Below are 144,179 nucleotides of genomic sequence, written 5' to 3'. Positions count from 1 at the left end.
ACTCCATACAAATACTTTCAGAAACGACTTCCTGACACTTAAATCTATACTCGATGTTAACAAATTCCTCTTCTTGAGAAACGCTTTCCTTGCCATTGCCAGTCTACATTTTATATCCTCTCTACTTCGACAATCATCGGTTATTTTACTCCCTAAATAGCAAAACTCCTTTACTACTTTAAGTGTCTCATTTCCTAATCTAATTCCCTCAGCATCACCCGACTTAATTTGACTACATTCCATTATCCTCGTTTTGCTTTTGTTGATGTTGAAAGTTGTTTATGAAAAACAAAAACGTGTTTTCTTTAAGCTCGACGAACCATTGAAGTGTTTATGAAGTTGTTTATGAAAAACAAAAACGTGTTTTCTTTAAGCTCGACGAACCATTGAAGTAATATCTGTTACATTTTTGTTTTGCGGTTTTTTCTTAAATTTACCTTCATTTTGAGGAAATTGAGTTCACTATTGCAATATTTTAAGTCCCTATCGTCTTTCCTTTTTTTTTTTTTTTTCTCCAATACAACAGCCCTCTGTTTCATGTGAGAAATCAACAGGCTTCAAATAAAATTCTGACTTAAACATTTTCAGTTTCATTTTTAAGTAACATGCAGGAGGATAATCATGTGGAAAATGGCTCTAATGGCTCTAGGCACTATGGGACTTAACATCTGAGGTCATCAGTCCCCTAGACTTATAACAATCTAAACCTAACTAACCTAAGGACATCACACAAATCCATGCCCGAGACAGGATTCGAACCTGCGAACCGTAGCAGCAGCGCGGTTCCGGACTGAAGAAATTATGTAGAACAAAAATGTTCCCTACATTACGCGGCCCTATACAGGGTGATTCACAAAGATATGCAAATATTTTAATATGTTACTCTACAAGTAAATCTAAAGAAAAAAGTTCATACAAACATAGATCCGCAGGTGTTTAGGTACGGAGTTACTGCTGATAAAATATTTTGTCTGAAATTTAGCAACTTCGCAAATACGAAGCATACGCAAAGCTGTACGAGGTTAAAGTAAACCACGCTTTCCATTTATTTCATTGTTATTGGCCTGGTGAATCTAATAAAACACGTCCCAGACGTGTATCTGCAGTAGTTTTCCAGAACATCCAGAGAAGCAAAGATTGTTGTTGAACTAAATTTGTTTACTTCGCATTAACAATGTAGAAACGTTTATGTCATTGTTGTCAACCGTTAGTGAGTTGTTTCAGTCGTTTCCAAAGAGTTAGTTTTCCGTGTTGTTCAGTGAAAGAACATAATAACAATAGTGTATTTAATGAAACCACAAGTAACTGTTGTAGTTTGTAGATTATTTATCAAATAGGGATGCCTTTTAAATTTACGACATACGAATACGCCGATACGGTGTTTCCTTATGGCAAATGTGATGGTAATGCTACGGCTGCAGTTAACAAATATCGCACACGTTATCCAACTCGGAGGATTCCGAATGCACGAACCATTGGCGGAGTATTTCGAGTGTTACGGGAGACAGGTTCTCTACCTGGCGTTCATAATCATTACGAGCGCTCGATACGTAAAGACGATGGTGAGGATATTATGGATGCTGTTCAACGTATCTCTCGACGATTAGGCATTGCACAGTACACTGAAGTACAATAATATGCATCCTTACCATAAACAAAAAGTGCAATATTTACATTCTCGAGAACCTACCCTTCGCCTGGAGTTGCGCAACTAGTTAAATACTAATCGGCGGTTACACAAATACATACTGATGAGGCACAGTTTACTCGAGACGGTACAAACAATTTACATAGCGAGCATGTATGGTCTGAAGCAAACCCATATGCAACAGTGCAACGCAATTTCCAACAGCGATTTAGCATAAATGTATGGCGTGATATAATCAACACACACTTTATTCGACCATTCATTTTCCCAGAACGTCTAACTGGAGAGGCGTACTTGCAATTCCTTCAAGAAGAAATGCCCCGCTTGCTGGAAGATGTTCCACTTGCTGGAAGTTATTCCTGATTTCTTAACAGACATCCTGTCATCCCGTCCCTTCATCTTCTCAGTGTTTTCCACACATTCTTTTCCTCTCCGATTCTGCGTTGAACCTCCTCATTCCTTACCTTATCAGTACACCTAATTTTCAACATACGTCTATAGCACCACGTCTCAAATGCTTCGATTCTCTTCTGTTCCGGTTTTCCCACAGCCCATGTTTCACTACCATACAATGGTGAGCTCCAAACTAACATTCTCAGAAATTTCTTCCTCAAATTAAGCCCTATGTTTGATACTAGTACACTTCTGTTGGCCAGTAATTCCGTTTTTGCCTGCGGTAGTCTGCTTTTGATGTCCTCTTTGCTCAGTACATGGCACAAAGAATTCCTTAACTTCCTCTGCTTCGTGATTACCAATCTCTATGTAAAGTTTCTCACTATTCTCATTCCTGCTACTTCTCATTACTTTTGTCGTTCTTCCATTTACTCTCAATCCATATTCTCTACCTATTAGACTGTTCACTCCATTGGCCAGATCCTGTAATTGTCCTTCACTTTCACTGAGAATAGCAATGTCATCAGCGAATCTTGTCGTTGTCATCCTGCCACTTTGAGTTTTAATTCCACTCTTTAACCTTTCTTTTATTTCCTTCATTGTTTCTTCGATTTCTTTTTTTTTTTACCGGTCTTCTGACTGAATTCCTCACCTGTGCTAACCTCTTCATCTCAGAGTAGCACTTGCAACCTACGTCCTCAATTACTTGCTTGACGTATTCCAATCTCTGTCTTCCTCTACAGTTTTTGCTCTTTACAGCTCCCTCTAGTGCTATGGAAGTCATTCCCCCATGTCTTAACAGTCCTATCATCCTGTCCCTTCTCCTTATCAGTGTTTTCCATATATAGCCCTTTCTTATCCGATTCTGCGCAGAACCTCCTCATTCCTTACCTCATCAGTCCACCTAATTTTCAACATTCGTCTATAGCACCACACCTCAAATTCTTCGATTCTCTTCTGTTCTGGTTTTCCGACAGTCCACACATCACTGGTGTGCTCCAGGCGTAGATTCTTAGAAACTCATTCCTCAAATTAAGGCCCGTGTATGATACCAGTAGACTTCTGTTGGCGAGGAATGCCATTTCTGCCATTACTAGTCTGGTTTTGATGTCCTCCTAGCTCTGTCCGTCATTGGTTATTTTGCTGCACAAGGTAGCAGAATTCCTCAACTCCATCCAGCTCTTGACCTTCAATCCTCATGTTAAATTTCTCGCTGTACTGATTTCTGCTACTTCTCATTACTTCTGTCTTCCTCGATTTATCCACAGTCTATATTCTGTTCTCATCAGACAATTCCATTCAGCAGATCCTGTAGGTCTCCTTCACTTTCACTCAGGATAGCAATGTCATCACCGAATTTTATCATCGATACCCATTCTCCTTAATTTTTAATTCCATCAGTTTCTAACTTATTTCGCGACGTCTGAGTTACTTTAAAGGTTTCGTTCGTGTTTCTTTACGTAGTTGATCGTGCGTCAAAAAAAACAAACAGGGTCCATCAGTCGTTTGCTCAGAGGGATTGGTCCCCTAACTAAAGTGCGCGTCATTTACGATGGCGGCCGAGTTTAGGTTCGTTCTGCGCACCTGACGTCACAAAACACAGACAGCCAATGAACAGAGAACGACGTTGCCAGAGCTCGACTGCAGTGCAGAGCACGGACGAGTGTCTTCAGTGTCAGAAACGTTCAGTCATGAATAAAGTAACTGAACAAAAGCAATGTCTTGATAGCAGACTTTCTTTTATAGAAAGTTTGCAAAAAACATTCTTTATACCAATTGCTTCATATTTTATTAATTAATTAAACCAAACAAGCAATAAGCCTCCTAATTCAGGCGATAGCAAGGAAAAGTGTTTGTATCATTCTCACGAACCGCTTTTTCGCAATAAAGAACGACGGTAATTGTTATTTCCTATTGTACTTCGACGAAATGTGAGTAATTCATAATCATACCAACAGTGTTTGTCGGTATTTTGCGTGATGTTTTAAAGTCCTCCGGGAGATACACTCCTGGAAATTGAAATAAGAACACCGTGAATTCATTGTCCCAGGAAGGGGAAACTTTATTGACAGATTCCTGGGGTCAGATACATCACATGATCACACTGACAGAACCACAGGCACATAGACACAGGCAACAGAGCATGCACAATGTCGGCACTTGTACAGTGTATATCCACCTTTCGCAGCAATGCAGGCTGCTATTCTCCCATGGAGACGATCGTAGAGATGCTGGATGTAGTCCTGTGGAACGGCTTGCCATGCCATTTCCACCTGGCGCCTCAGTTGGACCAGCGTTCGTGCTGGACGTGCAGACCGCGTGAGACGACGCTTCATCCAGTCCCAAACATGCTCAATGGGGGACAGATCCGGAGATCTTGCTGGCCAGGGTAGTTGACTTAACACCTTCTAGAGCACGTTGGGTGGCACGGGATACATGCGGACGTGCATTGTCCTGTTGGAACAGCAAGTTCCCTTGGCGGTCTAGGAATGGTAGAACGATGGGTTCGATGACGGTTTGGATGTACCGTGCACTATTCAGTGTCCCCTCGACGATCACCAGTGGTGTACGGCCAGTGTAGGAGATCACTCCCCACACTATGATGCCGGGTGTTGGCCCTGTGTGCCTCGGTCGTATGCAGTCCTGATTGTGGCGCTCACCTGCACGGCGCCAAACACGCATACGACCATCATTGGCACCGAGGCAGAAGCGACTCTCATCGCTGAAGACGACACGTCTCCATTCGTCCCTCCATTCACGCCTGTCGCGACACCACTGGAGGCGGGCTGCACGATGTTGGGGCGTGAGCGGAAGACGGCCTAACGGTGTGCGGGACCGTAGCCCAGCTTCATGGAGACGGTTGCGAATGGTCCTCGCCGATACCCCAGGAGCAACAGTGTCCCTAATTTGCTGGGAAGTGGCGGTGCGGTCCGCTACGGCACTGCGTAGGATGCTACGGTCTTGGCGTGCATCCGTGCGTCGCTGCGGTCCGGTCCCAGGTCGACGGGCACGTGCACCTTCCGCCGACCACTGGCGACATCATCGATGTACTGTGGAGACCTCACGCCCCACGTGTTGAGCAATTCGACGGTACGTCCACCCGGCCTCCCGCATGCCCACTATACGCCCTCGCTCAAAGTCCGTCAACTGCACATACGGTTCACGTCCACGCTGTCGCGGCATGCTACCAGTGTTAAAGACTGCGATGGAGCTCCGTATGCCACGGCAAACTGGCTGACACTGACGGCGGCGGTGCAGAAATGCTGCGCAGCTAGCGCCATTCGACGGCCAACACCGCGGTTCCTGGTGTGTCCGCTGTGCCGTGCGTGTGATCATTGCTTGTACAGCCCTCTCGCAGTGTCCGGAGCAAGTATGGTGGGTCTCACACACCGGTGTCAATGTGTTCTTTTTTCCATTTCCAGGAGTGTATATTGAATGACGAGCTGCATTAGCGTAGTGGTTAAAGTGTTGCCGGCACGGTAGCTCGGTCAGGGGGTTAGCCACCTTCTGTAATAAAAAAAACTGAGTGTACGGATCAACGAACAACCTGAACGGGTGTCATGAGACACCGCCCCGAACATATACAACGAACAAAATAGAAAAAAAAAATGAGATCAACAAAGAATTTAAAAAAAAAGAAAAAATAGTGTATGGCTGTTATGCAAAAGCTTCTGAATTCAAACCTTGGTTGGTCATCATCATCTTGTACAGTTTCCAGCCACTGGCTGGGTCTGTCGGGAACACAAGCCTCTCCATCGTGTTCTGTCTTTCCACCATTCCCCCTCTTCCACCTTCGTCCAGTTCTCTCCTCTTCTCATCACACATTCCTTCACTCCCTTCACCCATCTATCCCTTGGTCTTCCTCTGGGCCTCTTCCCCTCCAGTTGCAGATCAAACATCCTCTTTGGAACTCTTCCCTCATCCATTCTCTTCATGTGTCCATACCACTGCAGTCTTGATTTTTCTATCCTGTCCTGTACCGGTTCCTCCTTTAGTCTTTGCCTCACATACACATTTCGCCATCTGTCTCGTCTTGTTACACCCAACCTGCTCCTCTGGAACTTCATTTCACTAGCCTGTATTCCACTTTTGTCGCTTTTGTGCATTACCCATGTCTCACTTCCGTATGCCAATATGGGGAAAAAGTAGGTTCGGTATATAATTCCCTTGGATTTCTGTGGCACCTCCTTGCTCCAAATAAGCCCCCTAATGCATTTGTAGAACTGCCCTGCTTTTCTGCACCTTTCATTTATTTCCATTGCGTTTCCCCCCTTACTTTCAATCACGCTTCCCAGGTACCTGAAGTTCTCTACCACTTGTAGTTTTTCCCCTCCACAAGTTATATCCACATTTGGCCTATTCTTCTTCCTTGTTGTGACGATTATTTCACGTTTCTTTGCAGAGAAATGCATTCCATATTGTGCTGCCGTTGCCTCCCATGCATCTAACTGCTCTTGCACCTCCTTCTCGCAATTTCCCCATAACATCAGGTCATCGGCAAAAAGCACTGCTTTCATTTTATGATCTCCAGTTGCATCTGATACTCGCTGTAGGATTTCATCCATAACAATAATAAACAATAAAGGCGAAAGTGCACTTCCCTGTCGCAGCCCATTTTTCAGCTTGAACCATGCAGTACGCTCCCTGCCCACTTTCACACAACTCTCACTTCCCTCATACATTTTTCTGACTTTTCGTGTGATAAAAAGCCTTGGTTGGTGATTAATATTTTTTTATTTAAAAACAATATCGAAATGTCTTACTTCATGAATTTTATTCGTTTGAATGTAATTTTTTGAAATTTCTATTGGCAACTAAAATCGACCATATGGAAAGTATACGCTATGGACTTTTACCTCTGCAAACTCTTCAAAATTTCGTGCTATGGTTTACTACATCTAATGCTGCACAATAACTGCGTTGAACATCGAAACAAAATTAAGTCATTTATGGGGGAAAGGTATCAGTCAAGAAGATGTGTAAAAATCAAATTTTTGGGCCAAATAGTTTTTGTGAAATCGAATGATAAAGTGTGTCAAAGCAGTCGGAAGAACACCATGTGTCTGCACAGGCGAGCAGTGCAGTGATGACAAAATCGCGCACAGCGCGGAATGCGGGGAGCACGTCTCTGTAGCAGCGAAAGGGTTAATGCGGCCGTGGTGGCTTTACTTCATAAACTGCGCGCTCCCCCCTAAGCGAAGTTTGCGAACTACACTATGGCGCTGCTTGTCTTGGCGTGTGCAACTGGCAACGCAGCAATCTCCCGCGTCTGGGCGGGCATGCGCGAACCGCCAAGTTAAAAGAATTGAACTATAGTCGGACAGATCTGCATACGCGCAGACGGTCGGTGCCGTGGTGCGCAACTTGCGGGGCGCCCTGTGGCGCAGTCGCACGTAGGTCAGGGCTGTGTGGGTCCGAAAGCGCGGCCGGCCTGCAATTTGCCGTCAATTAAGAGGCGCGCGCCGCCAGCCGACACTGGCGGACGAGTTTTTGCGGCCGCGGCGCTGCAGTCAGCGGCGGCTCAAACGTCCAAGGCGAGCGCGCAGTAGCGCCGGCTGCATTCTGCATACCGTCGACGGAAGCTTCCAGGTGTCGGCATTGATGCGCGTAAGCGTGCCGCCGACGTTAAGTATCAATTACTGACACACACACACACACACACACACACACACACACACATGCACGGACGGACACACACACACTGGTGCAGGAACCTACATACCTACTGAAGAGCACGATGGTGATGAAGTCGTAAGGACACAAGTACTGCTCACCAAGCTTTCGAAACATGTGACCTTCGTCAGGGGTAGAATGAGTGCAATGCTACACAAAGAGGTGTGCAGAAATGTTTGGCATGATAAATCACATCATGGGAAACAACAGTTGCTAGAGACGACATGTCTGCTGACACACACACACACACACACACACACACACACACACAGTGGTGCAGAACCTACATACACACTCGCGACGACGATGGCGATGAAGCCACGAGTAAGTAATGTGCACCAAGCTTTCATAACGTGTGACCTTCATCAGGGGTAGAATGAGTGGAATGCTGCACAAAGCGTTGTGCAGAAATATATAGGGTTTTTTTATGAAGTCCTTGTGACAAATGTTTAGGGTGATAAATCACACCATGGGAAACAACATTTGTTAGAGATGACATGTTCGCTGATACACACACACACACACACACAGTGGTGCACAAACCTACGTACACACTCGAGATGACGATGGCGATGAAGCCAGAAGGACACAACGAGTAAGTAGCGTGCACCAAGCTTTCGAAACAGGTGACCTTCATCAGGGGCATATGGACGGAATGCTACACAAAGCGTTGTGTGGAAATATACAGGGTTTTTTATGAAGTCTTTGCCACAGATGTGACAAATGTTTAGGGTGATAAATCACATCATGGGAAACAACATTTGTTAGAGATGACATGTTCGCTGATACACACACACACACACACACACACACACACACACACACAGTGGTGCACAAACTTTGATACACACACACACACACACACACACACACACACACACACACACAGTGGTGCACGAACCTACATACACACTCGAGAGGACGATGGCGATGATGCCACAAGCACACGAGTAAGTAGTGTGCACCAAGCTTTCGAAACATACGACCTTAATGAGGGGTATAATGAGTGGAATGCTACATGAAGCGTTGCACAGAAATAAACAGCGTTTTTTGCTTTTTCCAAAGTCTTTGCGACGGATGTGTAGAAGTGATAAATCACGTCACGGGAAACACCAATTGTTATAGACGACATGTTTGCTGACGCTTTCTGTGGACGCTAAGCGTCTGCTTACTATTTACTGTGCCCCTGAGAGAGAAGACACTCTGCAGCACAAATGTGCAATATGTGTTGCCTAGAAGGGGCATTCAGGGTTCCAATACACCATGTTATTCCCCATTCTTGTGGCTACAAAACCCAATTTTTCAGCATAAAGTCAGGTCAGTGTGATGGCCTTACACCACTACCATTAGGGCCTGTATGCTCGCGTGGCTGCTACTCTAGTGACCTACGTCGGAACCAGCATCTTCCTGCACAGTGCTTATTGGGGCAAACTGATGGAAGGCGGGAGGTGCGAGATGCGGGCTGCAGGGTTGATCAGGAAGAACAGCCCAGTGAAGTTTTGTGAGCCCCTCTCGGGTGCTCAGATATGTCTAAGGCACTGCATTGTCATGAAGAAGGAGAAGTTCATTTGCACGCTTGCAGCGACGAACGAACTGAAGCCGTTTCCTCTGTTTTACAGCTGGATGTGGCCAGTTGACACGTGGGAGGTGGAACAGGTTTGGGCGACCTTGTTGCGATGATGGCAGACGCCTCGCCCAACGATTCACCGTGCTTTTGTTCACTGCCAGGTCTCCGTAGGCATTCTGCAAGCGCCTATAAATAACTGCGGTGCTCTGTTTTTCCGCTACAAGGATCGCACCTCTGTTTCAGACTCCATTTTGAATGCTACGTATAGCACTGCCAGATATCGGAACTTCGTGGAACAATAGGGCCTGAAGTGGGAATATTCCACGATATCCCACAACAAATTCCGCACTTTTTGAACCGAAATCGGCCGAGAAAGAAATGCATTGTGTTACTAATTGAGGGGCCATCGCATCATCCAACCATCTGTTCCATGTGAAACGCAGTAGGCTGGGCGAAGGAATGGCAGACATTGACTGCGTGCGTGCGGGCATTGACTGAAATCAGTGATGAAAGCTGAAAATGTGTGCTGGACTGAGATTCGAATCTGGGTCTCCTGGTTACTAGTGCTTGGAAAGGGAGTGAGATAGGCTTGTAGCCTATCCCTGATGTTATTTGAGCACGCAGTAAAGGAAACAAAAGAAAAATTTGGCGTAGGAATTAAAGTCCATGGAGAAGAAATAAAAACTTTGAGGTTCGCCGATGACATTGTAATTCTGTCAGAGACAGCAAAGGACCTGGAAGAGCAGTTGAACAAGATGACAGTGTCTTGAAAGGAGGATAAAAGACAAACATCAACAAAAGCAAAACGAGGATAATGGAATGTAGTCGAATGAAGTCAAGTGATGCTGAGAGAATTAGAGTAGGAAATGAGACACTTAAAGTAGTAAAGGAGTTTTGTTATTTGGGGAGCAAAATAACTGATGATGGTCGAGGTAGAGAGGATATAAATTGTAGACTGGCCCTGGCAAAGAAAGCGTTTCTTCTGAAGAAGAGAAATTTGTTAACATCGAGTATAGATTTAAGCTCCAGGAAGACTTTTCTGAAAGTAAGCCATGTGTGGAAGTGAAACATGGACGATAAATGATTTAGACAAAAAGAGAATAGAAGCTTTCGAAATGTGGTGCTACAGAAGAATGCTGAAGATTAGATGGGCAGATCACATAACTAATGAGAACGTATTGAATAGAATTCGGGAGAAAAGGAGTTTGTGGCACAACTTGACAAAAAGAAGGGACCGGTTGGCAGGACATGTTCTGAGGCATCAAGGGATGAGTAATTTAGTATTGGAGGGAAGCGCGGAGGGTAAAAATCGTAGAGCAAGACCAATAGAGGAATACACTGAGCAGATTCAGAAGAATGTAGGTTGCAGTAGGTTCTTGCAGATGAAGAGGCTTGCACTGGGTAGAGTAGCATGGAGAGCTGCACCACACCAGTCTCTGGGCTGAAGACCACAACAATTAGTAGGATGAATATGTACACCCAGATAAATGAGGGCGATGGAAAACACAGGCAGGTAGTATAAACCAAGCTATCGAAGGAACATTACCTTCACCAGGAATGCAGTGAGAAAGGCCGCTGGATGCGATGTAAAGAACTGAGCGCTCTCGACGTTTTATAAGATCGAATGGCACTCTCTTCAGTGAATGAGTTTTCGAGAAGTTGTTTACTGCTAATGTACGTCAATTAAAAGACATTTCTCACTGGCGTTTCCGTGAGTGGACTGTTACGAGGCTGTCGTCAGCCAATCAAGAATTCTACTCCGAGCGCTACTTGTTCGCTGTGTTGCCGTCCTGTTAAGTGCAGAACCTTGACCACGGTGGATGGCCGTATGCAGGCACCACCTCCGCTAGTGCTGTCTGTCAATCACAGCGCTAATATATTCCCGCTGTACTGCCTTCATTGCACAGTCAGAAAGGTCACAGTTCGTAGTAACAGACGGAAAGTCATCGAGTAAAACAGAAGTAATGTGAGGCGTTCCCCAAGGTAGTGTTATAGGCCCTCTATTGTTACTGATTTGTATTAACGACATAGGAGACAATCTCAGTAGCCCTATTAGATTGTTTGCAGATGATGCTCTCATTTACCGTCTGATAAAGTCATCAGATGACCAAAACGAATTGCAAAATGATGTAGATTAGATATCTGTATGCTGCGAAAAGTGTCAATTGTCCTTGAATAAGGAAAAGTGTGAAGTTATTCACACGAGTATTAAAAGAAATCCGCTAAATTTAGATTACGCGATAAGTCACACAAATCTCAAGGCTGTAAATTCAACTAAATACTTAGGGATTACAATTACAAATAACCTAAATTGGAGCGATCACAGAGATAATGTTGTGGGTAGAGCAAACCAAAGACTGCGATTCATTGGCAGAACACTAAGAACGTGCAACAGGTCTACTAAAGAGACTACTTACACCACGTTTGTCCGCCCTGTTCTGGAGTATTGCTGTGCGGTGTGCGATGCGCATCACGTGGGACTGACGGATGACATCGAAAAAGTTCAAAGAAGGGCAGCTCGTTTTGTATTATCGCGTAATAGGGAAGACAGTGCCACAGACATGATACGTGAATTGGAGTGGCAGTCATTAAAACAAAGGCGTTTTTCGTTGCGACGGCAACTTCTCATGAAATTTCAATCATCAGTTTTCTCCTCCGATTGCGAAAACATTCTGTTGGCACCCACCTACATAGGGAGAAATGACCGTCACCATAAAATAAGAGAAATCAGGGCTCGCACAGAAAAATTTAAGTGTTCGCTTTTCCCGCACGCCGTTCGAGAGTGAAACGGTAGAGAGACAGCTTGAAGGAGGTTCATTGAACCCTCTGTAGGTGTAGATATACCTGCGATGGTGTATCACACCGGTTACATTGTTAAAGCCCCTGAAGTTGAATCCCTCGTTGTTTTGAAATCCATAACAAAAAACAAAATATGTACTGTCAATATGGTACGGAGTTGATCCAGTGTTAGTCGATCTGGGGCAACACTAATCTAAAAACATTATACGAGAAGAAATATCACTTTTTTAAAAAAGTCCCGTTGTTATTAAAGACAGAGCATGAGCGTCGAACATGGGAAGACATGGAAGGAAGTCTCCCGTGAGTTCTTTTCAATGCAGCCAGCCTGCTCTTTGCGTCGTTTCTGCGAAACTGTGGAAAATCTAAGTCTGGATGCTTGGACAGGGATTTGAAGTACCGTTCTCCAGAATACGCGTCGATTTTTGTAGCATTGCGCTACCTCATTAAATATAACACGTCTGCAGGATATAATTCAGTTAATTAAAGTACCTAACGACCTACTGAAATATCTCCTGATGATGAAGACGGAGGATGTCGCGGAAACGTCGAGAGTTGACAAATCTGATGCGGCAAGGACGTCATGAAACGTTTATTCAAGAATGTCGCCGCGAAAAACTGCGTTCTTCTACTCTGCTTTTCCAGCTGTTGAACCAGAATTTCAGGATTTGTGAAAACGCTTGGTTCGTGCTGAATGTTCCCGTCGACATCGTTGGTCAGATAAGCTGGTGCACAGGTGCGGTTAACGTAGAGTAGTGGAGCAAATAGGACGTGAGTTGAACAGAATAAGTATTTGTGCATTCAGCTGGAGCGATTCTAGGCCAATACGAAAATCCCAACTCATAATGGCTGGTAGGATATTTACGAATACGAGTGTCATTTCTTTAACTAATGCGTCGTAATGTTCGGTAAAAATGTCGTCGTTCCTCTTTTAGTAATCTTAACAATTTCAGCGCCTTGCTTAAGACTTTGTGAATCTCTCTCTGATTTTGTTCATGAGAGTGCTGAGGCCTAAATCAAAAGTCATAACACAATGTGAGGCTTCCAGTGTTTTGTCACTGGAAGTGGCTGATGGCATTTCGAATGATGGCTGGCGAAGCGATATCTAAGGAAATGTGCGAGTAATACACACGCTGTAACGCTGAAGAGGAGACTTCAACGCTCGGTAGAGCAAGGAACCTTTTCACTTACTCAGGAAAAAAGGATAATGCAGTTCATTTGCACCTTTTTATTCTATAAGCTATTATCTACTATTTTCTCACGAAAAATTGGCTTAGTAGTTTGTTTACGAATAATATTATTTTACTAGTAGTTCAAATTCAAACGACTCTGAGCACTATGCGACTTAACTTCTGAGGTCATCAGTCGCCTAGAATTTAGGCCTAACCTAAGGACATCACACACATCCATGCCCGAGGCAGGATACGAACCTGCGACCGTAGCGGTCGCTTGGCTCCAGACTGTAGCGCCCAGAACCGCACGGCCACTCCAGCCGGCTTACTAGTAGTAGAACGAAATAAAGCAAGAAGCTGGACACGTGATCACGCTGTTTTTGTAGTAACTTTTTAAAGGTTCTGTTAAGTAGACGATGCTTTCTCTCCTTTTCGTTTTGACGCTTTGCGTGTCACAGTTCTAGAACCAGACACAAATAAGCGAATATCTGAGGGAAGAAACCACCGGGGCGTGGTATAGGAACTTGCGAAACAATACCAGCCAGTTACACAGGGGAACGGAATCTTATTCGGAACTTCGACTAGAGTCTCATCATTTGAAGAGCAAAAATGTGATACCGTGAACAGTTTGCACTCCAGATGTCTGAAATTTCTTAACCGAAATATGATAGCCTAATATTGTTACGGTTATAACAATTTTCATCAATCATTCGTTCTCCAATAGTGACCAGTGAACATTGTCAATAACATGCAAAACTCTTAAGAACATACTTGGATTATGCAGGTATTCAACATCATCGTGATATTCATTATCTTTCATTCATTCATTCATTCATACTGGCAAGACCTTTGCAAGTTTTACTGTATTGCATAAACATTGAAAGAACATCACAACGCTTTCATTTAGTTTTCTTCTCTCCTTTTAGATTCCTCACATCCTTTGCCAAGTATTAATAGTGATTTTTGCATTTTCTCTTTTGTCAGTTCTTAGTTCTGATGATGACTCATTAGAGTGGAAAACGAGTTAACTACCTTGACCCACCAACTGCGATCATGACGATAGTAAATGAGGTGGCTCTGAGCACTATGGGACTTAACATCTGAGGTCATCAGTCCCCTAGAACTTGGAAGTATTTATACCTAATTAACCTAATGACATCACACACATCCATGCCCGAGGCAGGATTCGAACCTGCGACCGTAGCAGTCCTGCGGTTCCCGACTGAAGCGCCTAGATCCGCTCGGCCACCGCGGCCGGCAGTAAATGAGAGGACACTTGGGCTGGATATCCTGAGATGAGCCGTAACTGAAGTTGCAGTAACGTGAAAGAAAGTGAACTGAAGCGCCGAAGAAACTGGTATAGGCATGCGTATTCAAATACAGAGATACGTAAACAGGCAGAATACGACGCTGCGGTCGGCAACGCCTATATAGCACAACAAGAGTCCGGCGCAGTTGTTAGATCGGTTACTGCTGCTACAATGACAGGTGTTATAGTCGGCGCACGAGGCATCGGACACAGCATCTCCGTGGTAGCGATGAAGTGGGGATTCTTCCGTACGGCCATTTCACGAGTGTACCGTGAATGTCAAGAATCCGGTAAAACGTCAAATCTCCGACTGCTGCGGCCCGAAAAAGATCCTGCAAGAACGGGACCGACGATAACTGAAGAGAATCGTTCAGTGTGACAGAAGTGCAACCCTTCCCGAAATTTCTGCAGGTGCTGGGCCGTCAGCAAGTGTCAGCGTGCGAACCATTCGACGAAACATCATCGATATGGGTTTTCGGAACCGAAGGCCCACTCGTGCACCCACGATGACTGCGCGACGCAAAGCTTTACGCCTCGTCTAGGCCCCTCAACACCGACACTGGAAAGTTGATGACTGGAAACATGTTGCCTGGGCGGACGAGTCTCGTTTCTCATTGTATTGAGTGGATCGAAGTGTACGGGTATACAGACTCACGAATCCATGGACCCTGCCTGTCAGCAGGGGAGTGTTCAAGCTGGTAAAGGCTCTGTAATGGTGTGGGGCGTGTGCAGTTGGAGTGATATGGGACCCCTGATACGTCTAGATACGACTCTGACAGGTGACACGTGCGTAAGCACCCCGTCTGATCACCCGCATCCATTCGTGTCCACTGTGCATTCAGACGGACTTGGGCATTTCCAGCATGACAATTGCTACAGAGTGGCTCCAGGAACACTCTTCTGAGTTTAAACACTTCCTCTGGCATTTGGGATGCCTTGCAACGTGATGTTCAGAAGAGATCTCCACGCCCTCGTGCTCTTACGGATATATGGACAGTCCTGCAGGATTCATGGTGTCAGTTCCCTCGAGCACTACTTGAGACATTAGTCGAGTCCATGGCACGTCGTATTGCGGCAGTTCTGCTTGCTCGCGGAAGCCCTACACGATATTAGGCGGGTCTACCTGTTTCTTTGCCTCTCCAGTATAGAACGACGAGCCAAAACATTATGACTACCTGTTTCACAGCGCACTGCTCCAGATTTTGAACGCAGCGCGGTAGAGTGAGTCCGAGAAGTACTCGGCGTGTTTCCGTGCGAACCTGGCAACAGGTGTAGGTAAAATCTTATGGGTTGTTAGGCCGCCTCATATTTCTACTAAAATCATCGACGTTTCGACCCCTCTGCTGCGATCTTCCTCATGATCTACTGCTAGAACACAGTCTTCTAGCGGTAGTGTACACCAGAAGATCCTGATGACGATCCCAGCAGAGGGGTCGAAACGTCGATCATTTTAGTAGAAATACGACGCGGCCTAATAACCCAGAAGATCATGAGGAAGATGCCAGCAGAGGGGTCGAAACGTCGATCATTTTAGTAGAAATACGACGCGGCCTAATAACCCAGAAGATCATGAGCAAGATCCCAGCAGAGGGGTCGAAACGTCGATCATTTTAGTAGAAATACGACGCGGCCTAATAACCCAGAAGATCATGAGGAAGATCCCAGCAGAGGGGTCGAAACGTCGATCATTTTAGTAGAACTACGACGCGGCCTAATAACCCGGAAGATTTTACCTACAGTGACGACGGGTACGGAAGCGTGCGAAATTACATGGCAACAGGTGTCTACGCGGAGGTGAAAGCAATTCCCGTAAATTTGTGTAGGGGGAGCTGCCACAGTATAGCGTCCAAGGCGTCTTGACTCAGATTCAGCAAAGCAGCTGTCTCTCATACTCCCCGAATCGCTGCAGGATTCGTGATGTCAGTTCCCTCCAGCACTACCTGAGACATTAGTCGAGTCCACGCCACGTCGTGTTGCGTCACTTCTGCGTGCTCGCGGGGGCCCTACACGATACTAGGCAGGTGTGCCAGTATCTTTGGCTCTTCACTGCAGTGCAGAGAAGGAGACTGGGAAGTATCTCGAGGTGTTTGAGTCGACCGCCTGTGCTGAATGGGTCTGGTCTGTGGAGAGGCGCGTTGCCTCACACACGCGGCCCTGTGGGCTGATGGCGTGGGCAGAGGGCGACCTAGCCGCGGGTTTCTCAAGTTGGCGGCCCTGCCTGCCGCCTACTGCCATTCATAAGCGCCGCGACAGGCTGGCAACGTGACGGCCCACACAAATTCTTACTCTCTTCTGCGAAGTCTCTGCCGCACCCACACCCGACCTCCGGCACGCACTGTATATATACTACACGTCTCGGGAGTCTGCAGCGAAGGCAGTAAACATTTTAAACTGCACTGTGCAGTGGGCGTAGGCCGGTCTACAGCCGGTGTTCACACGGTGAAGTCCCGCATTCTGGCCCTACACCGGCCTTTTGGACTCCGACCGACCGCCATGTCATCCTGTGCCAGTGGCGTCACTGGAAGCTTAACGGAGGGGCGTTCAGTCAGCACACCGCCCTGCCGACTTTCTGTGTCTTATGTTAAAGTACTGTCTACTACATCTACATCCGTACTCCGCAAGCCACCTGACGGTGTGTGGTGTAGGGTACTTTAAGTACCTCTTTTGTTGATTGGCGACTCCATGGAGTGTTCTGTGCACCACGACCAGACAATGGATATAATTGGAAGGAGAAACAGCCTTGGTCGTATTTTTTTTGTTTTCTTATCCGCAAAATCGATTTTCGGTCACTTTTTTTGTGACCATCCTCGGTCAGTGCCTAACAATTGTAATTGTATCTTACAGCACTGAGGATGGTCACTAAGTGACCGAAAATCGATTTTGCGGATAATAAAACAAAAAAATACGACCAAGGCTGTTTCTCCTTCCAATTAAGTACCTCTATCGGTTCTCCCTTCTATTCCAGTCTCGTATTGTTCGTGAAAAGAGAGATTGCCGGTATGCCTCTGTGTGGGCTCTAATCTCTCTGATTTTATCCTCACGGTCTCTTCGCGAGATATACGTAGGAGGGAGCAATATACTGCTTGATTCCTCGGTGAAGGTATGTTCTCGAAACTTCGACAAAAGCCCGTAGCGAGCTACTGAGCGTCTCTCATGCAGGGTCTTCCACTGGAGTTTATCTATCATCTCCGTAACGCTTTCGCGACTACCAAATGATCCTGTAACGAAGCGCGCTGCTCGCCGTTGGATCTTCTCTATCTCTTCTATCGACCCTGTCTGCTACGGATCCCACAGCAGTGAGCAGTATTCGAGCAGTGGGCGAACAAGTGTACTGTAACCTACTTCCTTTGTTTTCGGACTGCATTTCCTTAGGATTCTTCCAATGAATCTCAGTCTGACATGTGCTTTACCGACGATCAACTCTATATGATCATTGGTTCAAATGGCTGTGAGCATTGAAAGAACGTCAGAGAAATGCAATTCAGAATGGTGCAAATGGCTCTAAGCATTATATCTGAGGTCATCTGTCTTGTAGACTTACAACTACTTAAACCTGACTAATCTAAGGACATCACACACATCCATGCCCGAGGCAGGATTCGAACCTGCGACCGTAGCGGCCGGCTAATGTATTAAATATTTGCCTGTAAGAGAGAAAAACGTTTCGGAAATTTTTGAAAGTACACGTAAAGCTGGTTGGAAATGGCCACGTGGTCACACTGTGCAATACTGGTTGAGTGAAGTCCGGGTATTGGTGCGCCATCAGTTCCGCTGCCTTATCTACATCTACATCTACATCTACATCTACATGGCTACTCTGCACACTTAAGTGCGTGGCAGAGGGTGCATCGAACCACCTTCACAATTCTCTATTATTCCAATCTCGAAGAGCGCGAAAAAAAAAACAAAAAAAAAATGAACTTCTACATCTTTCCGTCCAAGCTCTAATTTCCCTTATTTTATTATGACGATTGTTTCACCCTGTGTAGGTCGGTGTCGACAAAATATTTTCGCATTCATAGGGGAATGTTGGTGACTGAAATTCCGTGAGAAGATCCCGCCGCAACGAAAAACACCATTGCTTTTATGATGTCCACCCCAAATCCTGTATCTTTTCAGTGACACTCTCTCCGCTATTTCACAGTAATACAAAGTGAGCTGCCCTTCTTTGAACTTTCTCGATGTTCTCCGTTAATATCTCATAAGGATCCCACACCGCGCAACAGTATTCTAAAAGAGGACGGACAAGCGTTGTGTATGGATCTGTCACATTTTCCAAGTGTCCTGCCAGCAAAAACTCCGTCTATGGTTAGCCTTCCACAAAACATCTTATATGTGTTCCTTCCAATTTACGTTGTTCGTCACTGAATTGCTAGCTATTTAGTTGAATTTACGGCCTTTATATTTGACTGATTTATTGTGCAGCCGATATTTAACAGATACCTTTTAGCGCTCATGTGAATGACCTCACACTTTTCAATTGCCAATTTTCGCACCATTCAGATATCTAAATCGTTTTCCAATTGGTTTTCAACTTCTTATGACTTCACTAGAAGATAAAAGATAGTGTAATATGCAAAAAACCTAAGACGGCTGCTCACATTGTCTCCTGAATCATGTATATACGTAGATAAGGAACAATAGAGGGCCTGCTACACTACCTTGGGGAGCGCCAGAAATCATTTCTGTTTTACTGGATACTGGATGACTTTTCGTTATAATTACTACTACCTGTGAACTCTCAGACAGGAAATCACGAATGCAATCGCATAACTGAGACGGTATTCCATTAGCACACAATTTGATTACGCGCCGCTTGCGAGGTAAAGTGTCAAAAGCCTTATGGAAATCTAGAAATACGGATTCAATTTGAAATCCTTTTGTCTATAGCACTCAACACTTCATTCGAGCGAAGAGCTAGTTTTGTTTTAGAACGACGATGTTTTACAAAGTAAACACAGTTTCTAACCGTAATACGTGCCTTATTGTGCTAAATTTTGAACGTACGATTACACATCTTAATGAGTAACTTATGGCAACATTTAAAATAGGTTCGGCCAATAATTACGCGAAATACTGAAAATATTTTTTTTTTTTTTTTTACAATCGTATTGACCAACTAGGATCACGTTAACAACTTCAGTTCCTCTTCTTCCTTTGATGTTGTTTCCTATTTTTCCAGTATTCCCTCATTTTCTCCCCATCAAGTCTCTTCCTTTCTTCTGTCCATGTTGTTCCCGATTTTTTATTTCTTCTGCTTTGAAAGCCGTCCAAATTTATTATTTTGTTTTTAAAAGGGTTTCTTTCTGCTATTTCTCATTCTTTGATGTTGTTTCTTTCAAGATCTTTTCGTACTTCTGTAATCCATGCTATGTCGATTTCTTCTTCCAGAAATATAGGAGTATTTACTTTGTTAGTCTACTTCCACCCATACGGTAGAGATGTCCAAAAAAGGTTAATCTTCGTTTGGCCATTACTTTAGATATTTTCTCTATAATTTTGTAGATCTCCTCATTACTTCTTATTTTCCAACCATCTGCTGTTTTCATTGCACCCATTATTTTTCTACTAATCCTTCTTTCCAGTACCTCTAGTTTGCCTATCTTATAGTTCATCGATAGGCATTCAGATCCATATAAACATTCTGGTCGTACCACTGTAGTGTAGTGTTTCAGTTTTGTTTTTCTAGATGTACATTTCTTGTTGTAAATATTGTTGGTCAAACCATATGCTCTTTCCATTTTGTTAATTCTTACATCTATTGCAGATTTTTCTAGTCCATTCTGTTGTATAGTTTCTCCAAGATATTTAAATTTATTTAGTCGCTCTATTTTACCTATTTGTGTTTCTATGTATTTTGGTGCAATTTTTATATTTGTGATGAATTTTGTTTTTTCAGCTGAAGTTTTGAGACCAGTTCTGTTTGCTAATTTTTCCAGAATGATTATTTGAGTAACTGCTTCTGTCAGGTTTTCTGAAAGTATTGCGAAACTATCCGCAAAAGCCAAGCAGTTTACCTTAATTCCATTTGTTTTCCTTCCCAGAGTTATTGGTTCAATTTTCTGATTTTTTTAGCTCCAGATTCCAGATCCTTACAATTTTTTCTAGAACGCAGTTCAACAGTAAAGGTGATGAAACGTCACCTTGTCTAACACCAGTTTTTATTTCAAAAGGCTGAGATACTTCTCCCATAAATTTGACTTTAGATACTGTACCTGTTAAATGTTTCACGAATATTGTTTGCTAGTTTTGATTTAACACCAAATTCTCTAATGACCTTATCTATCGTTTCTCTGTCTGTACAAAAAGACCTGAGGGGCATCGACGGTCAGAGTACTCCGATATGTTGCGCTGAGTAGACAAGACGGGTTACTGACTGCAGTTACTTAGACCTGAAGATGATACACTGTCATCGAAACCTGTAATCGAACTAAATAGAGCAGCTGCGACAGAACTATAAATGGGAATTATCTCAGATTTCTATTCATATAGTTAATGAATTCTCTCAGGAATTTATTATTATTATTATTATTTTTCCCTAGGCTGCGAATGGTACCGAGTTCCGGGAATAGCGTTTTAGTAATACAGGGTGTTACAAAAAGGTACGGCCAAACTTTCAGGTAACATTCCTCACACACAAAGAAACAAACTATGTTATGTGGACATGTGTCCGGAAACGTTTACTTTCCATGTTAGAGCTCATTTTATTACTTCTCTTCAAATCACATTAATCATGGATTGGAAACACACAGCAACAGAACGTAGCAGCGTGACTTTAAACACTTTGTTACAGGAAATGTTCAAAACGTCCTCCGTTAGCGAGGATACGTGCATTCACCCTCCGTCGCACGGAATCCCTGATGCGCTGATGCAGCCCTGGAGAATGGCGTATTGTATCACAGCCGTCCACAATACGAGCACGAAGAGTCTCTACATTTGGTACCGGGGTTGCGTAGACAAGAGCTTTCAAATGCCCCCATAAATGAAAGTGAAGAGGGTTGAGGTCAGGAGAGCTTGGAGGCCACGGAATTGGTCCGCCTCTACCAATCCGTCGGTCACCGAATCTGTTGTCGAGAAGCGTACGAACACTTCGACTGAAATGTGCAGGAGCTCCATCGTGCATGAACCACATGTTGTGTCGTACTAGTAAAGGCACATGCTCTAGCAGCACAGGTAGAGTATCCCGTATGAAATCGTGATAACGTGCTCCATTGAGCGTAGGTGGAAGAACGTGGGGCCCAATCGAGACATCACCAACAATGCCTGCCCAAACGTTCACAGAAAATCTGTGTCGATGACGTGATTGCACAATTGCGTGCGGATTCTTGTCAGCCCACACATGTCGACTGTGGAAATTTACAATTTGATCACGTTGGAATGAAGCCTCATCCGTAAAGAGAACATTTGCGCTGAAATGAGGATTGACACATTGTCGGATGAACCACTCGCAGAAGTGTACCCGTGGAGGCCAATCAGCTGCCGATAGTGCCTGCACACGCTGTACACGGTACGGAAACAACTGGTTCTCCCGTAGCACTCTCCATACAGTGACGTGGTCGACGTTACCTTGTACAGCAGCAACTTCTCTGACGCTGACATTAGGGTTATCGTAACTGCACGAAGAATTGCCTCGTCCGTTGCAGGTGTCCTCGTCGTTCTAGCTCTTCCCCAGTCGCGAGTCGTAGGCTGGAATGTTCCGTGCTCCCTAAGACGCCGATCAATTGCTTCGAACGTCTTCCTGTCGGGACACCTTCGTTCTGGAAATCTGTCTCGATACAAACGTACCGCGCTACGGCTATTGCCCCGTGCTAATCCGTACATCAAATGGGCATCTGCCAACTCCGCATTTGTAAACATTACACTGACTGCAAAACCACGTTCGTGATGAACACTAACCTGTTGATGCTACGTACTGATGTGCTTGATGCCAGTACTGTAGAGCAGTGAGCCGCATGTCAACACAAGCACCGAAGTCAACATTACCTTCCTTCAATTGGGCCAACTGGCGGTGAATCGAGGAAGTACAGTACATACTGACGAAACTAAAATGAGCTCTAACATGGAAGTTAAGCGTTTCCGGACACATGTCCACATAACATCTTTTCTTTATTTGTGTGTGAGGAATGTTTCCTGAAAGTTTAGCCGTACCTTTTTGTAACACCCTGTATAGACCATTACTGTAATACCAAGTTAGTAGCTTATGGGAAGTGGAGAAATACTGTATCCACCTTGAGTGGTTTGGTCGATCATGGCTTTAGGACGCCGTGTGTAGTGCAGTGCGACTTGGGTTTCTCCTAACAGATGTTTTCGGCACCCACGCGGGACGGCGCGGCAGTTACATAACGGCATTGCTCGGCGCCGTAATTACATATATATATATATAGCACGCATGTGGTCTATTAGCGCATAGCGGCGACCCCTCCTCGTCTAGGCTGCGTGCCAGGGCGTGCGATGCAAGCGCCCCTCCACCCTATGTTTAGAAGCGGCTGCACTGGCTGTAGGCTTGGCCCCGCCAAGCGCTGACTATGAAAACTCTAGCCGTGACTCCAGCCTCCAGCACCGCCTCCACTGTACTAACACCTCCAACCGGAAACACTCGGCAGTACGAATGCTGACTCACCCGCAGGAGTGTCGAGAATCTCGCACCTCAGACAACTATGAACGCTTTATTCATTTTAAGAATCACAGTAGTCGACATAATCGTGAAGAGTGAATTCATTAACTATATGAATAGATGTCTGAGATAATCCCTATTTATTGTTCCGTCGCAGCTGGTCACTTTATTTACTTCGATTACAGGTTTCGATCACAGTATATCATCTTCAGGTCTAAGTAACTGCAGTCAACAAGCCTTCTTCTCCACCCAGCGCAACATATCGTAGTACTGTGATCGTCGGTGCCCTGCAGGTCTTCTTGTATCTCCATACTGAGTACTCTGACGCCTTGTGCTGAGTAGACAACGTGGGTTGCTGATGCAGTTACTTGGACCTGAAGATGATACATTGTGACCGAAACATGCAATCGAATCAAAAGAGTGTGCAACTGGAGCGGAACAATAAATGGGAATTATCTTGAACACCTACTTTTTAATAATAGACTATTGGCCGTTCAAATTGCTTCACCAAGAAGAAATGCAGGTGATAAATGGGTATTCATTGGACAAATATACTAGAAGTGACTTGTGATTACATTTTCACGCAATTTGGGTGCGTAGATCCTGAGAAATCAGTGCCCAGAACAACCACCTCTGGCCGTAATAACGCCCTGGATACGCCTGGGCATTGAGTCAAGCAGAGCTCGGATGGCGTGTACAGGTGCAGCTTCAACACGGTGCCACAGTTCATCGAGAGTAGTGACTGGCGTATTGTCACTAGCCAGATGCTCGGCCACAACTGACATTTTCAGTTGCTGAGAGGTCTGGAGAATGTGCTGGCCAGGGCAGCAGTCGAACATTTTCTGTATCCAGAAAGGCCCGTACAGGACCTGCAACGTGCGGTCGTGCATTATCCTGCTGAAATGTAGGGTTTCGCAGGGATCGAATGAAGGGTAGAGCCAAGGGTCGTAACACATCTGAAATGTAACGTCAATGCGAACAAGAGCTGGCCGAGACGTGTAACCAATGGCACCCCATACCATCACGCTGGGTGATACGCCAGTATGGCGATGACGAATACACGCTTCCAATGTGCGTCCACCGCGATGTCGCCAAACACGGATGCGATTATCGTGATGCTGTAAACAGAACCTGGATTCATGCGAAAAAATGATGTTTTGCCATTCGTGCACCCAGGTTCGTCGTCGAGTACACCATCGCAGACACTCCTGTCTAGGATGCAGCGTCAAGGGTAACTGCAGCCACGGTCTCCGAGCTGATAGTCCGTGCTGCTGCAAACCTCGTCGAGCTGTTCGTGGAGATGGTTGTTGCCTTGCAAACGTCCGCAAGGGATTGAGACGTGGCTGCACGATCCCTTACAGCGATGCGGATAAGATGCCTGTAATCTCGACTGCTAGTGATACGAGGCCGTTGGGATCCAGCACGGCGTTCCGTATTACCCTCCTGAACCCACCGATTCCATATTGTGCTAACAGTCATCTGATCTCGACCAGTGCGAGCTGTAATGTCGCGATACGGTAAACTGCAATCGCCATAGGCTACAATCCGACCTTTATCAAAGTCGGAAACGTGATGGTACGCATGTCTCCTCCTTACACGAGGCATCACAACAACGTTTCACCAGGCAACGCCGGTCAACTGCTGTATAAGAAATCGGTTGGAAACTTTCGTCATGTGAGCACGTTGCTGGTGTCGCCAGCAGTGCCAACCGTGTGTGAATGCTCTGAAAAGCTAATCATTTGTGTATCACAGCATCTTCTTTCTGTCGTTAAATTTCGCTTCTGTAGCACGTCATCTTCGTGGTGTAGCAATTTTAATGGGCAGTATGTGGCGGCAGTTCCTGTGGCCGCAGTGTAGCTGGCTATCATTGTCGGTATATGTCGACGGCAGGAGGCAGTGCTCGTGGCCCACTGAACGACGCCCAAACTGAGCCCCAACTGGACGGGACGTTTCGGCGCCACCTCCTCCAACATCAGCAGCGCTGGTCGCTGTTCTCGACGCACCTGCCGGCCGCCTCGGTGACCGATTTACGAGCCGGCAGCTGGGCAGGCATTAGGGCTGCCCACGGCCGTGGCTGGCTCCGACGTATCCCGTTCCGCGGCCGCTCGCCATTCATAGACAGCTCGGTCGCTGGGCGACGCCCCTGTATAAGGTCGGCATCGACTACCTGCCTACCTACCTGCCGGCGCCGCCCACGGGCCTCCCAGCTGCCGGCGCGGAAGTCTGCCCGTGCGGGGACACACGGGGGGGCAGGAGCCCACACACTGCCCAGGAAACCTGCCGCGGTCGCCAGTTTTGGGAGGCAGGCTCGATTCCGCCGGGAAGGAAGCGAGATTTATAGCCAGCTGTTGTTATAAGACGTCCTTGCCACACGTGAGGCCCGGCAGGTTTCCCTCAGGGTGTTTGCGTGCTGCTGTGGAGAGCTGCTTCCAGCATCGCTCTGTAGATTTTCTCCTCTGTTTCAGCAGTCTTATGTCGTAGACTGCACCACCATGTTATAGACACCGTAAGTGGAAGGACAAAAACGGAAAGCACACACACACACACACACACACACACACACACACACATGTTCCCACAGGAGAAGAACCTCTCATAATGTCTGGCTCCTGCAAGGGTCGCCAGTTTTGTCTCTCCTGCTTAGACTGCACCAACATGCTCTAAACACTGTAAATGTAAGGACAAAAGCAAGAAGGATGCACACAAACATACTCAGGTAAATAGCCCACATGATGTTTAGCTCCAGTGAGGGTCACCAGTTTTGGATCCAGCAGCAACTGCATCAATTTTTAAATGCACCTGCTGTACAACTTACTATATGAGAGGCTAGCTTACACTTCCTGACAAAACAATGTGAGGCACCCAAAAGACCTGATGTGATGCCGCTGTAGCTTCATACACGTACACACCATCGTTGGATATGGAAATGATTATAGACCTGACATTCTATGTGAAGGTAGAATGTCCACAAGCCTTTCTTAGAGTTGCTTGTCTTTGACCAGACCTGGTAGAGACTATAAGGGACATCAACAGCAATAGTTGTGAGGTGATCACACTGAAGAACACAGAAATACCAGGTAATCCTGTGAGACAGAGTTATCAGCACCTGACAAAATTTTAACAGAACCTCGCTGAGGGTTTCCATTTTGACATTGGTCAAATTGTGCAACATCCAGTTTTATGAGGCCTTTCGATGTGACAGTGGCCCAGTGTTGGACTGCATGGAAGGTCAGGTGTCCAGTTGAGCACATCTGACAACCATGAAGCAGCACCAGTCACATTTGAGCTTTCCATCTGTGCCATTCTCTGCTATCTTGCACCATTGGTCAGGGAATGGTAGCGGCCCTGTAGGCTGCCATTAACACCAGAAGATAAACTGCTTCATTTGGAGAGGTGCCATGACTGGCAAGCATTGACTGCTCATGGATGGTGTCACATTGTGTTCAGCGATGAATTGCAGTTATGCACAATACCAGATGACCATTGACTGGTAGTAAAACAGCCATCTGCATAGGGGTCCCTTTCTTCCCATGTTTTGGGGAAAGACACAGGGATGTTCCTCATTGTGTTATGGTGTGTTGAGCCATCACATATGACTTCTGCTCATGGCTGGTAATGACTGAGGAAACTGTGACAGAACAATGGCATGTCTTTATCCTCTTTGTTACCTCTGACGTGAAAGTATTGTGGTGCCATTGTTCAACATGGCTCATGTCACTGTCAGATGTGCACATGATTTTCAGATACACTCGTGGCCAGATAGATCCCCAGTTGTGTCCCCAGTAGTACAGGTGCTGGACTACCCAGGATGTCAACTCTCCCCCAGTGTGAGTATCCAGGATATCAAGGACCAGTTACATCCACCTTGCCTCAGCACAGGACACAACTGATTCAGTGCTTGTGTTCAGGCCACAGGAGGTGCAACATCATGTTGATAAGTGAGCACATGCTACGAAATTCTTTACAAATTTTGCTCTGTTTTCTAGTCGCTGAAATACTCAAACATTTCGTTTTCTCCTTCCCCTTCTGGGTGCATCACTTTGTGTGTTACGTAATGTTGATTTTTTGGACTACTTTCCAAGAGAATGGCTTGTAATATCAATGGGAATGTTTCTCCAGTTCCTTATGTATTGCTACTACCACTCATCTTAGCCTGCACTACTACCCTCTAAACACTAAGTGCAGGACCACACACACACACACAGACACACACACACACACACACACACACACGTCTCTTGTTAGGTGGAAATCCTGTCAAGGTCGCCAGTTTTGAAAGACCAGTGCTGCCTCCCCATTCTCTTTGGTTCCTACAAGAAAGGACCCTTCTTTTAAGCCCACATATATTTTCCATGTCACCATTGACATACGCTAGGCCTAGCAAGTTTCTCTTGGGATGCTATCTTGGTAAGTGTTTCTGTGGCACTCTAACACTTATCGAGGAAATCCATGAAGAAACGATCGTGATTTTTTCCATTGTTAGTACAACCTATTAAGTCCTGGACTTACGAACCTCTCTGGAGAACTGGTCGAACGATGATTTGGGAACCGAACACTTTTGTGAATGAATTTCACTTCTTAGGATTCTTCTAGTAAATATTTATTGTCCGTGCCTCTTTGTATGTTGTGTCTGTTATGCAAATAACTGATCTTAAAGCAATCCAAATTTGTATTTGTTAGTGTTTGGTTCAAAATAACTCTGAACACTATGGGACTTAACTTCTGAGGTCATCAGTCCCCTAGAACTTAGAACTACTGAAACCTAACTAACCTGATGACATCACACACATCGACGCCCGAGGCAAGATTCGAACATGCCACCGTAGCAGTCGCACGGTTCTGACCTGAAGCGCCTAGAACCGCTCGGCCACCACGGTCGGCTTAGTATTAGGTTTTCGGTATATAAGCATCAGGAGAGTAACTTTCGTTAAATCTGTATCGTATCTCAAAATTTTGTACATGGCTGTACTTTCAGAGACCGTGAATAGTTACAATACCGTATCATACGTTTTTAGTCATTATTCTGCGACTATGTTATAGAATATAGATCATTCTTTGTTTTAAATTCTGAACAAAACACTCCTAGCAGTGTTGAAACCAGGGTAATTTGTTAAAACAAATGTAGTGACCGAGGGCTGTTTCTCTTTCAATTGTATGGTATCTGTATGGTTTCTGTCAGTGTGCTGTGTCAGTTGTGTAACGAACTGATCTAAAAATCATTTTTAATCTGTATTTATTAGTATTAGGTCGAGCATTTCGGTTGTATAGCCATCAAGAGATAAACTTTTGCTAAAAAAAGTAATGTAATGGGTTATACGAATATTTGTGGTGATTTGCATGAGTCATTTTATTTCGTAAAGGATTCAAGTCAATGTAAACTAAGTTTTTGACAAATTGTAGTAGACAGAAATACACGTGATTTTGCCGCTAGCGTAATAATCGTTGTTGTTGTATCAACGGAGGTATTGGAACATGTAAGACCTTTCCTTAAGGGAACGCTATACCTTTTCAACCGCATTCGAAAACTCTTGAAAATACGAGTTCAGTTACGTAGCGCTTGTTAATGTTAGTGATGAAACTGTTTCTCAAAAGAAAGAAAGAGTCGTGTTTCATAAGGGAAGGGAGAGGGCTTTGGATGCTGGTGCTGGCAGCTCTCTCGAATAGGAGCAAGGTGGTCGCTGGGCTTGAAAGTCCCCATCTGACGGATGGATCACCGTCAACGCTACCACATGCCGCCGCTTCATCAGACGCTGCAGAGAGGTTTGGAGTCTACTCCAGGACACTGAAGTCTAGTTACCAGGAACTGTGAAGCAAGCACTTTGTGGCCAAAGTGCTGACAAGGGAATCTCCCCATCGCACCCCCCTCAGATTTAGTTATAAGTTGGCACAGTGGATAGGCCTTGAAAAACTGAACACAGATCAATCGAGAAAACAAAATGGCTCTGAGCACTATGGGACTCAACATCTCAGGTCATAAGTCCCCTAGAACTTAGAACTACTTAAACCTAACTAACCTAAGGACATCACACACACCCATGCCCGAGGCAGGATTCGAACCTGCGACCGTAGCAGTCCCGCGGTTCCGGACTGCAGCGCCAGAACCGCTAGACCACCGCGGCCGGCAATCGAGAAAACAGGAAGAAGTTGTGTGGAACAGGAAGAAGTTGTGTGGAACTATGAAAAAAATAAGCAAAATATACAAACTGAGTAGTCCATGTGCAAGATAGGCAACATCAAGGATAGCGTGAGCTCAGGAGCGCCGTGGTCCCGTGAGAAGCTGCAGAACGAGAGGTCCTCGGTTCGAGTCTTCCCTCGACTTAAAAGTTTCATTTTTTATTTTCAGACAATTATCAAAGGTCAGACACTCACACATAATCAACTTCGCTCAGCAAAATCCCAGGACATGTTCAGATTTGCTTGGACATATGCAGGATTTGAGAGTCTACACACGGAAAAATTTGAAAACGTTAAAAACATATGTTTTGACAGAGCACAGGGAAAATTGTGCGACTGTGAAACTGTTCCATTCATTTGTTGCAGTTTATGTGACAAATTCTTACGTTTTCATCACTTTTTTGGGAGTGATTATCACATCCACAAGAAAACCTAAATCGGGCAAGGTAGAAGAATCTTTCTACCCATTCGCCAAGTGTACAAGTTACGTGGGTCGACAATATATTCCTGTGACGTGACGCACATGCCGTCACCTGTGCCGTATAGAATACATCAGACGTGTTTTCGTGTGAAGAAATCGGTTGACCTATGACCTTGCGATCAAATGTTTTCGGTTCCCATTGGAGAGGCACGTCCTTTCGTCTACTAATCGCACAGTTTTGCGGTGCGGTCGCAAAACACAGACACTAAACTTATTACAGTGAACAGAGACGTCAATGAACGTACGGACAGATCATAACTTTGCGAAAATAAAGAGAGTATTCACTCGAGGGAAGACCTGAACCAAGGACCTCCCGTTCCGGAGCTGCTCACGCTAACCACGGGACCACAGCGCTCCTGAGCTCACAGTCTCCTTGATGGTGCTTATCTTGCACATGAACTACTCAGTTTGTATATTTTATTAATTTTTTCCATAGTTCCACATAACTTCTTCCTGTTTTCTCGATTGATCTGTGTTCAGTTTCTCAAGGCCTATCCACTGTACCAACTTATAATTAAATCTGAGGGGGGTGCGATAGGGAGGTTCCCTTATAAGTACAGCCAGTGAAACTTCTGCCACCACTGGGATTCGAACCTGCTTCCTCCTAGCCTATAGGACGTCCGTCAGTGCAGGCGTGCGTCAAGTGACGTAGACTACTGACGTGAGTTCTGATACCATATTTTCGTAACCAGTCGCCGCTGTTGCTTAGACCCCGGTATGAAATTCTTAATTATGCCGGTGCTGATGTGGAACGCCGGAGAGGAAAATTGCGGAAAATTAAAAGAAAATCGCCGCGCCGCCTCCTGGATTCGGGAAGGCGACCCCCGGTGCTCGGTGAGAGCCGTTGCGACACCTGGTCAGCGTCCCCGGGAATGGGCCGCCATTCGGCCGTCGTCGGCTCGGACGAGAGGAGGTTAGCACAGTGGCGAGAGTCGCCGGGTGACGTCAGCGTGTGTCGCGCCGGCCTTCACCCGAAAGTGAGGCACCGCTTGTGGTGGAGGAGGTCCAGGCTGTGGCGAAAGACATTCCGTGGAGTGGAGCCTACCGATGTGCGGTGCTGAGCGGGGTGGACAGCCAGGCTATGTTTTGCTACACCCAGTCGACACGGTACCACATCGTCCTCTAGCAACCGACATACGATAGCGTAAAATCTGCATCGACATCTACGTAGATACTCCGCCAGCCACCTTGCGGTGCGTGGCGGAGGGTACCATGTACCACTGCTACTCATTCCCTGCCCTGTTCCACTCGCAAACAGAGGAAGAAACGACTGTCTATATGCCTCCGTATGAGCCCTAATTTTTTCGCATCTTACTTTCGCGGTCCTTAGACGCAATCTACACTACTGGCCATTAAAATTGCTACACCACGAAGTTTACGTGCTACAGACGCGAAATTTAACCGATAGAAAAAAAAAAATGCTGTGATATGCAAATGATTAGCTTTTCAGAGCATTCACACACGGTTGGCGCAGGTGGCGACACCTACAATGTAGTAACATGACGAAAGTTTCCAACCGATTTCTCATACAAATGGTTCAAATGTCTCTGAGCACTATGCGACTTAACTTCTGAGGTCATCAGTCGCCTAGAACTTGGAACTAATTAAACCTAACTAACCTAAGGACATCACACACATCCATGCCCGAGACAGGATTCGAACCTGCGACTGTAGCGGTCGCTCGGCTCCACACTGCAACACCTAGAACCGCACGGTCACTCCGGCCGGCATTTCTCATACGCAAACAGCAGTTGTTCCCTGGCGAAACGTTGTTGTGATGCCTCGTGTAAGGAGGAGAAATGCGTACCATCACGTTTCCGACTTTTATAAAGGTCGGATTGTAGCCTATCGCCATTGCCGTTTATCGTATCGCGACACTGCTGCTCGCGTTGGTCAAGATCCAATGACTGTTAGCAGAATATGGAGTCGGTGGCTCCAGGAGAGTAATACGGAACGCCGTGCTGGATCCCAACGGCCTCGTATCACTAGCAGTCGATATGACAGGCATCTTATCCGCATAGCTATAACGGATCGTGCAGCCACGTCTCGATCCCAGAGTCAACAGATGGGGACGTTTACAAGACGACAACCACCTCCACGAACAGTTCGACGACGTTTGCAGCAGCACGGACTATCAGCTCGGAGACCGTGGCTGCGGTTACCCTTGACGCTGCATCACAGGCAGGAGCGCCTGCGATGGTGTACTCGACGCCGAACTTGGGTGCACGAATGGCAAAACGCCATTTCTTCGGATGAATCCAGGTTCTCTTTACAGCATCACGACGGTCGCATCTGTGTTTGGCGACCGTGATGGTGTGCGGTGCCAATGGTTACACGTCTCGGTCAGCTCTTGTTCGCATTGACGGCACTTTGGACAGTGCACGTTACATTTCAGATGTGTTACCACCCGTGCCTCTACCATTCATTCGATCCCTGCGAAGCCCTACATTTCAGCAGGATAATGCACGACCGCATGTTGCAGGTCCTGTACGGGCCTTTCTGGATACAGGAAACGTTCGACTGCTGCCCTGGCCAGCACATTTTCCAGATGTCTCACCGATTGAAAACGTCTGGTCAATGGCGGCCGAGCAACTGGCTCGTCACAATACACCAGTCACTACTCTCGATGAACTGTGGTATCGTGTTGAAGCTGCACGGGCAGCTGTACCTGTACACGCCATCCGAGCTCTGTCTGACTCAATGCCCAGGCGTATCGAGGCCGTTATTACGGCCAGAGGTGGTCGTTCTGGGTACTGATTTCTCAGGATCTTTGCACCGAAATTGCGTGAAAATGTAATCAAACGTGAGTTCTAGTATAATATATTTGTCCAATTAATACCCGTTTTTTATCTGCATTTCTTCTTGGTGTAGCAATTTCAGTGGCCAGTAGTGTATATGGGCGGCAGTACAAACTTTCGCCAGTCAGCTTCACATGCCGGTTCTCTAAACTTTCTCGATAGCATTTCTCGATAAGCACGTTTCGTTTCCTACAGGGATTCCCATTTGAGTTGCCGAAACTTCTCCGTAACACTTACGTGTGGTTCCTACCTACCAGTAACAAATGTAGGAGCCCGCCTGTGAACTCCTTCGATGCCTCCTTCCAATCCGCCCTGGTACGGATCCCAAACACTCGAGCAGTATTCAAGAATAGGTCGCACGATGCCCTATATGTGGTCTCCTTTACAGATGAACAACTCTGTCCTACAATTCTCCGACAATTCGAAGTCGACCATTCGCCTTCACCACCGTAATTCTCATATGCTGCTTCCATTTCATATCGCTCTGCAGTGTTACGCCCAGATATTTAAACGACTTGACTGTCTGAAGCAGGACCCTGCTAATACTGTATCCGAACTTTACAGGTTTGATCTTGCTACTTATCCGCCATATCTCACATGTTTCCACATTTAGGGCCAGCTGCCTTTCATCACACCAACTGGAAATTTTGTCTGAGTCGTATCTTCCAAGAGTCACTCAACTTCGACACCTTACCGTACACTACGACGTTATCAGCAAACAACCGCAGATTGCCTACCGTGTCCGCCAAATCATTTATGTTTTTAGCGAGAGCACCAGCAGCAGCGAGTACTGTTTGTATAAAGCGTTTTTGTACTTATTTGCTGCGCTTAGCTTTTAAATAGTTTTTCTGGGAAAACCTAGCGTAGTTTTCGCGTCTCGTATTTCAGTGAGTGTTTCTTGATTATCAGAGTAGCTCATCAGAAGATTATCTTGGGAATTTGTCATCGTATAGAGTAGGGTAAACATAGTCATGTGTAGGGACTGTGGTTGTTGTGAGCGGACGCAAGGAGAATTGGCCACTCTTCGGGGGCAGGTGGAGGCTCTGTCTGTTAGGCTCATCGAGCTCGAGGCGCAGGCGTCGGCTCGTAGTGGCGTTGGGGCAACTGTGGTGAGACCTATGCCTACTTCGGTGGCCTTGGAATCACATGGAACCCCTGATGTCGCTGCGTCTTCCGGCAGTGAGCATCTTACCGGTCAGCCATCACTCCAGGGTGAATGGCGGACAGTGGTGGGCTCGCGCGTGCCTGGCCGAAAGGCGAAGGTGGGATCTGGCCGCGTGGCAGCTGCCTTACCCCTTTCCAACAGGTACGGGGTGCTTCCTAGTGGTGATGACATCGTTTCCGAGCCACCACAGGATGCCTCGCCTGTTGGGCCAGTGGCCGATTCTCCGGCAAGGTCCCGACAGTCACAGAGGGCGGGCCTATTAGTTATAGGGAGCTCCAACGTTAGGCGGGTTATGGAGCCCCTCAGGAAAATAGCGGGTAGGTCGGGGAAGAATGCCAGTGTGCACTCGGTGTGCTTGCCGGGGGGTCTCGTCCGTAATGTGGAGGAGGCCCTTCCGGCAGCTATTGAACGCACTGGGTGTGACCCGCTGCAGATAGTAGCACATGTCGGAACGAATGACGCCTGCCGCTTGGGTTCTGAGGCCATCCTTGGTTCCTTCCGGCGGCTGGCTGATTTGGTGAAGACAACCAGCATCGCACGCGGAGTGCAAGCTGAGCTTAATATCTGCAGCATAGTGCCCAGAGTCGATCGCGGTCCTCTGGTTTGGAGCCGTGTGGAGGGTCTAAACCAGAGGCTCAGACGACTCTGCGACTATAATGGTTGCAAATTCATCGACCTCCGTTATTGGGTGGAGAACTGTAGGGCCCCCCTAGACAGGTCAGGCGTGCACTACACACCGGAAGCAGCTACTAGGGTAGCAGAGTACGTGTGGCGTGCACACGGGGGTTTTTTAGGTTAGAGGGACCCCCCCTTGGGCGAAACGATAAAATACCTGACGGCTTACCAGAGAGGACATTATCATCGTTGATAAAGAACGTCCGTCCTCAGAGACCAAAAACAGGAAAAGTTGACGTAATATTGGTAAACTGCAGGAGTATCCAGGGCAAGGTTCCTGAATTAGTATCTCTTATTGAAGGAAATAGTGCGCATATAGTATTAGGAACGGAAAGTTGGTTAAAACCGGAAGTGAACAGTAACGAAATCCTAGACACAGAATGGAATATATACCGCAAGGATAGGATAAACGCCAATGGTGGAGGAGTATTTATAGCAGTAAAGAATTCAATAATATCCAGTGAAGTTATTAGCGAATGCGAATGTGAAATAATCTGGGTTAAGCTAAGTATCAAAGGTGGGTCAGATTTGATAGTCGGATGCTTCTATAGACCACCTGCTTCAGCAACCGTAGTAGTTGAGCGCCTCAGAGAGAACCTGCAGAACGTCGTGAAGAAGTTTCGTGATCATACTATTGTAATAGGGGGAGACTTCAATCTACCAGGTATAGAATGGGACAGTCACACAATCAGAACTGGAGCCAGGGACAGAGACTCTTGTGACATTATTCTGACTGCCTTGTCCGAGAATTACTTCGAGCAGATAGTTAGAGAACCAACTCGTGAAGCTAACGTTTTAGACCTCATAGCAACAAATAGACCGGAACTTTTCGACTCCGTGAATGTAGAAGAGGGTATCAGTGATCATAAGTCAGTGGTTGCATCAATGACTACAAGTGTAATAAGAAATGCCAAGAAAGGAAGGAAAATATATTTGCTTAACAAGAGTGATAGGGCACAAATCGCAGAATATCTGAGTGACCATCATCAAACGTTCATTTCTGAGGAAGAGGATGTGGAACAAAAATGGAAAAAATTCAGAAACATCGTCCAGTACGCCTTAGATAAGTTCGTACCGACTAAGGTCCAAAGCGAGGGGAAAGATCCACCGTGGTATAACAATCATGTACGAAAGGTGCTACGGAAACAAAGAAAGCTTCATCATAGGTTTAAGAGTAGTCGAATCATAGCTGATAAGGAAAAGCTGAACGAAGCGAAAAAGAGCGTAAAGAGAGCAATGAGAGAAGCATTCAACGAATTCGAACATAAAACATTGGCAAACAATCTAAACAAGAACCCTAAAAAGTTTTGGTCATATGTAAAATCGGTAAGCGGATCTAAATCCCCTATTCAGTCACTCGTTGACCACGATGGCACCGAAACAGAGGACGACCGAAGAAAGGCAGAAATACTGAATTCAGTGTTCCGAAACTGTTTCACTGCGGAAAATCGTAACACGGTCCCTGACTTCAGCCGTCGCACGGACGCCAAAATGGAAAATATTGAAATAAACGATATCGGAATTGAAAAACAACTGCTATCACTTAGTAGCGGAAAAGCATCCGGACCAGACGAGATACCCTTAAGATTCTACAGTGATTATGCTAAAGAACTTGCCCCCTTTCTATCAGCAATTTATCGTAGATCGCTGGAAGAACGTAAAGTACCTAGCGACTGGAAGAAAGCGCAGGTCGTTCCCATTTTCAAGAAGGGTCATAAATCAGATGCGAATAATTATAGGCCTATTTCGCTTACGTCAATCTGTTGTAGAATAATGGAACATGTTTTGTGTTCTCGTATTATGACGTTCTTAGATAATACAAATCTCCTTCATCATAACCAACATGGATTCCGCAAACAGAGATCATGTGAAACTCAGCTCGCCCTATTTGCCCAAGAAATTCACAGTGCCGTAGACACTGGCGAGCAGATTGATGCCGTATTCCTGGACTTCAGGAAGGCATTTGATACGGTTCCGCACTTACGTTTAGTGAAAAAAATACGAGCTTACGGAATATCGGACCAGGTTTGTGATTGGATTCAGGATTTCCTAGAAGAAAGAACACAACATGTCATTCTTAACGGTTCAAAATCTGCAGATGTAAAGGTAATTTCGGGAGTACCGCAAGGAAGCGTGATAGGACCTTTATTGTTTACAATATACATAAATGACTTAGTTGACAACATCGGTAGCTCCGTGAGGGTATTTGCAGATGACACGGTTGTCTACAAGAAAGTAGCAACATCAGAAGACTCGTACGTACTCCAGGAAGACCTGCAGAGGATTAATGCATGGTGCGACAGCTGGCAGCTTTCCCTAAACGTAGATAAATGTAATATAATGCGCATACATAGGGGCAGAAATCCATTCCAGTACGATTATGCCATAGGTGGTAAATCATTGGAAGCGGTAACGACCGTAAAATACTTAGGAGTTACTATCCGGAGCGATCTGAAGTGGAATGATCACATAAAACAAATAGTGGGAAAAGCAGGCGCCAGGTTGAGATTCATAGGAAGAATTCTAAGAAAATGTGACTCATCGACGAAAGAAGTAGCTTACAAAACGCTTGTTCGTCCGATTCTTGAGTATTGCTCATCAGTATGGGACCCTTACCAGGTTGGATTAATAGAAGAGATAGACATGATCCAGCGAAAAGCAGCGCGATTCGTCATGGGGACATTTAGTCAGCGCGAGAGCGTTACGGAGATGCTGAACAAGCTCCAGTGGCGGACACTTCAAGAAAGGCGTTACGCAATACGGAGAGAGCACATTCCGGGAAGAGATGGGCAACATATTACTACCGCCCACATATATCTCGCGTAATGATCACAACGAAAAGATCCGAGAAATTAGAGCAAATACGGAGACTTACAAGCAGTCGTTCTTCCCACGCACAATTCGTGAATGGAACAGGGAAGGGGGGATGAGATAGTGGTACAATAAGTACCCTCCGCCACACACCGTAAGGTGGCTCGCGGAGTATAGATGTAGATGTAGATGTAGATGTAGATGTATGTATATAGAGAGCAAGAGCAGTCTTATCACACTTCCCTGGGCCACTCCTGACGATACCCTTGTCTCTGATGAACACTCGCCGTGGAGGACAACGCATTGGATTCTATTTACGTGATTCCTGATAACCAAGGTACACTCGTGAAATGGTCGTACGGGAACGTCCCCACTTCATCGCTACCTCAAATGTTCAAATGTGTGTGGGACTTAACTGCTAAGGTCATCAGTCCCTAAGCTTACACACTACTTAACCTAAATTATCCTAAGGACAAACACACACACACCCATGCCCGAGGGAGGACTCGAACCTCCGCCGGGACCAGCCTCACAGTCCGTGACTGCAGCGCCTCAGACCGCGCAGCTCATGGCTACCTCGGAGTTGCTGTGTTCCATCGCTCGTGCGCCGACTATAACACCAAACTCACTTAAATCTTGATAACCTGCCACTGTAGCAGCAGTCACCGATCTAACAACTACGCCAGACACTTGTCGTCTTATATAGGCGTTGCCGATCGCAGCGCCGTATTCTGCCTGTTTACATATCTCTATATTTGAATACGCATGCCTGTTCCAGTTTCTTTGAGGCTTAAGTGTATATTAGCTGCTTTACAGCTTCATGGGTGTATTAGATAGTGAGGTGAAGAAGGATGACAGAAGCAGAGAAGCAGTTGGAAGAAATTTCAGAGGGAGGTAAACAGATGGTGGGTTAGTGAAAACTGTGTGAGAGAGAGGGAGAGAGAGGAAGTGAGAGACAGAGAGAGAGAAGAAGTGAGAGAGAGGGAGTGTGAGTGAGTGAATGAGTGAGTGAGAGAGAGAGAGAGAGAGAGAGAGAGAGAGAGAGGAAGTGAGAGAGAGAGAGAGATAGAGAGAGAGAGAGAGAGAGAGAGAGAGATAGTAGGGAGGGAGAGGGGTAATTAGATGCTAATCGGTGGTCACGATGTGAAGGAGAATGAAGGGCGAGAGAGACCTGGAGTATCGATGACAGCAGGTATGCGCGGAAAATGAATCAAGTTAGTGGTCCACGGAACGTCAGACAGTCCTAACAAGGCACAAGCGAGCGAACGGCCGGTGCGTATTTCGTGATTATAGCGGCTGCGCACACCAACCGGGGCGGCCGTGTTTTACGACTGCGACCCCGCGGTTGCCACACGTTGGCAGCTGCGGCCGACGAACTCTGCTCGCTGGTCTTTCCTGGCGCATCTGCTGCCCAAAAGACTCGGGAAAACGGTACATCGCTTCTGTCGCTCACGCAAAGGCTCACCACGTGTTGGGTCCGAAGTAAAACACACTGACGTTTCGTCCATGACGTCGCCAGCTACTATGAAACTGAAGGAAAATTACGGGGCCTGTCAAATGGCATGAACAGTATGCTGAGAACGTAATATGGACTGAGAGCAACCAAAGGAAGGTATTGTAGAGTAGAAAAAAATGTGATTTGCGACAGGCTTGAAAGAAAATTGGAGACCGCTTAGTAGGTGAAGTAGAGGAATTATGTTTGTTTGGCAGTAGATCAAGAATGGCATAACAAGCAGACTAGGACAGCCAAAAATGAGCGAGGTTGTGCGGCGGTCAGCACACTGGACTCGCATTCGGGAGGACGACGGTTCAAACCCGAGTCCGGCCATCCAGATCTATGTTTTCCGTGATTTCCCTAAATCGCTCGAGGTAAATGTCTGGCTGGTTCCATCGAAAGGGCACGGCCGATTTCCTTCCGCATCCTCGACACAATCCTATCTTCTGCTCCGCCTCTAATGACATCGATTTCGACGGGACGTGAAACCCAGTCTATCTCTACCGCAAGCAAAGAAGCTAAGTCTGCTACGAGAGACCGTGTTAAAAACAGTAACGCGTCCGAATTTTTCATGTGAAAGTTCTTAAAGCTTTTGAAGTAAAACAAACTTTATTAGCATCCTAAATCTTTAACCTTCGTGTCTACATGTTTAGTTCTCAACGCTGTCATCCTGGCGAGGAACACTTTTCCCCCAAAGAGCGACCAATTTGTTGATACTGTCACTGTACAATGTTTGACTAGCATAAGGACCATAGGTGCTCAGTTTGTAGAGCCGTTTCTTTCGAATAAATCGTCCAATTATTCTGTAACTGTGATTTGTTCGTCTGTACATGTACATCGCATCTACCGATTTCAGCCCAATTCGGATAATTCCTTCGTGGTGCGCCTTTTTTATCTTAGAGCGTGTATTTTCCTCAGTTCAAGTTGTGCTGTATCCGTAATGTTCTACAACAGTCAACCGGCCGTACGATTAAAAATAAATTATACACCAGCTCCACATGTTACAATATGTCATTTCTACGATTTATCAAAGCTGTGGAACACAACAATATATATATATATATATATATATATATATATATATTTCGGTAAGATTAGATTCGATTCACTTTTAGTTCCATACACCCAAAAAATCAAATAATTCTCGTCGGAGTGGAACATGTCAGAAAGTATCACATAAAAACCATAAAACATTCGAATATAATACTTACTGCGCTGACCATTTGTCAGGAGGTTGTCAGAATACGTGAATACAATGCAGTAAACCTGAACAGCTAATACCCTTCGGCATTAATACGCTGTCACAATGAAACATTGTTATGCACTACTAATAAATTAATCATACACAGAATACCTAATCTTGACTGTTGTGACAAGGTCCTGTCAAAACTGAAATGTAACAGACATTTTTAATTAAGGTGGCCTAACAGTCTCTATTGAGATATTCATCTACGGAATAGGAGTTGCCTATCAAAAAGTCTTTCAAACTCCGTTTAAACCGTGCTTCATCTGAAGCAGTGGTTAGAATACAAAGTTCCTTGGACAGGTTTCTACATGATATTTTACAATTTACACCACAAATGATTCTTCTTACAAGGTTTCGCAGGTGTTGACAGATGTGAAAATTACCGAACTATCAGCTTAATAGGTCACAGCTGCAAAATACTAACGCAAATTCTTTACAGACGAATGGAAAAACTGGTAGAACCCGACCTCGGGGAAGATCAGTTTGGATTCCGTAGAAATATTAGAACACGTGAGGCAATACTGACCCTACTACTTATCTTAGAAGAAAGATTAAGGAAAGGCAAACCTACGTTTCCAGCATTTGTAGACTTAGAGAAAGCTTTGACTGGAATACTCTCTTTCAAATTCTGAATGTGGCAGGGGTAAAATACAGGGAGCGAAAGGCTATTTACAATTTGTACAGAAACCAGATGGCAGTTGTAAGAGTCGAGGGGCACGAGAGGGAAGCAGTGGTTGGGAAGGGAGTGAGACAGGGTTGTAGCCTATCCCCGATGTTATTCAATCTGTATATTGAGCAAGCAGTAAAGGAAACAAAAGAAAAATTCGGAGAAGGTATTAAAATCGATGGAGAAGAAATAAAAACTTTGAGGTTCGTCGATGACATTGTAATTCTCTCAGAGACAGCAAAGGACTTGCAAGAGCAGTTGAACGGAATGGACAGTGTCTTGAAAGGAGGATATAAGATGAACATCAACAAAAGCAAAACGATGATAATGGAATGTAGTCGAATTAGATTAGGAAATGACACAATTAAAGTAGTAAAGGAGTTTTGCTATTTGGGGAGCAAAATAACTGATGATGGTCGAAGTAGAGAGGATATAAAATGTAGACTGGCAATGGCAAGGAAAGCGTTTCTGAAGAAGAGAAATTTGTTAACATCGAGGTTAGATTTTAGTGTCAGGAAGTCGTTTCTGGAAGTATTTGTATGGTGTGTAGCCATGTATGGAAGTGAAACATGGACGATAAATAGTTTGGACGAGAAGAGAATAGAAGCTTTCGAAATGTCATGTTACAGAAGAATGCTGAAGATTAGATGGGTAGATCACATAAATAACGAGGAGGTATTGAATAGAATTGGGTAGAAAAGGAGTTTGTAGCACAACTTGACAAGAAGAAGGGATCGGTTGGTAGGACACGTTCTGAGGCATCAAGGAATCATCAATTTAGTATTGTAGGGAAGCACGGAGGGTAAAAATCATAAAGGGAGACCAAGAGATGAATACACTAAGCAGATTCAGAAGGATGTAGGTTGCAGTAGTTACTGGGAGATGAAGCACCTTGCACAGGATAGAGTAGCATGGAGAGCTGCATCAAACCAGTCTCAGGACTGAAAACCACAACAACAACAACAACATTTATGGGAGAAAGTTCACAGGATTTCAAAATAAAAAACAGGTCTGCGACAAGGTGACTGCCTGTTCTCACATTCTTTTTAATAGTATATTAGAGAAAACAGTGAGAATTTGGAACGAAAAACTTATTGGGCTCAACATCTCACCTCTAAGGTTAGGAAGAGGAAGCAAAAAGATTCATATCAGCTGTCTTGTATTTGCAAATGATTTTGGTCTACTTTCTGAAAATGTGGCATGTGCTACAAAACAAATAAATCTCCTGGGAAAAAATAGTCAGCAGAACTGGGTCAGGAATTTCCGCTGAAAGAAAAAAAAATTGTAACAAACGTTAAGGATGCTCAAAATTCCTGAAAACACATATTGGCCAAATAGAGAGGGTAAAAAAATTCAAATATCTTGGGGACATAATCTAAGAAAACGCTTTGCAAAAATCTTCAGTAGCGGAAAGGCTGCATAGAATGGGGAGAGCACGTGCTGTTACCAAAGACGCCTACAATTCAAAGTGCCTATCCAAAAAAGCAAAGATAAGGCCTGTATGCAAGTGAATGCCTGACATTAAACTATAATTTAGGTAAATTAGAAGTACTAGTAAGGCGAATTATAAGGAAAATATTAGGAGCACAAAACACAGCAGAAGATTGGAAATTACGAACTTATGCTGAAATACACCAAAATGTAGAAAATATTTCTAACGTAATGAGAAAAGAAGACTTGCGTGTTTTGGACATTTATTTCGAATGCAAGACAGTAGAGTAACTAATAGCATTTTCAAATATTTGAGGGGTAAGAAATTCACAACAAGCTGCGTCAATGAAGTAAAAAAGGATTTAGAAAGAAACAATTAGTATAAATGAATCACCCTTTTCTAACATTACCTTTTCTGATGGAGGTAACCGAAACCATGTCCACTATCGATTCTTGCATAGGTTAAAATTGTCTCAGTTGTTTCGTAAAAGACTTCATGTGATTTTGTATACCATGCATTATATCTCTGGCTAAAATGTATAAAAAAGAAATTAATGTGTTACAATCGATATATAACAGTTAAAATTACACTTCTTTTAAAAATAATAGAAATTTCAAAATTTATGGCGTACTTAAAATTCATATTACAATCTAACGCTAGTTGTTAAATTTATTTCTAGATTGATTTACAAAATAATGATACCATTTTAGCGAAGATTCTTCTTTGGTAAAGAAATTTTGTAAAGTGTTTTGCTTTGTAAACTCCTTGGAATAATGTGAGTACCGCAGAATGTAAATAGTGGTGGGCATGCCTCTGATGTAATTATTAGTTTTTTTTTAATGTGGAAAATGTAAAAACGGTGTGACGTTGAAAGATGTGACAAAGAATAAAATTCAAGGATAACACAGGCAAATCTTCGTCAGTTATTTAGCCATCGAGATGCTACAACATCGAAATTTCAGCTGCAAGAATGTACCCCTAGACAAGACTTCGAGCAGTTTACAACAACAACGAGATAATGAAGATAAGTAAAAAGTTATTCATTTGTGTATCTTATGCCTCTCGAAACTTTCAAAATTCATGCAAAGAATGAGAATTTTAATGGTGGTGTGTGGGACGGTAAAATTGCAACAGGAACAGAAGATATAAACAACAGAGAAGCCTTTCGACAAAAAGCATTGAAAATGGAAGGATTCCATGGCAGGCTATCTAAAAAGTCTGGTCCAAAATGGTCTGAAGACAGAAAGGAGAAACACAGTGAACAGATGATAGCATAATGGAGGAAAATAAAAGAACCAAAAATGAAGAATTGATACTGGAACGTGGTCCTCAGATTGGCTATTCGCAGAAAGAAAGAAAGAAAAAAAACAAATAATAGTAATTCGATGTCGGTTAGCAGCGTGGTGCAAAATTTTTCACTTGTACATGTACCACTTGCGTGTTTCTACTCTACCCAGTTACGTAGCTGGGTAAAGGACAAGTGCAGTTTAACACAGCGTGTGAAACACTCATCCCTGGGGAAACTTTACACAGTCGAGAGCTGAAGACTAGGTTAAAACCAAGAGTGAAGGGAAAGCCGTGCTCCGACTGGGATGCGAACCGGCGACCTTTAGCTTTCCAGGTACTCGTTCTACTGCTAGACCACCAGGCCTGACTAGTAAATAACCGTGAATCGTGGCAAATGACTGCTCGAGGAAAGACGTTTATTGGTATAAGACGTTTATTGGTATCGCTGTTTGAAAGATTTATTACGTCTTTAACTTTGTTCTTCTATGAACCACCTCACTCCTCTATGCTTTTCCAATCCACACTTATAATTCTTTCACTGTTCCTCTCATTTCACTGTTCCTCTGTCATACCCCATTCCGCCTCGCTCGGCTGTCTCCCTTTCGTCTGATCCCACTCTTTTTCTCTTATTCTCGAGTACTGACATTTCTACTTCTCGTAGGTGGTTTACCACCGACCATAAGCACTGCACAACATCAGTTTTTCATTAATGCTACGGTAAATGTTTAGTCCGCATGCATTTACCGCACTGCTATTAATCGATAGATAGTAGGAACTATGTTTCCCATGTCGGGCAGGGAAATTCTTAAAAAAAAAAAAAAGAAAAAGAAAAAGAAGCAGTTCACACTTAAGTGCCCGGCGGAGGGTTCATGCAACCATTTTCACATTACTTCTCTACCATTCAGCTCTCGAATGGCGCGTGGGAAAAAGGAACACCTGAATCTTTCCATTCGAACTCTGATTTCTCTTATTTTATTATGATGATCATTTCTCCCTACGTAGGTCGGTGTCAACAAAATATTTTCGCATTCGAACGTGAAAGTTGGCGATTGAAATTTCGTAAACAGATCTCGCCACAAAGAAAATCGCCTTTTGTTTCGGTGACTGCCACCCCAACTCGCGTATCATATCAGTGACACTCTCACCCCTATTGCGCGATAACACGAAACGAGCTGCCCTTCTTTGCACTTTTTCGATGTCCTCCGTCAATCCTGCCCGGTAAGGATCCCACACCGCGCAGCAATATTCAAGCAGTGGACGGACACGTGTAATGTAGGCTGCCTCTTTAGTGGGTTTGTCGCATCTTCTAAGTGTTCTGCCAACAAAGCGCAGTCTTTGTTTGGCCTTCCCCACAATATTATCTATGCGGTCTTTCCAATTTAAGATGCTCCTAATTGTAATTTCTAGGTATTTAGTTGAACTGACAGCCCTTAGATTTTTGCGATTTATCGTATACCCAAAATGTATCGGATTTCTTTTAGTAAGTATGCGTCTTGAGGATTCATTACAGCCGGCCGTTGTGGCCGTGCGGTTCTAGGCGCTCCGGTCTGGAATCGCGTGACCGCTACGGTCGCAGGTTCGAATCCTGCCTCGGGCATGGATCTGTGTGATGTCCTTAGGTTAGTTAGGTTTAAGTAGTTCTAAGTTCTAGGGGACTGATGACCTGAGATGTTAAGTCCCATAGTGCTCAGAGCCATTTGAAACATTTGATTCATTACAAGTTACTTACCACAACCGCTCTTTCGACTTCAGCTACGCCAGTGAACGCAATGCTGTATCACCCACTTCTTAAGCGAGAACAAGTCATTAATTTTCTTTTCCCTTGTTTTTCTTACAGGTGAGTTGGCTTCCATTGGGTCCTTAATTACTAACCCGACGTAGCTGAGGGCAGTATACAGGTAAGATACAATAACGACGTGTTTTCCAATTAGCGTAATCCCCTAACCACTAAAATGTCCTCCATCAAAAGTGTGAAATTTCGCGATGGAGTAGGTGTCCTCTCCAGGAATTGACACAATCTCAAGCTGCGTGTGTGTGTGTGGTGCAACACAGCAGCACACCCGGTCGTTTGAATCCAGTCGCAGGGACTTGGTTCAGTCCTAGCTAGCCTGTTACGAGAGTCTGCCACGTATAAAACCGATTCAAACGTCTGGTTACTGGGGAAATGACTTAATCCGTTAAAAATTTGCAGTACCTGGTGGTCATAGTTAAAGTGCAACTAGTCACAGAGGTCCAGTGTGGTCTGTGATTATGGTACGACAGCGAAACGTGGTAGATACGCTATTGAGTTAATGTGAAACCGATTTACGGCGTAAAAAAAATTAGTTCCAATTTTAGCCGCCAGGTGGAAATCTGGCACTGCAAATGCGAGAAAGGCATGCAGAAATGTTTCTGTGCGTATTAAATTAGGAGTGTGACGTCGCCACATAAGTCAAATAAGTGAGAAAGGCGTAATGTTGATTTCTTTTTTTACTGACTGCCACTTATATAAGTTTGTTCAATTCGAGCGCCGAAGACATCGCCGAGACGCTGAACCTGTAACATGAAGTGATCAACGGTTGTTTGGAGCCGTTCCGGTGGAATCTGAGCAATTCATTATATATGCAAACATTCCTATACGTCTTTCTTGCATATACAGCGCCAAATTTGCACTTGGTGGGTAAAATTTGAACTATTTTTTTTTCAGCTTAAATCGGTTCCACATTAACGCATTAGGATATGTAGAAAGTTTGGCTGCCATACGATAATTACAGCCCACGTTGGACCATTTTGAGTAACAGAATTTTGATCATTACCATCCGGAATGTAAGCGAGAAAAAGTTTAAAACTGATCTGAAATTATGTGTGTAGTTTACTGGAAGTCTCTAAGTGCTCTGAATATCAAACGCTGCATGGACGTAGTCTGCGTAATTTGCACGCCATTTACACTGCCACGCAGTTTTCAAGTTTAATACTTGTTTTGTGGTGTTAAGCCCTTAACGTAAGACCATACATATTATGAGTGGATTAAGGCAGCATTAGAAACGTTGAGATGCAGTCAATAATTGTATGAAGTACTGAAAATGTTTTTCTGGTTTTTTTTTTTCCTGCCCCTTGAAGGTGTTACATACGCAGAGTGAAACCGTGCATTTTCGACTATGAACCGGGATAGCCGTTTGGTAATATAGATTCTACAGGCCAATTTCAGGTGGGTTTGTGAGGTATACCACGTTCGTACAGTAACGGTAATACTTTACCCAAGCCGTCCGAAGAATAATGAAGATTTCAAAACGCGCTTGTTTCAACTTTAATTATGCTTGTCAACACTAAATAACAGAAGATATGGGAATAGTGAAATAAATGCATCAAAATGGTCAGATACGAACTTTTGTGGGCAAACTAAGTGTTTTAGACAGATGAATGTTTTTTATTTCCTCTTCCTCAACTTTCAGGAGAGTTGATGTCGCACTTAACTGTTTACTTTAGTTTCTCTCCCACAGAATGTTCGCAATGGTTCTCACGTTTCCTCTTCCAGAATTTTAATTTCGAGTGCAAAACTAGCGTTATTTGTACACGAACAATTCTTTTTCGGTTACCCCATTCGATAAACAGTGTTTCAAGCATAACTGGAGTGTAATTCCAGCTCTTTGAGTCGAAAAGTCACATCCATATTGATAACAGAAATAAAATGAAGTTAGCATACGCCAATGAAATATTCTTCTCATTTTGATATCAAAGTAATAAACCTTAAAAAAACATTAACGCGATACCTAGCTGTAACGACTTGTATTTTCCCCCGAAATTTAGTTCTGTGGGCGGGATAGGTTGTACAGGAACCAGATGTCACTTATAAGTGTCGAGGGGCATGAAAGGGAAGCAGTAGTTGGGAAGGGAGTGAGACAGGGTTGTGGCCTCTCCCCGATGTTATTCACTCTGTATAGTGAGCAAGCAGTAAAGGAAACAAAACATAAATTACGAGTAGGAATTAAAATCCACGGATAAGAAATTAAAACTTTGAGGTTCGCCGATGACATTGTAATTCTGTCAGAGACAGCAAAGGACCTGGAAGAGAAGTTGATCGGAATGGACAGTGTCTTGAGAGAAGGATATAAGATGAACATCAACAAAAGCAAAACGAGGATAATGGAATGTAGTCGAATTAAATGAGGTGATGCTGAGGGAATTAGGTTAGGAGATGAGACGCTTAAAGGAGTAAAGGAGTTTTGCTATTTGGGGAGCAAAATAACTGATGATGGTCGAAGTAGAGAGGATATAAAATGTAGACTGGCAATGGCAAGGAAGGCGTTTCTGAAGAAGAGAAATTTGTTAACATCGAGTATAGATTTAAGTGTCAGGAACTCGTTTCTGAAAGTATTTGTATGGAGTGTAGCCATGTATGGAAGTGAAACGTGGACGATAAATAGTTTAGACAAGAAGAGAATAAGCTTTTGAGATGTGGTGCTGCAGAAGAATGCTGAAGGTTAGATGGGTAGATCACATAACTAATGAGGAGGTATTGAATAGAATTGGGGAGAAGAGGAGTTTGTGGCACAAATTGACTAGAAGAAGGGACCGCTTGGTAGGACACGTTCTGAGGCATCAAGGGATCACCAATTTAGTATTGGAGGGAGGCGTGGAGGGTAAAAATCGTAGAGCGAGACCAAGAGATGAATACACTAAGCAGATTCAGAAGGATGTAGGTTGCAGTAGGTACCGGGAGATGAAGAAGCTTGCACAGGATAGAGTAGCATGGAGAGAAATCCGTTAATTTTCGGTTACACGCTAAATCGCTTGAATCTAGCCTGTCAATTCAACTGATTGTCAGCAGTTACGAAGAACTTAACTTGTAGCAAGAATGTAGAAAACAGTACGCGGGAGGCGAAGCAAAGACTGCAATTTATTGGCAGATCACTTAGAGAATGGGACAGGTCTGCTAAAGAGACTGATTACACTACACTTGTCCACACTCTTTTGCAATATTGTTGTGTAGTGTGGGACTCACATCAGATAGGATCGACGGAACACATCGAAAAAGTTCGATAGAAGGACAGTACGTTTTGTATTGGCGCGAAATAGCAGAGACGCTGCCATGGCTATGATACGCGAGTTGGGACGGCAATGATTAACACAGAAGTGTTTTTCGTTGCGGCGAGATCTTGTCACGAACTTTCTCCTCCGAATGCGAAAATATTTTCTTTACAGCCACCGACATAGGGATGTTGTTGTTGTTGTGGTCTTCAGTCCTGAGACTGGTTTGATGCAGCTCTCCATGCTACTCTATCCTGTGCAAGCTTCTTCATCTCCCAGTACCTACTGCAGCCTACATCCTTCTGAACCTGCTTAGTGTATTCATCTCTTGGTCTCCGTCTACGATTTTTGCCCTCCACGCTGCCCTCCAATGCTAAATTGGTGATCCCTTGATGCCTCACAACATGTCCTACCAACCGGTACCTTCTTCTGGTCAAGTTGTGCCACAAACTTCTCTTCTCCCCAATCGTATTCAATACTTCCTCATTAGTTATGTGGTCTACCCATCTAATCTTCAGCATTCTTCTGTAGCACCACATTTCGAAAGCTTCTATTCTCTTCTTGTCCAAACTATTTACCGTCCATGTTTCACTTCCATACATGGCTACACTCCATACAAATACTTTCATAAAAGACTTCTGACATTTAAATCTATACTCGATGTTAACAAATTTCTCTTCTTCAAAAACGCTTTCCTTGCCATTGCCAGTCTACATTTTATATCCTCTCTACTTCGACCATCATCAGTTATTTTGCTCCCCAAATAGCAAAACTCATTTACTACTTTAAGTGTCTCATTTCCTAATCTAATTCCCTCAGCATCACCCGACTTAATTCGACGACATTCCATTATCCTCGGTTTGCTTTTGTTGATGTTCATCTTATATCCTCCTTTCAAGACACTGTCCATTCCGTTCAACTGCTCTTCCAAGTCCTTTGCTGTCTCTGACAGAATTACAATGTCATCGGCGAACCTCATAGTTTTTATTTCTTCTCCGTGGGTTTTAATACATACTCTGAATTTTTCTTTTGTGTCCTTTACTGCTTGCCCAATATATAGATTAAATAACGTCGGGGATAGGCTACAACCCTGTCTCACTCCCTTCCCAACCACTGCTTCCCTTTCATCCTCCTCGACTGCCACCTGGTTTCTGTAAAAATTGTAAATAGCCTTTCGCTCCCTGTATTTTACGCCTGCCACCTTCAGAATTTGAAAGAGAGTATTCCAGTCAACATTGGTAAAAGCTTTCTCCAAGTCTACAAATTCAAGGAACGTAGGTTTGCCTTTCTTTAATATTTCTTCTAAGATAAGTTGTAAGGTCAGTATTGCCTCACGTGTTCCATCATTTCTACGGAATCCAAACTGGTCTTCCACGAGGTCGGCTTCTACCAGTTTTTCCGTTCGCCTGTAAAGAAATCGCGTTAGTATTTTGCAGCTGTGACTTATTAAACTGATAGTTCGGTAATTTTCAGATCTGTCAACACCTGCTTTCTTTGGGGATACGATCGTAATAAAATATGAGAAGTCGGAGCTCGCACGGACAGACTTAAGTGTTCGTTTTTCTCGTGCGCTTTTCGATGTGGAACGGTAGAGGAATAGCTTGAAGGAGCCAGGCAGTTACGAATTAATTGCAGAGTAGTCCTATATACGTAGATCTGTTACGCAGCAAACAAACCCACAGTCTCGGGAAATGTAGGGTATATCTGGACGTGGAGACGATATAAAGAGTGACGTAGCGTTAGCACAGAGCGGCGTGTGTGTTGCTGAAGATGCAGGCGCGGACTTGGGGACGAAACGAGACGGTTTTAGCGGAGGAGCACGTGGCGGTCGCGTGGTTACGTCACAGCCGCGGCGCACGTGTTGCCTCGAGGCTGCGGGCGTCGCGTTTCTGCCGCGCCAGCCGCAGGCGTCGTCAGCAGCAGACACTTCCTCCCGTCGTGGGAAGGGCCGCGCCGCATTCCGCAGCCCGCGGAAACCTCGCGCCACCTGTTGCGCTCTCTGCGTCGCCGACAAAAATTCGTACGGGATCTGTAACGCTTGTTCTGCATCTTACCGGAGCCAAGTGAACGAGCAGCAGCGGACGCGAAGTCTCTCTGGTGTTCAGAAGTAGGCGAGCACGAACGAACTGCATACGCTCGTGCTCTCTTGGCATTCGCTTGCTTTCCCTCGTGTTCTGCTCGTTGCCGAACTGAATTGGAACGAACGAGAATGTTTTCTCGTGTAAGTCTAAAGGCGATTGCGAACGAACTGCATTCGGACGTGCTCTCTTGGCATTCGCTAGTGTTCGCTCATGTTCTGGAATTTGCCGATGCGAATGGGAGCGAACGAGAATGCATTCTCGTATAAAGCTGTAGGCTAGCGCGAGCAAACCGCATTCGGTCGTGTTCGGTTTGCATTCGCTTATGTTCGCTCGTGTTCTGGTGGTTACCGAAGTGAATGGGAGCGAAAGAGAATGTTTTCTCGTGTAAAACTAAGGCGAGTGCGAACGAACTGCATTCGGACGTGCTCTCTTAGCATTCGCTAGTGTTCGGTCGTGTTCTGGTCGTTGGCAAAGTGAATGGGGGCCAACGATAATGTTTTCTCGAATAAGGCTAAAGGCGAGTGCGAACGAACTGCATTCGGACGTGCTCTCTTGGCGTTTGTTAGTGTTAGCTCGTGTTCTGGCATTTTCCGATGCGAATGGAAGCGAACGAGAATGCTTTCTCGTGTAAAACTGTAGGCCAGCGCGAGCGAACTGCATTCGGTCACGTTCGGTTAGCATTCGCTTGTGTTCGCATGTGTTCAGGTGGTTGCCGAAGTGAATGGGAGCGAATGAGAATGCTTCCTCGTGTAAAAGTAAAGGCGACTGCGAACGAACTGCATTCGGACGTGCTCTCTTGGCATTCGCTAGTGTTCGGTCGTGTTCTGGTCGTTGGCGAAGTGAATGGGGGCCAACGATAATATTTTCTCGTGTAAAACTAAAGGCGAGTGCGAACGAACTGCATTCGGACGTGCTCTCTTGGCTTTCGCTAGTGTTATCTCGTGTTCTGGCATTTTCCGATGCGAATGGAAGCGAACGAAAATGCTTTCACGTGTAAAACTGTAGGCCAGCGCGAGCGAACTGCATTCGGTCACGTTCGGTTAGCATTCCCTTGTGTTCGCATGTGTTCAGGTGGTTGCCGAAGTGAATGGGAGCGAATGAGAATGCTTTCTCGTGTAAAAGTAAAGGCGACTGCGAACGAACTGCATTCGGACGTGCTCTCTTGGCATTCGCTAGTGTTCGGTCGTGTTCTGGTCGTTGGCGAAGTGAATGGGGGCCAACGATAATATTTTCTCGTGTAAAACTAAAGACGAGTGCGAACGAACTGCATTCGGTCGTGTTCTCTTGGCATTCGCTGGTGTGCGCTCGTGTTCTGGTATTTGCCGATGCGATTCGAAGCGAACGAGAATGCTTTCTCGCGTAAAACTGTAGGCCAGCGCGAGCAAACTGCATTCCGTCATGTTCGGTTTGCATTCGCCTGTGTTCGCTCGTGTTATGCGAATAGATGCGAACGAGAATGCTTTCTCGTGTAAAACTGTAGACGAGAGCAAGCGAACTGCATTCAGTCATGTTCGGTTTTCAGTCGCTTGTGTTCGGACGCGTTCTAGTGGTTGCCGAAGTGAAAGTAAGCGAATGAGAATTTTTACCTTGTGCAAAACTATAGACCAGCGCGAGCGAACTGCATTCGGCGGCCGTGTTCGGTTTGCATCCGCTTGTGGCCGGCCGCTGTGGCCGAGCGGTTCTAGGCGCTACAGTCTGGAACCGCGTTACCGCTACGGTCGCAGGTTGGAAACCTGCCTTGGGCATGGACGTGTGTTTGTAGAATGAAGGCTTTCACGACCGGTTGATATGGCTGTTGATATACTTTCTGGGATGTGAGGTCGTGGTCCAAGAACTTTTCTGCCCCTTACGTTTCGTCCAGGACTGCGCTGGACTTCCTCAGAGGCGCTGCTCCGCCTCCCCATTAACAGCGACAAGATAGTGAGTTACATCTAGCGAAAGTCTTTGATCCAAACACAGGTATGTTCTTATATTCCTTCAAAAAATGGCTCTGAACACTATGGGACTTAACTTCTGAGGTCATCAGTCCCCTAGAACTTAGAACTACTTAAACCTAACTGACCTAAGGACATCACACACATCCATACCCGAGGCAGGGTTCGAACCTGCGACCGTAGCGGAAACGCGGTTCCAGACTGTAGCGCCTAGAACCGCTCGGCCTCCCCAGCCGGCTTGTATTCCTTGTGCACCTATTTTGTTTACCATATTACTGTACGAAGTGTGTGTGGCAGGCTTTCTGGAAGTCGAACAACGCGGCATCGACCTGAGCTACACTTTGTACTGCCCTGTGGATGTCAGGAACGACCAGAGCGAATTGGGTTTCTGACCATCAGTACCTGTGGGAACCGCTTAGACTGCTGCATACCTGTTGTTCACGTCTTCGAAAACAATAAGCTGTTATCCACAAGAGCAGAACGTATTCCAAAGCTCTACACGAATGTGACGTCAGTGAGACAGGTCTGTAGTTACGCGCATCTCCCTGAACCCATTTTTTTTCCTTTTTTTTTCTCTTATCTAAACGACAGTTACAACTTACTTTTGAAACGAAGGCTAACGTGTGAACAGATAGTTTTCGCCTTGTCAGATTTCCGAAGGTCGTTCGGCCGTGTACCACTTTGCCGACTAAGAGCCAGTCATATGGAAAATTCGTATGAATGTTTGTGAACTACAGCTGCATGGTTAAATTCTCGTATATATATATATATATGAGTCACCTTACGTTACCGCTGGATATATTTCGTAAACCACATCAAATACTGACTAACCGATTCCACAGACCGAACGTGAGGAGAGGGGCTAGTGTAATTGGTTAATACAAACCATAAAAAAATGCACGGAAGTATGTTTTTTAACACAAACCTACGTTTTTTGAAATGGAACCACGTTAGTTCTGTTAGCACATCTGAACATATAGACAAATACGTAATGAGTGACGTTTGTTGCATTGTAAAATGTTAACTACATCCGGAGATATTGTAACCTAAAGTTGACGCTTGAGTACCACTCCTCCGCTGTTCGGTCGTGTGTATCGGAGAGCACTGCAACATACATCGCGTTTCTACAGAATGATCTGCCAACGTTGCTCGAAAATGTCCCACTGGAAACGCGTCGACGTATGTGGTATCAGCATGATGGTGCACCTGCACATTCCGCAATTAATACTAGGATGACCCTTGACAGGATGTTCGACGGGCGTTTCATAGGACGTGGAGGACGCATAAATTGGCCTGCCAGTTCTCCTGATCTTACACCTCTGGACTTCTTTCTGTGGGGTACGTTAAAGGAGAATGTGTACCGTGATGTGCCTACAAACTCGGAGGATATGAAACAACGTATTGTGGCAGCCTGCGGCGACATTACACCAGATGTACTGCGGCGTGTACGACACTCATTACGCCAGAGATTGCAATTGTGTGCAGCAAATGATGGCCACCACATTGACATCTATTGGCCTGACATGTCGGGACACACTCTATTCGACTCCGTAATTGAAAACGGAAACCACTTGTGTATGTGTACCTGACCCCTCATGGTAATGTACATGTGCGCCAGTGAAAAAGACCAATGAAAATGTGTTAGCATGTGGACGTAATGTGCTGTTCCAGTCTCTTCTGTACCTAGGGTCCATCACCGTTCCCTTTGGATCCCTACGTAATTCGGTGCTCTCCGATACACACGATCGAACAGCGGAGGAGTGGTACTCAAGCGTCAACTTTAGGTTACAATATCTCCGGATGTAATTAACATTTTACAATGCAACAAACGGCACTGATTACGTATTTGTTTATATGTTCAGATGTGCTAACAAAACTAACGGGGTTCCATTTAAAAAAACGTGGGTTTGTGTTAAAAAACATACTTCCGTGCATTTGTTGATGGTTTGTATTAACCAATTACACTTGCCCCTCGCCTCACGTTCGGTCTGTGGAATCGGTTCGTCAGTATTTGATGTGGTTTACGAAATATATGCAGCGGTAACGTTAGGTGACTCACTCTATATATATATATATATATATATATATATATATATATATATATATACACTCCTGGAAATTGAAATAAGAACACCGTGAATTCATTGTCCCAGGAAGGGGAAACTTTATTGACACATTCCTGGGGTCAGATACATCACATGATCACACTGACAGAACCACAGGCACATAGACACAGGCAACAGAGCATGCACAATGTCGGCACTAGTACAGTGTATATCCACCTTTCGCAGCAATGCAGGCTGCTATTCTCCCATGGAGACGATCGTAGAGATGCTGGATGTAGTCCTGTGGAACGGCTTGCCATGCCATTTCCACCTGGCGCCTCAGTTGGACCAGCGTTCGTGCTGGACGTGCAGACCGCGTGAGACGACGCTTCATCCAGTCCCAAACATGCTCAATGGGGGACAGATCCGGAGATCTTGCTGGCCAGGGTAGTTGACTTACACCTTCTAGAGCACGTTGGGTGGCACGGGATACATGCGGACGTGCATTGTCCTGTTGGAACAGCAAGTTCCCTTGCCGGTCTAGGAATGGTAGAACGATGGGTTCGATGACGGTTTGGATGTACCGTGCACTATTCAGTGTCCCCTCGACGATCACCAGTGGTGTACGGCCAGTGTAGGAGATCGCTCCCCACACCATGATGCCGGGTGTTGGCCCTGTGTGCCTCGGTCGTATGCAGTCCTGATTGTGGCGCTCACCTGCACGGCGCCAAACACGCATACGACCATCATTGGCACCGAGGCAGAAGCGACTCTCATCGCTGAAGACGACACGTCTCCATTCGTCCCTCCATTCACGCCTGTCGCGACACCACTGGAGGCGGGCTGCACGATGTTGGGGCGTGAGCGGAAGACGGCCTAACGGTGTGCGGGACCGTAGCCCAGCTTCGTGGAGACGGTTGCGAATGGTCCTCGCCGATACCCCAGGAGCAACAGTGTCCCTAATTTGCTGGGAAGTGGCGGTGCGGTCCCCTACGGCACTGCGTAGGATCCTACGGTCTTGGCGTGCATCCGTGCGTCGCTGCGGTCCGGTCCCAGGTCGACGGGCACGTGCACCTTCCGCCGACCACTGGCGACAACATCGATGTACTGTGGAGACCTCACGCCCCACGTGTTGAGCAATTCGGCGGTACGTCCACCCGGCCTCGCGCATGCCCACTATACGCCCTCGCTCAAAGTCCGTCAACTGCACATACGGTTCACGTCCACGCTGTCGCGGCATGCTACCAGTGTTAAAGACTGCGATGGAGCTCCGTATGCCACGGCAAACTGGCTGACACTGACGGCGGCGGTGCACAAATGTTGCGCAGCTAGCGCCATTCGATGGCCAACACCGCGGTTCCTGGTGTGTCTGCTGTGCCGTGCGTGTGATCATTACTTGTACAGCCCTCTCGCAGTGTCCGGAGCAAGTATGGTGGGTCTGACACACCGGTGTCAATGTGTTCTTTTTTCCATTTCCAGGAGTGTGTATATATATATATATATATATATATATATATATATATAGCGAGTAGATGGGTAACTCATCAAACAACAATAACTACTTAGCTTTCTTTTCGGCTGCTCAGGTTTGTATACCTACTACTTGAGCGCCCACAGAGCAGCTAAATGAGCAGCATTTGGTGCCTTTCGACTTTTCGTGACGTCGAACCTTCAGTAAGCACTTTCGAACGCAATACGAAAATAACTGTGGTCCTGAAATGTTGCCTTGTCCAACAGTCGAGATTTGTATTTGGTGATTATAAGGAAATCCACAATCCAGTTATATTCTTTATCGAATGATAATAATCCTCAGTAGCTCAGTTTCACGTTGGTTTAACAGTTTCAGTGGCAGGGAGTGTCAATGAAAAATAACATTGGACCTAAAATGATTCCTTGTGGAACAGTCGTTTTTCTCCGCAGAGTGAACGCGTGCGAGGTCACTTCTTTGAACGAAGTGACTTTAGCGGCAGTTCTGTGACACACACACGCACACGCACGCACACGCACGCAGGAAGCTGTGACGGGAAGGCTCGGCAGTTTAGTCTTGACCTCGGGCGCCTGGCCAGCTGGTAGGATAGGACGGCTGCTGCAATGGCCTCCCGCCGGCCCGCAATTACTGACAGTGGAGCGCTCGATAAACGCCGGCTTCCCATCTCGAGAAGCCAGGCCACAGACGGGCTCACATTCCAGGAACACTGCGTGGTATGTGTGTGCGTGAGAGCGTGTGTGTCTCTCTCACACAGCTGTGGCTCTAGCCATTTCATTCAGGACGGTATATCACAGCCGTTCAGTCTGCAGGAAAAAAAAAAAAGCGAATGTTCCTTAAGGCACCGTTTTAGTACCAAAGTTATACTGCCACCAACGTATTAAAGAGACATCACACTGAGCCCTTGAGCAGTATTATAATCACGCACTACCAAATTATTCTGTACAAATGTTGGAACACGTGAGGCAATACTGACTCTACGACTTATCTTAGAAGAAAGGTTAAGGAAGGCAAACCTACATCTCTAGCATTTGTAGACTTAGAGAAAGCCTTTGACAATGTTGATTGGAATACTCTCTTTCAAATTCTAAAGGTAGCAGGGGTAAAATACAGCGAAAGGCTATTTACAAAGTGTACAGAAACCAGATGGCAGTCATAAGAGTCGACGGGCATGAAAGGGAAGCAGTGGTCGGGAAGGGAGTGAGACAGGGTTGTAGCCTCTCCCCGATGTTGTTCAATCTGTATATTGAGCAAGCAGTAAAGGAAACAAAAGAAAAATTTGGAGTACGTATTAAAATCCATGGAGAAGAAATGAAAACTTTGAGGTTCGCCGATGACATTGTACTTCTGTCAGAGACAGGAAAGGACTTTGAAGAGCAGTTGAACAGAACGGGCAGTGTCTTGAAAGGAGGGTATAAGAGGAACGTCAACAAAAGCAAAACAAGGATAATGGAATGTAGTCGAATAAAGTAGGGTGATGCTGATGGAATTAGATTAGGAAATGAGACACTTAAAGTAGTAAAGGAGTTTTGTTATTTGGGGAGCAAAATAACTGATGACGGTCGAAGTAGAGAGGATACAAAATGTAGACTGGCAATGGCAAGGAAAGCGTTTCTGAAGAAGAGAAATTTGTTAACACCGAGTATAGATTTAAGTGTCTGGAAGTCATTTCTGAAAGTATTTGTATGGAGTGTAGCCATGTATGGAAGTGAAACATGGACGATAAATAGTTTGGACAAGAAGAGAATAGAAGGTTTCGAAATATGGTGCTACAGAAGAATGCTGAAGATTAGATGGTTAGATCACATAAATAATGAGGAGGTATTGAATAGAACTGGGGAGAATAGGAGTTTGTGGCACAACTTGACTAGAAGAAGGCTTCTATTCTCTTCTTCTCCAAACTATTAATCGTCCACGTTTCACTTCCATACATGGCTACACTCCATACAAATACTTTCAGAAACGACTTCCTGACACTTAAATCTACTGTCGACTTTAACAAATTTCTCTTCTTCAGAAACGCTTTCCTTACCGTTGCCAGTCTACATTTTATATCCTCTCTACTTCGACCATCATCAGTTATTTTACTGCCCAAATAGCAAAACTCCTTTACTACTTTAAGTGCCTCATTTCCTGATCTAATTCACTCAGCATCACCCAATTTAATTCGACTACATTCCATTATCCTCGTTTTGCTTTTGTTGATGTTCATCTTATATCCTCCTTTCGAGACACTGTCCATTCCGTTCAACTGCTCTTCCAGGTCCTTTACTGTATCTGAGAGAATTACAATGTCATCGGTGAACCTCAAAGTTTTTATTTCGTCTCCACTGATTTTAATACCTACTCCGAATTTTTGTTTTGTTTCTTTTACTCCTTGCTAATTATACACGTTGAATAACATCGGAGAGAGGCTACAACCCTGTCTCTGTCCCTTCTCAACCACTGCTTTCCATTCATGCCTCTCGACTCTTGTAACTGGTTTCTGTACAAATTGTAAATAGCCTTTCGCTCCCTATTTTTTCCCCCTGCCACCGTCAGAATCTGAAAGAGAGTATTCCAGTCAACATTGCCAAAAACTTTCTCTAAGACCACAAATGCTAGAAACGTAGCTTTGCCTTTTCTTAATCTAGCTTCGGAGATAACTCGTAGGGTCAGCCTTTCTGCATCAGAATATATTATTTTAACAAATTCGGAGCGTGCCTTTATGGGTCTCCGGCTATCGCCATTTTTTAAAAGAAATGTCTAAACGTCTAATTCACAGGATATTTTAAGTATTACAAAGCAGCGCTACACAGTGAATGATAACTGTGGCAGGAATTGAGTGCAAACACAAAGTAACGCAACGAAAGATATAATGTATCGCGAAGAATACTGAAAGAACCTACTGTGTTCCACTGTCGGTGAATCCCAGGCTGTTACATTACGGCGTCAACTCCAGTTGCTTGACGCGGTCATTGGGCGTACGCAGTAACTCGCTTTTTAGAGCTCCTCTCTCGCGTCGCATTCCTTGGCATACACACACGCTCGTCCTTGCTTCGGCCAGCGGCGGAATTGGGCTTTCGGCCAGGCGGTCCAAATCTTGTCGCTATGCGCGCAGCCCAGCCGTCAGAAAAAGGCGGTGCGGTGGAGGGGGGGGGGAGGGGGAAGGGGGGTTGACACGTCACACACACACAGAGTCAGTTCCACACTACTGGCCATTAAAATTGCTACACCAAGAAGAAATGCAGATGATAAACGGGTATTGATTGGACAAATATATTATACTAGAACTGACATTTGATTACATTTTCACGCAGTTTGGGTGCATAGATCCTGAGAAATCAGTACCCAGAACAAGCACCTCTGGCCGTAATAACGATCTCGATACGCCTGGCCATTGAGTCAAACAGAGCTCGGATGGCGTGTACAGGTACAGCTGCCCATGCAGCTTCAACACGATACCACAGTTCATCAAGAGTAGTGACTGGCGTATTGTGACGAGCCAGTTGCTCGGCCACCATTGACCAGACGTTTTCAGTCGGTGAGAGATCTGGAGAATGTGCTGGCCAGGGCAGCAGTCGAACGTTTTCTGTGTGCAGAAAGGCCCGTACAGGACCTGCAACATGCGGTCGTGCATTATCCTGCTGGAATGTAGGGTTTCGCAGGGATCAAATGAGGGGTAGAGCCACGGGTCGTAACACACCTGAAATGTAACGTCCACTGTTCAAAGTGCCGTCAGTGTGAACAAGAGGTGACCGAGACGTGTAACCAATGGCACCCCATACCATCACGCCGGGTGATGGGCCAGTACGGCGATGACGAATACACACTTCCAATGTGCGTTCACCGCGATGTCGGCAAACACGGATGCGACCATCGTGATGCTGAAACAGAACCTGCATTCATCCGAAAAAAATGACGTTTTGCCATTCGTGCACCCAGGTTCGTCGTCGAGTACACCATCGCAGGCGCTCCTGTCTGTGATGCAGCGTCAAGGGTAACCGCAGCCACGGTCTCCGAGCTGACAGTCCGTGCTGCTGCAAACGTCGTCGAACTGTTCGTGCAGATGGTTGTTGTCTTGTAAACGTCCCTATCTGTCGGCTCAGGGATCGAGACGTGGATGCACGATCCGTTACAGCCGTGCGGATAAGATGCCTGTCATCTCGACTGCTAGTGATACGAGGCCGTTGGGATCCAGCACGGCGTTCTGTATTACCCTCCTGAACCCAACGATTCTATATTCTGCTGACAGTCATTGGATCTCGACCAACGCGAGCAGCAATGTCGCGATACGATAAACCTCAATCGTGATAGGCTACAATCCGACCTTTATCAAAGCCGGAAACGTGATGGTACGCATTTCTCCTCTTTACAAGAGGCATGACAACGTTTCACCAGTCAACGCCGGTCAACTGCTGTTTGTGTATGAGAAATCTGTTGGAAACTTTCCTCGTGTCAGCACGTTGTAGGTGTCGCCACCGGCGCCAACCTTGTGCAATGCTCTGAAAAGCTAATCATTTGCATATCACAGCATCTTCTTCCTGTCGGTTAAATTTCGCGTCTGTAGCACGTCATCTTCCTGGTGTAGCAATTTTAATGGCTAGTAGTGTACAAGAAAGTGTACGCCATAATTTTGAAGTGTGACGTCCCCAGCGGCATCTCTGGTGGCAATCTCGAATCTGTAATCAATGGGCTTTTGCACAGTGTGTAGATAAAGAATATGAGAGCTGGATGTTTTGTTTCGTCGGTTGGAGTTTCAAACGAGTGCAAAATGTCTGAAGCGTCTTCCTTGTAAAGCAGTCTTCCTTTGAAATCATCCAAAGGGACAAAAAAGCTTTCACACGGAGCTGCTGCTAAAATTCTTAGATAGTCAAAGACATTCGTTGCGAAGTGGATCAGACGATATTTGGAGGTTGCAAACGTTGATGATTTATCGGAGAGAGGACTAGGGTACAAGCTATAATCAGTAATGTTGGCGATTGTATTAAATATTGCCGGCCGATGTGGCCGAGCGGTCGTAGGCACTTCAGTTCGGAACTGTGCGACCGCTACGGTCGTAGGTTCGAATCCTGCCTCGGGCATGGATGTGTGTGATGTCCTTAGATTAGTTAGGTTTAAGTAGTTCTAAGTTCTAGGGGACTGATGGCCACAGATGTTAAGTCCCATTTGCATTAACTTTTATGTAAGTGTGCAATTTGTAGTAACATGTATTTTCACGTAAATATGTGTATTTATAGTAGTGTGTTTTATTTCATTCAGATAACGACGTGCAGTCTCTTGTGGAACTGACTGTATACAGGTTCATTCACGAAGATATGCAAATATTTTAAGATGTTATTCTACAAGTAAATCCAAAGATTAAAGTTTATATAAACATATTTCCGCGAATGTTTAGTTACGTAGTTACGGCTAATAAAAGATTTTGTCTGAAATTTAGCAACTTCGCTAATATGAAGACATCGCAAAACTCTATGAGGTTAAATTGAAGCACTATTTCCACTTATTTTTGTTATTATCTGGTGAATCTAATAAAACATGTCCCAGACGTGTATCTGCTGTAGTTTTCGAGAACATCCAGAGAAGCAAAGATTGTTATTCAAGCAAATTCGTTTACTTTCCATTAACAATGTAGAAACGCTTATGTCATTGTTGGCAACCGTTAGTGTATTGTTTCAGTCGTTGACTCAATTTGTTTTTTAAATTGCATACAACTGCACAAAATTTCCAAGAGAAGTTGCATAGAGTTTAATTTTGGAAAAATGATGGTAATATCATTAATTGAAACTATATAAATGTGTCAGATAATCTTCTTTTATTAATACCATAGTACACATGAATTCCTGTTTAACCGGAATAAACAAAGCTCCGTGTTAAGGAAGTTGTAGAGTGTACATACAGTTTCAGAATACATTCACAATAAATATTCAAAAATGTCTCCATCGAGTTCAATGCATTTAGCTGCACGTGTAGGAACAGATTTTTTTGCTCCTTTCAGTTTCACAGTGCTGTTCTTCATTTCGGCTATTGCATTCATAGTAATGCTTCACGTGTGTTGACTTTGTCCTCATAAAATATGACTTTCATCCATCCCCGTGCACAAAAGTCCATTGATGTTAAATCGAGCGATCCGGGTTGCCACAGAAGTGTAGCACCACGACCAATCCATTTCTTTGGAAAATGTTCATTTAAATGTGTAGTAACGGCATTGTATGGTAGTGAAACATGGACTGTGGGAAGACCGGAACAGAAGAGAATAGAAGCATTTGAGATGTGGTGCTATAGACGAATGTTGAAAATTAGGTGGACTGATGAGGTAAGGAATGAGGAGGTTGTACGCAGAATCGGAGAGGAAAGGAATATGTGGAAAACACTGATAAGGAGAAGGGACAGGATGATAGGACATCTGCTAAGACATGAGGGAATCACTTCCATGGTACTAGAGGGAGCTGTAGAGGGCAAAAACTGTAGAGGAAGACAGAGGTTGGAATACGCCAAGCAAATAATTGAAGACGTAGGTTGCAAGTGCTACTCTGAGATGAAGAGGTTAGCACAGGAAAGGAATTCGTGGCGGGCCGCATCAAACCAGTCAGTAGACTGATGAAAAAAAAAAAATAACCGGTGTTCTGAAATGTGGAGGCGCGCCATGATGTTGAAAATACAATTGTAATCGGGTAGCAAGCGGGGCATTTCTTCTTGAAGGAATGGTAGGTACGCCTCGCCAGTTACAGGTGCTGGCAAAATGAACGGTCCGATAAACTGTGTGTTGATTACACCACACCACACATTTATGCTAAATCGTTGCTGGAAATTGCGTTGCATTGCTAGATGTGGGTTTGCTTCAGACCATACGTGCTCGATATGTAAATTGTTTGTACCATCTCGTGTAAACTGTGCCTCATCAGTAACTAAAATGTATTTGTGTAACTGCCGATTAGTATTTAACCAGTTGCGCAACTCCAAGCGAAGGGTAGGATCTCCCGAATGTAAATATTGCACTTTTTGTTTATGGTAAGGATGCGTATTATTGTACTTCAGTGTACGCCGTACCTTAGACTGTGCAATGCCTAATCGTTGAGAGATACCTTGAACAGCATCCATAACATCCTCATTATCGTCTTCACGTATGGAGCGCTCGTAATGGTTATGAACGCTAGGTAGAGAACCTGTCTCCCGTAACACTCTAATGGTTCGTGCATTCGGAATCCTCCGAGTTGGATAACGTACGCGATATTCGTTAACTGCAGCCGTAGCATTACCATCACATTTGCCGTAAATAAACACCATATCGGCGTATTCGTATGTCGTAAATTTAAAAGGCATCCCTATTTCATAAATAATCTACAAACTAAGTGGTTTCACTTAAATACGCTGTTGTTATTACATTGTTTCACTGAACAGTACAGAAAACTAACTCGTTTCAAGTTACGAAACGACTGAAACAACTCATTAACGGTTGCCAACAATGACATGAACGATTCTACATTGTTAATGGAAAGTAAACGAATTTACTTTGTATAATAATCTTTGCTTCTCTGGATGTTCTGGAAAACTACTGCAGATACACGTGTGCGACGTGTTTTATTAGATTCACAGGATTAGTAACAACAAAATAAATGGAAATCATTTTTTGCTTTAACCTCGTACAGTTTTGCGATGGCTTCATATTACCGAAATTGCTAAATTTCAGGCAAAATCTTTTATTAGACGCAACTCCGTAACTAAACATTTGCGGACCTACGTGTATATCAACTTTTTTCTTTAGTTTGATTTGTAGAATAACATATTAAATATTTTGATATCTTCATGAATCACCTTGTACACTTTAAGAGGAAAAAAAAAAAAGACTTACCAAGAAGGAATTATCCGAGTGGGACGGAAATCGGTGTATGTGATGCACATGTATAGACAAACAAACAATTATAATTTCAAAAAAACGGAACGATTTATTCAAGAGAAAGTGCTAAACAAATTGGGCAAGTGAATAACGTGTTAGGCCGGCCGATGTGGCCGTGCGGTTCTAGGCGCTACAGTCTGGAGCCGTGCGACTGCTGCGGTCGCAGGTTCGAATCCTGCCTCGGGCATGGATGTGTGTGATGTCCTTAGGTTAGTTAGGTTTCATTAGTTCTAAGTTCTCGGCGACTGATGACCTAGGAAGTTGAGTCGCATAGTGCTCAGAGCCATTTGAACCATGTGAATAACGCGTTGGCCCCTCTCCGGTCCTTCTTCAAGCTGTTATTCACCTTGACATTCATTGCTGAAGCTGTTGGGTGCCCTTATGATGCATATCCTCCTACATTCTGTCCAACCTGCGCGTTATATCGTGAGAACGCCGACCTGGTTGTCGGGCTCTGCCCATACTGCTCTGAACTTGCTCAGTTCGGGAGAGATGCGGCGTACCAGGTGGCCAAGGTAGGGTTTGGAAAGTAGGAAGACAAACAGTAGAAACTCGCGCCGCGTGCGGGCGGGCATTATCTTGCTGAAATGTGAGCCCAATATGGCTTGCAATGAAGGGCGACAGAATGAGGCGTAGAATATCGCCGTCGTACCGCATTGCTGTCAAGGTGCGGAGTCCTCTCTTGGCATTCGCTAGTGTTCGCTCATGTTCTGGAATTTGCCGATGCGAATGGGAGCGAACGAGAATGCATTCTCGTCTAAAGCTGTGGGCTAGCGCGAGCAAACCGCATTCGGTCGTGTTCGGTTTGCATTCGCTTGTGTTCGCTCGTGTTCTGGTGGTTGCTGAAGCGAATGGTAGCGAAAGAGAATGTTTTCTCGTGCAAAACTAAGGCGAGTGCGAACGAACTGCATTCGGACGTGCTCTCTTAGCATTCGCTAGTGTTCGGTCGTGTTCTGGTCGTTGGCGAAGTGAATGGGGGCCAACGATAATATTTTCTCGTGTAAAACTAAAGGCGAGTGCGAAGGAACTGCATTCGGACGTGCTCTCTTGGCGTTCGCTAGTGTTAGCTCGTGTTCTGGCATTTTCCGATGCGAATGGAAGCGAACGAGAATTCTTTCTCGTGTAAAACTGCAGGCCAGGGCGAGCGAACTGCATTCGGTCACGTTCGGTTAGCATTCGCTTGTGTTCGCATGTGTTCTGGTGGTTGCCGAAGTGAATGGGAGCGAATGAGAATGCTTTCTCGTGTAAAAGTAAAGGCGAGTGCGAACGAACTGCATTCGGACGTGCTCTCTTGGCATTCGCTAGTGTTCGCTCGTGTTATGCGAATGGAAGCGAACGAGAAGTAGTACTGCAGACCATCAAAATGGTTCAAATGGCTCTGAGCACTATGGGACTTAGGTGCTGAGGTAATCACTCCCCTAGACTTAGAACTGCCTAAACCTAACCAACCTAAGGACATCACACACATCCATGCCCTAGGCAGGATTCGAACCTGCGACCGTAGCGGTAGCGCTGTTCCAGACTGAAGCGCCTAGAACCGCTCGGCCACACCGGCCGTCATCCCAGACCATCATTCCTGGTTCTCAGGCCGTACGGCAAGTGACTGTTTGGATGGTGTCCCACCGTGTCTCCAGACACGTCTTCGGCCTGGAATCTCACTGAATGGAGTAGAATTGTCTTGAGAGGTCAGTCCTGTTTCGTAATGAGCCCCAATGACCAACAGAGTTTCAACGCTTTTTTTCTACCTCGATAAATCCTGCGAAGGTGTCTTGATTTTTTTTTCTCAGTCTTAATTCCATAATCAGTTGCAATGGCAGAACTGCCCTTGTGGTGCCCTTACCTTCCCAAAAGCGAAACCCGAACGTCATGTAATGGATCTCCAATTTTCTGTTCCAGTCTTCTCCATCTTGTCAGCGATTTCGATGCAAGAGTTGTTAAGCTGACTGTGTGACAGTTTGAAACGTCCCCTTGGAAAAATTACGAATGTCCGTGCCTCGAAAACGTTTGCGTTATTTGATTTTCAAACAGCTGAACAAAACTCAACATAATCAAGACAGTTTTCTCTTTACTTATTCTGATCATCACTAAACTGACACACAAAATTTTCAGCGCAACGGAATCTGACTTTCAATAATCCCTACAAAAGAATGGCCCTGACTAGCAATAACCCATACCTTTCATAAATCACTTACCTCACAAAAATCTTCGTTACTCGAGCTACTGCAATACAGCGAGCGCCAATACTGCCAGCTAAATAGAAGATTCAAACTACTGAAGGCACTAACTACTGATAGGCATAGTTAGCAAATGAAAGATTTTCATAGAGAACAAACAATGTATTTACCTTAATAGCGTGCAAAAGTCATAATATACAGGGTGTCCCAGCTGTCTTGTCCACCCAAAATATCTCTGGAACAATAACAGCTATTGGAAAACGACTTTCACCGGTATCAATGTAGGGCTGGGGCCCATGAATGTACATATTTGGAAACATTCTAAAACGAAAGCATATGTGTTTTTTAACACAAACTTATGTTTTTTTTAAATGGACCTCCTATATATTTTCTTCAGCAATCCGTAGCATGACAAAGCACATACACAATGGCGTTGATTGCATCGCAATATTCCCATTACATCCCGAGATATTGAGACGCGAAGTTGACGCTTGAAACACCCGACATGCGCTGCTAGCGCACGTCCTGAGGCTCAGGCGTGAACCCCATGCTGCCCGTAACCGCGATGTGATTGAGAAGTAAGTGTCCCTCTTGATAAGTATGGAGGTGCACACAGCACAGTCAGCGATTTTCATACAGAGCGCTACGTGGCGCTACCAACATAGAAACCTAAACAGCCTACTTACAAGTTCTGACAACTGTCCTTCTCCCTGTATGTCATAAAAGTATTGTTTTTAGGAAGGAACATTGGGTTGAACGTCCCACCGACATCGAGGTCATTAGAGATGGATCACAGTCTCGATTCAGGTCAGTCATGGGAAAGGAAATCGACTGTGCCCTTCCAAAGGACCCATCCCAACATTTTCGTGGAGCGATGTAGGGAAATCATGGAAACCTAAATCTGGATGCCCGGACACTTGTTCAAAGTGTTGTCTTCCTGAATGTGCATCTGTTGTGCTAACTGCTGTGACACCTCAGTCGGTGTATTGTTTTCAGGCAAGCCTACTGTGGATATGTCGAGAATGAGAAAACGTGTGACCGAGGGAGAATTGCGGTGGTGTGAAGAGTGTGGGAGAATCTGTGTGAGAAAGTAGTAGTGTACATGTATGAGAATGAGAGTGATAGTCTGCATGAGAGGGACAGTTAGATGGTTCAAATGGCTCTGAGCACTATGGGACTTAACATCTGTGGTCATCAGTCCCCTAGAACTTAGAACTACTTAAACCTAACTAACCTAAGGACCTCACACACATCCATGTCCAAGGCAGGATTCGAACCTGCGACCGTAGCAGTCGCGCGGTTCCGGACTGAGCGCCTAGAACCGCTAGACCACCGCGGACGGCGGGACAGTTAGAGTGTGTGAGTGTGAAAGTGAGGGGGGAGTGTATGAAAGGTGGAGAGTGAATTGACGTGAGAGAAGGAGGGTGGACATGTGTATGAAGGGGTAGAGAGAAGATGTGTGTGTGTGTGTGTGTGTGTGTGTGTGTGTGTGTGTGTGTGTGTGTGTGTGGGGAGGCGATTGAGGCAGACAGTGGAAGTGCGTTAGGACAAGAGAGAGAGTACATGAAGCAAAGGGTTAGAGTGAACCACATGGAGAATGTGTGCAAGATGTAGTGAGAAACACACAAGGAGTGAATTGTAGCAGAGTGGTGGGTGTTATTATATTTGAAATGTAGAGTGAGAGAGCAGTGCGGATGAGTTGGTAGTGTGCACGAGAAAGGCAGTGTGAGTGAGAGAGTGTTAATGAGAGGGAAAGTTAATGAGTGTGAAATGTGTTAGAACAAGAGAGGGAGTGTGTGAAGAAAAAAATTAGTGTGAACGATATCAAAAATGTGTGCAAGACAGAGTGAGAAACACACACAGAGTGAATTGTAGTGGAGTAGTGGGTGTTATTATATTTGAACTGTAGAGTGAGAGAGCAGTGTGGATGAGTTTGTAGTGTGCGTGAGAGAGTGAGTGTGAGTGAGAGAGTGTTAACGAGAGGGAAAGCTAATGAGTGTGAAGAGTGTTAGAACAAGAGAGGGAGTGCGTGAAGCTAAGAATTAGTGCGAACGATATCGAGAGTGTGGGGAAGATGGAGTGAGAAACACACAGGGAGTGAATTGTAGTGGAGTAGTCAGTGGTATTATATTTGAAAAGTAGAGTGAGAGAGCAGTGTGGACGAGTTGGTAGTGTGCGTGAGAAAGTGAGTGTGAGTTTGAGAGTATTAACGAGAGGTAAAGTTAATAAGTGTGAAATGTGTTAGAACAAGAGAGGGAGTGTGTGAAGCAAAACATTAGTGTGAACAATATCGAGAGTGTGTGCAAGACAGAGTGGGAAACACACAGGGAGTGAATTGTAGTGGAGTGTTGGGTGTTATTATATTTGAAATGTAGAGTGAGAGAGCAGTGTGGATGAGTTCGTATTGTGCGTGAGAAAGTGAGTGTGAGAGTGTTAACGAGAGGGAAAGTTAATAAGTGTGAAAAGTGTTAGAACAAGAGAGGGAGTGTGTGACACAAAAAATTAGCGTGAACGATGTCGAGAGTGTATGCAAGACAGTGAGAAACACAGGGGGAGTGAATTGTAGAGGAGTAGTAAGTGTAATTATATTTGAAGTGTAGAATGAGAGAGCAGTGTGGATGAGTTGGAAGTGTGCGTGAGAAAGAGGGAAAGTTAATGAGTGTGAAGTGTGTTAGAACAAGAGAGGGAGTGCGTGAAGCAAAGAATTAGTGTGAACGATATCGAGAGTGTGGGGAAGACGGAGTGAGAGACACACAGGGAGTGAATTGTAGTGGAGTTGTGTGTGTTATTATATTTGAAATGTAGAGCGAGAGAGCAGTGTGGATGAGTTGGTAGTGTGCGTGAGAAAGTGAGTGTGCGTGAGAGAGTATTAATGAGAGGGAAAGTTAATGAGTGTGACGTGTGTGTGTGTGTGTTTTACAGAGAGAGAGAGAGAGACTGCGCTGGTGTGCACGCAGAGTGTGGCTGGCTCTATGCTGTCAGCTACGCCCCGCATCTCTTGGAGGCAGAGAACTGCCACACAGGCGTGGGCCCGCCCGGCTTGTTTCGACTCGGCCATTGCCCCGAATTGAGTTTAAGTCGGCGGCGCACGCCAGCTGTGGCACGCACACACACGCACACACACACACACTGTGTACCGCGGGACGCATCCAGGCCAATAAACGGCGACTGCCGTCACTTCTGCCACGGACGCATTCGTCTCCAAGCGCCGGCGGACTAATTTGGAACCCACGTCGTGGTGTGTGGATCCACACACCTGGCTGCAGGGCTGTCCAGAAGCGTGTGCTCATTTCTTTTTCCGGCTCCACCACGCGAAACTATGAAAAAAATGCGGAGGAAGATGTGTTGAGAGATACGAAATTTCTGTAGAGGAAAGGTGCCTACTATGCGATAGTTCCGTAATACGAGACACCCCACCTGGCTCATGTTAGGGGCTGCACTCTGGTGGAGAGTTTCTTAAACACGTCTATTGAGTGCCAGACGACGACACAGCTAGTAGGAAGCCGTAGTTGAGCCGCACACAGTGCGTAGAGGTTGATACAACATTTCTTGTGTTTGGAGTTTTTGCGACATCGGTGTTAAGACAATATTTCAGCTTAAAGGTGACTGGATATTACTGCACTCTTTTATTGTTGCTATTTGTCATGGTATTACCTATAATTATTGACAATTAGGTTCATTTTTCCAGCAAACGTTGTTAACAAGTGCGTGATTCTTTGTGTAAGATGGCGAAATTCCTAATATGCGATACGAGGTGCTTTCAAGTTCTAAGGCCTCCGATTTTTTTTCTCCGGACTGGAAAGAGATAGAAACATGCGCATTGTTTTAAAATGAGGCCGCCTTCATTGTCAATACGTCCCAGAGATGGCAGCACCGTACGGCAGATGGAATTCTACCGCCAGCGGCGAGAATGAGAACTGTTTTAAATACTTAAAATGCGGACGTTTTCCTTACTTGAACAGCGTGCAATCATCCTTTTTCTGAATTTGCGTGGTGTGAAACCAATTGAAATTCATCGACAGTTGAAGGAGACATGTGGTGATGTAGTTATAGATGTGTCGAAAGTGCGTTCGTGGGTGCGACAGTTTAATGAAGGCAGAACATCGTGTGACAACAAACCGAAACAACCTCGGGCTCGCACAAGCCGGTCTGACGACGCGATCGAGAAGTGGAGAGAATTGTTTTGGGGGATCGCCGAATGACTGTCGAACAGATCGCCTCCAGAGTTGGCATTTCTGTGGGTTCTGTGCACACAATGCTGCCGACGACCTGAAAATGCGAAAAGTGTCATCCAGGTGGGTGCCACGAATGCTGACGGACGACCACACGGCTGACCGTGTGGCACGTTGCCGAGCAATATCGACGCACAACGACAGCACGAATGCGACTTTCTTTTCGTCGGTTGTGACAATGGATGAGACGTGGATGCCGTTTTTCAATCCAGAAACAAAGCGCCAGTCAGCTCAATGGAAGCACACAGATTCACCGCCACCAAAAAAGTTTCGGGTAACCGCCAGTGCTGAAAAAATGATGGTGTCCATGTTCTGGGACAGCGAGGGCGTAATCCTTACCCATTGCGTTGCAAAGGGCACTACTGTAACAGGTGCATCCTACGAAAATGTTTTGAAGAACGAATTCCTTCCTGCACTGCGACAAAAACGTCCGGGAAGGGCTGCGCGTGTGCTGTTTCACCGAGACAACGCACGCGCACATCGAGCTAACGTTACGCAACAGTTTCTTCGTGATAACAACTTTGAAGTGATTCCTCGTGCTCCCTACTCACCTGACCTGGCTCCTAGTGACTTTTGGCTTTTTCCAACAATGAAAGACGCTCTCCGTGGCCGCACATTCACCAGCCGTGCTGCTATTGCCTCAGCGATTTTCCAGTGGTCAAAACAGACTCCTAAAGAAGCCTTCGCCGCTGCCACGGAATGGTGGCGTCGGCGTTGTGAAAAATGTGTACGTCTGCAGGGCGATTACGTCGAGAAGTAACGCCAGTTTCATCGATTTCGGGTGAGTAGTTAATTAGAAAAAAAATCGGAGGCCTTAGAACTTGAATGCACCTGGTAGTATGGGGATCCAAACACGCGGCAGTGTCGCATACTACGATACCTATCGCATATTGAGGGAACATTATTCCCCCACAAAGATTCTCGATGTGTTAGATAAAGCACGTGAAAACAATGTTCATATCGTATGTTTGCCACCTCACTCAACGCATAAAATGCAGCCACTTGACGTCGGCTTTATGAGGCTATTGAGAACCTACTATGCCCAGGAGATAGAAACGTCGTTGGCAGGTAACCCGGGTCGGGTTATCACCCCGTTATTAATAGCCAGGTTATTTGGGGCAGCTTACAACCGAGCAGCAGCAATGGAAGCATCTGTGACAGCCTTCAGAAAAACAGGTCTCATCGCATGCAACAGAAACATCTTTAGGGAACGTGAATTTTAAGTTCATCGCCGTGCTAACGCTCTTCAAGAAAGAGATGCCAAAAACGAAAATGAAACGACTCACGGTGATGGTCAAGCTGTCAGCCCGGCAGACATCACACCTCTCCCACACATCGCAAAACCACCTGGAGACAGTCAACGAGGTCAAACATCGCGTTCGTGCTCTGCTGCGTTACTAACTTCAACTCCTTACGTGAAGCAATTGCGAGAATCTGAACAGAAGAAATCACGAGGCTGAAGCTAACAAGGGAATCTTCCCATCGCACCCCCCTCAGATTTAGTTATAAGTTGGCACAGTGGATAGGCCTTGAAAAACTGAACACAGATCTATCGAGAAAACTGGAAGAAGTTGTGTGGAGCTATGAAACAATAAGTAAAATATACAAAGTGAGTAGTTGATGCGAAACATAAGCAACATCGAGGAAACTGTGAACACAGTCGCGCCGTGGTCCCGTGGTTAGCGTGAGCAACTGCGGAACGAGAGGTCCTTGGTTCAAGTCTTACCTCGAGTGAAAAGTTTAATTTTTTTATTTTCAGTTTATGTGACAAACTCTTATGTTTTCGTCACTTTTTTGGGAGTGATTATCACATCCACAAGAAAACCTAAGTCGGGCAAGGTAGAAGAATCTTTTTAACCATTCGCCAAGTGTCATGTGACGCACACGCCGTAACCAGTGTCGTATAGAATATATCAGACGTGTTTTCCTGTGAGGGATTCGGTTGACCTATGACCTTGCGATCAAATGTTTTCGGTTCCCATTAGAGAGGCACGTCCTTTCGTCTAGTAATCGCACGGTTTTGCGGTGCGGTCGCAAAACACAGACACTAAACTTATTACAGTGAATAGAGATGTCAATGAACGAACGATCATAACTTTGCGAAAATAAAGAAAGTGAACTTTTCACTCGAGGGAATACTTGAACCAAGGACCTCTCGTTCCGCAGCTGTTCACGCTAACCACGGGACCACGGCACTCCTGAGCTCACGCTATCGTTGATGTTGCGTATCTTGCACATGGACTACTCAGTTTGTATATTTTGCTTATTATTTCATAGTTCCACACAACTTCTTCCTGTTTTCTCGATAGATCTGTGTTCAGTTTTTCAAGGCCTATCCACTGTGCCAACTTATAACTAAATCTGAGGGGGGGGGGGGGGGGTGCGATGGGGCGGTTCCCTTGTAAGAAAGCAGCCAGAAAGTTATTTGGAGATAAGAGTGGAAAACCTTCAAATCTTAGACCTAAAGCGGAAGAATCGTCTAGTGACTGACTCGGCATACGATGTCCCATCTTGATGACAGTGGGGATTCAGACAGCAGTGATGACGATGACACAGAGTGTCTGTTCTGTACTGGGCGCTTCTCTGAAGGCGAACACGGGGATAAGTGGGCACAGTGCACGAAATGTTATCGCTGGGCTCGTCAAAAGTGCGGTGTCAAAGAAGACAATTTTGTTTGCCCCGGATGCCGTAAATATAAACTTAAGTAGTGTGAAATGAGTGAAGGATAACAGAAATGGATGAACATATAAAAATTATATTTTCATATCTCATTAGTCTGTAATAAAATAATTAAAGCAAAATATTATTAATTCATATTAGGAAAAAAATGGTTCAAATGGCTCTGAGCACTATGGGACTTAACATCCGAGGTCATCAATCCCCTAGAACTTAGAACTACTTAAACCTAACTAACCTAAGGACAGCACACAACACCCAGTCATCACGAGGAAGAGAAAATCCCTGACCCCGCCGGGAATCGAACCCGGGAATCCGGGCGTGGGAAACGAGAACGCTACCGCACGACCACGAGCTGCGGACTCGTATTAGGAAACCTTGATGTCATTTCTACGAAATGCCTTGTTCGTAAAGATTTAATAACTACTCTGAAAGATTGTTTATTATTGCAAATTCGATAATTGTATGATAAAATTAAATATGCAAGATATTATTACCATCATAAAAATACAATTGCACTTACTTTTAGGTCTTTCAAATGGGGTTACAAAAGTGTGTGCCATATTAGGCACCTTTCCTCTACTTAACATTTTAACAACTTTTTTCGTATGGCCATTATCCGCAGCAAGTATCGAAACACTAATTTTGTAAATTGAAACTTTTTTTTTCCTTGCTGCAGTCTGAATTTATTCAACTTCCAGACGCCTATCCTTTTACATAGAGGCGGTTTCAATGGGTCTAATCTACGACAATACAGCTCCGTTTTTACGAGGTGTAGAAATATGAAGCCGGAATTTGGTTGCAATAATTAGACGTCTGTTGTTTGCAACTGATAAACAATATTTTATTCAAAATAATCTCCATTGCTATCCGGAAAGCTATGAGTGCCACACCAAAAAAAAAAGTTCTTTTCACTGGAGGTATGAACTGAAAAACGCCATCAGCCACAACTTTTCGCGTTTTATTAAGTACACGATGCATTTCGTGGTGGCCGAGCGGTTCTAGGCGCTTCAGTCCGGATCCGCGCGACTGCTACGGTCGCAGGTTCGAATCCTGCCTCGGGCATGCATCTGTGTGATGTCCTTAGGTTAGTCAGGTTTAAGTAGTTCTAAGTTTTAGGGGACTGATGACCACAGCAGTTAAGTCATATAGTGCTCAGAGCCATTTGAACCATTTGATGCGTTTCGGACGCTGTGGGCCATCATCAGGTGTAATTTGTCTTCATACCTGCTTTATTTCTTCTCTTGAATGAGGTGCAATGCATATTCCTGTGACGTTGGGTTATGAATTTCTCAAGTCAAACGCGGAAAATATGTGCGGAATAGTGGAAAAAATGAAAAGCGTAGACACACCACATAATCCAAGAAAAGCGTTTTTAACATTTTAGCACCAGCATTCATTTCTTCGCGTTTTCGTAAACGTCACTTCATTCGAGGACCGCCCCCGGTAGCTTAGTGGTCAGCGCGACAGAATGTCAATCCTAAGATCCCAGGTTCGATTCCCGGCTGAGTCGGAGATTTTCTCCGCTCAGGGACTGGGTGTTGTGTTGTCCTAATTCATCATTTCATTGCCATCGACGCGCAAGTCGGCGAAGTGGCGTCAAATCGAAAGACCTGCACCAGGCGAACGGTCTACCTGATGGGAGGCCCTAGCCACACAAAATTTGTTACCTCATTCAATAATGGTTCAAATGGCTCTGAGCATTATGGGACTTAACATCTGAGGTCATCAGTCCCCTAGAAGTTAGAACTACTTAAACCTAACTAACCTAAGGACATCACACAGATTCATACCCGAGGCAGGATTCGAACCTGCGACCGTAGCGGTCGCGCAGTTCCAGACTGAAGCGCCTACAATCGCTCGGCCACACCGGGCCACACCGGCCTTCATTCAAGAGGCACATTTTCACAAACATGTTTGTGAACACTTCACGGATGTTTTTGTACGTGGTGTTATCAATGATGAATTTATTCTGAGTGCTAAATATGTAACTATTAAACAATTGACATATGCAGGAAATAACTTTAGAATAGTTCTTTAAAATTACTGAAATAACAATGGCTTGCGAAATGTGTTCGATAAAGAAAAACAGAATCTATGTTGAATGAACAATCGGCGATCGTCCGTGACCATTTTGCAGTGATTTCTGGAGCAGTGACGCATCTCGCCCGACCACTGCGTGGATCATCATCTAAGCTCTCCAGACCAAATTTAAATTCGTTTACAGTGTTACTTATAATCCGTCTTGATTGCAATTTTTTTTGTTTATTCATATGACCGGTTTCGGTTGATTTGTAAAATTTGCTGGATTTGGACGGGTTACTCCTGTAACTGAAATATCAGATCTGAAGACGGTTCTGAATGAACCGAAACCTGTTATATGAATGAAAAAAAAATTGCAATCAAGACGGATTATAAGTAACATTATAAAATCACTGATTGCTGTTATCCCATCAGACATTATGTCTATTTTTGCAAAATTAAATTCGTTTGTCCACTTGGCAACAGTTGAATATGAAGGAGCAGAGTCCCCCAGTGTATTCTGGAAGTCGGCACGAATGTACATTGCTTTCACATCTTTCTTTACGAAGTACTTAATCACTGCTCGAATCGCGATTTGTTTTTCCATCTTCGCAAATCACTACTCGGGAACAACAACAGAGCTACGTCACCGCCACAGCTCTCTGACGTGGCACGTGTTCACAGGCAACATTCCGACGAACATCACGTGCACAACTCGTTGCGCTAGCGCTGACCTCTCGTGGTGATTCCGAAAACTATTCAAACCACCATCGTACAACAACAAAACTCTCTTATTCCAGCTTAAATTCTCTGAAGATGCTTCAATGTGAGAAGAGAAAAACGTGTCGAACATAAATAAATATAGACTGCAGCAAAAATAAAAGACTTTTCCAGTTTCAGAAACGAATAGCTAGTATTTTACACTACTGGCCGTTAAAATTGCTACACCACGAAGATGACGTGCTACAGACGCGAAATTTAACCGACAGGAAGAAGATGCTGTGATATGCAAATGATTAGCTTTTCGGAGCATTCACACAAGCTTGGCGCCCGTGGCGACACCTGCAACGTGCTGACATGAGGAAAGTTTCCAACCGATTTCTCATACACAAACAGCAGTTGACCGGCGTTGCCTGCTGAAACGTTGTTGTGATGCCTCGTGTAAGGAGGAGAAACGCGTACCATTACGTTTCCGACTTTGATAATGGTCGGATTGTAGCCTATTGCGATTGCGGTTTATCGTATCGCGACATTGCCGCTCGCGTTGATCGAGATCTGATGACTGTTAGCACAATGTGGAGTCGGTGGGTTCAGGAGGGTAATACGGAACGCCATGCTGGATCCCAACGGCCTCGTATCACTAGCAGTCGAGATGACAGGCATCTTATCCGCACGGCTGTAACGGATCGTGCAGCCACGTCTCGATCCCTGAGCCGACAGATGGGGACGTTTGCAAGACGACAACCATCTGCACGAACAGTTCGACGACGTTTGCAGCAGCACGGACTGTCAGCTCGGAGACCGTGGCTGCGGTTACCCTTGACGCTGCATCACAGACAGGAGCGCCTGCGATGGTGTACTCGACGACGAACCTGGGTGCACTAACAGCAAAACGATTGAATCCAGGTTGTGTTTACGGCATCACGATGGTCGCAACCGTGTTTGGCGACATCGCGGTGAACGGACGTAGGAAGCGTGTATTCGTCATCGCCATACTGGCGTATCACCCGCCGTGATGGTATGGGGTGCCATTGGTTACACGTCTCGGTCACCTCTTGTTCGCATTGACGGCACTTTGAACAGTGGACGTTACATTTCAGATGTGTTACGACCCGTGGCTCTACCCTTCATTCGATCCCTGGGAAACCCTACATTTCAGCAGGATAATGCACGACCGCATGTTGCAGGTCCTGTACGGGCCATTCTGGATACAGAAAATGTTCGACTCCTGCCCTGGCCAGCACATTCTCCAGATCTCTCACCAATTGAAAACGTCTGGTCAATGGTGGCCGAGCAACTGGCTCGTCACAATACGCCAGTCACTACTCTTGCTGAACTGTGGTATCGTGTTGAAGCTGCATGGGCCTGTTCACGCCATCCGAGCTCTGTTTGACGCAATGCCCAGGCGTATAAAGGCCGTTATTACGGCCAGAGGTGGTTGTTCTGGGTACGGATTTCTCAGGATCTATGCACCCAAATTGCGTAAAAATGTAATCACATGTCAGTTCTAGTACAATATATTTGTCCCATGAATACCTGCATTTCTTCTTGGTGTGGCAATTTTAATGGCCAGTAGTGCAGTTGTTTGTGACGTTCCACGGAGCGCCCACGGTGGGAAACATCGGATATTCGCACAGCTGGTTGTCTCTCTAGACAGGTAAGGGTCAGGTGGTGTTGCTTTCTGCGGGCTGGCTCCCTGCGTCTGCCTGATCACAGACGTGCAGTTGGCACTCGCGTTGCGTTCTGCTGCACTCAGCTACCTCCCTCCCCCCTTCCCTCCCTTCGCTGTGCCCCAGTTCTGGCCTGGCCCGCGTTGCATGTGAAATAAACGCCAAGCCGAAAATACCCCCGCTCAGCGCAGCACACGTCTCCCCATGTCAGCGTGGGCGGTGGGGCTCACTCACACACTCATACACAAACAATGCCGCAGCCGGGGCTGTCGGTCGTTAATGACCAGCACTTGGACGCCGCGGCTGTGACGCAGGCGGATCCGCGCGATATTCTGTGTCACACGCGAGACCCGAAACACTCTACAAAATAACGCAGGCCGTGTCCGTACTGTGACTTTCGATAAGCAAGAGCGTAAGAGCTTTTTCATCACCGCAGATAATACAAATGCCTAGCATACATGAAAACGTCTTTTTAGTACGGTTCCGTACCTAGACAGGGTCTATCTCTCTGGCCGCCCGACTGTCCAAAACCCTTGTCCGAAATATGTAACGCCGTCACTAACTCAAGACATTTTAAAATTATAAACAGCCGACCAGTTGCAATGGATAAAGAATTCTTTACCTAGGTTTCAACAAATTTAAATTTGTCTTCTTCAGAAGGTGGCAATTTTACATTAGTATGGACTAATGTACCATAGCCGTTTTTACAAGTGTCGGCATAGATCCATTTGTCAAAATTAAAATACAGGGTGGTCCAAAACTCCGGAAACACCCTGATAAAATCCAAATGGAATAGCAAACAATGAAACAGAGTCCCTACACACGAGGAACGGGAATGGGGAAACTTTATAGGCTATGCCGCCAACATGGCGGCCATCTTGAAAGCCGCCATCTTGGATTCAACTTCAAAATTTCAAACGGGAATGTGGTCATACGACATATCAAACAGATAGAGAATTCCACCAGAAAAACAATGCCGTTGTTGTTTTAAACACAGCTTTATTCATTCTCGGGTTATATCCAATTACTTGCGGCAGCAGTGGGACGCTGGGCAGCGTGAGTATTACGTACTGAGAAGTCATAAAATGGGGTCTGAAACGGTGCAGAGTGCTTATCCCATGCCTGATATGTTACATGTGTTTAACTGTTCCCTTATTTACAGGTTAGAAAATGTCCTTAACACATGAAGAACATATTGAAATCATCTTGATATCAGGAGAAAGAAGCACACGGGTCGTTGCTAAGGATTTGAACAGTCGTCACCCAACCAGACAGCCCATCACTCACAGCGCAGTTGCCAAGCTTTTGGCCAAATTCCGAGCAACATGTTCTGTCGCAGATAACCCTCAGGCTGGAAGACCAAAATCCGCCACCGATGAAGCAACAGCAGTGTGCGTGTAGGCATCATTTAGCAAGAGTCCGCACTGGAGTACTCGTCGCCTGTCACAAGAATGTGGGGTTAGCCGTACCTCCCCATACTGCGAATTTTATCGCAGCGCAAATTGTACCCATACAAAATTCAGCTGCTCCAACACCTGAACGAGGATGACCCTGACCGTCGGGTACAGTTCGCAGAATGGGTGACACAGCAGCTGCAGATAAACCCACGTTTCCCCTATCATGTGCTCTTCAGTGATGAAGCCAGTTTCTTTTTCAATGGTGAAGTGAACAATCAGAATCACAGATACTGGTCCGACACAAATCCGCACTGGATTGATGCTTCCAAAACGGTTGACTCACAAAAAGTGGTGGCCTGGTGTGGTGTGGTGTGTGGGGTACCAAAGTCGTTGGACCTTTTTTTTATTGATGGTACGGTAACAGCCAACGGTTATCTGAGGTTATTGGATGACGAAGTGTTTCCCTCGTTGTTAACGGAGGATGGGACATTTCCGGAATTCTTCCAGCATGATGGAGCCCCACCACATTATGGTCACAATGTGCGAGCATACCTGGATGTGCAGTTCCCTCAAAAGTGGATTGGACGTAGGGGTGCTGTGGAGTGGCCACCACGTTCACCAGATTTGACTCCTTTGGATTTTTATCTTTGGGGTCATGACAGAGCACCGGTTTATTCTGTGAAAATAAGGGATTTGCATAATCTAAAGCAGCGCATTGTTGATGCGTGTGGTCAAATTCAGCCAGATGTGTTGGTCAAAGTTCATCAGGACTGGATTCGGAGGATAGCATTAACAGTTCAACATAATGGACAACATATCGTGCCATTCCTATGACTGTTGGTGGTCTCTCGGGACTGTGTAACATTGGCGTAATGTCTCTTCGGCACATAACACACATGCTGCCCAGCCTCCCACCGCTGCCACATGTAACTTGCTATAACCCGAGAATGAATAAAGGTATGTTTAAAATAACAATGGCATTGTTTTTCTGGTGCAATTCTCTATCTGTTTGATATGTCACATGACCACATTCCCATTTGAAATTTTGGAGTTGAATCCAAGATGGCGGCTTTCGAGATGGCCGCCATGTTTGTGGCATAGCCTATAAAGTTTCCCCCTTCCCGTTCCCCGTGTGTAGGGACTCTGTTTCCTTGTTTGCTACTCCATTTGAATTTTATGAGGGTGTTTCCGGACTTTTGGACCACCCTGTATAGCCCTAGAAATAGGGTTTGTCACGTAAATATCGGTTATGAGCTCTGCTACATCCATGTACTAATTATATTTACGTGACAAAACCTATTTCTAGGGCTATATTTTAATTTTGACAAATGGATCTATGCCGACATTTGTAAAAACGGCGATGGTAAATTAGTCCATACTAATGTAAAATTGCCACCTTCTGAAGAAGACAAATTTAAATTTGTTGAAACCTAGGTAAAGAATTCTTTATCCATTGCAACTGGTCGGCTGTTTATAATTTTATTACGTGGAACCGTTGCTGTTGTGCAGCTATGTTTAAAGTACTCAAGACATTTTCTTGGCGTGACTAAAATACGCCGCTATTAAGCGCCCTTTACCCCTTTCGTGAGACGTGGGGAACATGCTCCCCACTACAGTGAACTCCCTCCTAGTCCCGTGGGGTTCACAGTCCCCACCTCTGTACGGTGCTACCACCTAGTGAACAGTGTAGGCCCAATCGGAAGTTCCCGCCCTTTTGCTGTACCTTCGCGCAGAGGCACTGTGTAGCTGAGTGTTGCTCTGTAGAGGAGCCTTTCAGTGCTGTTTGCGTGACATTTTGTGATTTTTTCCTCAGACCTATAGTATAAGGTAAATACGTTTGATCTACCCAAATTTATGACGGAAAACGTAAAATTGCAATGAGGAGAATTCCAGTTTGAAACAAAAGAAGCCATAATGAGATTTTCACTCTGCAGCGGAGTGTGCGCTGATATGAAACTTCCTCGCAGATTAAAACTGTGTGCCCTACCTAGACTCGAACTCGGGACGTTTGCCTTTCGCGGGCAAGTGCCCTACCATCTGAGCTACCGAAGCACGTCTCACGCCCGGTACTCACAGCTTTACTTCTGCCAGTACCTCGTCTCCTACCTTCCAAACTTTACAGAAGCTCTCCTGCGAACCTGCCAGGAAGTTTCATATCAGCGCACACTCCGCTGCAGAGTGAAAATCTCATTCTGGAAACATCCCCCAGGCTGTGGCTAAGCTATGTCTCCGCAGTATCCTTTCTTTCAGGATAGTTCTGCAACTTTCGCAGGAGAGCTTCTGTAAAGTTTGGAAGGTAGGAGACGAGGTACTGGCAGAAGTAAAGCTGTGAGTACCGGGCGTGAGTCGTGCTTCGGTAGCTCAGATGGTAGAGCACTTGCCCGCGAAAGGCAAAGGTCCCGAGTTCGCGTCTCGGTCGGGCACACAGTTTTAATTTGCCAGGAAGTTTCAAAAGAAGCCATTTCTGCAGTAAAATGGATGGATAACCGTCCAGTCGCTTTCCTGTCCTCAATTCATGACCCGTGACGAACAGCCACAGTGAAAAGGAAAAACAAGGATGGTAGGCCTACTAGTACAGAGATTTCTTGTCCTGAAGTTGTGGCAGAAATCAACAAAATAATGGGTGGTGTCGATAAGTTTGATCAATTACGAGAAAGGTATGCTATTGGCAGACGTTCTGTAAAACGGTGGCGCAGAATATTTTATTTCCTGGTGGACTTTGCTGTAGTGAACAGTTTTATCCTGTGGAAAATAAGTAAAAGAGAAAGTGGACAGCACGATCAGCTCACATACAGGATCCATCTAGCCAGACAGTTGATCGCTGGCTTCTCATCCCAAAAAAAGGCGTCGACAAAAAACTGTCTTTCTGGCAAAAAGGGGTAAAGTACCTGAAGATTTTCTTCATGTGGCTACTGGACGTGACGTCATTGTAGTACCAAAGCTGCGGAAAAGAGCACTCGCTGTGTTTGTACATATTCTCAAATACCACTTTGCATAGGCCCGTGTTTCAGAAAATTTCATGGCAAGTAATTGTGAACAATCATTGTAACAAGAGAAGTAAATTTATCAAATAAATATGACATATATTGAAAAAGTTGTTTTTGCCATTTAACTCCAAGGAAGGGCAGTGGGAAGAATACTTCCCACCTTGTTGTGTGACCTCACTTTCACAGTTGGAGCAAATTTGATATTCTGTATGATAAATATACCTGTCTGTTAACTACTATCTGCTCTCCATTCACTAAAAAAAAGCTGCTCAATAATTTCGCCCACGGAAGGGTTAAGAAAGATGATAAGAGAGACGTCGGTAAGTACCGACCTGTTTCACTGCTGACATCATTTTCCAAAATTTTTGAGATGCTGATGTATTCTAGAATAGCATCTCACCTTGGCCATAATAATATCCTCAGTACATCACAGTTTGGGTTTCAGAAGGGTTGCGCTACTAAGAATACCATTTACGTATTCACACACTAGGTACTACAAGTATTAAATAACAAAATAGCACTGAAAGGTATTTTCTGTGACCTATTGACTGTGTCAATCTTAATATACTCCTAGATAAATTGAAGTTTTATCGGATTGATGGTATAGCCAACCAATGCATCGTGTCATGTCTAACCAAAAGAATCGAGAAAGTTCTACTTAGTAGTAATTCAACCAACAGAATGCTGGGTCATAATTTTGACTAGGGAGAAATCACTTATGGGGTTCCTCAAGGCTCAATCTTAGGTCCGCTACTGGTTCTCATGTATGTAAATGAGCTACCGTCTAATGTACGACAAGCAGAATTAGTTCTTTTTGCAGATGACACCAGTATTGTAATCACTTCCAGGATACATACAGAAAAGGAAGAAATGGTGAAGAGAGTTCTCAAAAGTATCGTTTGGTGTCCTGCGAATGGTCTCAACCTGAATTTCACAGACACATCATATTCGGTTCTGCACCAGTGATGAGGGTAACTATAACACATGCTCATGAAATAATACATAGGGTGGAAACTTCTGCATTCTCGCGGTGGCCTTACAGTTTCTTTGGCTCTTCGTAGCTTGTGCCTGTTTGCGTGAGAATTTCGAACTCTCCGCACCATTCTACGACGTGCATTCAAGTTCTAAGGCATCCGATTCTTTTTCTAATTAACTACTCACCCGAAATCGATGAAACTGGCGTTACTTCTCGACGTAATCGCCCTGCAGATGTACACATTTTTACAACCCTGACGCCACGATTCCATGGGAGCGGCGAAGGCTTCTTTAGGAGTCTGTTTTGACCACTGGAAAATCGCTGAGGCAATAGCAGCACGGCTGGTGAATGTGCGGTCACGGAGAGTGTCTTTCATTGTTGGAAAAAACCAAAAGTTACTAGGAGCCAGGTCAGGTGAGTAGGGAGCATGTCGAATCACTTCGAAGTTGTTATCACGAAGAAACTGTTGCGTAACGTTAGCTCGATGTGCGGGTGAGTTTTTGTTGCAGTGCAGGAAGGAATTTGTTCTTCAAAACATTTTCGTTGGATGCACCTTTTACCGTAGTGCCCTTTGGAACGCAATGGGTAAGGATTACGCCCTTGCTGTCCAAGAAGATGGACACCATCATTTTTTCTGCACTGGCGGTTACCCCAAATTTTTTTGGTGGCAGTGAATCTGTGTGCTTCCATTGAGCTGACTAGAGCTTTGTTTCTGGATTGAAAAATGGCATCCACGTCTCATCCATTGTCACAACCGACGAAAAGAAAGTCCCATTCGTGCTGTCGTTGCGCGTCAACATTGCTCGGCAACGTGCCACACGGGCAGCCGTGTGGTCGTCCGTCAGCATTCGTGGCACCCACCTGGATGACACTTTTCGCATTTTCAGGTCGTCGTGCAGGATTGTGTGCACAGAACCCACAGAAATGCCAACTCAGCATTCGGCGATCCCCCAAAACAATTCTTTCCACTTTGTCGATCGTGTCGTCAGACCGGCTTGTGCGAGCCCGAGGTTGCTTCGGTTTGTTGTCACACGATGTTCTGCCTTCATTAAACTGTCGCACCCACGAACGCACCTTCTACACATCCATAGCTCCATCACCACATGTCTCCTTCAACTGTCGATGAATTTCAAATGGTTTCACACCACGCAAATTCAGAAAGCGAATCAAGTACGGAAAACGTCGCCATTTTAAGTATTTAAACCAGTTCTCATTCTCGCCGCTGGCGGTAAAATTCCATCTGCCGTACGATGCTGTCATCTCTGGGACGTATTGACAATGAAGGCGGCCTCATTTTAAAACAATGCGCATGTTTCTCTCTCTTTCCAGTCCGGAGAAAAAAATCGGAGGCCTTAGAACTTGAATGCACCTAGTACGTCGTCGAAGGCTTTTTCTAGGTCGTGAAATCCTCTGAAGGTGTCTTAACTTTCCCGGAGTGGTGCATGGAGTGCCAAGGGCAACGCCGGAACTGACTCCTGCCCGTAACTGAGCCTCCTTTTATTTCCTCTTTCGGTGACAGCACCTCAGCGCTGACAAGCGGACACAATTAATGCAGTAGCCGACGCCCCGATTTTCCCACTGTGTAGAGACGGAAAGGAAGCGGCGCGGCACATATCGTGTTACGGCGCTCCCCTTGTCCAACGCGTTACAGTGACAGTAGAGGGGTGAGGGGGGGGGTGACCGGCCATTGTGGTGCCTTCCCCACTCCGGTGACGGCGGCCCGACAACAATGAGCTGAAAAGATCAGAGGGGCGAAGCCGCCGCCAGCCCAGCTGACAAGCTGTCAGCCGCTGAGGTGAAGTGTTTGGGGCGTCACTTGCGGAAGGGGCTGTGCCCGGTTTAGAACGACGCGCCACCTGCGTGCGTGGGAGGCGCGGGTGTTACGTCGCCAACACCATCGTCACACATCGCTACGGGAGCTATTCTTAGCAGAGGGTGACTGGCAGTAGCGATTCGGAAATGATTTTTCCAGACAAGCGACGTATTGTTTGCAGAACACCACTGCTGCTTTCGTAAAGGCAATTGCCTAGACCAGGGGTTCCCAACAAAATTTTCTCGAGGACCCCCTCATCGAGCATGATTGTTACCTTGTCGTATCAGAGTACCAAGTACCTAAAAAAAGCCAAATTAAGAGTCTTTTTATACCTTTTCTGTTTTGGTACTTAGAAAAAACATTGACATATTCATTATTGAGAAAATATTGAGCTTAAAACTTTTTCAATTTAGCCATAATTGTTATTGAGATTTTCACTCTGCAGCGGAGTGTGCACTGCTATGAAACTTCCTGGAAGATTAAAACTGTGTCCCCGACCGAGACTCGAACTCGCGACCTTTGCCTTTCGCGGGCAAGTGCTCTACCATCTGAGCTACCGAAGCACGACTCACGCCCGGTCCTCACTGCTTTACTTCTGCCAGTATCTCGTCTCCTACCTTCCAAACTTTACAGAAGCTCTCCTGCGAACCTTGCAGCACTAGCACTCCTGAAAGAAAGGATACTGCGGAGACATGGCTTAGCCACAGCCTGGGGGATGTTTCCGGAATGAGATTTTCACTCTGCAGCGGAGTGTGCGCTGATATGAAACTTCCTGGCAGATTAAAACTGTGTGCCGGACAGAGACTCGAACTCTGGACCTTTGTCTTTTGCGGGCAAGAGCACACACAGTTTTAATCTGCCAGGAAGTTTCTTATTTGATTGTAGAATGAAGGCTTTCACGACCGGGTGACATGGCTGTTGATATACTTTCCGGGATGTAAGATCGTGGTCTAAGAACTTTTCTGCTCCTTACGTTTCGTCCAGGACTGCGCTGGACTTCCTCAGAGGCGCTGCTCCGCTGAGTCTTGCCGACTGACTGGTCGGGTGTCTGAGAGCGACTTATATATTGTGAGAAAGGGGGGCGTGGTCCAGGTGACACGTGATGAGCAGTGATAATCCATAGCAAAGATAGGGCTGACTACCGATTACCACCTTGTCAAAGATAAAAAATTGTTAGCAATTTTGTAGAGCCACTGTCCATATATCACTAAGTTTCATAGCCTCCTCTTTCCTATTAAAATTATCGTGATGTTTATAAATTTCGATAGCCGTGGATAGTAATTTGACGTTGTAGATAAAACTTCGGTATCCGAAAACTTCACTTGGTGGCTGCTTGGTTGAAGAGCATGTTCCGCTACAGCTGACTTTTCTATTTTTCCAAGTCGACAAAGACTTTTATGCTCTTTCAGTCGCGTGTTTGCGCTTCTTTTGGTAGTACCAATGTAAACTTTACCACAGGTACATGGAATTTTATACACACCACCTGTCGACAGGGGAGGGCGTTTATCCTTCACAGATCGTAGTACTTGACTTATTTTCTTTGCTGGTTTAAAGACCGGTTTTATGTCATATTTCCGTAAAATCTTACCGATCCGATCTGTTACTTTTTTAATAAAAGGGACAACTACTGTGTTTTTCTGTCGTTGTGGTTCATTCTTATCTTTTGGTTTTCTGTTCCTTGGACGCAAAATTCTATTTATCTCTTTTCTTGAGTAGCCGTTTTTTCCAAAAGCCTGCTTCAGATGTTTCACTTCAGCATCCAAATGTTCAGGTGTACATATCCGTTCCGTTTATTTGATTATTGCTCAAAATCTTTGTCTACAAATCTGGGCGTTCAGCATAACAAACTCCTTTAAAAAAAATAAAAATTGAGTATGAACTGAAAATGGCAGGAAAAAATTAAAACTGAGTGTATTGGTTTTTCAAGTATACTGCACTTGAGATTGCATTTCCAAGTAATCAGAGTTATATTTTCTAATTTTTCCGCTAAGCTTAACACTGATCTTGGAAGGGTTAGGTTCAAGGGACGCAGACGATTTAGGTTCAGTGGACACTGTCAACTTCGGTTCGAGAGTCACTGACTTACTTGCTTGAACATCAAAAGCATTACCTTCCTCTTCATCTGCAGGCCTTTCTCATTCTAACGAACCACTTTTTAACCAACGGTCCATTTTTAACTACGCGAACTGTAGCTTCCGCGAAAAACATACACTACTGTTTTAATACAGAATATTGAATATGTAAACAACACCGTCTGTGAAAGCACCGGCAATAAATTAACAATGGAAGATTGTCGTCTGAAATGCGAGTTCCTGAGTAAAGTGACTGTTATGGATTGGCAAGAGAGCCAACCCACTATGAGGAAGCCGAAAGGCACGCGTTTAAGCTCACGCAGGCTGGCGTGAGGTCTGGAACAGGACAATGTAATTAATATAGCCAATAAGGTACGTTGCTGCTGGAATACTTAACTTTAATCCATAATTGGTGTACATCGCTCTTGACGGCACATGTTTTACAGCATCAATAGTAACTGGTAATGGCGCCTTGCTAGGTCGTAGCAAATGACGTAGCCGAAGGCTATGCTGAACTATCGTCTCGGCAAATGAGGGCGTATTTTGTCAGTGAACCATCGCTAGCAAGTCGGCTGTACAACTGGGGCGGGTGCTAGGATGTCTCTCTAGACCTGCCGTGTGGCGGCGCTCGGTCTGCAATCACTGACAGTGGGGACACGCGGGTCCGACGTGTACTACGGACCGCGGCCGATTTAGAGGCTACCACCTAGCAAGTGTGGTGTCTGGCGGTGACACCACACTGTGACTGTCAGTTGTCAGCTGCGAGGACGCATACAGCAGAACTATTTGCCTCTGTCTAGTTCTAGTTTTGCGCCAGAGTGTGCTAGTGTCAGTTGGCTCTAGGAAGACGCTAGATGCAGAAGTTAGCGTTCGCTAGAGGTCAGCTGATGCAAAAAATCTGTTAACCATACGAAATATATTTAATACATTTTTTATTCTAATAGCATCTTGCTGACCCCTCTGGCATAGATCATGGACCACCTGTTGGGAACCACTGGCCTAGAACGTTTGCAAGCTATATATAGCGTCGTTACACACTATGTGATCAAAAGTATCCGGACATACCCCAAAAACATACGCTTTTCACATTAGGTGCACTGTGCTGCCACCTACTGCCAGGTACTCCATATCAGCGACCTCAGTAGTCATTAGACATCGTGAGAGAGCAGAATGGGGCGCTCCGTGGAACTCACGGACTTCGAACGTGGTCAGGTGATTGGGTGTCACTTGTGTCATACGTCCGTAGGCGAGATTTCCACACTCCTAAACATCCCTAGGTTCACTGTTCCCGATGTGATAGTGAAGTGGAAACGTGAAGGGACACGTACAGCACAAAAAGGCCGACCTCGTCTGTTGACTGACAGAGACCGCCAACAGTTGAAGAGGGTCGTAATGTGTAATAGGCAGACACCTGTTCAGACCGTTACACAGGAATTCCAAACTGCATCAGGATCCACTGCAAGTACTATGACAGTTAGGCGGGAGGTGAGAAAACTTGGATTTCACGGTCGAGCGGCTGCTCATAAACCACACATCACGCCGGTAAATGCCAAAAGACGCCTCCCTTGCTGTAAGGAGAGTAAACATTGGACGATTGCACAGTGGGAAAACGTTATGTGAAGTGACGAATCACGGTACACAATGTGCCGATCCGATGGCAGGGTGTGGGTATGGATGTGTGTGATATCCTTAGGTTAGTTAGGTTTAAGTAGTTCTAAGTTGTAGGAGACTGATGATCCCGTAGTGCTCAGAGCCATTTTGAACCAACTACCCTTCGTTCGATCCCTGCGAGACCGTACATTCCAGCAGGATAATGCACGACCGCATGTTGCAGGTCCTGTACGGGCCTTTCTGGATACAGAAATGTTCGACTGCTGCCCTGGCCATCACATTCTCCAGATCTCTCACCAATTGAAGACGTCTGGTCAATGGTGGCCGAGCAACTGGCTCAATACGCCAGTCACTACTCTCGATGAACTGTGGTATCGTGTTGAAGCTGCATGGGCAGCTGTACCTGTACACGCCGTCCGAGCTCTGTTTGACTCAATGCCCAGGCGTATCGAGGCAGTTATTACGGCCAGAGGTGGTTGTTCTGGGTACTGGATTTCTCAGGATCTATGCACCAAAACTGCATGAAAATGTAATCACATGTCAGTCCGTGTATAATATATTTGTCCAATGAATACCCGTTTATCATCTGCATTTCTTCACGGTGTAGCTATTTTAATGGCCAGTAGCGTAGCTTGAGGTTAATGGTTCAAATGGCTCTGAGCACTATGGGACTTAACATCTGAGGTCATCAGTCCCCTAGAACTTAGAACTACTTAAACCCAACTAAGCTAAGGACATCGCACACATCCATGCCCGAGGCAGGATTCGAACCTGCGACCGTAGCGGTCGCGCGGTTCCAGACCGTAGCGCCTAGAACCGGTCTGTCATTTTGAGATTAATCCTGCGCTTGCCACACAGCGATATAATTTCGTACAGCAAGTGTTGGAGCGTTAATTTGCGAGGCACCCTGTACCACCTCATAACGTGACTCCGGATTTCCCTGTATCCACCGTGCAGCGATTTAATTTCAGACATCATATAATCGATGTTTAAGGGGCTCCGGAACGCCTTATACTTGCAATGTTAAAATAACGCTTATAAATTACATCTTTCCTCACAAAGTATTTGAGGTAGGAAGTTGAACTTTTTACAGATTTTTTATTGGAATATGGGCTACAACTTAACACAGGGATTTTACAAAATTTTAGTTCGGTTATTAAAGATGATTTTTTTCAATTGTAATGAAAATTCACAACATTTTTTTGCAATTTTTTATTTATATATTAAAAAATATACAGTTTTTTGGAAAAAGGCTGTGTTAAATTATGTAGAAGGTACTGTGTAACATTTACTGAAAGTTTGAAACAAATATGTTTGGAAGATCCTTAGAAAACATGTAATTAGTATGAGAAAATAAAAGTTTTGGGAATCTAGCGACAAAGATTGGATTAACTTTTTAGTGCATTCCGGGTCCATAGGATGGATTATCTTCATCCTCTGCAAACTCCTCCTCCAGCTTCCTCTTGTTCCTCCTCCTGTTTACTCTTGCTTGTATTTCTAGACTCTTTACAGCCCTGTCTGCAGCCCGAAGGCGTTCCTTGTCTAAAGCAAGCATCGCTCGTACCATGATAGAATGTTATTATTTACAGTAATAACAGATACCTTTGGCTTTCCAACATTTCTCCTTTTCTTAAAAGCCTTCAGAGGATTTCTAATAACTTTACTTTTACTCATTATTATACTTCAACAAAACAGAGACTCAAGAAACAGAATTAATCACGAATATTTTCGAGATAACGACAGAGTAAATAAACATGAAACAATCGACAATCACACCAGCGATATATATTGAACCATCACAGGTTAGCCACAACACGTACTTTACCTCACATCACTAAAATGTACCTGATGAACACGGACGTTAATAATAACACCATTTGACAGCAGTTTAACAGCGCCACAGTGGGTCACGCCCATGTAGAACACATTTCAAAAAAAAATTTAAAAATAGTTGTAGTCTTCGGAATTGAATAAATTATATATACACTCCTGGAAATGGAAAAAAGAACACATTGACACCGGTGTGTCAGACCCACCATACTTGCTCCGGACACTGCGAGAGGGCTGTACAAGCAATGATCACACGCACGGCACAGCGGACACACCAGGAACCGCGGTGTTGGCCGTCGAATGGCGCTAGCTGCGCAGCATTTGTGCACCGCCGCCGTCAGTGTCAGCCAGTTTGCCGTGGCATACGGAGCTCCATCACAGTCTTTAACACTGGTAGCATGCCGCGACAGCGTGGACGTGAACCGTATGTGCAGTTGACGGACTTTGAGCGAGGGCGTATAGTGGGCATGCGGGAGGCCAGGTGGACGTACCGCCGAATTGCTCAACACGTGGGGCGTGACGTCTCCACAGTACATCGATGTTGTCGCCAGTGGTCGGCGGAAGGTGCACGTGCCCGTCGACCTGGGACCGGACCGCAGCGACGCACGGATGCACGCCAAGACCGTAGGATCCTACGCAGTGCCGTAGGGGACCGTACCGCCACTTCCCAGCAAATTAGGGACACTGTTGCTCCTGGGGTATCGGCGAGGACCATTCGCAACCGTCTCCATGAAGCTGGGCTACGGTCCCGCACACCGTTAGGCCGTCTTCCGCTCACGCCCCAACATCGTGCAGCCCGCCTCCAGTGGTGTCGCGACAGGCGTGAATGGAGGGACGAATGGAGACGTGTCGTCTTCAGCGATGAGAGTCGCTTCTGCCTCGGTGCCAATGATGGTCGTATGCGTGTTTGGCGCCGTGCAGGTGAGCGCCACAATCAGGACTGCATACGACCGAGGCACACAGGGCCAACACCCGGCATCATGGTGTGCGGAGCGATCTCCTACACTGGCCGTACACCACTGGTGATCGTCGAGGGGACACTGAATAGTGCACGGTACATCCAAACCGTCATCGAACCCATCGTTCTACCATTCCCAGACCGGCAAGGGAACTTGCTGTTCCAACAGGACAATGCACGTCCGCATGTATCCCGTGCCACCCAACGTGCTCTAGAAGGTGTAAGTCAACTACCCTGGCCAGGAAGATCTCCGGATCTGTCCCCCATTGAGCATGTTTGGGACTGGATGAAGCGTCGTCTCACGCGGTCTGCACGTCCAGCACGAACGCTGGTCCAACTGAGGCGCCAGGTGGAAATGGCATGGCAAGCCGTTCCACAGGACTACATCCAGCATCTCTACGATCGTCTCCATGGGAGAATAGCAGCCTGCATTGCTGCGAAAGGTGGATATACACTGTACTAGTGCCGACATTGTGCACGCTCTGTTGCCTGTGTCTATGTGCCTGTGGTTCTGTCAGTGTGATCATGTGATGTATCTGACCCCAGGAATGTGTCAATAAAGTTTCCCCTTCCTGGGACAATGAATTCACGGTGTTCTTATTTCAATTTCCAGGAGTGTATATTAAAAGGTAATAGTCTGCAGATTCAGGAAACGCAAAAAAGTAAAAATTGAACTTTTCATGATTTTGAGCCTTTCCGGAGCCCCTTAACCTGTGAGTCAGCTCGTGTCATGAGCGCCTCGTGCACCACCCACTATCCACCAAGGTGCGATATCCCGGCGAACGGTAGGTGACGGAGCGTCAATATACGAGACACCGGGGACCCCAGTCCGCGGCGACTTGCGGATCACCCTGTAGGCGCCACGCAGCCGTTTCATTGCCGACAGCGGGTGGTGGAGCGTGAGAAAAATAATGCGTCGGGGCGCCGCGGCGTGGCTACGCGTGAGTGAGTGAGTGCGTGCGCGTGCGTGTGCGTGATGTTGCCGCTCAGGCCGTCACGCTCTGGCGTTGGGGAACGCGCGCCTGTGGTGGGAACACGTGTGGACACTGGCCGTAAACGGCCTTCTTCACACTTGGCGCGTTTGGTGTCTGGCGGAAAAGATCCGATCCGAACGTCGGACCACAACACAGACGTTCCTTGTCGGCCGGTAATCCACACCGAAAACCCCGTCCCGGCGCCAACACACGGGGGTCTTCGCTGCGGCTTCACCGTCACCGTCTTTTGATCAGTTATTCAAAATGGCAGTCACAATCGCATTACTTATTTTGCCGCCACGCGGTTTCAACCCGCGATGGGGTCATCTTCAGGGCAGTTGATCAGTTATTCAAAATGGCAGTCACAATCGCATTACTTATTTTGCCGCCAAACGGTTTCAACCCGCGATGGGGTCATCTTGAGGGCAATTCACACCATTCGGTCGCGGCAAAATAAATAATGCGATTGTGACTGTCATTTTGAATGATTGATTATAAGTAAATTAATCGCTGTTTATCTCCATACAACTACGTTGCTTAAAAAATATATCGTTTGAAAACACAAAACCGATTCAGGGATTAGTGAATACAGGGCTGTCGTACCGAGATTGGATATCGTAGTCCCCAAATGCTCCAAAAATAAGCGAAAAATATACCTGTTCAAAAAAGTAGATAAAACTACTCTTAACACCTTCCTGAGAGACAATCTCCACTCATTCCTTCCCGGGTTCAAATGGTTCAAATGGCTCTCAGCAGTATGGGACTTAACTGCTGAGGTCATCAGTCCCCTAGAACTTAGAACTACTTAAACCTAACTAACCTAAGGACATCACACACATCCATGCCCGAGGCAGGATTCGAACCTGCGACCGTAGCGGTCGCGCAGCTCCAGACTGGAGCGCCTAGAACCGCTCGGCCACCGCGGCCGGCTTCCCGGGTTCGATTCCCGGCGGAGTCAGGGATTTTTCTCTACCTCGTGATTGACTGGGTGTTGTGTGATGGCCTTAGGTTAGTTAGGTTTAAGTAGTTCTAACTTCTAGGGGACTGATGACCATAGATGTTAAGTCCCATAGAGGTCAGAGCCCTTTGAACCATTTTTCCCACTCATTCCGAATTAATATTACAGGTGTAGACCAGATGTGGCTTGAATTCAAAGAAATAGTATCGGCATCAATTGAGAGATTAATACCAAATAAATTAAAAAACGACGAAGCTGAACACCCTTGCTACACAAAATGGGCCAGAACACTATTGGAGAAACAACGAAACGAACATGCCAAATTTAAACAGACGCAAAATCCCCAAGATTGGCGATCTATTACAGAAGCTCGAAATTTAGCGCGGACTTCAATGCGAGATGCTTATAACAGTTTCCACAACGAAACTTTGTCTCGATACCTGGCAGTAAAATCCAAACAGATCCTCATCTTATGTGAAGTATGTTAGTGGCAAGAAACAATCAATGCCCCTACTGTCGCAGATTCGAATCCTGTCTCGGGCATGGATGTGTGTGATGTCCTTAGGTTAGTTAGGTTTAAGTAGTTCTAGGGGAAATATAAAGAAATATGTGGAAATTGAATCCTTAAGGGTATGAAATAGGGGATGAGGTTTTTTATGAAACTACTTTATTATGAAACTATTTTTAAAGTTACATCTAGACAATTTAAATTTTGTTTCTCGCATGGAAATGTAAAAAAAATGTGTTTCACTGTTTTTCTGAACTCAACTCCTAACTGGGTGAAACAGCGGATGAAACGTTTTACGAAAATATTTTCAATGCGAAAGTATTTTTGAAGCTAAATCTTTGAGAACTGGTGTTGGCTTCTCGGTTGCAGATGAAAAAATACATGTTTCAATCTCTTTGGAAATTCAATTCCTAAATGGGTGAAATAGCGTAAGATTGATTCACTGACGCATCATCCCCCTCCCGAACCACTAAGGACAGAAATTTGAAGTTCAGAGGAGGTATGGTTGTTGTACTGTAGGCATCGTTTAAGAAGGGATTGCCCGAAATTCCTCTCCTAAGGGGATGAAATATGGGATGAAAGGCTTTTGGAAAGAGTATCTAGCTATTAAGGGAATTTAGAAGCTAGAACTACGAAAACTGATATTTCTGAGTCAGAAAATAAAAAATACGTGGTTCATCAGTTTTAGAAATTCAGCCACAGAGGGGGTGAAACAGTGGGTGAAGGTTTTTTTGAAAATAAAAGGTTACTGAAGGACTAATAAACGATTTTTAACGATACATATACGACAATTGATATATATATATATAACCTTAGGAAACCTACAGATTAAATGCCTGGCTTTTGCAGATGATTTGGCGATTGTCACGAAAGGTATAAAGGAAACAAAAGACGCTATTGAAAAACTGCACGAAATCGCTTCCAAAACTGGACTACAGATCTCTTACGAAAAGACACAGTTTATGAGCACAAAGAAACTCTCATCTCTGAACACAAAGTATGGCACGATTTACAAAACAGCAAACTTCAAATACCTCGGTGAAACACTACAAATGAGTGGACATAACAGAGACTCAAATGAAGAAAGAAAGACTAAACTGGACAAGGCATACAAAGTAGTGTGGAATCATTACAACAAGAAGTCTATCTCACAAAAAGCCAAATTACGCCATTACGACACGGTGGTGCTCCCCGAGGCACTATATGCAGCAGAGACCACACTAATCCGAGGGCATACACGTATCAGACAATTAGAAAAAGTAGAACGGAAGGAAAATATTTGGCGCAACTAACAACAATGGAATATGGATCAAGAAACCTACAGAGGAACTGTACAAACATACGGAGACAATCACAGAAAAGATTAGAAAACGCAGACTACAATTCTATGGACACCTGTACAGAATGCCATCACACAGGCTGACCAAACAGATCTTTGACTGGGTAACCACTAGAAACAACAAATGGGTGGCAGAGGTAGAAAACGACCTGAACCAGCTCAACATAACAGCAGACACAATAAACGACAGAATAAAGTTCAGAAACATCATTAAGAAAAGTAAACTACATGAGATACAATGCGACAAACGAACAGGCATAAAATGGACCGAAGAACGAAAGCAAGATCACAGCCAGAAGATGAAAGAAATATGGGCAACCAAAAAGGCAATCAAGATGAAGCCGAAGATACGAAGCCGGCAAGAAGCATGGACAGAGGACCGGAAACAGAAACACAGGGAGCGAATGAGGGAAGTTTGGGCAGCAAGGAAGGCAGCAAAAGGAACTGGCCATGTAGTTTAGTCCAAATGCGCTCTTTAAGGGCAAAACACCAATAATAATAATAATAATAATTATATATATATATATATATATATATATATATATATATATATATATATATATATATATATATACACTCCTGGAAATTGAAATAAGAACACCGTGAATTCATTGTCCCAGGAAGGGGAAACCTTATTGACACATTCCTGGGGTCAGATACATCACATGATCACACTGACAGAACCACAGGCACATAGACACAGGCAACAGAGCATGCACAATGTCGGCACTAGTACAGTGTATATCCACCTTTCGCAGCAATGCAGGCTGCTATTCTCCCATGGAGACGATCGTAGAGATGCTGGATGTAGTCCTGTGGAACGGCTTGCCATGCCATTTCCACCTGGCGCCTCAGTTGGACCAGCGTTCGTGCTGGACGTGCAGACCGCGTGAGACGACGCTTCATCCAGTCCCAAACATGCTCAATGGGGGACAGATCCGGAGATCTTGCTGGCCAGGGTAGTTGACTTACACCTTCTAGAGCACGTTGGGTGGCACGGGATACATGCGGACGTGCATTGTCCTGTTGGAACAGCAAGTTCCCTTGCCGGTCTAGGAATGGTAGAACGATGGGTTCGATGACGGTTTGGATGTTCCGTGCACTATTCAGTGCCCCCTCGACGATCACCAGTGGTGTACGGCCAGTGTAGGAGATCGCTCCCCACACCATGATGCCGGGTGTTGGCCCTGTGTGCCTCGGTCGTATGCAGTCCTGATTGTGGCGCTCACCTGCACGGCGCCAAACACGCATACGACCATCATTGGCACCGAGGCAGAAGCGACTCTCATCGCTGAAGACGACACGTCTCCATTCGTCCCTCCATTCACGCCTGTCGCGACACCACTGGAGGCGGGCTGCACGATGTTGGGGCGTGAGCGGAAGACGGCCTAACGGTGTGCGGGACCGTAGCCCAGCTTCACGGAGACGGTTGCGAATGGTCCTCGCCGATACCCCAGGAGCAACAGTGTCCCTAATTTGCTGGGAAGTGGCGGTGCGGTCCCCTACGGCACTGCGTAGGATCCTACGGTCTTGGCGTGCATCCGTGCGTCGCTGCGGTCCGGTCCCAGGTCGACGGGCACGTGCACCTTCCGCCGACCACTGGCGACAACATCGATGTAGTGTGGAGACCTCACGCCCCACGTGTTGAGCAATTCGGCGGTACGTCCACCCGGCCTCCCGCATGCCCACTATACGCCCTCGCTCAAAGTCCGTCAACTGCACATACGGTTCACGTCCACGCTGTCGCGGCATGCTACCAGTGTTAAAGACTGCGATGGAGCTCCGTATGCCACGGCAAACTGGCTGACACTGACGGCGGCGGTGCACAAATGCTGCGCAGCTAGCGCCATTCGACGGCCAACACCGCGGTTCCTGGTGTGTCCGCTGTGTCGTGCGTGTGATCATTGCTTGTACAGCCCTCTCGCAGTGTCCGGAGCAAGTATGGTGGGTCTGACACACCGGTGTCATTTTGTTCTTTTTTCCATTTCCAGGAGTATATATATATATATATATATATATATATATACAGGGTGAGTCACCTAACGTTACCGCTGGACATATTACGTAAACCACACCAAATACTGACGAATCGATTCCACAGACCGAACGTGAGGAGAGGGGCTAGTGTAATTGGTTACTACAAAGCATACAAAAATGCACGGAAGTATGTTTTTTAACACAAACCTACGTTTTTTTAAATGGAACCCCGTTAGTTTTGTTAGCACATCTGAACATATGAACAAATACGTAATCAGTGCCGTTTGTTGCATTGTAAAATGTTAATTACATCCGGAGGTATTGTAACCTAAAGTTGACGCTTGAGTACCACTCCTGCGCATGGACGCCCACATTCCCAACTTAATGTCCGCACACTACATTCGTAGTTCCCCTGCCCATTACTCGCCGAGTCCCATAAGAGTTCGGGCAATGTGTGTGCATTCGCACAGAAGATGAAGGTGAATGGCCGGTTATCCTTAACTATATGGAGATGGTACCTGTTCTTTCGGACACGATCCCTTGTGGACAGCATTACTGGGTGTTGTGTTGTCCTCATCATCATCATTTCATCCCCATCGACGCGCAAGTCGCCGAAGTGGCGTCAGATCGAAAGGCTTGCACCCGGCGAACGGTCTACCCGACCGCAGGACCTAGTCACATGACACTGTAGATTTACCTTATTAATTCTTGCTTTAGTGGCTTCTTTGCCCGAAATGTCTTGTTCAGCTATTTCTGCTGCATGCTTTATATTTTTAGTTCTCTCAATTTTGCCGTTTTAATTTTTCAATATATTTGGGACTGAATTAATGTCAGCCACCAATTTCGTTATCTAAAAGGAGCTTTGTAAATCTGTTTTTCGAATTTCAAGAATTAATGAGATGAAAACAGCGTACTATCTCACTAAGAACTATATATATAGTGTAGACCATTGGGGAGTATTGATTTCTCTCTCTCTCCATAAAGAAGCCATTAAAGCAAGTAATATATATATGCTCTACACTATATATATAGTTCTGAGTGAGGTAGTAAGCTGTATTTCTGGCAAATAAGCCATTAAAGCATATATATATATATATATATATATATATATGTGTGTGTGTGTGTGTGTGTGTGTGTGTGTGTGTGTGTGCGTGTGTGTGTGTGTACAATTTTCACCTTATTAATTCTTGCTTTAATGAATTACACATAATTTTCGCCTTATTAATTCTTGCTTTAATGGCTTCGTTGCCCGAAGTGTATCGTTCAGTTACTTGTGCTGGATACTTTAAATTTGTAGTTGTCTCAGCTGAGGTCACTCACAGTCTGGGTTCACATATGGAGGCGTTAACTCTGGTACTGGAAAGTCTTACCTGCATGTAGGGGCTCTTTCTTAAGTTCTTACAAAAAAATTGAAAAAAAAAAACAGTCTTACAAACCTTTGTCAATTGAATTTTTCATTATCTTGGGGATTGACTTAATGTTAGTCACCAATTCCTTTTTGTGAAAGGAGGTTTGTAAGACTGTTTCAATTTTTTTGGGTAAGAACTTAAGAAAGAGCCCCTACATGCAAGTGAGACTCTCCAGTACCAGAGTTAAGCCTCCATATGTGAACCCAGATTGTGAGTGACCTCAGCTGCGGGGTCCTCTGCCCCCCTTGCCTTCTCGTGGCTGTGTAGACAAGTGCGCGGTCGCCAGCTGTGCACACACACACACACACACACATACAAACACACGCCCTCAGCATTCATACGAGCTGAAGATGACGTCTATCCTGCGGGTTGCAACGCCACGGCGGGCCATAAAAACTTTCTCCGCCAAATACCAACGGGTCGCCCCTGCCATACACGGCCCGGCGCGTTCGTTTCTTCATCGCTCATTTCTTTTTCTCGCTGTCTACAGCGCGCAGTCTGTTTTGTCCCCCTTTTTTTTCAGCGTGTCTCCTTCGGCAGATACCACTTCCCCCTCCTTCTGTGGTACCAGGGAGCGGCACCTGTATTGTGACCCTACACAAAAGTACGCTACTGCGCTTTAACATTGCATCAACATAAACGGGCCATGCAGCAAGTGTACGGCACTCGCTCAGATATGCAAGTATTTCAATGCGACCACACAAACGTAGTACCATTATCGCTATCTACACTGATGAGACAAATCGTGCTTAATAGCTATGATAAAATGTTCTCAGGTTGACAGCCGAGTCAATGTGTTGTTCTCCAGCAACGTTTCAGCAAGTTTCTTACTTGCCATCTTCAGGCGAAGTGTCAGTTCGACGTGAACCCGACACTTGGCCTGAAGATGGCAAGTAACGAACTTGCTGAAACGTCTCTGGAATATGTAATTAAAAATTGGGGTTCCTATTTTTAAAAAAACGCAGTTGATATCCGTTTGACCTATGGCAGCGCCATCTAGCGGGCCAACCATAGCGGCATCTGGTTTCCCCCTTGAAGCTAGACGAGTTTCGTTCTTTGTAGTTTTTTCCCTTGACACTTATTTCGTAACACATTTGGCCCAGTCACGGTCAATGGACCACCCTGTATATGTATATATATGTATATAATTCCTTTTTCTGGTGGACACACGTCCAGATCGTCCGCTTATAGAAACATGACATCCACCAGTGCTGGCGGCTCACCTGTTCACATCCAGCTGCCCAACACTACAATAGCGACCATTCCAACAATGCCAACCAGCCACGTACTGCACACAGCGGAGTCAGCGATTTTCATACAGAGCGCTACGTGGCGTTACCAACATAGAAACCTAAACAGCCTACTTACAAGTTACATTTGAAAATTACGTTTCTTTGAAGCCGGTAATGTAATTGAATTGACTGAAAATTTTATATACTGCGACTGTGGCTTCAGTATTGTAGTGTCAAATAAATATTATAAGTTATATTTTAGTCACACTCCGTATGACACTCATGTCGGAATATAGAACCTCAAATACGTTCACTTTTTACGGTTTTCGGCAAACAAAACCCACTGATGATGGCACAGAGGCGTCGAAACATCTCTGGGGTAAAAAAAAAAAAAAAAAAAAAAAATGTTCTACGTAAAGGTGGAGCCTATAACCTATAACTGCATCCTCATAGTGGTGCTACTACCGCCTCCCGTGTGCGACTGGCACAAAATTGGAATACACATAATTTTTCAGATGTCGAAACACGCCCACTAACTTTCGTTTATGTTGTCCAACTTCTTCTTGGTGCTGCGTTTTTTTTTTTCCCCGTTAATCTATATTGTCTAAGTGTGAAATTCCAAATTGCAGTCGTCCGGACGCAACGCTCGACAGACATTTCATTACATTACTGAACGCAGAAGGCACGTTTCTTGGAAGTATGCAAACCCGTCAACACACGGTGGCGAAACATACAGTCTGGGACACGTTCCGGTTAGTTTCGGATGGGTATCCTCATCTCGGCTACGAGACGCAATGCCTCTAAGCCGAAAATGGAAAAGCTAGGCATGGTGCAATAAGGCCTTTTTTTTTTCTCCGCCATCAAAATTGGGAGTGGTCGGTTAGATGCAGGTGACAAACAGCAGGTGGTGGCCGATGTTTTCGGGCCGGGCTGTAGCGGCAACGCAGGCGCCTGCTATCAGCCGATGAACCGACAGCTTCCGGCTGCACCCCCTCCCCTCTCCTCACCGCCCCTTCCCCCCTATTCCACCGCCCACTCCGAGTCCTGTCTGTCTTATCCAGCTCCGGGAGGCGTGTGTCCTTACTCCAGGGGGGGACCAACAGAAAAAGACGCCGACATCGTCTTATCAGCTTACTCTCGCGGCTAGCAATGTGTGGAGCGGCGAATACGTGGCGATTTCTTCAAAAAACTGGCTTACACCTAATTACTGCACGCGAAGTATCTTTTACTGAATGCCGCACTGCACTTCAAAGAGACAGAGCTAAAACTACACACTGTTTTTCGACACGGTCGCCAGTTTTCTGTAACCAAATATCTGAACGCCCTATCAATCTTCCGGTTCCTCGACGGCAGACATCCGCTTCTCGGTCACGTAGGCATTCGAGAAACGGTGTGTGAACATCGTCATCGTCGGTGAATCTGCGACTGATTCGAATCGGTTCCCCGATTCTCTGGACTTTATATATAAACTATGATGGTATCTGTTCTTTCGGACATGTCCGAATGTAGTGCGGGACAATACTTTGAGAATGTGAGTTTCGCGGGAGGCGTGCCAGAGATAAATCCCTGTAGTCGCGCTATCCTCAGTGTCCTCGGTGGCTCAGATGGATGGAGCGTCTGCCATGTAAGCAGGAGATCCCGAGTTCGAGTCCCGGTCGGGGCACACACATTCATCTGTCCCCGTTGACGTATGTCAACGCCTGTAAGCAGCTAAAGGTGTTCATTTCATTGTAATTCTCTGGACTGTACGATACGATAATGATGGAAGCTGAAGAAATAAATTAAAATTTGTGCCACTGCCGAGACTCGAACTTTGGTCTTACTGCTTACTTGATAGAAATCCTTATCATTACACTGCCGTAGAACTATGGTCAGTATTGCTGCACGAACTGCAGAAGCCCAATTCGTGCCCCCCCCCCCCCTCCCCAATGCAAACTTCAATTCATACCTTTAGTTTGTGTTGGGAAAGGCACTGGACTTCTGTTGTTGTTGTGGTCTCCAGTCCAGAGACATTTGATGCATCCCTCCATGCTACTCTATCCTGTGCAAGCTTCTTCATCTCCCAGTACCTACTGCAGCCTACATCCTTCTGAATCTGCTTAGTGAATTCATCTCTTGGTTCCCCTCTATGATTTTTACCCTCCACACTGCCCTCCAATGCTAAACTGGTGATCCCTTGATGCCTCAGAACCTATCCTACCAACCGGTCCCTTCTTCTTGCCAAGTTGTGCCACAAATTCCACTTCTCCCCTATTCTGTTCAGTACCTCCTCATTAGTTACGTGATCTACCCATCCAGTTTTCAGCATTCTTCTGTAGCACCACATTTCGAAAGCTTCTATTCTGTTCTTGTCCAAACTATTTATCGTCCATGTTTAACTTCCATACTTGGCTACACTCCATACAAATAATTTCATTTTTGCCTAGTAAACAGGAAAACCAGAGTCAATAAAATGTTTTGTCTGGATTTGTGAGCGCATTGTCAATATATGTAAAACTACCGACGTTTCGGTCCCTATTGCAAGTGACCTTCTGAAGAAGAGACCGAAACGTCGGAAGTTTTATATATATTGACAATGGGCTGACAAACAAGACAAAAAATTTTATTGAATGTGACAGTGTTATGTTATTTTGCGTCCTTTTACTAATGATACACAATTTTTATCAGTAGTAACGCAAAATGACCGGCAAGGGTGGCGAGCGGTTCTAGGCGCTAAAGTCTGGAACCGCGCGACCGCTACGGTCGCAGGTTCGAATCCTGCCTCGGGTATGGGTGTGTGTGATGTGCTTAGGCTAGTTAGGTTTAAGTAGTTCTAAGTTCTAGGGGACTGATGACCTCAGCAGTTAAGTCCCATAGTGCTCAGGGCCATTTGAATTTTTGAGTAACGCAAAATAACCTAGACTGCCCTTGGTCTGGGACTGTGAAAACACGTCTGTACTGCTCACCAACACCAGATATGTAAATAAACAATTCTCCACCTCAAGATGGATGCTGTGAACCATGGAAACGCGTAGTGGGAAAATAAGCAAGTGGCTGACGAAGAAACTGTTTTTCATTTGTGTTTATCAACAGTTGCAGCCTTCGTAATGCTGTCCCTTACGGACGAAATATTCAGTGTGTTGACATGTACTGCTTTCTTTTCTGGCTAGGTTGTGAGCGTTGCCAAGCTGTGAATAGTTTTTTTTTTATCCATAGTCGTGTGCGTGTGTGTGAGTGTGTGTGTGTGTGTGTGTGTGTGTATCTGTGTGTGTGTGTGTGTGTGTGTGTGTGTGCGTGTGCTTGCTTCCGTGTGATAGACGGAGGTTAGATTAAGTGGGGGGGGGGGGGGAGGAAGAGCACTCTTGCTCACGTACACACACACACACACACACACACACACACAGATACATCTGCGGCGATGACAAACCTCCTGTCGTCGATTCATCGCGCCCGACATTAATTACTTTAATTGGCCGAGACGCCATCTCTCCTAGCGAGTGCGCGCTGAGTCATTAGCGTAGCAGGAACAAAAAATGAGGAGAGTGAGAGAGAGAGGGGGAAAGAGATAGATAGAGAGAGAGAGAGAGAGAGAGAGGAGGAAAAACAGTCAGTGGTGCTATTAGAGAAGACAGTGGAAGTGAAAGTGAGAGAAGAGTCAGGGGATGCTAATGGAAACTTGAGTGGGAGCAAGAAAAACGGGCCACGCATTGCCGTGCGGTGTCTCAATTACGGTAAACATTACGGCAACAGGCCTTCCGTTGTTTGGGAGGAGCGCCGCGTGCTTAGCGGAAGCGGCCAATCATCTCGCGTTACTCGAGATCCGTTTGGGAACTGGACATACCGCCTGGACCACATCTTCAACCGCACAGGCCAATTTCTCACGTCTTCTCCCGACGTATCTTACTGTGTGAAGTGTCAGTTCCCGGGTCGGTTATTAGGAACAATGCTGTTAGTATACAAGTATGTGACATTTGTACGCTCATCCACTTAAAAAGAGCGAGCTGGTCGCTACGGACGACACCGACTCAAAGGAAGGCCTCGGCTCTTGTTCGTGACGTCACGTCAGCTAGGCACGGCGAACGCCAGGTCTGTTGCAGGCGTACTCATAATGGCGGTGTCTCCCTCTCTGACACAGGAAAATGTGAAACTATTGGCGGTAGTTGACCAACACACATTGTTCTGAGAGATTTCTGCAATCAATTAATTGTGCAATTCATTACACTTCTTAACAAATAGTCTACTCCTGAACTTAAATTTCCACCTGTTTTAAGGATTGACATACAGAAACAACTTCATAGTCCAGCAGAAACAGAATTCGTGCTTCTTTACCTTATTTGTAAATCTGAGGAAGTTACGTTTGTACTGGGTTGCTTTTACAAGAAACTGTGAACGTATTGGTGCTCTTCTTTAGGTATCTTGGTTGACTATGGGGTGAGGAACACTGAATGTTAATGAAATATCTTGCGATTGTACACGTTGGGGGAGGGGGTGGGGGACAGAAGAAGAGGCAAAACAGAGATACTTGTTTTATCAAATAAAATTTTTTTTTTATCTTATGAAGTTCCTCCTTTCATTTGCCAGAGGGGAATATTTATCTTTTCTAATGTGCATGTTTAAAAAAGTTTAAGCTCAGCAGTACTTTCGATGTATGAAGCTATTTTGTTTCCTGTTTAGAATTCCTTTCGTTGAAAACGGCTGTAATCTGATGACTGGCAACAGTTGGACATTTCCACATGTAAGGACGTATGAGACACGCTAAATACCCTTAGACTTCAAGAAGAATATAATATTTCCAGTCCCAAAGACAGCAGGTGTTGACAGATGTGAAAATTACCGAACTGTAAGTTTACTAAGTCACGGCTGCAAAATACTAACACGAATTCTGTACAGACGAAACGAAAAAATGGTAGAAACTGATATCGGGGAAGATCAGATTAGATTCCATAGAAATGTTGGAACACACAAGGTATTACTGACCCTACAACTTATCTCAGAAGATACATTAAGGAAAGGCAAACCTACGTTTGTAGCATTTGTAGACTCAGAGAACGGTTTCGACGATGTTGACTGGAATACTCTAATTCTGAAAGTGGCAGGGGTAAAATACAGGGAGCGAAAGGCTATTTACAATTTGTACAGAAACGAGATGGCAGTTATAAGAGTCGTGGGGCATGACAGGGAAGCAGTCGTTGAGAAGGGAGTGAGACAGGGTTGTAGCCTCTCCCTGATGTTATTCAATCTGTATATTGAGCAAGCAGTGAAGGAACCAAAAGAAAAATTTGGAGTAGGTATTAAAATCCATGGAGAAGAAATAAAAACGTTGAGGTTCGCCGATGAAATTGTAATTCTGTCAGAGACAGCAAATGACCTGGGAGAGCCGTTGAACGCAATGTCTTGAAAGAAGGATATAAGATGAACATCAGCAAAAGCAAAACGAGGGTAATGGAATGTAGTCGAATGAAGTCGGCTGATGCAGAGGGAATTAGATTAGGAAATGAGACACTTAAAGTAGTAAAGGAGGTTTGCTATTTGGGGAACAAAGTAACTGATGATGGTCGAAGTAGAGAAGATATAAAGTGTAGACTGGCAATGTCAAGGAAAGCGTTACTTAAGAAGAGAAGCTGGTTACATCGAGTGTAAATTTAAGTGTAAGGAAATCGTTTCTGAAAGTATTTGTATGGAGTGTAGCCATGTATGGAAGTGAAACGTGGACGATTAATAGTTTAGACAAGAAGAGATGGAGTGTAGCCATGTATGTAAGTGAAACGTGGAGGTAGCAGTTTGGACAAGAAGAGAATAGTAGCTTTCGAAATGTGGTGCTACAGAAAAATGCTGAAGACTAGATGGGTAGATCACATAACTAATGAGGAGGTATTGAATAGAATTGGGGAGGAGAGGAGTTTGTGGCACAACTTGACTAGAAGAAGGGATCGGTTGGTAGGACATGTTCTGAGGCATCAAGGGATTACAAATTTAGCATTGGAGGGCAGCGTGGAGGGTAAAAATCGTAGAGGGAGACCAAGAGATGGATACACTGAGGAGATTCAGAAGGATGTAGGTTGCAGTAGGTACTGGGAGATGAAGAAGCTTGCACAGGATAGAGTAGCATTGATTGTCGTGTTGTTTGTTGTGAGTTCATTTTCATGCGATGTATTTGAAGTGTCGCATTTGAAAAGGTGGTGTATCCCGAGATATCTCCTATACTCACGTTCCAGTCGCACCCTCTCTCCCATTTGTTCGCACCGCTGCGAAGCAGACGTAACAGGTGTTCGCCGCGCCGCGTCCACGGCTGAAGATGCCTCATGATCCACTCGCTTCAGGTAGCGCGAAATCTGTCCTTTTTTTTTCCCCCGCTAGTTACCAGTCGCCGAACTGTTTCGTGTGTAGCGCAGAATGGTAAGGAGCCCGCCAATTTGCGGCGTGCTGCCGCAGGAGGTACTTCAGAGAAACGGCTGAGATAAGCGCTGGCGCGCGTCTGGCAAACGGCCGTCATACGTATTTACATTCTGCGGCCGTCTGGCGTGGCTAAAACGGACGGCGAAATTCCTACGCGAGCACACAGGAGTAATCTGTGTTCTCTGCCACTTCCACTGTGCGGATATTGAAGCGCCGTCTCCTATTAGATTGCATCAGATTCAGTTTTTGTTCCATAAACGCTGAAAAGAGTTGACTCTCGTGGTTGTGGAACATACACTGTGCGATCAAAAGTATCCGGACACCTGGCTCAAAATGACTTACATGTTCGTGGCGCCCTCCATCGGTAATGCTGGAATTGAATATGGTGTTGGCCCACCCTTAGCGCCGGCCAGAGTCGCCGAGCGGTTCTAGGCGCTACAGTCTGGAACCGCGCGACCGCTACGGTGGCAGGTTCGAATCCTGCCTCGGGCATGGATGTGTATCATGTCCTTAGGTTAGTTAGGTTTAAGTAGTTCTAAGTTCTAGTGGACTGATTATCACAGCAGTTAACTCCCATAGTGCTCAGAGCCATTCGAACTTTTTTTTTTAGTAACCTGTCAGTCACTTAGCGGAACACGCCTCTTTGTGGGATTGTGGATGGCAATAACTGCTGTGAATTATGCGGCAGCAGAATGCTCGTATACTCTTAAATGAGCACTAAACGCCGAGGGATTGGCTTCACTAACATTAGTAGACTCTGTAAATGTAGACGTAGTGGATTTCCGGAGTTTGTTGGAAACGTAAATATCTGCTTCTCTTTTAATTTCCAGGCCCAAAATCTTAATACTCCCGTTTTCTTCGTGTTGTATCTCCCACAAGCGCGGCGCTTTAACACTCACAGCTATCCGGTCAGGTACACGCAAATATACTCATCTTTGTAACTGGTCAAAATACAATTATTTCTGACTTTCCAATACAGTGGGAAGTACTATTAACATTTCACAGGCTAAACTATACTGCCCTGAGCACAATTATAATCTGCATTCCATGCAGGTTCGTAATCGATTTACTATGTTAGACGCGCACTGAAATCCATTCAAACTACACTATGTGATTCAAAAGTATCCGGAAACGTAGCTGAAAATGACTTAGAAGTTTGTGGCACCCTCCACGGTAATGCTGGAATTCAGTATGGTGTTGGCCCACCCTTAGCCTTGATGACAGCTTCCACTCTCGCAGGCATACGTTCAGTCAGGTGCTGCAAGGTTTCTCGGGGAATGGCAGCCCATTCTTCACGGAGTGCTGCACTGAGGAGAGGTATCGATGTCGGTCGGTGAGGCCTGGCACGAAGTCGGCGTTCCAAAACATCCCAAAGGTGTTCTGTAGGATTCAGGTCAGGACTCTGTGCAGGCCAGTCCATTACAGGGATGTTACTGTCGTGTAACCACTCCGCCACAGGCCGTGCATTACGAACTGGTGCTCGATCGTGTTGAAAGATGCAATCGCCATCCCCGAATTGCTCTTCAACAATCAAAAGCAAGAAGGTGCCTAGAATATCAATGTAGGCCTGTGCTGTGATAGTGCCACGCAAAATAACAAGGGTGCAAACCCCCTCCATGGAAAACACGACCACACCACAACACCACCGCCTCCGAATTTTACCGCTGGCACTACACACGCTGGCAGATGACGTTCACCGGGCATTCGCCGTACCCACACCCCGCCGTCGGATCGCCACATTGTGTACCGTGATTCGTCACTCCACACAACGTTTTTCAACTGTTCAGTCGTCCAATGTTTACGCTGCTTACACCGAGCGAGGCGTCGTTTGGCATTTACCGGCGTGATGTGTGGCTTATGAGCAGCCGCTCGACCATGAAATCCAAGTTTTCTCAACTGCCGCCTAACTGTCATAGTACTTGCAGTGGATCGTGATGCAGTTTGGAATTCCTGTGTGATTGGCGTGAATAGATGTCTGCCTATTACACATTACGACCCTCTTCAACAGTCGGCGGTCTCTGTCAGTCAACAGACGAGGTCGGCCTGTACGCTTTTGTGCTGTATGTGCCGCTTCAGGTTTCCACTTCACTATCACATCGGAAACAGTGAAACTAGGGATGTTTAGGAGTGTGGAAATCTCGCGTACAGACGTATGACACAAGTGAACTCAATCACCTGACCACGTTCGAAGTCCGTGAGTTCCGCGGAGCGCCCCATTCTGCTCTCTCACGATGTCTGATGACTACTGAGGTCGCTGATATGGAGCACCTGGCAGCAGGTGGCAGCACAATGCACCTAATAGGGAAAACGTATGTTTTTGGGGGTGTCCGGATACTTTTGATCAAACGGCTCTGAGCAGTATGGGACAACTTCAGAGGTCATCAGTCTGCTAGAACTCAGAACTACTTAAACCTAACTAACCTAAGGACATCATACACATCCATACCCGAGGCAGAATTCGTACCTGCGACCATAGCGGTCGCGCGGTTCCAGACTGTAGCGGCTAGAACTGCTCGACCCCCACGGCTGGCATACTTTTGATCACAAAGTGTATATACGATGTATTATATTTCCGGCTACAATGTGTAAGAGTGAAATTAGTCTTTTACAATCGACATGTACTAACAGTTAAAATTGCTCTTCTTTTAACAATAATTGAAATTACAACGTTTCTGGCGTACTTGAAATTCATATCATTAATTGCACAATCTAATGCGAATAGTCAAATTTATTTCTGCGTTAGTTTATAAAACGATGACATATTTCAGCGATGATTCATCTTTTGTTTTGTAGAGTCTTTTGATTTGTAAACTCTTTGGAAATTGTGAGTAAGGCAGAATGTAGCGTGTAGTGAGCGTGCCTGAAACGTTTTATAAGTTTGTCACCAACAATGTAATTACTGGAAGGAAAATCAGCATTGGCCGTATTTTGTTGTTTTATTTCCAGCAAACTTGATTTTCGATCACTTAGTGACCGTCTTCAGTGCTGTAGTATACAATTAAAATTGGTAGGCACTGGTATCAAAGTATAACCACAAGCTTGGAGCGATCACATAAACCCACATATCTGATCGCTCTAAGCCAGTGCCTACCAATTTTAATTGTATACTGGAGCACCGAGGATGGTCACTAAGTGACCGAAAATCGAGTTTGCTGAAAATAAAACAACAAAATACGGCCAGTGCTGATTTTCCTTCCAATTTTATCCACTATTTGGTCGTGGTGCACACAATACGCCTTGGAGTCGCCAGTCAACAATGTAATTATTGGTTTTTTGAATATTCGAACTATAAACTCGGCGTGACTTCAAAAAATCGGATAAAATAGAAAGATATTCATAGCAACAAGCAGCTCTTCATCAGTTCGTTTTCAAGAATCCGCAACGTCAAATCAACATTTTCAGCAGCAAGAATGTACTCCTAGACACAACAAGACTTTTGAGCGAGCAGCAGCAACAACAACAGCAACAACGAGATAATCGAGTAAAGGAAAGGTGCTCTTCTGTAATCTTAGTGCTCTCCAAGTTCTCAAAATTTGTGCGAAGAATGACGACTTAAATGATGACGTGCGGGAGTGTAATATTACAATCTCCCATTCCTCTTCTTCACCTACAACCTTTCTTCCTCTTGCTGCCGTTTCAGTATTGATAATAAATTCAGCTGTATGCTGAGTGCTGCGTATTCGCTCTCGCTGGGGAGCTTCGACTGTATTAATACAAGGAACAATGGCAAGCCATTCTAAGAACTGTTAATCTTCAATGACTGCCTCATCTACCTCCAATTTCAAAGATTCTCTCGCAGCAAACTTTTTCGTAGCCACATCGGTCCATATGTCGTTACTGATGGTTCAAATGGCTCTGAGCACTATGGGACTTAACATCTGAGGTCATCAGTCCCCTAGAACTTAGAACTGCTTAAACCTGACTAATCTAAGGACATCGCACACATCCATGTGATTCGAACCTGCGACCGTAGCGGTTGCGCGGTTCCAGGCTGCAGCGCCTAGAACCGCTCGGCCACCCTGGCCGGCTGTCCCTGTTGAGAATCTATAGAGCAGAAGTAGCCTATCGAAAAGTCTTTCAAACTCTGTTTAGATTGTGATTTATGTGAAACCAAGTTTTTGATGGTTGCTGGAAATTTACTGAAAATGTTTGTTCTCGAATATTTAACCGTTTCTCTACCAAGGTAAGTGATTTTAGGTTTTCGTGTAGATTCTTCTTATTCATAGCATTGATAATATGTATTGAGGTCATGTTTATAAATGGAGATAGTTGCTTGCAACAAATTTCATTAAGGAGTAAGCAGTGGGTAGAGTACAAAGTTCCACGAACAGGTTTCTACTCGATGTTGTTGTATTTACACCACAAATGAGTCTTATTACACACTTTTTATCTCCTTTCGTCAACTAAATTCAGTATCTCCTCTGTAACTCTCACAATTATCTCACAAACGGCACGTCTGCGGTCACATGTTTACTGGAAAGTTTTTTGCATCTATTATTGCATACTTTTTTACCCCTGTTTGCTGTGACATGAATACACGATTGCCGAGTAATCACTGGAACCAGTAATATGGTCTGTATGTTTGATCAGTTTTAGGCGTAATTATAGTATAGTGACTGTGTACAAATGAGAGCAAAAATTTGTTTACTGTATTTATGGTCTGACAGTGGCGCATTATAGTGCCCAAAGTTAAAGGATATCTGCCTACCTTGCGACCAAACACATTTTCTGGAAGCCGCACTGTTTTGTTCAACAAAGATTTATATAGTCTCTGTTAACCCATCATGGGCAGGGATCGCCAGCTGGTCAAGTAATTATCAACGACATTCCCCAAGTGCCGTGTAATTAAGACGTTATTTTATTTTGGCTACCAGTTTCGGCATTCCAGTACACCATCTTCAGGACCCATGTGCATCTCTCAAGAATAAACGATATTGTTATACAGTGCTATTTGCTTACGAAACGTTTTACCAAAGTGGTCCAGCGGATTTACGTAGCAGTTATCAGCGATTCATTTTCTAAGGCACTACACTTTCTAACCCTTTCACCTCTCTTTGTTCAAGTATTAGTTTTGAGAATTATTATCATTTGCGTGAGAGAGAATTGGATGAACTCAGTGTCCTTAAACTGCTTAAAGAGCTGAAGCAAAGAGGTGCCGCTTATAACCTGATCTTTAATTTGAAGGTGAATGTTTTAAGTAATTGCATTAACTCATCTCGAATAACGATGTACATTATATCTTCTTCTTTGTCTCGACACAGTGTCTTGGAGTATATTATTCCCACATGGCACAAAAGTATACCAGATCCATTTTACCCGATGTGTTATTTTGAATGAATAGTCGCAGGCGGTCATATTAATTCTTCAGCACTTTTATTTCACGTTGTCAAATGATATTACTCCAGGAAATATTCACAGTAAGAATGCGAATAATTCTCGGTACTACACGAATCCGGCTTCCACAACCGACTTACCGCGAACGTTCTGTCAGCCAAGGACAGAACTTAAGCATACGTCAAGGACATTATTTGCACGAACAAATGAATAACTTATCGATAATCTTTTCTCAAATTAGTACGTGAGTTTTTTAAAGTAAGAGTTTCAACATCAGTGACTTCTACTGTAATTATATTAGACAACAGAATTCCTTTCTAAAAAAATTCAGTGTGTAAAAAATATCGAAGTTTGTTGCAAAACTAATACAGTTAATATTATACATATTGCGTTCCTCTTTAGACGTGTACCTTGTATACAAGTGCAAATAACCATTTTATTTATTTCAAATGGCTCCGACCACTATGGGACTCGACTTCTGAGGTCATCAGTCCCCTAGCACTTAGAACTACTTAAACCTAACTAACCTAAGGACATCACACACATCCATACCCGAGGCAGGATTCGAACCTGCGACCGTTGCAGTCGCGCGGTTCCCGATTGAAGCGCCAAGAACCGCTCGGTCACCCCGGCCGGATTTTATTTATTTCATTCAAACTATAAGGAATGCGAAATTATCAGTCGAACTTTATTGGATACCATCTTGAACTTATGGAAGTGATCGAGTAGTTCATCAAATAGTGAATGTGAGCCATTCACTTATTACATTATAACTTGCAATGTAAAGTGGGTGGTGAAACCCCCCGTTGACATAAAGTCTTCGGTGTAGTTTCCGTAGTTCATAACTTAAGGCAGACGTTTAAATACAGTTCAAGGGTTCATTCATAAGCCAATAAAAAGATAACCATATGCGTCGGTCATAGGACAGGCAGTTCAACGCCGTATTATTTCTGGTCTTCCCCAAGTTCCGAGTGTTAAGGTAACCATAAACCTGTTTAGAATTTCGTGCACGAAGCAAAACGTCCGAAAAGTGCTGGACACTGTTTTAATTGCTGAATATGCCGCTAAGGCGATAGCATCAGCAATATTGTGCAACGTAAAATCCTTTAAAACCCCGTCTAAGTGTACGAGTCAAGTACCTCCGTTGTAAAGTGGCGGAATCTTATCAGCAAGTTCGAGGAGTTTCTGCGGAATTATCACCTCCTCAGACCGTAAAACCTGGTCCGCATTCCTCGTCCTACGAGTGTGCGCGCGGTGCGTAATCTGGCGTCCGGGCTCTTAATTAATACTGTCGGCCCTTCTGCCGGCGCCCTTATTAAAGGGCAGAAAAGGGCTCGGCTATCAGATACAGCCGCGCGGGCCACGGTCCCACCTGTTGCTTTCTGCAGGCAGAAGCGAACGTGTTTCGGCCTTCCGAAATGCCCTTCTGCCTGTATTATCTGATCGAATGCCTCCAAACACGTTTGTGTAGAGCGGAATTGACCAGCAGACGTCAGGAGAATCCGACCCGCTTGTACAGGGTGACACAGAAAAACGGGAACATTTCCACAATCCAATAAAATTAGAAGTGATGAAGAAAAGAAATTGTGTTCGTAGTAATTGAGAGCTTACAACTTTGCCATTTACGAAACATGGATGGCATTTATCACTTTTAAAAAATTACGTCCTTTAGATGGCCTACTCCTGTACGAATACATTCCTCATTGACCGGTGCAACATCTCAGCTGGGATACTGTAAACTCCATCCCGAATTCTCTGTTCTAACTCATCCGGGGTTCTCAGTCGAGTCATGCAGATTTTGCTATCGAGGGAGCCCCACAAGAAAAAAAAAATCACAGACGCGAAAGCCGTGTACCCTGCGTGTTTATACGAACCTCAAAACGTCGTGCGCATTACAGGTGTTTTCAAATGGTTCAAAAGGCTCTGAGCACTATGGGACTTAACATCTGAGGTCATCAGTCCCCTAGAACTACTTAAACCTAAGGACATCACACGCATCCGTGCCCCAGGTAGGATTCGAACCTGCGACCGTAGCGGTTGCGCGGTTCCAGACTGTAGCGCCTAGAACCGCTCGGCCACACCGGGTAGCCCAGGTGTTTTCATTTACATATTCTGACACATACAGCGCCATGTGTTGAACATTTTTCGCACTATTTTTTCTTCTTCTCCCATACGTTTGCCCCCCTTCTCCGATAAAATTCCGTTGCAATTTGACGTCATTCTGACGAGTGATGTTATTTCTACGGCTTTTTGATAGTTTAACTTAAATTACACTACTCCGCCATTAGAATTGCTACACCACGAAGATGACGTGCTACAGACGCGAAATTTAACCGACAGGAAGAAGATGCTGTGATATGTAAATTATTAGCTTTTCAGAGCATTCACACAAGGTTGGCGCCGGTGGCTACTCCTATAACGTGCTGACACGAGGAAAGTTTCCGACCGATTTGTCGTACACAAACAGCAGTTGACCGGCGTTGCCTGGTGAAACGTTGTTGTGATGCCTCGTGTAAGGAGGGGAAATACGTGCCATCACGTTTCCGACTTCGATAAAGGTCGGATTGTAGCCTATCGCGATTGCGGTTTATCGTATCGCGACATTGCTGCTCGCGTTGGTCGAGATCCAATGACTGTTAGCAGAATATGGAATCGGTGGGTTCAGGAGGGTAATACGGAACGCCGTGCTGGATCCCAACGGCCTCGTATCACTAGCAGTCGAGATGACAGGCATCTTATCCGCACGGCTGTAACGGATCGTGCAGCCACGTCTCGATTCCTGAGTAAACAGATGGGGACGTTTGCAAGACAACAACCATCTGCACGAACAGTTCGACGACGTTTGCAGCAGCTCGGACTATCAGTTCGGAGGCAGTGGCTGCGGTTACCCTTGACGCTGCATCACAGACATCAGCGCCCGCGATTGTGTATTCGACGACGAACCTGGGTGCACGAATGGGAAAACGTCATTTTTTAGGATGAATCCAAGTTCTGTTTACAGCATCACGATGGTCGCATCCGTGTTTGGCGACACCGCTGTGAACGCACATTGGAAGTGTGTATTCGTCATCGCCATACTGGCGTATCACCCGACGTGATGGTATGGGGTACCATCGGTTACACGCCTCGGTCACCTCTTGTTCGCATTGACGGCACTTTGAACAGTGGACGTTACTTTTCAGATGTGCTACGACCCGTGGCTCTACCCTTCATTCGATCCCTGCGAAACCCTACATTTCAGCAGGATAATGCACGACCGCATGTTGCAGGTCCTGTAAGGGCCTTTCTGGATACAGAAAATGTTCGACTGCTGCCCTGGCCAGCACATTCTCCAGATCTCTCACCAGCTGAAAACGTCTGGTCAATGGTGGCCGGGCAACTGGCTCGGCACAATACGCCAGTCACTACTCTTGATGAACTGTGGTATCGTGTTGAAGCTGCACGGGCAGCTGTACCTGTACACGCCATTCGAGCTCTGTTTGGCTCAATGCTCTGGAGTATCGAGGCCGTTATTATGGCCAGAGGTGGTTGTTCTGGGTACTGATTTCTCAGGATGTATGCACCCAAATTGCGTGAAAATGTAATCACATGTCAGTTCTGCTATGATATATTTGTCCAATGTAAACCCGTTCATCATCTGCATTTCTTCTTGGTGTAGCAATTTTAATGGTCAGTAGTGTATAATCATCCTACACTCCGCTTTTCGTTACAAATATACCACTTCCCCTCTGTTACGTACGTTTGGCGAAGTCCGCATTGTGTGCGATTATTACTCTTCAGGAATGTCTCAAAAATGGTTTAAATGGCTCTGAGCACTGTGGGACTTAACTTCTCAGGTCCCCTAGGACTTAGAACTAGTTAAACCTAACCAAACTAAGGACATCACACACATCCATGCCCGAGGCAGGATTCGAACCTGCGACCGTAGCGCAGGAATGTCTCTGTTCCGTAGAAATTGTCGAGCATTGTATTAGTTTGTAGCCGGTACGGTGTACGAGAGACCGTATGGCGTTCTTGGGGATAGAAACTTAGAGCAGGGTGCACTGTTCAATCCTCGGTTCTGCGCATGCGCGACAGTAACAGGTAGGGAGGCACTTACGGAGTCTGCGAACAGTACCCGACTGTTACACTCGAGCAGGAAGCGATTACTTTGCGCGCCTCCCGGGCTCTGTTAAGACTCGCCTTCCAGCCCGCTACGGACCGGCAGAGGTACATAAAGATAAGACGTAATCTGGGTTATCACCGCCAGACGCTGATAGGCGAGCAATTTGCTTAGCCATCTCCGGTGCGTGCGACGCGTTACCTTGCCCACGTACGCCTACGCACTTCTCTACTGTAGTCTGAATTTCCGGGAAGCCCAGGTGCGCGTGTCGCCGGCTCCCGAATAGAGGAGCAATCACAATTCTAGCTCCCCAGTAACGCGCCCATAAGCTCCCCCTCCTAATTAAACTTCGATATGTCCGCCCCTTTCCGTCACGTGCTACCCCCCTCCCCCCCCAATCTGCCCCTCTTAGTGTACCAGAAATACTTATCAAACATCCTATATAAAAATTTTGTCTTCTCCACATCTTCCCCTTAACTTACTTCATTTTTCTCTTAATTCCTTTCCGTCTTCTGCTAATCCCAAATTTTACCACAAATTCTCATCCATTGTCCTTTTACTGGGTGGTCAGAAACAGTCTTAAAAGCTTGTAAGGGTGCTGCAGGGCGGGTTGCGCTGAGAAATAACTGCAAAGAAAAAAAAAAGCCATACGCTGCGACATTTCGAAGGTATTTAGCACAGAAGTCAGCCGATAAGCCCGCTACGCTCACAAATTCTAGCAGCCTGACACAGGCGGTGTCGGCAAACGCGTTTTTCGTTTGGTTTCCTGAAATCGAACACACGTACCTTCTGCTCACCTTGATTAAATTTATGACTTCCGAAAAAGGCACATTTTAACCGGTAATGAGCATTTGAACAAGTGGTAACTGACGGACCCAAAAATGTCTGTGCATTACCACATTTTAGTCCGCCCCCAGTAGCTGAATGGTTCATGGCAACTACAGTAACTGAAGATAGATTGTTTGAAGAGGTGAACTACGTTTCAGATTACGTCAGCCACGACGTTCTGAAGAGATGGGAAGATATAAAGAGCAGTAGGGAGGAACCTTGGTTAGAGGTGTTCAACAAACTTAATGAACAGCACGTACCACATAAAAACCGCCTGGCCATCGTCGAATATGTACTCGGCTTATCACGGTCGAACACACCTTCAGAACGAGTGTTTTCGTTGATGAATACTATGTGGAAATCGGAAAAAAAACTTCTCTTAAAACTGAAACACTACATGCAGAGCAGATTGTGTAATTCAATATGGGAAGTTGTGAAAATTTTTATGAAATTCTACGTCAAAACCAAGATTTAGTACAAAAATGTCACTAATGTCACAAATAAGATTTAAGAAATAAATGTAAAATTAATAAATTTATAAAAAAATATTGTCAGCGTGACGGATTGTCAATCCTGTGGGCCCGGGTTCGATTCCCGGCTGGGTCGGGCAATTTTCTCCGCCCGGGGACTGGGTGCTGTGCTGTCCTCGACATCATCCTCCCACCCTCATCGACTGCAGGTCGCCGAAGTGGCGTCACATTGAAAGACCGGCATCCGGCGAACGGGGGGCCCTAGTCATACGACTAAGTAAATACCACATATTACCACGAGCAAGTGTTTGTGCTAAATAACTTGGAAGAGGCGCAACTTTTATTTATTTACTTATTGTTCTGTGGGAACAAATTAAGGATAAGTCTCCATCGTCATGGAACGAGTCAAAATACGAGGGCCGTTCAGAAAGTAACCTCCGGTTACACCAAGTTAAATAAAAATATTTTAATATATACATCTTACAACTACATCTTTGCACTATTTTTCTACATAGTCTCCATAGCGATTGAGGCACTTATCGTATCTCTTCACAAGCTTTGAAATTCCTTCTGCATAAAAATCACCCGCTTGTGCCTGGAGCCAGCCTGTGACCGCATCTTTGAGCTCTTCGTCGTCATCAAACCGCTGTGACCCGAGCCATTTCTTCAAATGCATGAAGAGGTGATAATCACTTGGCGCCAGGTCTGGACTGTAAGGTGGATGGTTGATAACGTCCCACTTGAAGGACTCAAGAAGGGCCGTTGTTCTGCGAGCAGAGTGAGGACGGGCGTTATCGTGCAAAAAAACGATACCGGAAGTCAGCATACCACGGCGTTTGTTCTGTATAGCCCGTCGTAACTTTTTTATTGTTTCACAGTACACGTCTTGATTAATGGTCGTACCACGTTCCACGAATTCAACCAACAACACCCCTTTGGCATCCCAAAACACCGTTGCCATCAGTTTTCTGGCAGAAAAATCTTGCGAGGCTTTTCTTGGTTTGGTAGGCGAATTTGAATGTGCCCACATCTTTGATTGTTCTTTTGTCTCAGGGTTCACGTACTTAATCCAGGTTTCGTCACCGGTCACGATTCTGTTTAACAATGGTTCTCCTTCGTCCTCATAACGTGACAGAAAGTCTAATGCAGAGGTCATTCTTTGAGTTTTGTGGTGGTCGGTAAGAATTTTGGGCACCCATCGTGCACAGAACTTACGGTAACCTAATCTTGCTGTCACTATCTCGTACAAGAGAGTCTTAGAAATCTGTGGAAAACCAGTAGACAACTCCGACATTGAGAAACGTCGATTTTCACGAACTTTTGCATCAACTGTCTGAACGAGTTCGTCAGTCACCAATGATGGTCTACCACTGCTCTCTTCATCACGAACGTTTTCTCGTCCACTTTTAAATAAACGTACCCATTCACGGACAAGTCCTTCACTCATAACTCTCGGTCCGTACACGGCACAAAGCTCACGATGAATAGCTGCTGCAGAATGTCCTTTGGCTGTAAAAAACCTTATGACAGCACGCACTTCACATTTGGCGGAGTTTTCTATTGCAGCACACATTTCAAACTGCCACAAAAACTAAACTAGCGCAGGTACGACGTTCACTCGACCACGGCTTGATGCCGACTGACCTGTTGAGTGCGTGAACGCACAGATGGCGTCGCTGCTCCCCCCACAACCCGCACTGTGACCGATCGGAGGTTACTTTCTGAACCGCCCTCGTACATGAAATTATAACACGATAGTAGAAACAGATAAAATGAAATATGAGAAACATGTTCAGGCGACAAGTCGTAAGTTTAAATAAAAAGAAAATCAACAATGTAACACGGGAATTTGCTTAATTTTTCAACTCTTCCAGGTGCTCCTCGACTTAATAGAAGGAGTGAGCCATGAGGAAACTCTTCAGTTTAGACTTAAAAGTGTTTGGGGCTACTGCTAAAATTTTCGAGTTCTTGTGGTGGCTTATAGAAAATGGATGCAGCAGAATACTGCACTCCTTTCTGCACAAGAGTCAAGGAAGTGCATTCCACATGAATATTTGATTTCTGCCTAGTATTAACTGAGTGAAAGCTGCTAACTCTTGGGAATAAGCCAATATTGCTAACAACAAACGACATTAAAGAAAATATATACTGTGAGGGCAATGTCAGAATTCCCAGACTATTGAATAGGGGTCGACAACAGGTTCTCGAACTTACACCACATATAGCTCGAACATCCCGTTTTTGAGCCAAAAGTACCCTTTTTGAATCAGAAGAATTACCCCAAAAAATTATACCATACGACATAATCGTATGAAAATATGCGAAGTAGACTACTTTTCGTGTTGAACTGTCACTTACTTCAGATACTGTTCTAATGGTAAATAAAGCCGCATTTAGTTTCTGAACAAGATCCTGGACGTGGGCTTTCCACAACAGCTTACTATCTATCCGAACGCCTAGGAACTTGAACTGTTCCGTCTCGCTTATAATATGCCCATTCTGTCTGATCAAAATATCGGTTCTTGTTTCCAATTTCTCTCTTAACAGTTATTTCTAGGCATAACCTGTCCTGCAACATCGTCACAATCTTTTAAGACTCTTTTTTTGTGTGTCCATCCTTGTGAAAGGAGGTCTGGGGGAACTACGGCCGTTCGCTGTTGTAGCAAAATGAAACTCCAACAGCCGTCCTTATTATCTTATTTATTGTGTAGCCACCAGTTTCGGCGCCTCAGTGCGCCATCTTCAGCACTTAGTTGATGTCGAAGGGGCTATGACGATCCGTATATACGACGCATCAGTGGCCAACATAACTGGTTTACGCAGACTGGCTGTAATCCAAGCATTAACTGTCACATATAAATGGATCGTGATAACCCCTTCAGCATGGCCTAAGGCCTGAAGATGGCGCATCGAAGCGCCGAAACTGGTAGCTGTACAATAAATAAGATAATAAGGACGGTTGTAGCTGTTTCATTTTCTTACAATTTTGAGACTGGTTCTGACCATCCTCTGTAAACTGATGACCTTTCGGCGACCGGGGTGGCCGAGCGGTTCTAGGCGCTGCAGTCTGGAACCGCACGACCGCTACGGTCGCAGGTTCGAATCCTGCCTCGGGCATGGATGTTTGTGATGTTCTTAGGTTAGTTAGGTTTACGTAGTTCTACGTTCTAGGGGACTGATGACCTTAGAAGGTAAGTCCCATAGTGCTCAGAGCCATTTGAACCATTTTTGACGACCTTTCCGCATCTTCCTCCCGACAGTCGTAAGGGGGGTAATCCTCTGTGAAAACGTGAAAAATAGGTGATTTTGATGATTTTTCTTTTTCAAGTAAAATGAAAAGTATTCCTAAATCTTATGATGTAGTTTTATTCCTTACACCTTTTCCGTTTAAGAAATCATTTTTCTGTGCACAGTGATCGCTCTCTGTAATCTCTGCTCCACATAGAAGGACCGCGTGCAGCCAGAAATAAACTTGTACAAGTCATTTTCAACATATGGTCTATCACTTTACTTTTTTTTTTTTTGGTCATCAGTCTACTGACTGGTTTGATGCGGCCCGCCACGAATTCCTTTCCTGTGGTAACCTCTTCATCTCAGAGTAGCACTTGCAACCTACGTCCTCAATTATTTGCTTGACGTATTCCAATCTCTGTCTTCCTCTACAGTTTTTGCCCTCTACGGCTCCCTCTAGTACCGTGAAAGTCATTCCCTCATGTCTTAGCAGATGTCCTATCACCCTGTCCCTTCTCCTTATCAGTGTTTTCCACATATTCCTTTCCTCTCCGATTCTGCGTAGAACCTCCTCATTCCTTACCTTATCAGTCCACCTAATTTTCAACATTCGTCTACAGCACCACATCTCAGATGCTTCTATTCTCTTCTGTTCCGGTTTTCCCACAGTCCATGTTTCACTGCCATACAATGCTGTACTCCAGACGTACATCCTCAGAAATTTCTTCCTCAAATTAAGGCCGGTATTTGATATTAGTAGACTTCTCTTGGCCAGAAATGCCTTTTTTGCCATAGCGAGTCTGCTTTTGATGTCCTCCTTGCTCCGTCCGTCATTGGTTATTTTACTGCCTAGGTAGCAGAATTCCTCAACTTCATTGACTTCGTGACCATGAATCCTGATGCTAAGTTTCTTGCTGTTCTCATTTCTACTACTTCTCATTACCTTCGTCTTTCTCCGATTTACTCTCAAACCATACTGTGTACTCATTAGAGTGTTCATTCCGTTCAGCAGATCATTTAATTCAGCAGATCATTTAATTCTTCTTCACTTTCACTCGGGATAGCAATGTCATCAGCGAATCGTATCATTGATACCCTTTCACCTTGTATTTTAATTGCACTCCTGAACCTTTCTTTTATTTCCATCATTGCTTCCTCGATGTACAGATTGAAGAGTAGGGGCGAAAGGCTACAGCCTTGTCTTACACCCTTCTTAATACGAGCACTTCGTTCTTGATCGTCCACTCTTATTATTCCCTCTTGGTTGTTGTACATATTGTATATGACCCGTCTCTCCCTATAGCTTACCCCTACTTTTTTCAGCATCTCGAACAGCTTGCACCATTTTATATTGTCCGACGCTTTTTCCAGGTCGACAAATCCTATGAAAGTGTCTTGATTTTTCTTTAGCCTTGCTTCCATTATTAGCCGTAATGTCACAATTGCCTCTCTCGTCCCTTTACTTTTCTTAAAGCCAAACTGATCGTCACCTAGCGCATTCTCAATTTTCTTTTCCATTCTTCTGTATATTATTCTTGTAAGCAGCTTCGATGCATGATTCTGCGATAATTCTCGCACTTGTCAGCTTTGTCACTTTACATAGGCTAATTCAAAAATATTACGTTCCAACAAAATGTAGAAGTGTTGAACCTAGTGTCATCTTCTTCACCGACAAAGTCGAGACAAAAGGTTGCACCGAAAATAGACGTTTGAAGATGTCGCAAAACCTTATGACGTTTTTTTCTGGATGTACGATCTATATTACCACTTATCCACAACTTGCATTTTAGATTAATTGTTATGGCCTACTTTGGATATATGGTATTTTCAAAATCAGCTTTTATGTTATAACGGGTCCCACTGCTGATATAAGACACGTAATAAAATTATCTCCTTCATATGAGTATCCAAAACCGTTTGCTTGACAGTTTTCATTTCTGTTGTACCAACTGTAAATGTATGATGGGTTCTGAGCCATTGCTTGTGCAAAAGGGTATGACTAGAGTGCCATATATTTTTTTTGGGACAAAGCCTTTATACTTTAAAGAGAACACTGTTTTCCTTATACCCAAATTCTGTTTGTATCATATGATAAACTTTTCTATTTTTTTTTTTTTTTTTGTAGCCTCTCCCCGATGTTATTCAATCTGTATATTGAGCAAGCAGTAAAGGAAACAAAAGAAAAATTCGGAGTAGGTATTAAAATCCATGGAGAAGAAATAAAAACTTTGAGGTTCGCCGATGACATTGTAATTCTGTCAGAGACAGCAAATGACCTGGAAGAGCAGTTGAATGGAATGGATAGCGTCTTGAAAGGAGGATATAAGATGAACATCAACAAAAGCAAAACAAGGATAATGGAATGTAGTCGAATTAAGTTGGGTGATGCTGAGGGAATTAGATTAAGAAATGAGACACTTATAGTAGTAAAGGAGTTTTGCTATTTGGGGAGCAAAATAACTGACGATGGTCGAAGTAGAGAGGATATAAAATGTAGACTGGCAATGGCAAGGAAAGCGTTTCTGAAGAAGAAAAATTTGTTAACATGGAGTATAGATTTAAGTGTCAGGAAGTCGTTTCTGAAAGTATTTGTATGGAGTGTAGCCATGTATGGAAGTGAAACATGGACGATAAATAGTGTGGACTAGAAGAGAACAGAAGCTTTCGAAATGTGGTGCTACAGAAGAATGCTGAAGATTAGATGGGTAGATCACATAACTAATGAGGAAGTATTGAATAGGATTGGGGAGAAGAGAAGTTTGTGGCACAACTTGACCAGAAGAAGGGATCGGTTGGTAGGACATGTTCTGAGGCATCAAGGGATCACCAGTTTAGTATTGGAGGGCAGCGTGGAGGGTAAAAGTCGTAGAGGGAGACCAAGAGATGAATACACTAAGCAGATTCAGAAGGATGTAGGTTGCAGTAGGTACTGGGAGATGAAAAAGCTTGCAGAGGATAGAGTAGCATGGAGAGCTGCATCAAACCAGTCTCAGGATTGAAGACAACAACAACAACAAATAATAGGTATGTTAGTGGAGGTATCTACTAAGCTAGCGTATTTCGTACACTTGTCTCTAGCCACTCACGAGTGCGCTAAACGATCTCTGCATCCACAATGTGCTTTTAAAACATTCTGCTTTCATAATTACGAGGATTTTTTTTAAATTTATATAAAGTGTTCACATGTCCAAACGGGACGAATGAGACGTGTGTATCATCACGTCGTTAAATACGATAAAAAATTGTTAGTCTGCACCCTAACAAAAAATATTATAACACGTAATGTGTTTCATAGCATTTGACCTGCTATATTGTGACATACATTGTATAATTACCACTATTTATGTATTTGACTTCTTGGTTTCAATGTAATATTTTGTGTAAATTAAAAACTTTATATCTCTGACTCCCTACGCCAGATGGCGGTTACTGTGTTATAACAAATTCTGTTATATTTGATGTCATGTTATTTGTATATTTTTCTTCTTTACTAGTCCTGTAATCTGACACCATATAATTTTACCTGTTGATTTTTATTCTCACACGTTTTTTAAGTTGTTTGAAAATAAGACGCCGGCGTATGTTGGCAAGATGTGCGTTTCCCCCTTTCTTTTTTGCTATGCGTTTTTTAATGTAGAACTTTAAAACTGAAATATTCAATTCATGATTTGCAAGTGCACTTTGGTATTTTCTGGTAATCTCTTCCCATTGTTAAGTCTTCACGGGACACATAGACGCCACATAGAGGGCGTTCCAAGACCCTGTCACAACGAGGTCTGCTGTATAGGTGATGTAAACAGCGGCTTCCGTTATTGTGATCGGTTCTCAGTTTTGGTTACTGATAATTACTTGATACCAGTGCCTATGAGTTTAATTTGTACGCTAAAGGGATGTTCTTTCCAACAGTTGGTTTATACTGAGGTGTATTTGTGGTCTTTTGTTTTTTATTCACTGATAGCTCTGTGAAATTTTTAAACTTCCAGCACTGAAGATGATCACTATCTGATTGAAAATCGATTTTGCTGTCAATGAACCATCAATATTACGGCCAACGCTGACCTTCCTTTTAATTTAACATATATGGTCGTTGGGCACACAGCACTTCATGGAGTCACCAATCAATATCGCAAAACGGCTACGTATTCCGCTAGAGACTTCCGTTTAGAATGCCGAAATCAGGTTCGGATCAAAACCGTACGCACCGTTCTCAAGTGAGGTTGACAGTCAGGGTGAAAAATGCGGTTTCCAGGAAAACGCGTTTAAAAGTTTTGGGTTACATTTTTTGTAGTTATGTTAAACATACCTGCAGTCAGCGATAGCTGCAGCACAGAGAAATCCTTCCAGGTCAAAGAGGAAGCCCTCCCTCCATCTTCTTCCACTCTTTTCGTCTGTTTTTGTGCAGAACTTGTGACAGGCTGGTCCGATCTCAAGTTTGAGCACGTTCAAAATTTTCATAAGGCCTGTTAGGCCCTTGATAAAATTAAATGCCGCCACATTGGACGCGATGTCGACTATTCCTATCCCGCTGTTAATAGTTTTCTGAGATAATTTTTCGTAAACCTTCTTGCAATTCGATAACGTAGTTACTGCCGAACTTGGGCTGGACTTGCAACACATTAGACATCCCAGGAAACACTTTAAGCAAAAAAAATCGATTTTTAGAAATTTTGAAAGAGGACAACCCCATTAATACCTACTCCATTATAGTCCTCATTTCCTTTCTACCAGTTCTAACCCGTCAACTTACCACATACGCTCATCCAACGTCTTCCATAACTCCTCTCTTCTACAAATCTTTCCTTGGCGATTTGAAAACTTACTTCACTCTACTACCCACTTCTTTCCTACCTGTGCCAGCCCTCTCAATTTGCCCCATATATGCATCGAAAGTCCTCTTTCTACAAATCTTTCCTGGCCATTTTAAAACTTACTTCACTCTACTGCCCATTTCTTTCCTACCTGTGCCAACCCTCTCAATTTGCCCCATACATGCATCGAAAGTCCTCTTTCTACAAGTCTTTCCTTGGCCATTTTAAAACTTACTTCATTCTACTGCCCATTTCTTTCCTACCTGTGCCAACCCTCTTAATTTGCCCCATACATGCATCGAAAGTCCTCCACAACTGTTTCTGCCTTCTCTATCTCTCTTCCTCGTCCATACGACGAGTTGCTTCGTTACATTCTGCATTACTTTGCGCTCTGTGCTAATATCCTGAACTTACTGAATCGACTTATGAAACGTCGTCGGCAATTTCTGACCTATCGAAATGTTTCTCTCTGTTTTTTTTCTTTGCTCCTAAGAATTGTATGTCTCGAACAAAGCTGTTCCATTTGTGAAACTTGTAAATAGCCGTTATTTGAACCATATATGTATGAAGGACATTGTGGCCATTGTGCCAAAGAACGATTTAAAAACAAAGGGTGGTATCGAGGTTACAACTTCTAATTTGTTACACCGTACCTGCTAGGCGTATATTTTTTGTGATTAAATGAATGATGTAAAGAAACTAATAAATGAACGACAGCACTTTATCATGTGGCTTTTTTCTTTATTTTCTAGGTGAGTGGAGTTGCACTGTCCAAAGCACGTATGCTACATACGTCTGCTGTAGCTCATCCTGCGACACTCGTAAGTATTCATCCAACGTTTTTCCGTCTCTCCTATGTTTCTGCCTCATATGAAGGACATTATAAAAAATACAAGGAAAAAAATATCTACATCTACATGGATACTCTGCAAATCACATTCAGGTGCATGGCAGAGGGTTCATCGAACCACCTTCACAATTCCCTATTATTCCAATCTCGTACAGCGCGGAAAGAATGAACACCTGTATCTTTCCGTACGAGCTCTGATTTCCCTTATTTTATCGTGGTGATCGTTCTTTCCTATGTTGATCGGTGTCAAGAAAATATTTTCGCATTCGGAGGAGAAAGCTGGTGATTGGAATTTGCTGAGAAGATTTCGTCGCAACGAAAAACACCTTTCATTTAATGATTTCCAGCCCAAATCCTGTATCGTTACTGTGACACTCTGTCCCATATTTCGAGATAATACAAAACGTGCTGCCTTTCTTTGAACATCTTCGATGTACTCAGTCAGTCCTGTCTGGTAAGGATCCCACACCGCGCAGCAGTATTCTAGAAGAGGACGGACAAGCGTAGTGTAGGCAGTCTCCTTACTAGATCTGTTGGATTTTCCAAGTATCCTGCCAATAAAACGCAGCCTTTGGCTAGCCTTCCCCACAACATTTTGTGTGTGTTCCTTCCAATATAAGTTGTTCGTAATTGTAATGCCTAGGTATTTAGTTGAATTTACAGCCTTTAGATTTGACTGATTTATCGTGTAACCGAGGTTTAACGAATTTCTTTTAGCACTCATGTGGATGACCTCACACTTTTCGTTATTTAGGGTCAACTGCCACTTTTCGCACGATTCAGATATTTTTTTCTAAATCGTTTTGCAGTTTGTTTTGATCTTCTGATGACTTTATTAGTCGATAAACGATAGCGTCATCTGCAAACAAGCTAAAACGGCTGCTCAAATTGTCTCCCAAATAGTTTATATAGATAAGGAACAGCAAAGAGCCTTGGGGAACGCCAGAAATCACTTCTGTTTTACCCGTCGACTTTCCGTCAGTTACTACGAACTGTGACCTCTCTGGCAGGTAATCACAAATCCAGTCACATAACTGAGACGATATTCCACAAGCAGGCAATTTCACTGCGAGTCACTTGTGTGGTACGGTGTCGAAAGCCTTCCGGAAATCCAGAAATACGGAATCGATCTGAAATCGCTTGTCAATAGCACTGAACACTTCATGTCCAAGAAACATGGGCTCTAAAATGTCTACTTTAAGAGCGGATGTGTTCCACACTAGCGAAGATGAACAGATGCTCTTACCTCCTCACAGGTATGCATTTTAGTGTCCACGTTGACTAGCCTTTTCTTTTTTGGCACCTCAAATTGATATATTTATTCCTCTGAATCAGCCTAGAAAGTTTGTAACATCTTCACGGAAACACCCTGTATGTAGAGGGGCGTTTGAAAAGTCCGTCCAAAGTCCGAGAGATGGCACCACCGGCGCATATCGAGGTGATGTTTAGTTAGTGGCATCTTTGGAAAGAACGCACACCAAGTTTCAGCCAGATTGGACTATTTCTTTGTGTTCGGCATTCGTGTGAATCAAGGACGTCGAGTGATTGTCAAAAAATGGACGAACAAGAATTTCGTGTAGTGATTAAACATTAGTTTATGAAAGGCAAAACGTCTCAGGAGATTAAAAAGAAGCTTGATGAACATTAAGGTGACTCTGCACCTTCGATTAGAACAGTTTATGAGTGGTTTCAAAATTTTCGGAGTGGCCATATGGGCACAAGTGATGCTGAACGTTCTGGACGCCCTGTGGAGGTTACGACTCCAGAAATCTTTGATAAAATCTGTGATGTGGTGATGGAAGACAGAAGGTGCGTGAGATTGCTAGTGATGTGGGCATCTCGAATGAACGGTTACATAATATTCTGCATAAACATTTGGACATGAGAAAGCTACCCGCAATATGGGTTCCGCGATTGCTCACGCTCGACCAAAAACGCAGTCGTGTGAAGTGTTGCAAGGATGGTTTGCAGCTGTTCAGGAAGAATCCGCAGGACTTTAAGCGTCGTTTCGTCACTGTGGATGAAACATGGATACACTATTATACTCCTGAGACCAAACAACAATGTAGACAATGGGTTACCGAGGGAGAATCTGCACCAAAGGAAGCCAAGACTATTCCTTCGGCCGGAAAGGTTATGGCGACTGACTTTTGGGATTCGCAAGGGATAATCCTCATCGACTATCTGGAAAACGGTAAAACTATTACAGGTGCATATTATTCATCGTTATTCGAACGTTTAAAAAATGAGCTGCAAGAAAAACGCCGGCGATTGGACCGCAAAAAAGTCATTTTCCATCACGACAATGCACCAGCACACACCTCAGCAGTTGTGGTCGCAAAATTAATGGAAACAGGATTCCAACGCGTTTTTCGTCTCCCCTATTCTCCAGACTTGGTTCCCTCGGACTACTATTTGTTCCCCAATTTGAAGAAATGGCTGGCGGGCCATATATTTTATTCAAACGAGGAGGTGATTGCAGCAACAAATAGCTATTTTGCAGACTTCGACAATTACGAGGTGCATTAAAGTTCTAAGGCCTCCGATTTTTTTTCTCCGGACTGGAAAGAGATAGAAACACGCGCATTGTTTTAAAATGAGGCCGCGTTCATTGTCAATACGTCCCAGAGATGGCAGCACCGTACAGCAGATGGAATTTTACCGCCAGCGGCGAGATTGAGAACTGTTTTAAATACTTAAAATGGCGAGGTTTTCCTTCCTTAAATAATGTGCAAACATTCGTTTTCTGAATTTGCATTGTGTGAAACCAATTGAAATTCATCGACAGTTGAAGGAGACTTGTGTTGATGGAGTTACGGATGTGTCGAAAGTGCGTTCGTGGGTGCGACAGTTTATTCAAGGCAGAACATCGTGTGACAACAAACCGAAACAACCTCAGGCTCGCACAAGCCGGTCTGACGATACGATCGAGAAAGTGGAGAGAATTGTTTTGGGGGATCGCAGAATGACTGTCGAACAGATCGCCTCCAGAGTTGGCATTTCGGTGGGTTCTGTGCACACAATCCTGCACGACGACCTGAAAATGCGAAAAGTGTCATCCAGGTGGGTGCCACGAATGCTGACGGACGACCACACGGCTGCCCGTGTGGCACGTTGCCGAGCAATGTTGACGCGCAACAACAGCACGAATGGGACTTTCTTTTCGTCGGTTGTGACAATGGATGAGACGTGGATGCCATTTTTTAATCCAGAAACAAAGTTCCAGTCAGCTCAATGGAAGCACACAGATTCACCGCCACCAAAAAAATTTCGGGTAATCGCCAGTTGCTGAAAAAATGGTGTCCAAGTTCTGGGACAGCGAGGGCGTAATCCATACCCATTGCGTTGCAAAGGGGCACTACGGTAACAGGTGCATCCTACGAAAATGTTTTGAACAACAAATTCCTTCCTGCACTGCAACAAAAACGTCCGGGAAGGGCTGCGCGTGTGCTGTTTCACCGAGACAACGCACCCGCACATCGAGATAACGTTACGCAACAGTTTCTTCGTGATGACAACTTTGAAGTGATTGCTCGTGCTCCCTACTCACCTGACCTGGCTCCTAGTGACTTTTGGCTTTTTCCGACAATGAAAGACACTCTCCGTGGCCGCACATTCACCAGCCGTGCTGCTATTGCCTCAGCGATTTTCCAGTGGTCAAAACAGACTCCTAAAGAAGCCTTCGCCGCTGCCATGGGATCACGGCGTCAGCGTTGTGAAAAATGTGTACGTCTGCAGGGCGATTACGTGGAGAAGTAACGCCAGTTTCACCGGTTTCGGGTGAGTAGTTAATTAGAAAAAAAAATCGGAGGCCTTGGAACGTGAATGCACCTCGTACTATTATTCGTGAGGGATCGACAAATTAGAACAGCGGTGGACGAAGTGTATAAGTCTAAAAGGGGACTATGTTGAAAAGTAGAAAAGGTTTACCCAAAACACTTTTCAGACGCCCCACGTATACATTCATTTAGAGGCGTCAACGTCTGTAACTCAGACGCCGTGTAGCGCCGTTTGACGAGGCTGCCCGAGATGGTTTGCTGTGTACAGCTTGATCTACCGAGTCCCTTTCTACAACCTCTAGGAGTGTGTAACGTGGACTGTGGACGCGCCCTGTAGATAGATGTAAGACGTCTGTACTGACGCGCTGCAGATGAAGGCAGGCAGCGGGCGCCGGCAGAAACCGCTCGCAGCTTTTGTTCTGTGCCGGAGACGCCACAGAGCAAGCCAAGCCAGTCCGACGCGAGACAATCACAGCAGGAGCGGAGCGGCGTAAGGCCTGCAGAATTACATTCGCCGGCGACGCTGATCAAATCTCCTCTGCGGTCTGACCTGTTCGCCTCCACTTGTTACTTCATTCCCTCCCCCTCTCCCTCCCCCCCCCCCCCGTATCTACCCTCGTCCACCACCTCAGACTCGACGGCAGGAGTCGGTGTTGCCGAAGTCTGCTCAAGATCCCGGCAGAACAACCTCCTCTTCCCCCACACAGCATCCGCTGTTATCTCAGATCACATTGCTGCTGCCACCGATCGAGATAGGAGGAGACAAAGACAAAGTCTCCTGGAGAAATTTCTCTTTTTTCGCCTCCTCCCCCCCCCCCCCCCCCCACACACACACACACAAGCCTCACCCAATTCAATGTGCTCATCTCGAGTCCGCAGCTACGACAACGCCTGGAGACTCAGGTTGCTTAAAACAAAAAAAGTTCCAGCTGGAAGCCACGTCAAATGGATGGGCCAGCAGGGATGACTCCGACCATTCCAGGGCTCCTTCCGCTACTTGCATAAATCCGGAATGCGCCCGCCTCCTACTGCCCAATCTCGTTTCAGCGCCAATGAAGCCAACGGCGTTAGCACGACCAGTTTCTGCCCAGTCACCGAAGTTAAGCAACTTTGTGCTCGGCTAGTACTTGGATGGGTGACCGCCCAGGGAACTCGCCAGAAGTGCCGTCCAATTGAAAGACTTGCACAGCGCTCATGTGCAAGGCGACATTTCTTTTAATGCCAATAAACGAAGGAAAGGCAAACCTAGGTTTCTAGCATTTGTAGACTTAGAGAAAGCTTTTGACAATGTTGACTGGAATACTCTCTTTCAAATTCTAAAGGTGGCAGGGGTAAAATACAGCGAGCGAAAGGCTATTTGCAATTTGTACAGAAACCAGATGGCAGTTATAAGAGTCGAGGGGCATGAAACGGAAGCAGTGGTTGGGAAGGGAGTAAGACAGTGTTGTAGCCTGTCCCCGATGTTATTCAATCTGTATATTGAGCAAGCAGTAAAGGAAACAAAAGAAAAATTCTGAGTAGGCATTAAAATCCATGGAGAAGAAATAACAACTTTGACGTTCGCCGATGACGTAATTCTGTCAGAGACAGCAATGGACTTCGAAGAACAGTGTCTTCAAAGGAGGGTATAAGATGAACATCAACAAAAGCAAAACGAGGATAATGGAATGTAGTCGAATTAACTCGGGTGATGCTGAGGGAAGTAGATTAGGAAATGAGGCACTTAAAGTAGTAAAGGAGTTTTGCTATTTCGGGAGCAAAATAACTGATTATGGTCTAGGTACGAAGGATATAAAATGTAGACTGGCAATGGGGAGGAAATCGTTTCTGAAGAAGAGAAATTTGTTAACATCGAGTATAGATTTAAGTGTCAGGAAGTCGTTTCTGAAAGTATTTGTATGGAGTGTAGCCACGTATGGAGGTGAAACTTGGACGATAAACAGTTTCGACAAGAAGAGAATAGAAGCTTTCGGAATGTGGTGCTACAGAAGAATGCTGAAGATTAGATGGGTAGATCACATAACTAATGAGGAAGTATTGAATAGGATTGGGGAGAAGAGAAGTTTGTGGCACAACTTGACTAGAACAAGGGATCGGTTGGTAACCCGTTCTGAGGCATCAAGGGATCACCAATTTCGTATTGGAGGGCAGCGTGGAGGGAAAAAATCATAGAGGGAGACCAAGAGATGAATACACTAAACAGATTCAGAAGGGTGTAGGTTGCAGTAGGTACTGGGACATGAAGAAGCTTGCACAGGATAGAGTAGCATGGAGAGCGGCATCAAACCAATCTCAGGACTCAAGACCACAACAACAACAACAACAACAAGACGAAGAATCTTCATAAAAAGAAGTGTACGCTAATGATGTGGGCCGAAGCAGCGAATTAAAATTTGTACCTGCGTCGGGATTTCGAACCTGGGTCTCCTGCAATTCACGCAACTGTGCTAGCCTTTACGACACACTGGAACTGCAGCTTTCACAGAAACATCAACTGTATGTGAGTAAAAAGACAGGTGTTACTAGTAATGGGAGTCTCAACATAAAACAAATTTACCGTATTCCTCATACATACGCAGGGAGACCCGTTTCGGAATGATTACATGTCTGCAGAACAGTTACTGGAAGCAGTTATTTCCATAGTATATTTGTCATTATGGGCACTCAGTGAATTAACGTGAAACTACCACATAAAGCTGGTCGCAGGAAAGACAGATGTAAGACAGTGATTCATTGGGAAAAGGGATAACAAGTGTAGTCTACCCAGAAATGAGATTTCAGAACCCCTATCCGACCGATGCTTTAGCATTGTTCGTCAGTCTGGGATCGATACCAGGTAGGAATGTAGAGGATATGAAGAATATCCTAAGAAGAATAGCGCGCTTCGTTACAGGTTCGTTTAGCAAGCGGGAAGGCGCCACAGAAATGTTCACCCAACTCCACTGGCAGATGCTCCAAGAGAGACCTTCTGTATCACTGGTTTACTGCTAAAATTCCGAGAGCGTGCTTTCCTATAAGAGTCACCCAATACAGTCTTGACACAGTTGCGTTAAACTACATTGGTACACACAGCTGAAACATTTAGAAGTCCTTCCGTGAAACAAAAAAATGGTTCAAATGGCTCTGAGCACTATGGGACTCAACTGCTGTGGTCATAAGTCCCCTAGAACTTAGAACTACTTAAACCTAACTAACCTAAAGACAGCACACAACACCCAGCCATCACGAAGCAGAGAAAATCCCTGACCCCGCCGGGAATCGAACCCGGGCGTGGGAAGCGAGAACGCTACCGCACGACCACGAGATGCGGGCGCAGTGAAACATGTATGGGAGATCACGTCATGGGGAACAGCTTACTTTGTAGACAGAATGTCCAGTTACGCTTCCTTGCGATGCTAGGCGTCTATTTATTGAATTCGCCATCTCTGGAACGACAAGATTTCGCCGGACTATCGGTGTCTACTGTCAGATGTGCTGCATCTGCATAGTACCCACCTACATGAGTTTTCAATCAGCAAATATAAGAATGAGTGTGCCTAAGAGGAGAAAGATGTTTAAAAGTGAATCAGGAACTTTGGTTTTGTCCAGCCTAACGCCATTCGCGTGAATCAGATGACTGGATGGTAGGCAACCCGCATCACATATGCGTGTGGCAGAGTGCCTGTGCGCTGCAGTCTCTCAGGGGCATAATACACTACCGGCCATTACAACTGCTACAGCAAGAAGAGATGCAGATGACAAACAGGTACTCATTGGACAAATATATTATACTAGAACTGAGATGTGATTACATTTTTACGCAATTTGGGTGCATAGATCCTGAGAAATCAGTACCCAGAACGTCCGCCCCAGTAGCTGAGTGGTCAGCGTGACGGATTGCCGTCCTCCGGGCCCGGGTTCGATTCCCGGCTGGGTCGGAGATTTTCTCCGCTCAGGGACTGGGTGTTGTGTTGTGTTCATCATCATTTCATCCCCATCCGGCGTGCAGGTCGCCCACTGTGGCGCCGAATGTAATAAGACCTGCGCCAAGGCGGCCGGACCTGCCCCGCGAGGGGCCTCCCGGCCAATGACGCCAAACGCTCATCATCATCATCAGTACCCAGAACAACCACCTCTGGCCGCAATAACGGCGTCGATACGCCTGGGCATTGAGTCAAACGGATCGCGTGTACAGGTACAACTGCCCGTGCAACTTCAACACGATACCGCAGTTCATCGAGAGTAGTGACTGGCGTATTGTGACGAGCCAGTTGCTCGCCCACCATTGACCAGACGTTTTCAATTGGTGAGAGACATGGAGAATACGCTGGCCAGGGCAGCAGTCGAACATTTCCTGTATCCAGAAAGGTCTGTACAGGACCTGCAACATGCGGTCGTGCGTTATCCTGCTGAAATGTAGGGTTTCGCAGGGATCGAATGAAGGGTAGAGCCACGGGTCGTAACACATCTGAAATATAACGTCCAATGTTCAAAGTGCCGTCAATGCGAACAAGAGGTGACCGACACGGGTAACCAATGGCACCCCATACCATCACGCCGGGTGATACGCCAGTATGGCGATCAGGAATACACGCTTCCAATGTGCGTTCACTACGATGTCGCCAAACACGGATGCGACCATCGTGATGCTGTAAACAGAACCTGGATTCATCCGAAAAAACCACGTTTTGCCATTCGTGCACCCAGGTTCGTCGTCGATTACACCATCGCTGGCACTCCTGTCTGTGATGCAGCGTCAAGGGTAACCGCAGCCACGGTCTCCAAGCTGATGGTCCGTGCTGCTGCAAACGCCGTCGAACTGTTGGTGGACGTGGTTGTCGTCTTGTAAACGACCCCATGTGTTGACTCAGGGATCGAGACTTGGCTGCACGATCCGTTACAGCCGTGCGGATAAGATGCCTGTCATCTCGACTGCTAGTGATACGAGGCCGTTGGGATCCAGCACGACGTTCCATATTACCCTTCTGAACCCATCGATTCCATATTCTGCAAACAGTAATTGGATCTCGACGAACGCGAGCAGCAATGTCGCGATACGAGAAACCGCAATCGCGATAGGCTATAATCCGACCTTTATCAAAGTCGGTACCGTGATGGTACGCATTCCTCCTCCTTACACGAGGCATCACAACAACGTCTCACCAGGCAACGCCGGTCAACTGCTGTTTGTGTATGAGAAATCGGTCGGAAACTTTCCTACTGTCAGCACGTTGTAGGTGTCACCACCGACGCCAAGCTTGTGTGAATGCTCTGAAAAGCTGACCATTTGCATATCACAGCATCTTCTTCCTGTCGGTTAAATTTCGTGTCTGTAGCACCTCATCTTGTGGTGTAGGAATTTTAATGGCCAGCAGTGTAGATAGTGAGAGACACCTAGCGTCACTGAACATTTTGTCTATAACAAAAGTTATTACCCGTGACTTTGAGCCACCATGCATATAAAAATAATGCCGTTCATCAATTTCATCAATGCTCTAAGAAACTGTGAACACAATATGGGTTGGTTAATATTTTTTCCAGTAAACATACCTCTCATCTCTCCCGCTTGCTACAATGAATATCAGATGATCAGATGATAGTAAATAACATTGAATAATGATTTATTTTATCAGCAGCAAAAAAAATGGTTCAAATGGCTCTGAGCACTATAGGACTTTACTTCTGAGGGCATCAGTCCCCTAGAAGTTAGAACTACTTAAACGTCAGGACATCACACACATCCATGCTCGAGGCAGGATTCGAACCTGAGGCCGTAGCGGTCGCGCGGCTCCAGACTATAGAGCCTAGAACCGCTCGGCCACTCCGGCCGGCCATCAGCAGCACGTAAATGTTTCCAAAATATTTTCGAGTTCCCAGAATCGTTAGTGGGAGGGAAGCGAAATTGTGGCTTTGAAGGGGTACAAGATGAATGCGCTCTGCTCTCGTTGTGAGTTACCCTCTCCCCCTGCCCCTTGTCCACCCACCCCCTCCTCAACCCTCCCCCTCCTTATTTCCCCACGGCGCCTCCCCCACGCTTGTGTTGCCGCGTCACGTAGCGGCCATTGGTTACAGGGGGAGTCCCCGTTCCATCACGGGGAATCCCCTCACTGAACCCTGGGCAGCACAACGAGGTTTGTTGGTTGGCTGCAAGCCGCCAGAGATCTCTGCTGCTAATATTCTCTCTTTCTCTCTCTCTCTCTCTCTCACTGAGACACACACACACACACACACACACACACACACACACACATGCGGAAGCTCTCCCCGTTGCTAGTATTACTCTGCAACTTGAAATTTCTCTGAGAGCGCAACGGAAACGAGCGCTCAAGCTCTGCGAAACTCACGTGGAGAGAGAGAGAGAGAGAGAGAGAGAGAGAGAGAGAGAAGGCAAACTGTATAAAGCACAAGTACTGTTCTCTTCTCTGTAGGCGTCTTGTCTTGCAGCTAAATGATTACCTTCTTAGTTAAATTAGTTAAATTCTAGTTCTCTCATTATTTTGTTATTCAAATACAATAATACTTCTTGAAAATATTCAATCTATCGATCGCTGATTCTTAATTTTTCCTTATTTTTAATATGGCTGAACTTACAGCGTCGGTTACAGAACAGCAGGTATAGAAGACGTGCAGCCAGTTGCAATAAATGGTGCTTTTCAAGTAACCTTTACCATCGTTTCGACGAGTTTAAAACTTTCTTCTTCAGAACGACAAACAAGCTTCACATTAGCAATTCGTTCAGTAAAAGCTGTCCCAACATAACATGTCATGTATTAGGAACGGTCTGTATGTCCATAGGTCAAAATTAAAGCCCCCATAATCAAGGAGCTCGTCACATCACGAAAACCAATCACTTAAAATAACAGATAATGTTATTAGCTACATGCCGACTCAACAGTGTCTTTTGGTTGGCTGCCTTTTTTACCTGCTCTACTTCTTTCCTCGTATATTCCAATTTTTACAGAACTCCTTAGTCTTCTCCCCATGTTCTCTTTCCTTACTTTTTTCGGCATTGTTCCTGATTTGTTATGCACCAGTAACCGCTGCACACTCGCTTCTTCAAGGAGTCGATCTCCCATCTCATATCTCCTGAACTATCGTAGAAACGTTATACCTGGTGTGTTCACCACCACCTTCTACCGTCACGGTGTAAATGTTCTGAAGATGATCACATTCTGACCGGAACAGCTAACCGTTGGAAGCAAATATTTTGTTCCGGTCAAGACTATTTTTCACAAGCTGCGACACGGTCGCGAATCGAACAGTGATCCAGAAAGTGTAGAACAAGTTCCTTTGTTTCCGTCGGTGATCACAAAATGTTAGGTCATAAGACTACTGGTTTCGGTCAGCAAAGATCTCCATTAAAAACATGTCCTTATATAATGGAGCCGTATTGACAACCTTGTCTTTGTCTTTTGACGATGTCACTGCGGCCCTATTACATTAGGACATGTTTTTAAAAGAGATCTGAAGATGATCATTGCTGACCGAAACAAGTAGTCTGAGGAGCTATGATTTTGGGATTATAGCCGGAAATAAAGAAATGTTTTTGATCCATTTTCAGAGCGTTTTTGCCAGAGTGCTGTTTTCCTCCGCCAAAAATGTTCTCAAGTATTACCGAACAAGAGAGCGAAACAAAAATTGGACATGGGACCGTAGTGAGGATCGAACCCAAGCCCAAGTACTCAGCAGTCTCGTGCGCTATCGTCTACGCTATGAGAACAACTTAGACTATTGTATCTGGCGGACAGTTTGAACCTGCGTGATTGGCTGACTTCAGTGCTAATTATCTCCGAAACGGTACAACGCACCGAATTTTTTACTCTCAACAGTTATTTCACAGCACAACCCACCGTGCAATACCCTTACAAGCTTGTCACTCTCTTTCTGACCACCCTGTATACATTTGCAATTCCCATTTTGTACAGCGCGCAGGAAATTATGTGTGATGTAGATACATCAAACTGCAACCAGTAGATTTTTTTGAAGTAGTTATTTATTATTCCATCAACGGGTTTTCGAACCTTTTCAGGCTCATCTTCAGATGGTTTTCCGGAAATTGCATAACTAGTTCAAGGATAACAGGTGGAACTTCTTCCGGGAAACCTTGTAAAGATGAGTCTGATGGACTACATAAATAACTATTTAGAAAAAAAGTGACTAGCTGCAGTTTTATGTATTTACACTGATTAAACAGCCAGGTGTTCTAAAATATGTGTAGTGAATAAGCTTAATGTATCATGTGTGATGTCCAAGACGTGGAATTTCAGGACAAGTCGGCAACAAGAGCCGGCCTTTGTGGCCGAGCGGTTCTAGGCGCTTCAGTCTGGAACCGCGCGACCGCTACGGTTGCAGGTTCGAATCCTGCCTCGGGCATGGATGTGTGTGACGTCCTTAGGTTGGTTAGGTTTAAGTAGTTCTAAGCTCTAGGGGACTGATGACCTCAGATGTTAAGTCCCATAGTGCTCAGAGCCATTTGAACCATTTTCGGCAACAAGAAGTTCGTAAATAGAAGAAACCTTCAAACTTGCTGGCAGATTTAAACTGTGTGCCGGAGCACTTGACTGCGAAAGGCAACGGTCCCGAGTTCGAGTCTCGGTCCGGCACACAGTTTTAATCTGCCAGCAAGTTTCGTATCAGCGCACACTCCGCTGCAGAGTGAAAATTTCATTCTAGAACAGATTTTTCTAAATCTCGCAACAGCTCCGTATAAAGATCGACGAGTAATTAAAAATTGGATGTGCCTTTTACATAACTGTAAAAGGCAGCACAACCATGCAATACTTCAGACGCCGAAAACATCACGATTAAATGGCAAAGCACGGGAAAGCACAGTTGGAAACGGGGAATTATTTCCGCAAATATGCTGTGCACAATATAAACAAAAGGAAAATTGTGAGTGGTTCAAATGGCTCTGAGCACTATGCGACTCAACATCTGAGGTCATCAGTCCCCTAGAGCTTAGAACTACTTAAACCTAACTAACCTAAGGACATCACACACATCCATGCCGGAGGTAGGATTCGAACCTGCGACCGTAGCAGTCACGCGGTTCCGGACTGAAGCGCCTAGAACCGGTCGGCCACCGCGGCCGGCTGTGAGTGGTAACAGAAAAATTTATTTCATAAACAAACCGAAACTTGCAAAACTCCTACACAACATTAGACTGTCTGTGAGTTGGAGTGCATCAGACGCACAGATTAAAGTTTTTTTTTTCTCTCTCTCTCTCTCTGTAAACTGTATGACGTGTTATCCAAGTCCGTAATCCAACGCATCGCCGTCTTATACCACGACGAATCTGGCCCCCTTGGTCTATTACCCTGAGAGGGCAGCCTACGTAACTGTAAAGAAGAGAAAAAATAACGAATTCGCTGGGTGGGCGAGGTTAGCATTTAGGCGTAATCTACAGCATCTTGATTTCGATAATCTAGGGCGAGCAAAATAATTTAATAACGGCCCACATTAAGAGTCGGGACAGGTAAGGTAACGATAATAGTGCGTAATAATGCGATGATTGTGTCGCGGTGTGTGGCGGTGACCGGGTATGACGTCAGCGCTGGACTCCAGCACGGCTGCAGCTGGAGCGATGCCTATCTGTCAATCTGGAGTGCAGTGCTCCAGCAGTTCGGTCACGGTCTCGTGACGAATTAAAAGAAAAAGAAAAAGCACCCCGACGACACGGGGCGTTAGTCAACACGAAAGCTATATGCGAGAGAAGCCCCATCAGCATTCGCGACGTATATATGGGTGTATAGCGGGACGCTGACTCACAGGGGCGGCCGTATACTTTTAACGACCCGGCACTGTGATATAGCCTAGGGTGGGCTGTTGATGATTCAATTGTGTCCGCGAGGGCGATGACGTCACGGTCTCGTCAGAATCCGGTTCCAGTTTTACGAGATTGCGCTTTGGTCTCCTGGTCGCCATACATGGAGAGAAGAGCGAATCATGATGGCGTGTCACGGAGCAATTTTTTATCGTTTTCTGCACAGTGAGTTCTTTATCGGTACGTGACGTCATCACCTTGTAATTGGAGATTTAATGAGTGAGGAGTGGTTGTCGGAAAATTATTTTCCGCACATGGCAAGTTGAGTATGTCGCTCTTCGATCGCTAGGGCGTTCAATCCTCGCGGAAAGTGGCAGTTGGCTATAAATAACGAAAAGTGTGAGGTCATCGACATGAGTGCTAAAAGGAAAGCGTTAAAAAAGGTCGGTTACGCGATAAATCAGTCTAATCTAAAAGACGTAAATTCAGCTAAATACCTAGGTATTACAATTGCGAACAGTTTAAATTGGAAGGAACACACAGAAAATGTTGTGGGGAAGGCTAACCAAAGACTGCGTTTTATTGGCAGGACACTTAGAAAATGTAACAGAGCTACTAAGGAGACTGCCTACACTACGCTTGTCCGTCCACTTTTACAATACTGCTGCGCGGTGTGGGATCCTGACCAGATAGGACTGACGTAGTATAACGAAAAAGTTCAAAGAAAGACAGCACGTTTTGTATTATCGCGAGATATGGGAGAGAGTGCCACAGAAATGATACAGGATTTAGGATGGACATCATTAAAAGAAAGGCGTTTTTCGATACGACGGAATCTTCTCACTAAATTCCAATCACCGACTTTCTCCTCCGAAAATATTTTGTTGACACCGACTTACATAGGGAGGAACGATCACCAAGATGAAATAAGGGAAATCAGATAGCGCTATACGAGATTGGAATAATAGAGAATTGTGAAGGTGGTTCGATAAACCCTCTGCCAGACACTTAAATGTGATTTGTAGAGTATCCATGTAGATGTAGGTGTAGATGAATCCTCTCACAGTATCCAGTTCGTAACAGAGAGATGGTCAGTCATTCGGTTTCTCGTGGTTTAGTTTTGTCTTGACGACAATGGAAGTGTCTTTGCCACCATATGATGATGCAGGTGAACTTCCAAAAACTCGCCGTCCATTGTTGCAGTTTTGTTTCCTTTCGAAAGCAAGTAAAGCTGTTGCGTGCTGTAGTTCTGTGTCGCAGGAATTTGGGGTGTGTACCAGCACAGCATGACAAGTAACTATAAACAAACCAGAAATTTAATTACGTAATTTCGGTTTGGTCAATGTGATAACTGAAACTTTGTGACTATGCACCTCCTGTAGAGTATACACAGCGCGATTCTGCTGCCCCTACCTATAGGTCTTATACAACCCGCAACACCTTCAAATACCACTCGCAAGATTTTCACATTCTCTCCCTCACTACACGCAAACTGTTAGTTCCACAAAAATAATGGACGTGACCTGTTTTTTAGGATATTTAGTGTTTCATAGTTACATTTTGTACTGGGATACGTTTTCGCTAGAGGCCGTAGTTTCCGAATTATTCGAGGAAAATGTGCAAAAGCGATCGCCGCGCGGGATTAGCCGAGCGGTCTAGGGCGCTGCAGTCATGGACTGTGCGGCTGGTCCCGGCGGAGATTCGAGTCCTCCCTCGGGCATGGGTGTGTGTGTTTGTTGTTAGGATAATTTAGGTTAGGTAGTGTGTAAGCTTAGGGACTGATGACCTTAGCAGTTAAGTCACATAAGATTTCACACACATTTGATTTTTACAAAAGTGATCCTCAAACGCGTTTTTCTTGCATAACTGGAAAACAATGGCCTCCAACGAAAATGTATACAAGTACTAAATTTCCAACAAAAACGATTTTGTTCATTTCTTTCTGTATGACTAGTACACTGAAGCACCAAAGAAACTAGCCGGCTGGAGTGGCCGAACGGTTCTAGGCGCTACAGTCTGGAACCGCGCCACCGCTACGGTCGCAGGTTCTAATCCTGCCTCGGGCATGGAAGTGTGTGATGTTCTTAGGTTAGTTAGGTTTAAGTAGTTCTAAGTTCTAGGGGACTGATGACCTTAGAAGTCCCATAGTGCTCAGAGCCATTTGAACCAACCAAAGAAACTGGTATAGGCATGCATATTGAGCCCGCATCTCGTGGTCGTGCGGTAGCGTTCTCGCTTCCCACGCCCGGGTTCGATTCCCGGCGGGGTCAGGGATTTTCTCTGCCTCGTGATGGCTGGGTGTTGTGTGCTGTCCTTAGGTTAGTTAGGTTTAAGTAGTTCTAAGTTCTAGGGGACTGATGACCATAGGTGTTAAGTCCCATAGTGCTCAGAGCCATTTGAACCATGCATATTGAGATACAGAGATATGTAAACAAGCAGGATACGGCACAGCAGTCGGCAAGGCGTATAGAAGACAACAAGTGTCTGCCGCAGTTGTTAGATCGGTTACTGCTGCTACAATGGCAGGTTATCAAAATCTAAGTGAGTTTTAATGTGGCGTTACAGTCGGCGCACGAGCGATGGGACACAGACAGCATCTCCGAGGTAGCGATGAAGTGCGGATTTTACCGTACGACCATTTCACGAGTGTATTGTAAACATCAGGAATCCGGTAAAACATTAAATCCCCAACATCGCTGCAACCGGAAAAAAATCCTGCAAGAGCGTGTCCAACGACGACTGAAGAGAATCGTTCAACGTGACAGAAGTGCAACTCTTCCGCAAATTGCTGCAGATTTCAGTGCTGGGCCACCAACAAGTGTCAGCGTGCGAAACATTCGGCGAAACATCATCGATATGAGCTTTCGGAACGGAAGAACCACTCGTGTACCCTTGATGACTGCACGACACAAAGCTTTACGCCTCGCCTGGGCCCGTCAACACCAACATTGGACTGTTGATGACTGGAAACGTGTTGCCTGGTCGGACGAGTCTCGTTTCACATTTTATCGAACGGATGGACGTTTATGGGTATGGAGACAACGTCATGACCCTGCATGTCAGCAGGGGACTGTTCAAGCTTGTGGAGGCTCCGTAATGGTGTGGGGCGTGTGCAGTTGGAGTGATACGGGACCCCTGATACGCCTAGATACGACTCTGACAGGTGGCACGTACGTAAGCATCCTGTCTGATCACCATCCATTCGTGAGCATTGTGTATTCCGACGAACTTGGGCAATTCCAGCAGGACAATGCGACACCTCACACGTCCACAATTGATCCTGGGTGCCTCCAGGAAGTGTCTTCTGAGTTTCAACACTACCACTGGCCACTAAACTCCCCACATATGAACATTGTTGAACATATCTGGGATGCCATACAACGTGCTGTTCAGAAGATATCTCCACCCCCTCGTACTCTTACGGATTTGTGGACAGCCCTGCAGGATTCACGGTGTCAATTCCATCCAGCACTACTTCAGACATTTGTCGACTCTATGCCACGTCTTGTTGCGGCACTTCTGCGTGCCCGCGGGGGCCCTACACGATGTAGCAATTTCTTTGGCTCCTCAGTGTATGTATTGTGACGTCGCAATTAATATGCGTAGCTACTTGATGTCCTTGGGTGAACACCACATGGTATCCTCACTGCTCTCTTTTAGGCAATCAAAGCTTGCTTTGTAAGTGATGAGCTACCCCAGAAAATTATTCCCTAAGGCATTATTGAGCGGTAATATGCAAAATATGTCAGAAAGTTGGTATCTTCGCTGTCAACATCAGCAACTAGTCATATAGGAAAAGCAAAGGTAGCTGAACTTAATTCCTGGAGAAGCACAGTAATACGATTCTTCCAGTTCAAGTTTCCTTCAGTATGTACACCCAAAAATTTGGAGCATTCTACCCTATTTACTGACTGCTGCTCACTTGCTAGATCAATTGCTGATATAACTCTATTTGTTGTACATAACTGAATGTAGTACGCTTTTTTCAAAATTTTGGGACAGTCCAACTAAGGTCATCACTGCTCTAGACTTAGAACTACTTAAACGTAACTAACCTAAGGACACCACACACATCCATGCCCGAGGCAGGATTCGAACCTGCGACCGTAGCAGCAGCGGCCAACAATGGTGACCCAGTGACATTGTGCATTGTCTTCCATAACAATTCTGTTTTGCTTGTCTGTCAGCACTGACACCCCTGCTGTTGGTCGTTAAGTGAAGGCCGTCGGCCAATTCGTTGACTGTGGCGAGAGGTAACGCCTGAAATCTTCTGGTATTCTCGGCGCAGTCTTGACCATGTGGGTGTCGGAATATTGAATTCCCTAACACTTTCCGAAATGGAACGTTCCATGCCTGTAGCTCCAAGTACCATTCCGCATTCAAATTCTGTTGATTCCCGTCGTGGTGCCATAATCACGTCAAAAACATTTTCACTTGAATCACCTGAGTACAAATGACGCCGGCCGCGGTGGCCGAGCGGTTCTAGGCGCTCCAGTCCGGAGCCGCGCTGCTGCTACGGTCGCAGGTTCAAATCCTGCCTCGGTCATGGGTGTGTGTGATGTCCGTAGGTTAGGTAGGTTTAAGTAGTTCTAGGTTCCAGGGGACTGATGACCACAGCAGTTCAGTTCCATAGTGCTCACAGCCATTTTTTAGTACAAATGACACCTCCGTCAATGTACTGCATTGTGCGCAACACTGCCGCTATCTGTATACGTGCATATCGCTATCCCACGAGTTTTGTGACCTCACTCTAATGGGCCTGGAGGGTATTTATGCCCTTTCCGGTCAAGAACAAATATCTCCAAATCATTGCAATTATTCAGCGAGTTCACAACCCATTTATTTCTCCGCACAAAATTCGTTGTACTATTTCCGCTAAAGCACTGTACGTCCTTCACTAACTTATCGCCACACGTGATTCATGCCTGTGGTGAGTATAACCAGACGGCACTCGGCCCATCCATCAAATGCCCGCGTAATTCGTCTAATGGGGAGCCATTATCGAAACACCTTGCGGCTGTATAATGGGTCTCGCCTCCTATGCGAGCTGCTAGCTGGCCTTTTTTTCGTGGGTTCGTTCGTGTATTATGTCTCATTTTCTGCTGTAAATATTGATGCATCTTCACGATTGAAACAAGGCGCTGTTCGCGCTCAGAGAAATCACTACATGTCTGATGGCTTGTTGCAGGTGTCCCCCAAGGAAGCGTTTTAGGGCCGTTCCTATCTATGTCGATCGAACATGAATTGATACATTAATTTCGCAAATTCAGAGTCAAACGTCACATTAATTCAG

Source organism: Schistocerca cancellata, chromosome 11, assembly GCF_023864275.1.
Source record: "Schistocerca cancellata isolate TAMUIC-IGC-003103 chromosome 11, iqSchCanc2.1, whole genome shotgun sequence".
NCBI classification, from domain to species: domain Eukaryota; kingdom Metazoa; phylum Arthropoda; class Insecta; order Orthoptera; family Acrididae; genus Schistocerca; species Schistocerca cancellata.
Note: the sequence above shows the minus strand (reverse complement) of the source record.